Raw genomic sequence first — 144179 nt, 5'->3', positions numbered from 1 at the left:
TGACCTTACAGCACAGCAATTTGCAGCAGATGGAAGAAACTCCCCGTGGAATCTTATTAAAAATCCTAAACAGAGAAAGCAGGTGACTGGATAAATCTTGTGCAAAGCTCTAGGACAAGGGGTGAAAATTGTAATAAATTAAGAGGCAGCACAGCCACAGAAGTGCATAATACCTCTGAGGAACGTCTCTCTTGAGATGAGTATGAGGGGCGCAGGACTGCCCCTTTAAAATTGACCTTCGGTGACCCACACTACCTCAAGTTAATTGATGGCCTTATGCACAGCACAGATATTTTAGTTCATTCGCTGTCACACAGTGAAAGAAAAAATATGAAGGTTTAGGGTGACAACTTTTCCTTGACTAGTCCATGCCAGTCAGTCAGGTTCCAGATATGGATTGTGGGGGCACAAGGCGCTTCCAGGAAAAAGTCTCCAGTGGTACCTGGGCCGCCCCTGGGGTCTCCGCCGACTGGCATGTTCCTGGAAAAGACGCAATGGCAGCTTCCTGGTGGGCGTTTTTATTACATGCCCAAACCACCTCAGATGGCTCCACTCTATCTGGAGGAGAAGCTGCTCAGCTCTGAGGATAGCAACCTTCCCACTTTCAGCCTGTGAAAACTTTTGCACGTAAAAGTTACCCTAGACTAGACCCTAGAATTAAGGTGGGAAACGATGCTTAAAAAGGGAAGTTGATTGATAGTAATTAAGGTTATAATTTGGATGGTTGCCCTGAATCCTTCAGAAATTGCTATATCTATTTATTTATGTATTTATTTAGTCTTACCGCCCCAAGACCGAGGAAAAAATGTCTCTCTGGGTGGGAGGAGAGATGAAAAAAGACTCAAGCGAGAGAGAGAAAACGTGTCCTTTTCTCTGAACAAAGGGATGTGTGTAACAGATAAGAACGCCTTCTCAGATGAAAGCGGATTATCAGTCCTTTCTTTCTTCAGATGTAGTCATGGAGGCAAAAGAGATCTGGTGGCGAGATAGAGATGGAGGACTTACCTTAAACTGAAGACAGAGAAGAAAACACAAACCTTCTGAAACACACCTTGTCTAGTGTTTGTTTCTGATAGTAGGAAAATGTTAGAGGTGTGAACCTTCACTGGTCTCACAATTCGATTATCTATGTATCACGATGCATCCCGTCAGTTACTTTACATTACAATACAGGCCAAGAGTTTGGACACACCTTCTCATTCAATGTGTTTTCTTTATCTTCATGACCATTTACGTTGGTAGATTCTCACTGAAGGCATCAAAACTATGAATGAACACATGTGGAGTTATGTACTTAACAAAAAATTGTGTATGGTGTTCAGAGGGCGTTCATTTCGTACATCGGTGTGGACGAGGCCGAACTCCTACCCAGAGCTACCACTACCGGCACAACTTTTTAACTAGAAAACCACCCGTCAACGTCATCATGCAATAATGAATGCACAATCGTTCAGTATCTGCATGGCGAGGCACCGATCGTGAGATTCATTTCAACACACGTGTGTGATGGTGTGCACTGCTCTACGTTCAGAATCAGCTCAGGTACAGGATGTGTGTGTATGTAAAATGCAGTTATGATATGTGTGCTGTGTGTGTTTCTGACACTCTGCTCCTCTCTTGTCACTTTAATAACCTTTGACACACTCCAGCTCTGACGCGAGGCGTCGGCTGCTTCATCTTTACACGCTGCGCCTCAGTGCGGTGGAGGGTGGGCGCCGGCGAACGCTCTGCTGCTCTAATCGCCCTGACAGTCGCTGCATACTCACAATCTACACCACGTTGTCATTAAGACCCTCCATCGGCGGACAGGAACAGCTGCACGCCCACCGTCTTCTACATTATGCATCCGTCCTCATGAGTTCTTAATGCTCCGTCATGTTCTGTAGTGCTGCGCTGATCTTACAGACGGTGCTGCGGTGCTTTCAGCGTTTCGTAGCTTTTACACAATGTACAGTGCATCCAAAAAGTATTCACAGCAGTGTTGGGAAGGTTACTTTTACAATGTATTCCATTACAGATTACAGAATACATGCCCCAAAATGTAGTTTGTAACGTATTCCGTTAAGTTACTCAATGTGTGTAACGTATTCTGAATACTTTGGATTACTTAATATATTGTCATGCTTTTTACAACTACATGAATGTAGCAATCACAGATAATAAAAAAGCCCTGTTTTTCCTTAACCATTTCTTTATTTATAAAGCTGAAAAGTGGAAGAGTATTTTACAAACATAAAATATGCCATTGAAAAGTATTTATTGTTATGGTCACCTACATATTCCATCACTTAGTTAAAATAAAAAGTAGCCTTGCACAAGGAAAAAAACAGCATTTTCTGATTAGGACAAAAACGGTAAATCACTTTGACTAGCACCAACACTCAGTCCATATGCACTGTAAGAGTATAAAAATCATGGTGTAATAGTGAATTAAATCATATTTATTTACAATTTCAGGGGTAGCATGGATTTATGGGTGCTGAAACAGAGCGCAAATCTTGAGGGACTGCGCATGCGCAGATCCGCTAGGTAGCAAAACTCGATAGGCAGCATTTTTCGACAGAACACCTGTGTTATGCGCGGTCCGCACAGCGTGGAATTACTAAAATTAGAGAGGAGATAAAGAGGAGATAGCCTAACATATGAAACAGGAAAAGACCGCCGTGAAATCCATTTATTTCAACAAAGTAACTGTATTCTGATTATCACTCATTTAAACGGTAACTGTATCGAAATACAGTTACTCATATTTTGTATTCTAAATACGTAACGCCGGTACATGTATTCCGTTATTCCCCAACACTGCACACCATAATGACAACATGAAAAAAGTTTCCTTGAGGTTTTGGAAAATTAATTCAAACAAAATGTGGAAAAAGTCATAAATACTTGTTGTAAATACTTTCCGGATGCACTGTACATTCCAACAGTCCACAAACACACGTGTGTGTGTGTGTGTGTGTGCGCGAAACTGGTGTTGTTAATGACATTGTCCATGTCACAGTCTGCCAAAACAGTAACCTTATGTTTTAATTCATGTTTTAATCACTGTGATTCATTTCAAATACCTGTAATAAGTATTAAGTAATAAGTAAAAAGTAATAAGTAATAGTTTATTATAATAAATTAATGCCGTATCTCTTCGTTTACTGTACACTCACGTGTCACACCAACACTTGAGGGTGGGAGTGTCTGTCGTGCAGGGTGCACACGATCAGCAACCAATGGCTGTTTCTCACTTGCATCAACAGACCCTCAAAATCCACAAAAACTCAACTGTCTGGCCACCGTGTATACAATCAGGAAAATTGCATAACTATATTTGATTGGCTGGTGATTATAATTGGAATCATTGCCCTGTGGTGGGCTGACACCCTGCCCTTCACTCTGAGTTCGCCATGTCACGGGACCTCGTCACAGGACCGCTCGGGAGGGCGGAAGAAGGTGTCCCCCCACTGATTAAATCAATCATCCGCCCGCACATCCACGCTCAGTCATTCAGTTCCACGGATCGCTGGTTCCCGACTCCTTGACTCGGCTCAGCGGATCTAGTAAGCCTGATGTGATTAGTTATTTCCAAGTTCCTCCAAGCTCACGAAATGGGGCTGATTCAGAGGTTAGCAGGGGGTCAGAGGTCAACTCGTTCCACATAAACAGCAGCGTGACGGCGTATGATAATTGCATTATTGTTCTTCCTTCTGCTGCGATACTCTTATTCATTACGATATGGATGGTTCCAACAACGCTGCAGGGCCCAGAGGAAACGCACTCAGAATGAGGGCTCTTCAGCTTCCATCCACAAGGCGGCTGCTCAGCCCCTGACCTCTGACCTCAGTTACTTGAATTCTCAGCCAGGAACATGACTGGTACTTCCCTGTAAAACCACATTTTAAGTAATATATTGAGCAGTAGAGTAACATGATATCTGCAGAGACCTTCAGAACGCCGCCAGCATCTCTCCGCCTGCTCGTCCTGCAGTAATTACATTCATTACAGCTTATCTGCAGGAAATGCACACAATCTCCACAAGACAGTGGAGTCAGTAAAAATAGTCAGTGTTCTCTTCGCGTGTAAAGTCCAGTGGAGTCGAGTATGAGACCATAATGTCTGTGTTCTCACTGGCCTCTAGCTGTTATAACTGCATTTCAGAATATGCAAGCAGGAAGTAGCTTCATGCACTGGAGCAGCACTAATCAAAAAGTCCCCTGCTGTATTGTATGAACCTGCATCAAAGTCATAGGTCACCTTTATAATAAATTCTGTATTATAAAGGGTGGTAGTAGCCTAGTGGGTAACACACTTGCCTATGAACCAGAAGACCCAGGTTCAAACCCCACTTACTACCATTGTGTAGACTGTCCCTGTAACTACTGATTGTAAGTCGCTCTGGATAAGGGCGTCTGGTAAATGCTGTAAATGTAAATGTGTTGTCTTGCTTGTTGATATCTAAAGAAAGTAGGGCCTAGTCGTCGTCCGCCTGTTTCCACATCTTTCCATTTGCACGCCCATTACTCCGCTCAGGGCTGCCAGCTGCGGATCGTCCCGTTTCGGTCCTTGTCTGGCGAACGCGAGAATTAGTGATCACACCTGCCGTCGGTCTTCACCCTGCGTTCGGGCAGGTGGCGTGGCGCGGTATCAAAGCAATCATGGCACCCAGCAGCCTGTTAGCATGCAGATTCCATGCGAAAGTGTCTTCCGAGACAGGAGTTCGATCCAGACGAGTGACTAGAACAAACTCCTAGCTCACTTTAGAGCTGTTGCTGAGTATCCGAGGCAATTTTAGTATTCAGCCGTCTGACTGAGACGTTTGGTGCCAGGAGGACTTGGGGCATCAGAGGCAATGTGGTTCATTCACATTAAGGCAATGCTAAAATTCAATAAGGAGGAAGAAAAAACATTTCCGATTTGTGCCCACTATCAATGTGTCCCTGAGCAAGACACTTAACCCCGAGTGTCCCCAGGGGGTGACTGTCCCTGTAACTACTGATTGTAAGGCGCTCTGGATAATGTAAGTTTGTGACGTAAATGAATTATTTACTGCCACACATATTATCATTCAGGCTGCACAGCGTATCAAATCATCATCAGATGTTTCACATTTACAGCATTTACCAGACACCCTTATCCAGAGTGACCTGCAATCTCTTGGCTTGTCTTGTTCAGGCACACAATGGTAGTAAGTGGAGTTTATTCACTGCAATGGATCCAAGTGAGAAAGTCATCGGACAGATGCTGATTTCCTTCTGTTTTTTTTTTGGACCATTTCAGGTTCAGCTTGACTTGATTTTCATTCTGTTGGAGCCATCCGTCTGTTTATTAGCAGAAAATTGTTACTGTCATCCTGACAACAAAGAGTAATTTCATACCAAATGATGAACCAGAATGATCAATAATAGTTTTTGTTTTCTCTATAAAAATGGACGTCTTTGATAACTATCATGTATGTGTCCTACTCTCCAAATTAGTCAAATGCTGGCAGGCTGGACATGTGGCTCCTAAAAGTGATAAATTTCTTTTTTTAAACATTTTGGGTGTGAGACAAAAAAATAAATAGAACTGAGCAGACCTAACCCTCATGGGCAGAGTTCTAAAACCAGCATTGAGTCAGGAACGTCGGCTTCATTTAAGATGATGTGCAGAGAGTGAGTGTGTGTGTGTCCCATGAGTTAACCCAGCCAGGAAGAGAGCTTTTAGAAAGGAAGAGATGGAGGATCAATAACGGACCACCAGGGGCCGCTGGAAAAACTTCACAAGTGGAGACCAAAGTGGAATGAAACATTCTTCCAAAGCATGAGACCTTTAGAAAACATTTTTACTTTCAGCCCCCACAGCTGGTTTCAGTTTTGTGAACCGGGCTTGTCTGTGGTTCCTGTAATTTGAGTGCATTTCATTTAAAATGGGTTCTGTGCACCAGGCATATCCAGTTCCAACAGAATTTCATGATTGCAACGCCTCTTTACCGTCCCTCACCACGTCTCCAAGGCCTCTGATGAAAGCAGGAACCTGGAATACGACGGCCCACATTCCGATAGGCAGGATTATTAAAATGTTATTGAAATGTTGTGCAAATGTCAAGAGGTGTTACTGGGATACCAGTCGGCATTTCGTTATTTGCTTATTTTACTTAACCTTTATGCAATAAAGTGACTTAGAACAGAAATCCTTTTCAGCAGGACTGGATTGGTGCATTTTTTAAAACGAAAATATTTTTTTCTGCAAAATGATTTGGACATTTTTTGGAATGTGATTGTGCTGCCAGTACTGCGCTCAGACAAAATTAAAAACAGATGGGAATACCATCACAGAAGAAGGTAGAACATTTGGGAAAAGTTGACTCTGGGAAAAACCCCAGGAAGAATTTTAAGATCAGCCAGGGAAAAAAATCCAGCAGTTATGAAGCTTCTGGAACTTTCGAAACTATATAACACCACAGTGTTATATTCTGTGTTCTGATTGGCTGGGAGGACAACATCTGATGGTAACTAATTCATAATGATGAATTTAACAAAATTATTAATCAAAATAAGGTGGTTCAGAGCAGAAAGGTGTTCTTGAAAGGCCAGTTGTCACACAGAGATATCATAACTGATATTATGCTGAAGCTTTTTAAATAGTGTTCCTCCTCAAGGTCACATGACCGGGTCTGCTGAATGACGTTGCTGAGGAACACTTTGATCAGAGATTAACTGTTTCGCCTCGGAAGAAAAATAAGAAATCATCCATCCAGATGTTGATATCAGTCCTGGAGTGCTGATCACTGATCACCGCACTGAACCTCAGGTAGGGGAGGCATTTCTAAATGTATGCTACGTATAGAGTGAAATGCACATAGCATGAATATTATGAGAAACTGATGAGAAGTATAACTCTTCCTGACGGCTTCCTACAGCATCAGGGGCTGTTGGCTCTTTCTGCTCTTCTTTTGCGTTCCACTCCCAGTCGGCCGGTCCCAGCCCTGCCGTATCCGGGTCACGGCTCGGTCCACGCATGGCGTCATCAGGATCAGCTTCGGAACCAGGACCACGCAGGGGACCACCAGGGCCAGCATGTAGCCTGGAGGCATCCACCACTTGTATGTGGCCGCGTACAGGAACTTGTCCCAGCCAAACAGGAAGGTGTGGGCCGTGCACAGCAGCAAAGTCATGTGACCAAGCTTAGACTGGGGGACACAGAGTGAGGTTAAAGGTTAAACTAGAGGACAAACTATTCTAATCAGCATCCTCATTTTCAAAATGAGAAAATTGGAAATTGATTTTGATTTTGCCATGTATGTGTATATGGGCAAAAAAAACGGTGGCCTAGCAGGTAAGGAAGTGGATCCGTAATCAGAAGATTGCCGGTTCAAATCCCGAACCGCCATGGCGCCACTGAGCAAAGCACCGTCCCCACACACACGCCTGTCATGGCTGCCCACTGCTCACCAAGGGTGATGGTTAAATACAGAGGACACAATTCATTGTGTCACCGTGTGCTGTGCTGCAGTGTTTCACAATGACAATCATTTCACTTATTGGGGTTATATTTGAACTTTTAAGATGCAGATTTGTTTCAGTATGTGAATCATTTTTAAAATTGTAAAGGTTAAGGGACAGGGTTAAGTTTTGGGTGTGTATTTGTGTGTGTGTGTGTGTGTGTGTGTTATACCTGAACAAAGCGAAACTCCCTCCAGTTGAGGGAGTTGCTGACAGAGGGCAGTGATGTAATACCCAGCAGCACATATAGGCCAAATCCCAGAATGCCGAGAGAGTAGTAGGAGTCAGCCCTCCAGGCCAGTGTGCTGTCGAATGGTTTGGTCTTGTTCTCTCTGATCTGGAACAGAAATCAGTTGTGTGAAATATTAATCTTTTCATTTGATTTGTAAGTTCTTCTTACATAAGTTCTGTCTTTGTAACTTTTATGAATGTGCACAGTCTTGCATTTTTATGAATAATGAACATTCTTTCTAACTGTATATTTCCATGGTAACAGATTTTCTTCTTGGGCAATCAGTTAGCATCTTGTTTGGATGGTAATCGAATCTTTTTACTATGATTTGTGGTTTTAGTTCTGATTCTTATATATGATCTTGTATACGATATTGATTTGAACAAATGCATTTAGTAGGCAGCATTTTGATGAGAATCATTCTTAATTCCAACTCAGACAGGCAGCAGGAATTTTAGGAAAATTAAATCTGTTTAATCCTTGAAAAACACAAAATAGTGATAATGAAAACCTACTGGATAAGCCCTCTGTATAAGGGCCTCTGATAAATGCTGTAAACGTAATGGAATCTTGGAGCTCTTTTGTACAACTGCCATATGAATAATTTTAAATCACGTTTCAAACACATCCTTCAATATGAGGATGTAAATGTCACAGTCTGTTCCTGGATCAGTCCCAGATCCTGCTGATCCTGTCTGCTTCTCACTCCCTCCAGATTGTCTCTGGATTCTGTCCAGTAACGGGGGCAATCAGATGCTGAGAACTACACACACACACACACAGCAGAATAAATTGCTCCACATGTCTCAATTCATTCTGAGTTGCCGTTATGCCTTGCCAATATCAAGACACACACACATACGTTCTAACCGAGAACTTGATGCGATGAGTGTGTGTGTGTGTGTGTTTGCAAGTTTATACCTGTGAAATCGTGATGGCAGCAATCTTGTATCTGACAAAGTATCGAATTGGGATGACTAAAGTGTAGAGGACGTGCAAGAAGGCCAAGGCCAGAGCCACCAATCCCAGCTGCTTCCTGCACAGCATCCAGCGGTCCAGCCAATCAGGGAAGCGCTTGTACTTGGTGCCGTTATGCAGCTGCAGAGCGGCCGCCATGATGCCCGGCAGGTAGCAGAGCGCCAGCATGATGAGGGAGACGACGGGGAAGATCTTGTTGGCCAGTGAGATCATGATACGGAACGACTTGTCTTTCCCCTCGGTGACCTGAGCGAAGACGACGTCGCGGACCAGCTCATAGATGAAGAAGAAGGCGAGGAGGGCCGCTGCAATGCGAAGGGGGAGTCTCCAGAGGGGGAGGAGCTGCAGGGGGAGGTCCTCCAGCTCCCCGGCCGAGCGCAGGGACCCACGGTCCTGAGCCATCAGACCCAGACTGTGGGCGATGTCCATCACTGCCTGTTTGGCCTCAGCGCTGTCCCCACACACCAGCACCTGCAGGACAGGGTGATGGGTCTGCTTCAGATACTTCAGAATTGTGTCTCAAATTTTCAGATTTGGGAAAATTTTCATACAGATGTCAGGATTTGCAAAAATTGATAAAACAATAAAAAAGTTACTTAACTAGAAAGTAATTTTTTTTATGGTGTGTCATTATTTCTGTCACCCAGAGCACATGCTACTTCCTCAGTCTGCATGATTTAAACCTGCGTCTGGCTCGGATCCTTTCCTGAGGTTATGACATAATGTCTCATCCAAGTTGGTTTTCAGTGGGTCTCATTCGCAGAACATGTGCATTCATAGATATGTGTGTTCAAAATGGCACAGAGAAAATCGTGTAATTTCTTTACTTAGTTCAGCCGTGTTTCCTCATCGTCCTTAGCTCTTTATCTACAGATAAAATATAAAAGACAGGTCACGCCAGGACCCTGCTGAGACGACTGCTACTAACTGCACCATTAAACAAACACGAGGTAGAGTCCTGACTCGACCTGCTCACATTCCAAAAATGTGAGACTCTCTCTCTCACACACACACACACACACACACACATCGCATAATCAACTGCAGCAATACCCTTGTGTGAAGTGAAATAAAAGTGATACACAGTTCTGTGTGTAATTATTGCACAAGCACAAGACTCAACGAAATGTGTCCTCAGCGTTTAACCCACTACCTTGGTGAGCAGTGGGCGGCCATGGCAGGCGCCCGGGGAGCAGTGTGTGGGGACGGTGTCTTCATCAAGGGGACCTCAGTGGCAACCTTGGCAGTTCGGGATTTGAACCTTCAAAGGTTACGAGTCCCACTTTCTTACCTGCTAGGCCACCACTGCCTATGTGTGTGTGTGTGTGTGTGTGTGTGAGAGAGAGAGAGAGAGAGAGAGAGAGATAGATATATCAGATTAAAAAAAGAAAAATCCTGTTGGGATTTAATCAAAGCCATCAGTCAAGCACACACACACACACACACACACATCTGAAAGTATCTGCCTCTCTCAGTATTAGACTCCACCCCCCACAGTTGTGCATGTGTGTCTGTTGAATTTTGTTCTCTGGCTGAACAGCGTTGTGACGAATTTTTAACAAGCTCAGAAATGTTCGCTGTGCTCCGTCCCCTAAAATGATCAGTGTCAACAGCATAATAACCAGAGCCTACAGTAATAAAACCGAAATTCCTGCAGACAGATCCCAACACCACATTCATGCATTAATGGCATTTTTGAGTATATTTGACTCATCAGAAATGACTTAGATTTTTTTTTTTTTTGGGATGTTTCTAAACAACAGAGGACTGTGGGAAATGACTGGGTGACGCGGACTGTCCCCTCACCTGCCGGCTGGCGTCCAACGCCCCAGACTGCAGGGCCCAGGCTGAGATGGTGTTGAAGGCTTTGACCACAGCGGCGCCCGGGACCAGCCTGCTCAGGTGCTCAGCGTTGGATTGTGGGTACTCGCCCCTCTTCAGGTTGTTGCTGACGTCCACCAGCACCTTACCGGCCAGAGCGGGGGTCAGCGGGGTCAGGGTGGGGTAGTGGTCCCGGTGCAGGGCCACAAAAATCACACGAGCGCTTTTGATGGCCTCCGCATGACTCGTGACCCTTGAACCCTCGGGGAGCAGAGCTGTGTTGCCGGGGTCGCGGGAGCCAAAGATGACCCTGTACCCCGCCTGGAGGAGACGGAGACCCAGAGAGCGGCCAAAGTCGCCCGTCCCGAAGATACACACCGTTTCTTGTTTACACTCGCTGGGCACCAGCGTCGTCATGGCGACAGAGTCGAACGTCATCACTGCGCTGTGGAATGTGCATAAGAGAATACGTGAAGCGTAAGGTCCGTGTGTTGGGCACGTGTGTTTGGAGTTGAAATGCGCACATAGACCTCACCCTCCCACAGACGCTGGTGTGCGGTGCGTGAGGATTTGGAAGTGTGAAAAAGTCCCCTACTTACTTGCAGGCAGCTCGTATGCGTGCGAAGATCTCTGCTCCTGTCAGTCTGCTCTGCTCACGCCGTCTCCCGGTCGCTTGTCCCTCTGTCCCGCGTGTGAGTGTTTGTGCACACCCACGTCCTGCCCCCGGTCAGCCACAGATTTCGTCAGAGGAAGTTTGTGTGTGTGTGTGTGTGTGTGTGTGTGTGCGTTCTTGTATGGAAGATCCACGGGTTATTACGCAACGGTGGAAACTCGGCTGGAACTCTGGCTGAAGAGTAACTGGTTCTGCTGCAGACACACACGCGTCTGTTTTTACGACCGAAAAACTGAAACCATGTGACTCATGAGGCCATTGTTGTTCCCAAACCACACACCCAGGTAGCAGGCCAGATCATGTCGGTTCCTGTTTTCAAGCCTTGAAGATCAGACATGTGGTCACCGAGGGCTGGAGACGTGGTCATTTACAGCTTATAACACTGAAGATGTCACTCTTTGTCCTTTCTGTTAATCATAGAACGTCACCCACACAGCCATACACAGAAAATAATGAAACGGCATGTGTCAAAAACATCAAATTCTAACCCCATCCAGAAGCTACCTACCCACGTACCTCCCTACCTGAGATCTGAACTGTGTTGCTTCTGCCAAGTTTAATCTCTCATTGTTAAAGCCGCTCACCTCTTACAGCCACGCCGATCTGAGAACTCCCAGTCTCAGAAATCAGTTACTCGTACACACACTCGTAGAGACAATTTACAGTAATAAGTGTGTAAAATGTGATACACAATTAAATGCAAACATAAACCTTTAATTCCTGTCTTACATTTGTGTGTGTGTGTGTGCGTGTGTGTGCGTGTGTGTGTGTGTGTGTGTGTGTGTGTGTGTGCGTGCGTGCGTGCATGTGTGCGTGTGTGTGTGTATTCCAGCTACTTGTTTGCCATTCCCGGCATCATCGTTTTCCTGTCTGTGATTGAACGGAATCCAGGGAAATCTGAAACAGGGAAGCAGATGCTGTTCCACGAACACACTGTGACATTTAGAGAGTTGTTTGTAGTGAAAGTGAAGTGAAATTGAAAGTGATTGTCACTGTGATTGTCATAGCAAAAGGGAAAAGGGGAGCAGAGGCTCCAGAACAATGCAAATGCACGTATGGTTAACATTTTATTACATATTAAAAAAAAAAATAATAAATAAACGCACAACAAAACGTGTCCTCTGCATTTAACATCACCCTTGGTGAGCAGTGGGAAGCCATGACAGGCGACCGGGGAGCAGTGTGTGGGGACCTCAGTGGCACCTTGGCGGCTCAGGATTTAAACCCACAACCCTTCAGTTACAAGTCGTCGTCCCCCCCCCCCCCCCCCCCCCCCCCCCCCCCCCCCCCCAGACAAACTAAAACTTTTGTCTGGCCCTGTGGGGACCGGAGGAATGAGAAAAAGATGGAGAGTGATGATGCGACCAGGAGGATTTGAGAGGGATTTGAAATTCAGACTCGCAGAGTGACATGCTAACGAGTGTCCAGTCACGCTCCTATAGCAGGCCACCAGATGACAGGTACCTGCAGGACAGCATCCTCGACACCCTCATCCAGAGCGGCGTACAGTCAGTAGTGACGGGGACAGTTAAGTGTCTTGGTCAGGGTCACGATGTTAGGAAGTGGGGCTCGAACCTGAGACTTTGTGGTCTTCTGGTTGATGCATCGTGACTCATTAGCAGACTGAAACCCCAGGGCTTCATTTTCAGGTTGTGGTTCTTAAAGCAGCCTGCTTGGTGACAGTAAACAGTGACTAAACACTTTTTCTCCATCAGAGAACAGCTTCTATCAATAATACCGACGAAGAGCGCACGTGTGTGGAGGGGGACGATGAGTCTAAAAACCAGACATGTTCGGGGAACTTAACGATGATATGCTAACTCTACACGACTCAATTATCAATTTAAAGTCAATGTATGCAAATCATTAAACACTAAATATTGCAAACAACCCAAGAGGAGTCCGGTGATTAAATGCTCTGTTGGGGGTGGCCAGGCGGGGTGGCGGGCATATACAGATATGGGGCAGATACACGTTGCATTTTAATGTAACAAGATCACAAAATCTTCAAATTTCAAACAAACATTTCAAACATTTGCTGAATGGTGTCAAGGAATGACAGTTGGCCATAAACCATGACATCCCTTTTTATATGATGGCGTAAAACGAGCACCGTAACAGTTTGCTGCAGTTGGTCTAGTTGAGGTTCACCATTGTTCTGTCCCCAAATAATGAGGTCAGATGACTACCTGAATCTAACGAATGGTGAAAAATGGTGAAAAATGAACGCAACTCTGGATGGAAGTCCGCAAGTCTAAAGGTGTTCCTGCCAAATATTAGGGTGTGAGAGTTTTTTTTTGGACAGGAAGTGTTTATGAAAGGCCTGCAGAGCAACTGCTACAACATTACGTTTGGCCTCATTGCTATGTGTGTCTTTGAATATTCGAGACACAAATGCATATTTATTAACTTTTTCTTGTTTTGTGAGCTGGGGTTATTTGTCTTTTAAATGCATTGATATTTCTCATTCACTTTAACCGCTGAACTCACCGTTATCACGATTGGGTGCACGTGGAGACGCACCTGGCACCAATCTGCATGACAGCAGGGCGGTTAGAAAGGACTTGTTGAGCTGCGACTTGTGTGTACAGTTGTCTTCAGATCTGGCAACTGCCACATGCCTGTGGGTTAGTTTGTGTTTTCCCCTTTTATTTCCCCTGTTTTGGGCCCTCGCGCCGGTTTGGTTTTTGTTTAATAAATTACTGTTTCCAGAACGTCCCGCCTCTGCGCTTCATTCCCCAGTCAGCTCGCGGACGTGACAACCGTTGGCCTTTGACCTGTGCAGTGTAGGCGAGAGTGATTTCAGCGTAACAGTGCGTCAGCAGTGTCGGGTGGGCTTCCGCCACATGCACATTCTCAGAAGAGATTCCACTCACCTCCCAAGGACAGAGATGCTGCTCTTTGCTGTTATTCCACCGGTCCTCATTTTTTTATCACGTCCCATCTACCATCATGCAGCATGAATCAGAACTTGTTGATTCAGCTTTGATCAGTCTGAGACGTGGCTTGAAAAGCCAAGGAAAAAAACAACACCACCACAAATACGAATACGAGGAGATGTAGTCAACTCACATCTAGATCATTTATAATGCAGCGGGGATCTGTCAGTGGAAGCTTCTTCTGCATATTTATTTTGCTTTGTGTGAGCACCATCCGAAACACGGACCAAGTGGGATTTGTCAAATTTGTATCTTTGTCAGGTATCGTATCCATAACTTTTAAACATCTGCATTATGCCATAAACATCAGACCCACGATGCTTATAAGAGAAGAAAGTACCATGTGAAAATACATTCAAAATGTCCAGTCTAGAAGTAACTACATTTTTAAATGGTTATTTCAAATAATTAGAATTCAATTAAATTCATGTGATAATTGTGTAAAATTGCAAAAGCATCACACAATAACTCCTACTGAACAGACTTGATAGTAAAAAGCTCATATCTCAAACTCTCAGAAAACTAAAGCATGTAAAAATGTATCTTTTTAATGCACTCTTTGTCATTGACAAAATGTATTTTGCCGATGACCTGCCTTTCTGTCCTTCACAAAATGCATTCTGTCATTTTTGACATTCTCACAAATGGACATTTCGATCATTTGTTTCTCTCATTCTGAACATAGTGTGAAGGGAGTCGATCTTTCCACTGACAGTAGCAAGGAAATAAGCACTTGATGCAACAACGAAGAAGAGAGAATTTGGCTCATTCTGCTAAATGCCATAAATGTTACTCCATGGGGCAAGATATTCCTCCACAGGTGTTCACTGTGCATACACATTTGCACAGTGCATCAACCGGGCTAAGCAAACCAGCATCTCAGTTTTCCATAAGCGTTCCAGGAACATTCCCAACAGCCTTTTGCGTCCAAGAAAGCAGAGTAAATTAGCAGGAGTCACAGAAGCGTGGCCCCCATTTTTTTGGATGAATGCTGTGAGCTGAATAATTCATTTCGGATCAGACTTCCTACAGTAATACAACAGAGCTTGTGTTGTTCAGAATGTGTGTGAAATGAATTGGGGGTGGTCGAGTTTTTCGTCAGCCATGCATAATCAGGAGCTAATTGCAGACAAGGTTTGTTGTGCCTGCTGGTGTGGTTACTCTGAAGGTCTGAGATCAGTTCCACCTGACATTCCGGAGGACTTTTATCCAGGCGTCTGAGATCAAGCAGCTTCATGACTGAACGCTCTTGAGCAAATCAGCTGCACCCAGTCACAATTTCATAACTTAAGATGCACAAAGCGGATTTTACATTTGGCCTCCTGGCCATTTAGCTTCTCCAAATTGAATGCAGGTTGCTGACATCAGCAGCTTCCTTCCCATTCTCCACTTGCGCAGTGCCTCCACAGCCACGATCTATCTGCACATTCGGAGCCACATTGTTTCTAAAATAACATCAAATCATGTTTCTAGCATTCTCCAGTAACCATCTCTTACAGGCCCAGGAAAACATCCTCACGCTGCAGAGGCTCTGTTACAAACAACCTCATCTACCCCGCTCTGTCATCTACTTCTCAAACAAGTGTGGTAGGTGGGCTCTGGAACTGTCAATCTGCTGTTAAAAAAGCTGACTTTATCTCTGGTCTCACTACTCTCCACTCCCTAAACTTCCTGGCGCTAACAGAGACTTGGATATCCCCTCAGAACACAGCTACACCTGCTGCCCTCTTTCCTGCCTACACGTTCTCCCACACTCCCAGGAAAACTGGGGGAGGATGGGGTACTGGCCTTTTAATATCAAGAAACTGGTCCTTCACACCAATACCTCTCCCACATCTTAACATTCAATTCAAATTCAATGCAGTCTCAGTTTATAGGGTGGTAGTAGCCTAGTGGGTAACACACTCGCCTATGAACCAGAAGACCCGGGTTCGAATCCCACTTACTGCCATTGTGTCCCTGAGCAAGACACTTAACCCTAAGTTGCTCCAGGGGGACTGTCCCTGTAACTACTGATTGTAAGTCGCTCTGGATAAGGGCGTCTGAAAGTTGCCAGAGAGCTGCAAGTTTCTTCTCCCGTGAACATCCTTCTCATTGTCTTATATCGTCCTCCAGGGCCACTTGGGACCTTTATAGATGAATTGGACACTCTCCTCAGCATTTTCTCCTTAGAAACTCCGCTAACTCTCCTTGGTGACTTCAACCTTCCATCAACTCCAATCATCGTGCCTTCTTCCCCTTCTCCACTATTTTTCCTTGACCAACAGCAACATCTCTCCCACACACAAAGGAGGGAATGTCCTGGACCTGGTCTTCAGTCGTCCTTCTCCATCTTCTGACCTTTCTTCCTCTCCTCTTAACATCTCTGACCACCACTTCCTGACCTTCACACTCACTGTACCTACAGGATCCACAACTGTCCCCCCATCCATCCTTCATTCGACACAACCTTCACACTGTCTCACCTTCATCTGTATCTTCCTGCATTCTTTCACATCTCCCAACCTCTGATTCATTCTTCTCCTTACCTCTAGAGACAGCTACTAACTCTCTCCTCACCTCACTTTTCCTTTCAATCCCTTCAGCAATGCTTCAAACCATCTCCCCTGACCTTATCCCTTTCATTTCTTATATCATAAACAGCTCATTGTCATCTGGCCATGTACCATCCGCCTTTAAAACAGCCAGGGTTCTTCCAATCCTAAAGAAACCAACTGCTGATCATACAGACATCAACAACTACCAGTTTCCCTCCTCTCGTTTCTTTCTAAAATCCTTGAGCACTGTGTCTACAATCAGCTATCACTTCATCTGTCACAGAACAACCTCCTGGATCCCAACCAGTCTGGCTTCAGAACAGCTCATTCTACTGAGACTGCCTTTCTGGCTGTTACAGAGCATCTACATGCGGCCAGATCGGCAAAACTGTCATCTGTGCTTATTCTCCTCGACCTCTCTGCAGCATTTGACACCGTTAACCACAAGACTCTCTTATCAATCTTGAAGAGGCTTGGAATTCAGGGCTCAGCATGGCAGTGGTTTGCTTCCTACCTTGATGAGCGATCTTACCAAGTGAAAGGATCCACCTCTACCTCACGTAGTCTCTCCACTGGTATCCCTCAAGGCCCAGTACTAGGTCCTCTCCTTTTCTCCCTCTACACGAGATCACTTGGTGAGGTTATTTCCTCACCTGGATTATCCTACCACTGCCATGCCGACGACACACAGCTCATCTTCTCTTTCCCTCCCTCTGATCTACATGCTGCTTCCAAAATCTCTGCAAAATCTCAACCGACATCTCATCTTGGATGGCAGCCCATCACCTCAAACTCAATCCCTCCAAAACAGAACTAATATTCATTCCAGCGGATTCTTCACCACATCAGGATCTTGCTATTTACCTAGACAACTCGCAGCTCTCTCCTTCTACAACAGCCCGCAACCTTGGATTAACAATACCAACTCTCCTTCTCGACTCACATCAGCAGTCTTTCCCGCTCATGTAGATTCCTTCTCTACAATATCAGACGAATCCGCCCTTATCTGTCAACCCAGGCCACCCAGATACTGGTTCAGTCCTTAGTAATCTCACGACTGGACTACTGCAACTCTCTACCTCTATGTACCATCCGTCCTCTACAACTCATACAAAATGCAGCAGCAGAACTGATCTTTAACCTTCCCAAATTCTCCCACGCCGCCCCTCTGCTACATTCCCTCCACTGGCTCCCAGTAGCTGCACGCATCAGATTCAAAATACTGATGCTGGCCTACAAAGCCAAACATGGAGTAGCACCATCCTACCTCACAGTCCTTATTAAACCTCGCACTCCACCTCATATATTCCGAGCCTCCAGTACTGCTCGCCTGGTCCCTCCATCTCTGAAGGTAAAAGGAAGACATTCATCTAGATTCTTCTCCATCTTGGCCCCTCGGTGGTGGAATAAACTTCCCCTCGAGGTCAGAACAGCTCAGTCACCTGAGGCTTATGTTGGGCTCTGACCTATTTTTTGGTTTATATTATTTGTAATTATATATTCTTGATAGTCACGGCTGAAGTCCAATGCATTTTTGTTTTCCCCGTATTGGGGATGCCAAGGATGTCAGGCGATGGAAATGTGCATGAGGGAATCATATTGATGTAACCCCAATGACAGGAGAAGCTGCAGGGATTGGTAGAAGTATAGTACCGGTCCAATAATTTGATCACATTTAACATTTGTAAAAAAGACCATGTGGTGTAGGAGAAGAGAATAGAGTGTGTAGAAAAACTCTTTCTCCCTCCACACAAAGCACTGTATTCAACCACTCCAATTTGATGTTACCTGGCAGAAAGAGGCATGGCACAATAGTGGTTAAAAATGAACAGTTTCTAATTTATTAACACCGGTAAATAATTATTGTAGTTACATGTGAATATTGAATTTAAAAAGGTACCAAGGTTACAGAGAAAATAAAAATGAGAAGAAAGAGTAAAGAGGGAGAAGAGAAAGAGAGGGGGAGAGAAAGACTCAGAAACCTTCCGGCTTCCGATGGAAAAACCTCTGAGCAAGAGAGCCCAGAGGCTCTTTTTCCACATGTGAGCAGACCTTTATACCCCTGGCCTACAGGAAGTTTTCACTGGCCTACAGGAAGTTGTCACTGACCAATCAGAACCTGTTGTTTCTGATGTCACGCCCCCGGTGCATCCCATTTGGGGAAGACAAAGAGGGTGGGCGGTCCTGACGGCTCATACTTCACACGTTGCCCTCAGACAAAAGGCATGTAAAACAGGGGTGCCGAATCTTCACCCACAACCGTCAACACAGGAATGTCACACCTCCCCCTGCAGACATCTGTTATGCAAGGCAAAAGCAGGCTCCCGTGATGTCCATTCTTACACATTTATTGTTGGACTGAAGCACAGACCACTTGGTCACATTAACTAGCCGATCACAATGAAAACTCAACAAATGTGCAAAAACTGCAACACCCTTAACATAGAAAACTAATGAGTGGCCTAGTGGTAGTGGCCTAGTGGGTTAGACACTCGCCTATGAACCAGAAGACCCGGGTTCGAATCCTACTTACTACCATTGTGTCCCTGAGCAAGACACTTAACCCTAAATTGCTCCAGGGGGACTGTCCCTGTAACTACTGATTGTAAGTCGCTCTGGATAAGGGCGTCTGATAAATGCTGTAAATGTAAATGTAATGAGAAAACCTACACAAACCAAACAGTCCCTTTTAACTTGAAAGTCCCTTCCCTGGAATCTGAGATAGAAAATCCCACGATGAGATCCGTAAAGAAAAAAAACAGTGCTGCTAGTTCAGAGCGCTGCACATGTGGAAAAAATATGAAAGTGGAAAAAAAATTAAATGACCAAGTGCTGTTGCCTGGATGGTCCTGCAGGTCCCCGAGAACAGCCACTCTCCTTGCAGTCCTTCCCCAAGCGCTGCAGATCACAGGATCCCGAAGGAGTTTCTAACAGGAATACAACTTAGGTGGAGCACAGCATGGAGTCCAGAGACTTTCTGGCCTTAGCTGCTGCCGTGCGCATACCCACTCAGTATTAATATTTAACAATGCATGATAAATATACAATTATTGCAAACCCAAATAAAATGCAAAATCATTCAATCAACAAGGGTAGTAAAGTGCATGACACGAATCACATAATTTCCCAACTAAATCATACATAAAATAAAACTTTCCACTTCACCTCGCGGTTAACAGTGGCTGACTAAAATGTGCAAGTATAATAATACACATCTCTCAAAATTCACACGAACCTATTGCATACCAAATCTGACAAAAATACATTCATAAGAAAAGAAATACAATCTCACCTAACAGGAATATAACTTAGTGTCATAAAGCCTTAAAGGCAACTAGACACACTCGCCTATGAACCAGAAGACCCAGGTTCAAACCTCACTTACTACCATTGTGTCCCTGAGCAAGACACTTAACCCTGAGTGTCTCCAGGGGGGGACTGTCACTGTAACTACTGATTGTAAGTTGCTCTGGATAAGGGCGCCTGGTAAATGCTGTATAAATGTACCAGTCACTCTAATTCACCAGGGTTACATCGAGTTTCCAGAAATATCTGCCTTCTGTCTTTATGTCAGTATGTTACGTTGTTTAAATGTTACTGGGAGCAGCAGGTTCCGGAGAAACGTTGCTTCATTTCACTATGCAGTACGTCTAGCTTGTTGGACCAACTTCATGGAGTAGGGATACTGCTGATACTCCTTCAACCCCTGACCTTTACTGTCATCGAGGGTCAAGGGCAGATTTTTGAAGAAAGTTTTTTCGATAATAAGATTAAAAGTGTACGGGCTCCTCTCAGGCTGCAGATGTTCACCAGGCTCCATGGTTCAGTCCTACTCATGATCTCAGAAACTGGGACGCTGTAAGTTAATTAGTGCTCTGGCGGGGGGGTTGATTTGAGTTGTGAAAAACATACTAATGCCTCCCCCCACCTTCTCGCTAAATTAAGAATATTTCGAAAGGGAGGGTAGACAGCAGACCCACACTCACGCTGTTGGCGGTGTGCTGGCTGGAGAGCAGCAGATGTTCGTGGTCATGAGCCAGACGGGACATTCCCTGTGGACGGCCTGCTTTTTTTCTCCAATATTCCAAATCGGTTCTCAGTGGATGCCGAATTCCCATGGAGCCAAGGCAGATAATTATGATTTCAGGCCTGATGGAAATAGCCACACACAAACACACGGGAAAAAAAAAAACACACACACACACTTGCCCAATGGGACGCCACCACACTCCTAGGGTTTTATTTGGGCTCTAATTTGCTGCTGGCACCTGGAGTGTAAAATTGGGTCTTTGACGTGACTGTCGGCTGAGGAAATGGAAGTGGAGTTTTTATTTTTTCTCTTTCGGAGCTAATGTCATCATTCCGGAGTGTGTGCTCCAATGGCTCACTCACCACGGGGTCCCATGCAGGCCAATTTACAGTCTACACACACACACACACACACACACACACACACTCAGCTTCAGACTTCACAGCCTTTTAACCCACATCACACACACACACACACACACACACACATGGTTTCATGGCCCATATAACACACAACCTAAACAACACTACACAAAGTGTCAGGATTGACTGCATCACTGGTGGCCGATCCTGATGGCACATAAATACCCTAGTTTTCTGCCCCTTCGGAAGGGACAGCATTTTTGTGAACTTCACTTGACAACCGTGTGTATGTTTGTATTTTGAGTTCTGGCAATCGCCACACGCCTGCGAGTTTGTTTTGGTTGTTCCCCTTTTATTTCCCGTTCTTGGCCACCGCGCCATTCTTTATTGGTGTTTATTGTTTATTTGTAATAAAAACCCTTCCCAACATGTCACACCTCTGTGCTTCCTTCCCCCGTAAGTCTGTAGTCGTGACACAAAGTATCTAATCATTAAGTCAAACTAAAAATGCAGAAGGCCAAAATTAATATTAAAACTACTCAAAATGTAACCGTGTCACAGAACCACAAAGCTTTTTTAATCCAGTCCGTGCAGACTGACTTCAGTTCTCATGGAAGCTACGCAAATTCAGTGTCACATGATTCCATCCATGTGACCGGGAGCAACGCGGAGATGAGGTAACGTGACGTGGCAAGATGGCAGTCACCGATTGGCATTCGTCGACCCAACTCGGCTCCTTCTCCTCCTCGATCCTCAGGAATTATCCTGCTCATCTTCACACCTCTCAACTCTTCCCTCTCGTCCTGCCATTTGAGTGGTGTTGCGGCTCACGCCCGCTCTCTTACACACTCCAACAAATGTTTCCCACACAAAACTCACCACTTTTCATCAACTTAAAAAAAAATGTGTATGTGGTTTTGTCTGTTTGAGGGTCACCGAATCCCTGTTTTTGTGAGTCAAGCGCTTGCTATCCGTCTCCTAATTCCCAACAACAACGTTTATTTCTTATTCAGCCCAAAATCACAAGCTTCATGTCTCAACGGGCTTTGACAGGCCCCACTGTTGACACCCCACACACTTTCTGCAGACAAGGAAAGAATCACTACAACCTCCTTAGAGCACACACACACACACACACACACACACTTCTTTAATCTCCATCTGCTGCTCCTCCCCAGAGCTTCATCGCTCTCCAGACGCAGCGTTCGGGTGATGATCAGGGACGGCACTGGTCTTCACCTTCTGCCCACTCCCACAAATCCTCCATGTGCACTAATCTATACACATGTGCCTACCCATGAACACACACAAAGGCACTTGTACAGATTAAAACTGTTGTGTGGGTGCCAGGCTGCAGAATTATTTCCTCCCACACGCCAGCCTGCCTCCACAAGCCATCCAGGGAGGGATCTCCGGGGTCCCCACTCAGTATGTGTATGAGTGTGTGTGTGTGTGTGTGTGTGTGTGTGTTTGTGTCCTTGTAGGCGCAGACACATAAGTGGGACCTAAAGTGAAGCCATTTTGCTGGTTTACAAAAAATATCAGGTCCATCAATTTTCCATTGACATTTACAGCATTTATCAGACACCCTTATCCAGAGCGACTTACAATCAGTAGTTACAGGGACAGTCCCCCCTGGAGACACTCAGGGTTAAGTGTCTTGCTCAGGGACACAATGATAGTAAGTGGGATTTGAACCTGGGTCTTCTGTTACCCACTAGGCTACTACCACTCCATATCTGCTTCCTGTAGTTCTGGGTCAACAATTCACCTCACCTGATGCATGTGTGTCACGGCAGCAGAGACAGGGCAGGGAAGAAGGACACTGGACTTTGTCAAGGGCAGGGGATTTACTTCTCATCACTTGTTAAGGTTGAGGTTTATGTGTTGGAAGAAGAAAAAATAGGTACGAATTTCAGCCCTTGTTTGCTCTTGTTGTCCTGTTCTACATTGGTCGGGAACTTCCAAAAGTGGTCCAAGATCGAAAAACAGATCACTTGTGTCCACAGCCAGAATGTCCACGACAGGTTCCTGAGCATCAAAACTGGACCATAAAGCAATGGAAGAAGCTCCTGGTCTGACGACCACATTTTGCTCTACATTGTGTATATGGCCAGGTGTGCACTATGGGAAAATGGCAAGCTGGCCGAAACTGTTTTGGGATTCTGTGGAATGTGCTGGAAATCTGATCCATGGAGGCACAACCTGGATCTTGAGTGTGTGTGTGTGTTTTGTTCTGCAGTTATCTCTCTCGGGATCTCGGCCCAGGATCTTCAGTGCTGGTTTTGATGTTGGTTTGACGTTTTAAGTCGTGTCTCTCCTTTCTCTTTTTCCTCCATCACTTGCTCTTTGTTTCTGTCTGTCCTTTGTATTTGGTCCTTTGTCAACACACAGACACACACACAAACACATTGTGTTCTCCTGCACCTTTTCAGTTCTGTGTGAATCGATGTCCCATCTCTCTTTTATGTCTTTTCTTCAGTCTTTTGTAATCTGACATGTAAGCCGGTTGTCCAAAAGCGAAACTTTTCTTTGACCTACATAAACCCAACAGATAAAGTCCTGCATTTCTTCTTAATCACTAACTACCTAAAGGTAAAAGGAAGACACTCATCTAGACTCTTCTCTGTCTTGGACCCTCGGTGGTGGAATGAACTTCCCCCTTGAGGTCAGAACAGCTCAGTCAATGATCACCTTCAAACGACAGCTCAAGACCTTCCTCTTTAAAGAATATTTAGATTAAATTGTAACTTTCTTGTTGTCGAATTTGTGTACAGAATCTACAACAGAGTGAATAAAAAGATTGTATTCATAGTTGGGGTCCTAGTGAACCGGAATTGATCTCTTCATCGATGGTAATTTGAATGCACGTTGTAAGTCGCTCTGGATACGGGCGTCTGCCAAATGCCGTAAATTTAAATGTAAATGTAAATGTAAGTACCTTCAATGGCAGCAGATTTAGGAGTTTTCCAGTAAAATCTGGAGGTGGCGATGGACTCACCAATATACAGTACAGGCCAAAGGTTTGGACACCTTCTCATTCAACATGTTTTCTTTATTTTCATGACCATCTACGTTGGTAGATTCTCACTGAAGGAACCAAAACTATGAATGAACACATGTGGAGTTATGTACTTAACAAAAAGTGGAGACCTGGCCTCCACAGTCACCGGACCTGAACCCAATCCAGATGGTTTGGGGTGAGCTGGACCAACAAGTGCTAAACACCTCTGAGCACTGTCAAATGTCTACATGTCAATGTCTACATGGTTTATGTCTGGGTTTGACTGTATTAAGAACTTATTGAGAGTATTAGGTTGATAGTAGGTGTAAAACACTCACCAAATGAACACAAAGTCCCAGGTTCAAATCCCACTTACTACCATTGTGTCCCTAAGCAAGACCCTTAACCCTGAGTGTCTCCATGGGGACTGTCTCTGTAACTACTGATTGTAAGGTGCTCTGAATAAGGGCGTCTGATAAATGCCGTAAATGTAAAAATGTAAATGTTTAGTGTGGTTTTAACCTTTCACAAAATCGCAGGTTCAAACTATTGTTACATTATAAACGTAATGAAGCCCACTACTGTGTCACAGATGATAAAAATGTGTTCAAGAAAACTGATTTGGCAAACAGAATAAATTATGTTCTGTGCTGCTGGCAGGTTGCAAGAACCGTTTATTCGTCCTGTGATTGGAATGGAACTCTGCACACAGCTGCAGAGGCTTCATAAAAAATTGTGCATTTTGTCCCATTGTTTTAAATATCTATTTGACATCCTTATGTGCTGACTTCCTGTGCATTTTCACGACTGAGGTTTTTCACACTTGCAGAAATGTGCTTATTTTGTTTATTCCATATTTTGATGCTTTCATGCTTCAGACATCGAGGTACACAGTGTGAAAGATAAGAGCCATGGTGGAATAGAAGCAAGCATTTGGGGTAAACATGGAGATAAATATCGAAATATCGAATATCGAATTAAAAAACGGGAGTTTGTAGTGATTATCATAACTAATTAGCCTTTGCATGGGTCAGTTTTTTAATGGCATCAGATTTGGTGGTTCAAAAGTATTGTGGCCTGTAAATTATTTCAGTTCACCTGCCATTGGCTGGTAGACCAACCCACACACACACACACACAAACACACACTCACTACAGGTCAACACATGCATCCACGGTGCTGTGCAGAAAAAGGAGGGCCATCGATCTACATTTTACGCTCAGCCGCGCTGCTGTAATTAAATGCGCTGGTGCAGGGAAACTACAAAACCCACCGGTCCCACCAGCACGAAGCTGAACACTCGCGCTGTAACCTCTAACCCCCCCGACCTGAGGGCTGCAATGCAATGTGCGAGCAACTTGAATCTCTGTCACACACTCGTCTGTGCTCTCATTGTGTTTATTACGCACAGGCACACACACACACACACATCGGCAGCATAATTTCTCTGTTCCACACACACATTGGTTTACATTATTATACCGCATTCATTCTTCCTGTCTTACACACACACACACATGCTTATCGCAAATCCCAGCAGGCTCAGTGTTTCTGGTTTTCTTCCAGAATAAATCGCATAAAAGCGAAAATAGAACAACGTTTGTGTGTGTGTGTGTGTGTGTGCCAGGTCTTTTCCCCCCACCTCTATCACCTGGTTCCAGGTTCCAGACAGCCCTGATGTTACATGAACCTTCAGTGAAGTACCTGAGCATCAGATGCCCCGCCCAGTTTACAGGGAGTGCAGAATTATTAGGCAAGTTGTATTTTTGAGGAATAATTTTATTATTGAACAACCATGTTCTCAATGAACCCAAAAATCTCATTAATATCAAAGCTGAATGTTTTTGGAAGTAGTTTTTAGTTTTAGCTATTTTAGGGGGATATCTGTGTGTGAAGGTGAATATTACTGTGCATAATTATTAGGCAACTTAACAAAAAAACAAATGTATACCCATTTCAATTATTTATTTTTACCAGTGAAAGCAATATAACATCTCCACATTCACAAATATACATTTCTGACATTCAAAAACAAATCAGCGACCAATATAGCCACCTTTCTTTGCAAGGACAGTCAAAAGCCTGCCATCCATGGATTCTGTCAGTGTTTTGATCTGTTCACCATCAACATTGCGTGCAGCAGCAACCACAGCCACCCAGACACTGTTCAGAGAGGTGTACTGTTTTCCCTCCTTGTAAATCTCACATTTGATGATGGACCACAGGTTCTCAATGGGGTTCAGATCAGGTGAACAAGGAGGCCATGTCATTAGTTTTTCTTCTTTTATACCCTTTCCTGCCAGCCACGCTGTGGAGTACTTGGACGCGTGTGATGGAGCATTGTCCTGCATGAAAATCATGTTTTTCTTGAAGGATGCAGACCACTGCTTGAAGAAGGTGTCTTCCAGAAACTGGCAGTAGGACTGGGAGTTGAGCTTGACTCCATCCTCAACCCGAAAAGGCCCCACAAGCTCATCTTTGATGATACCAGCCCAAACCAGTACTCCACCTCCACCTTGCTGGCGTCTGAGTCGGACTGGAGCTCTCTGCCCTTTACCAATCCAGCCACGGGCCCATCTATCTGGCCCATCAAGACTTACTCTCATTAGTCCATAAAACCTTAGAAAAATCAGTCTTGACGTTTCAGCTTGTGTGTCTTGTTCAGTGGTGGTCGTTTTCAGCCTTTCTTACCTTGGCCATGTCTCACCTTGTGCTTGTGCTTTTGGCCACTCCAGTGATGTTGCAGCTCTGAAATATGGCCAAACTGGTGGCAAGTGGCATCTTGGCAGCTGCACACTTGACTTTTCTCAGTTCATGGGCAGTTATTTTGTGCCTTGGTTTTTCCACACGCTTCTTGCGACCCTGTTGACTATTTTGAATTAAACGCTTGATTGTTCGATGATCACGCTTCAGAAGCTTTGCAATTTTAAGAGTGCTGCATCCCTCTGCAAGATATCTCACTATTTTTGACTTTTCTGAGCCTGTCAAGTCCTTATTTTGTCCCATTTTGCCAAAGGAAAGGAAGTTGCCTAATAATTATGCACACCTGATATAGACCACATCCCTTCTCATTACAGAGATGCACATCACCTAATGTGTTTAATTGGTAGTAGGCTTTCGAGCCTATACAGCTTGGAGTAAGACAACATGCATGAAGAGGATGATGTGGACAAAATACTCATTTGCCTAATAATTCTGCACTCCCTGTACACCATGTTCTGTGGGAGCTCAGGTTCTGGGGGACAGGAGGAGTAAGTTGTGGAGTGATTGTCATTGTGAAACACTGCAGCACAGCACACAGTGACACAATGAAACGTGTCCTCTGCATTTAACCATCACCCTTGGTGAGCAGTGGGCAGCCATGACAGGCGCCCGGGGAACAGTGTGTGGGGGACGGTGCTTTGCTCAGTTGCACCTCGAATCCCGATCCGCCAAGGTGCCACTGAGGTGCCACTGAGCAAAGCGCCGTCCCCACACACTGCTCCCCGGGCGCCGGTCATGGCTGCCCACTGCTCACTCAGGGTGATGGGTTAAATGCAGAGGACAAATTTCACTGTGTGCACCGTGTGCTGTGCTGCTGTGTATCACATGTGACAATCACTTCACTTTATTATATTATTACCACTGTCCCATAGTGGGTTGTCGGGGTCCCCATTGTTCTGGGATGTGCGAAATCTGCTGCTGACTCCAGCTGAAGCTCTGAGCTCCACGTCGCTTGCAGGTAATAAACTCGTGACGCTGAGAGTGGATGGAAAGCCTCTTTAAATATTAAGTCTGAAATCCCAGAAACCCACAGGAAAAAGGGGGGGGGCGCTTCTCTGGCTGCCTGTTTAAAGTGGAGAGGGAAACGGAACATTCCACGTTTCATGATGATTCCTCTGAACATCTACTGCTGCGCGTGTCGTGTGGGATGGTGATGGGACAGTCGGGGGAAGGAGGAGGTGGCGTCACAGTCCCTGCTGAAAGCAGCAGGACGGAGCCGGCGCACCGTGGGGCTTTTATCTTTCATAAGGCGCTCGTCCGGATGTGATTACAGACCATTAGTGTCAAGCTTTTCTGCTTGTTTTGCAATTCGTGAGCAATCAAAAAAAAAAGTTCAGGAGCAAAAATGAGCTTGAATGCACACACACAGGAAAGCAGTGGCCTAAATTACCACCGTCAGACCAATCTGATCCGAAAGTTGACTCGGCGTGCAGTCGTAAAGGGCTCAACTGCAGCACGTCTGTCTGTGTGTGTCTGTGTGTGTGTGTTGTATGACAGCGAGAAAGAGAATTGGATTTCCAACATCCCTTTATTACAAGTGTTACGTCCCGTGATCATGTGATGTGTGGTTTGTATGTTCTGTCTTGTTGGTGTTTTTCCTTTTTGTAGGAGGAGCCTGTAATTTACGGAACTCCTCCCAGACCTGACGCTGATTCGCGCTCCCATCGGAGTGATGCCGTTAAAGACGGCGTGCTGCGACGTGGAGGAGACAGAAAAGAAGGAGAGAGGGAAAATACGCAGGACAGATGCCCTGTTACATTTAGTCTACCCGGGGCTTTTCGTTGCCTGACTGTGTGACTTGTATTGTTTTGTTTTATTAAAAAATCACTTCGTTCCAACGGTTGTGACGTTTCCCTCCCTAGACCAGGACGTAACACAAGACAGAAAACAAATCTACATTCAACCCAAAATACAGGATCTATTTTTAAAAAGTGCTTATTAACACGTGGCAGCTTACGAGTAAAAAAATACATTCAAGTGAAAGTGAAGAGATACAGGGAGTGCATAATTATTAGGCAAATGAGTATTTTGTCCACATCATCCTCTTCATGCATGTTGTCTTACTCCAAGCTGTATAGGCTCGAAAGCCAACTACCAATTAAGCATATTAGGTGATGTGCATCTCTGTAATGAGAAGGGGTGTGGTCTAATGACATCAACACCCTATATCAGGTGTGCATAATTATTAGGCAACTTCATTTCCTTTGGCAAAATGGGTCAAAAGAAGGACTTGACAGGCTCAAAAAAAAATCAAAAATAGTGAGATATCTTGCAGAGGGATTCAGCACTCTTAAAATTGCAAAGCTTCTGAAGCGTGATCATCGAACAATCAAGCGTTTCATTCAAAATAGTCAACAGGGTCGCAAGAAGCGTGTGGAAAAACCAAGGCGCAAAATAACTGCCCATGAACTGGGGCAGTGGTGGCCTAGCGGTTAAGGAAGCGGCCCCGTAATCAGAAGGTTGCCGGTTCGAATCCCGAGCCGCAAAGGTGCCACTGAGGTGCCACCGAGCAAAGCACCGTCCCTACACACTGCTCCCCGGGCGCCTGTCATGGCTGCCCACTGCTCACTCAGGGTGATGGGTTAAATGCAGAGGACAAATTTCACTGTGTGCACCGTGTGCTGTGTATCACGTGTGACAATCACTTCACTTTACTTTACTTTTACTGAGAAAAGTCAAGCGTGTAGCTGCCAAGATGCCACTTGCCACCAGTTTGGCCATATTTCAGAGCTGCAACATCACTGGAGTGCCCAAAAGCACAAGGTGTGCAATACACAGAGACATGGCCAAGGTAATAAAGGCTGAAAGACGACCACCACTGAACAAGACACACAAGCTGAAACGTCAAGACTGGGCCAAGAAATATCTCAAGACTGATTTTTCTAAGGTTTTATGGACTGATGAAATGAGAGTGAGTCTTGATGGGCCAGATGGATGGGCCCGTGGCTGGATTGGTAAAGGGCAGAGAGCTCCAGTCCGACTCAGACGCCAGCAAGGAGGTGGAGTACTGGTTTGGGCTGGTATCATCAAAGATGAGCTTGTGGGGCCTTTTCGGGTTGAGGATGGAGTCAAGCTCAACTCCCAGTCCTACTGCCAGTTTCTGGAAGACACCTTCTTCAAGCAGTGGTCTGCATCCTTCAAGAAAAACATGATTTTCATGCAGGACAATGCTCCATCACACGCGTCCAAGTACTCCACAGCGTGGCTGGCAAGAAAGGGTATAAAAGAAGAAAAACTAATGACATGGCCTCCTTGTTCACCTGATCTGAACCCCATTGAGAACCTGTGGTCCATCATCAAATGTGAGATTTACAAGGAGGTAAAACAGTTCACCTCTCTGAACAGTGTCTGGGAGGCTGTGGTTACTGCTGCACGCAATGTTGATGGTGAACAGATCAAAACACTTTTTGTTTTGTTTTTGAATGTCAGAAATGTATATTTGTGAATGTGGAGATGTTATATTGGTTTCACTGGTAAAAATAAATAATTGAATGGGTATATATTTGTTTTTTTGTTAAGTTGCCTAATAATTATGCACAGTAATAGTCACCTGCACACACAGATATCCCCCTAAAATAGCTAAAAATAAAAACAAACTAAAAACTACTTCCAAAAACATTCAGCTTTGATATTAATGAGTTTTTTGGGTTCATTGAGAACATGGTTGTTGTTCAATAATAAAATTATTCCTCAAAAATACAACTTGCCTAATAATTCTGCACTCCCTGTAGAAAATTAGAGAGTGAAGTGATTGTCACAGTGATACACAGCAGCACAGCACACGGTGCACAGAGTGAAATTTGTCCTCTGCATTTAACCATCACCCTGAGTGAGCAGTGGGCAGCCATGACAGGCGCCCGGGGAGCAGTGTGTGGGGACGGTGCTTTGCTCATTGGCACCTTGGCGGATCGGGACTCAAACCGGCAACCTTCTGATTACGGGGCCGCTTCTTTAACCGCTAGGCCACCACTGCCCCTGATTGTCATTGTGAAACACTGCAGCACAGCACACTGTGACACGGTGAAATGTGTCCTCTTTTAACCACAGCACACAGTGGGGATGGTACCTTCATCAAGGGGACGTCAGAGGCAACTCTTTGATTACAAGTCCACTTCCCTACTTGCTTGGCCACTACAGCCACCAAATAAATTACGTAATGACGAAATCAACCCACATATTGTTGCATTTTGTCTACCAAAAAAAAAAAAAAAAAACGAACGTCATCACTTGCCTTTTTTGTGGACAAAATCTGTTTTGTATGAAGGACAGAAAATGACTTTTGACACCAATTTGCACAGAGATGTCACATCAGGGATATAGTATTAGGGGAGCAAGCGGAACGACTGAGTTGGGAGAACCTGCACCCCTGAAAATGTAAAAAGAATTGTGTATAAGCCAGTTCGGTTGGGGACATATCAGCTGAGATTTTTTTTCTCCATCGTTCTGCCGCTCATGTTAGGGGTCATTGCAGCGGATCAAACCTCGGCTTCTGTCTTTTGTTTTGTGTTTTACAGTGAATTGCGCGTAAATTGGTGGAGAGCAGATGCTCCCCAATTTTCATTTAAAACAGCAGACGCTCTCTCTCTCTCTCTCTCTCTCTCTCTCTCTCTCTCTAACACACGCGTACTATATAAAGCGCAATAAATCCTGGCTGACGTAACTGCTCCGACCCCGGTGGTAAATTCCCCTGAACATTTACATTTAGATGGTGGAGTATTTCACCCGCTGCTTCACGTGATCCGTACGTTTGTTTTTTTCCTCGTGTGCATCGAGAATAAGTGAAAGTGAGCACCGAGGATGTGTGTGTGAGTGCGTGTGTGTGTTTAATATTTTATCGGCTTTTGAAAGAAGCTCAGAGGAGAACGAAGGATCCCAGAATAAACCGGGGTCTCAGCCATCGCGCGCCGATCACTCACATGAAAGTTAACATCACACCAACATCAATGGTACTGTAAAGAAATAAAGGCAAGAAACTCACTGTTCTGATGTTACCTGGCATGAAAGAGGCTACAAGAACGAACACGTTCTAATTTATTAACACCAGTAGATTACTGTTGAGGTTACATGTAAATATTGGTAGTAAAATAAAAGAAAGGATAGAGGAAGAGAGGGAGAAGCCAGGAGCCCCTCAGAAACAGGATGGTGTCCGGGACTCAGACACAGTCTCAGTGTTTAAATCCAATCTGAAAACCTATCTGATTTCTCTGGCTTTTTGTTAAAATTCTAGACCCTCATTTCACTTGACGCAGTGTCAATTATAAAGTCCAGTTTATCACAGAGTCCCCCTGTTAGACACAGACAAAGTTAAATTCACCCTAGTTAGGCTGTCCTAGTTAGGGTACCGGGCCACTGTAGCACCAATATACCACTATAACCACATATTTCAGTATCGGTCGTACAGTGCAACCGTCTGCCGCTGCTTCTGTTTGTTTTTCTCCGAGACACGGAATCAAGCGTCCAGACTACTGGCAGACCCCAGTGAAGAGACCAGCAAATAAATCCTGGTTCCTGACAACTGCTTTACAAGGACAAAACATGACACAAACCAGAGGGTCACCACAGCCACCACCACCGTTACAACTACAGATATAGGGATCTTCAAATGGACCAGTAACATCATTATGGACACGTAATCTAGACCATGACACTGGACTACATTCTGGACTTTTCCAACCCTACAACTGTAGTTCTTATTATTATTCAAATTCAAATTCAAATTGTATTTGTCACACACATAGTCATACACGGTATGATATGCAGTGAAATGCTTTTTGCGACTACCACAGACCACAGTATTGCAAATGTCGCAAGTAAACAATGAAAACCAATATGCAAATATTGCAAACATAACCAAATATTACACTTTTACGTCTTTAACATAAAATATGTGTAACTGGTAGGGTGAGGGTGTGCAAATTAGTTAAATGTTTAAAGAATGTTTAAAGAGAATGTTTAAAGAAAAGAGAAAAAGAGCCATTAAAAAAAAAAAAGAGCAGTAAAGTAAAAAAGCGCAGAGTGATTTTGTGCAAAGTGATTTTGTGCAAAAGAGTCCGGAGTGATTGGAGATGAAAGTGAAAGTGCTGGAGGCCTATGCATTGTGGTTGTTTAGAGCTTGGACAGCCTGTGGGAAGAAGCTCCTCCTCATTCTCTCTGTGTTGGACTTCAGGGAGTGAAAGCGCTTCCCTGATCGCAGTAGAGAGAACAGTCCATTGTTGGGGTGGCTGAGGTCCTTCACTATCTTCCTGGCACCACTTGCTGTAGATAGATTGAAGGTCAGGGAGCTTGGTACGGATGATTCGTTCGGCTGATGGAACCACCCTCTGTAGGGCTCGCCTGTCCTTCATGGTGCTGTTCCCGAACCAGGTTGAGATGTTTCCCATCATGATGCTCTCTATGGTGCAGGAGTAGAAGTTCCTGAGCACCTTGGAGGGCAGTCTGAAGTCTCTCAGGCGTCTGAGGTGGTAGAGACGCTGCCGGGCCTTTTTCACCACGGTGTTGATGTGACAGGACCATGACAGGTCATGCGTGATGTTAACACCGAGGTAACGGAAGCTGTCCACTCTCTCCACTGGGCTCCTGTTGATGACAGGGGTCTGGTAGGTCCTCTCCTGCTTTGTACTGAAGTCCACTATTAACTCCTATTAACTCCTCATCCCCAGCCCTGCACTGACACCATTTGCAGGCTCACTCTACCCTGGAAGGGGGTCCCTCTCTGTATCACTCCTTCCCAACGTTTCTTCCTTTCTTTTTTTCTCTCTCCTAGAGTTTTTTTGTGTGGAGTTTTTCCTTGTGTGCAGAAGGGTCAAGTGTGGGGGGTGTCAACTGTAGGGCCTGTCAAAGCCCATTGAGACATCCTGTATGTGATTTTGGGCTATATAAGAAATAAATGTTGTTGTTGTTGAAAGTCAGAAGACACAATATACATTTGACTCCCGTACTGTAATTGTGCAAATGTGCAAATGTGCCCAGGGAAAAAGTTTAAATATCCAGTAACTAAATATAACAAGACTGGAGCATTGCACATTATTTAACCAATATCCCAGGTATTACAAACATGCAGTATTATGTGTAATAATGAGTAATAACGTGTAATTACAAAGAAATACATTTAGCTGCACAACTGTAGTCTACAATTGTTCCCGTTACATTTATGGCATCCAGATTGTCTTACAGTCAGTAGTAACAGGGACAGTCCCCCCCGCAGACACTCAGGGTTAAGTGTCTAGCTCAGGGACACAATGGTGGTAAGTGGGGTTTGAACCTGGGACTTTGTGCTCTTCTTGTTCATAGGCGGGTGTGTAATGGGGTTACTGCACCCCATAAAAGAGGGGAAATGGGACATTGATGTGGAGAGAGAAGAGCAGAGAACATTTTGGCTGTATGTTGGTATTAATTATTCATGTTTTTTGGTTATTTTATCGGGTCTTTTTGCCCGTTTCAGCACCGTCCCGGTGGACAGCGCCTGCGCGATGATGGGTTTGGGGTACAGGACCCCGGGACAAGAGAAGCGCGTCACAGGAGACGCGTAACAGCCCATCTCTCTCCAACTTCATTAACACACACACACACACACACACACACACACATACTTGTGTAGCCGCAATTTGGGGACTACATGCACGATGCCACATCGTGGGGACGTGCATTTCTAAAGGCTTTATGAAAAATCTAAAGATAGATTTATGTTTCATTTGAGGCTTTAAAAATGACTGTCACTTTAAAATATAGAAAATACATTAATAAAGCAATGTGACATTTTCCTACAAACTGGGGACCTTGTCTAGTAGACATCACTTGTGAGGACCAGCAGACACACATAGTGAACTGTCTGGTTAACTGTAAGATGTAGGTACTTGTGAACAACATGGGGACGAAACAGCTGGGATGCAGCTATAATGAATGAAAAGATCAAAATTTAATAACATGAATAAAATATTTATTTTTTTTGCTATTTTTATGTAGCATTCTGAACAGTATTCTGTACATATTTACATTCGATTCAAAGACACTTTACTGAATTGCACCCATTTCCAAAAAAAAAAAAAAGAGATTCTAAGCTGCTCTTTCTGGATGGGCTGACACTAGGACACTTCTAATTCCCTTTTAAAACAAATGTAATAACCAGAAATCTAAAATACCAGAAAATAAGATACCAAACAAAATAAAATAACTGACTTTACATTCTTCTTTTAAGGGTAGTGATTTTGTTCTTCACAAAGAACTTTACAGACAACCAATCCCTGTCTTTCAAGGCAACAGGTTCAGCATTTATACAGGCCTCACATTGTTGTTTTCCTGGCACTGTACAAGTTTTGATGAACCTGTTTAGATGCTTTTCAACTGCATTCATTTCATCACTGTCCCATTTCTTTTTCTTTACCACCTTTCGACCTGAATGAACAAAGCACATCAGAAAAAACAGAGATTTTTAAGTTCATAAAGGCTTTCTATGAAGTTTAACAAACAGTACCTTTCATGGTAGTTGTGGTACTTGTTATTTCTGTTGCTTGTTCAATTGAAGATTTCTGGACTTCTTTTGCAGAAGGATCTATGGGTGGTTCTACATCAAGAGCCACTTAAACACAAAACAAATGCATTCAAAATTGTTAAGGATTTGATTCTTTCTTGGAGAAAATACACTGCTCACAAAATAAGGGAACACAGAAATAAGACATCCTACATCTGAATGAATGAAATATTCTTATTAAATACTTCTTTACATAGTTGAATGTGCTAACTACAAAATCACACAAAAATTATCGATGAAAATCAAATTTATCCATGAAGCTCTGGATTTGGAGTCACACTCAAAATTAAAGTGGCAAAACAAACTATGGGCTGATGTAATGTCCTTAAAATAAGTAAAAATGAGGCCCAGTAATGAGGCCTTCACGTGCCTCTATGACCTCCCTACAATGACTGGACATGCTCCTGTTTAGGTGACGGTTGGTCTCCTGAGGGATCTCCTCCCAGACCTGGTCTAAAGAATCCGCCAACTCCTGAACAGTCTGTGATGCAACGTGGTGTTGGTAGATGAAGCGAGATATGATGTCCCAGATGTGCACATGGGGTCTGAAGATCTCATCTCGGTAGTTAATGGCAGTCAAGCTACATCTGGCGAGCACATGGAGGGTTGTGCTCCCCCCTAAAGAAATGCCACCCCACACCACTACTGACCCACTGCCACACTGGTCATGCTGGAGGATGTTGCAGGCATCAGAATGTTCTCCATGGCGTCTCCAGACTGTCACATGTCACATATGCTCTGTGTGAACCTGGTTTCATCTGTGAAGAGCACAGGGCGCCAGTGGCGAATTTGCCAATCTTGTTGTTCTTTGGCAAATGCCAAACATGCTGCACAGTGTTGGGCTGTAAGCAAAACCCCAATCTATGGACATCGGGCCCTCATACCACCCTTGTGGAGTCTGTTTCTGACCATTTGAGCAGAGCAGAGAGGCCTGCTTGAGGTCATTTTGCAGGGCTCTGGCAGAGCTCCTCCTGTTCCTCCTTGCACAAAGGTGGAGGTAGCGGTCCTGCTGCTGGGTTGCCCTTCTACTGCCTCCTCCATGTCTTCTGATGTACTGGCCTGTTTCCTGGTAGTGCCTTCATGTTCTGGACTCTACACAAACCTTCTTGCCATAGCTTGCATTGATATACCTAACACTTGAACACTTCCTAACATATCCTAACACTTAAACACTTTTGTTAAAACTGCATATCATATCATGTATGACTGTGTATGTGACAAATAAAATTTGAATTTGATCCTGGACGAGCTGCACTACCTGAGCCACTTATGTCAGTTGTAGACTCCATTTCATGCTACCATGGAGTCTCTTAGCTATTTCACTAAAGCCTTCATTTTAGAAGACAACGTGGGTACCTGCTGAGGCACGTACACAAAACTTGTTGAGTCTTATTAACCTTTCAACAATAGTGGTGAAGCACATTCTACTTTGTAGGGATGTCACATATATTTACATTGAAGGGACTTAATGTTTATTAAGTAAAAGAGAAGTGATTGTCATTGTGATACACTGCAACACAGCACATGTGCACACAACTAAATGTGTCCTTTGCTTTTAACCCATCACCCTTGGTGAGCAGTAGGCAGCCATGAAAGGTGCCTGGGGAGAAGTGTGTGGGGACAGTGCTTTGCTCAGTGGCACCTCAGTGGCACCTTGGCGGATCGGAATTCGAGATTCGATATTATGATAAAAATACATTGAAAAGAACAGTTTCATACCTGAATGTGGAAGATACTCTCAACCTGTGAACTGGCAGTGCAATTCTGACTGTCTGATTGCAATTTGACCAAAAGTAAAAGTAATGTTTGCATTCTGCAAGCACACTACATAATTTCAAAGTTTAAATGTACTAACAGTTATACATGTCATTAAAATTAATTAATTTTGTTACAAAATCCTAATAGATCAAAATAGGTGTAGTGTGTGGACATAGTGTAGAGATTTTTTTTTAGAAGACAATGTGGGGACATAGTGGGGGAGGTGCAGCACTTCTCATCCTGAGTCTTGTGAATCTTTCATAAACATTTGTGATACACAATACTTTATGGGGACTTCACATATATCATGCACATTGCACATTGTGGGGACTAAATGTATATTGTAATTAAAACACATAAAAAAGAGCAGTTTCATACCTGAATGTGGAAGATACTGTCATGCTGTGAACTGTCTGTGCAATGCTGATTGTCTTCAGAGGCACCATCTGATTTGGGGCAGTTACTGGCTTGGTTCGTACCCTTTATTGTCTCCTATAATGAACAAAACAGTCAGCCATTAGACCAAACATAAAAGATACGTTGCCATTCTACAACCACACTACATATTTTCAATGTTTAAACGTACTAACAGTTATACATGTCATTAAAATAATTAATTTTGTTACAAAATCCTAATAGATCAAAATAGGTGTAGTGTGTGGACTTAGTGTAGAGATTTTTTTTAGAAGACAATGTGGGGACATAGTGGGGGAGGTGCAGCACTCTCGTCCTGAGTCTTGTGAATCTTTCATAAACATTTGTGATACACAATACTTTATGGGGACTTCACATATATCATGCACATTGCACATTGTGGGGACTAAACGTATATTGTAATTAAAACACATAAAAAAGAGCAGTATCATACCTGAATGTGGAAGATACTGTCATGCTGTGAATTGTCTGTGCAATGCTGATTGTCTTCAGAGGCACCATCTGATTTGGGGCAGTTACTGGCTTGGTTTGTACCCTTTATTGTCTCCTATAATGAACAAAACAGTCAGCCATTAGACCAAACATAAAAGATATGTTGCCATTCTACAACCACACTACATATTTTCAATGTTTAAATGTACTAACAGTTATACATGTCATTAAAATAATTAATTTTGTTACAAAATCCTAATAGATCAAAATAGGTGTAGTGTGTGGACTTAGTGTAGAGATTTTTTTTTAGAAGACAATGTGGGGACATTGTGGGGGAGGTGCAGCACTTCTCATCCTGAGTCTTGTGAATCTTTCATAAACATTTGTGATACACAATACTTTATGGGGACTTCACATATATCATGCACATTGCACATTGTGGGGACTTAACGTATATTGTAATTAAAATACATAAAAAAGAGCAGTTTCATACCTGAATGTGGAAGATACTGTCATGCTGTGGACTGTCTGTGCAATGCTGATTGTCTTCAGAGGCACCATCTGATTTGGGGCAGTTACTGGCTTGGTTCATACCCTTTATTGTCTCCTATAATGAACAAAACAGTCAGCCATTAGACCAAACATAAAAGATATGTTGCCATTCTACAACCACACTACATATTTTCAATGTTTAAATGTACTAACAGTTATACATGTCATTAAAATAATTAATTTTGTTACAAAATCCTAATAGATCAAAATAGGTGTAGTGTGTGGACTTAGTGTAGAGATTTTTTTTAGAAGACAATGTGGGGACATAGTGGGGGAGGTGCAGCACTCTCGTCCTGAGTCTTGTGAATCTTTCATAAACATTTGTGATACACAATACTTTATGGGGACTTCACATATATCATGCACATTGCACATTGTGGGGACTAAACGTATATTGTAATTAAAACACATAAAAAAGAGCAGTATCATACCTGAATGTGGAAGATACTGTCATGCTGTGAATTGTCTGTGCAATGCTGATTGTCTTCAGAGGCACCATCTGATTTGGGGCAGTTACTGGCTTGGTTTGTACCCTTTATTGTCTCCTATAATGAACAAAACAGTCAGCCATTAGACCAAACATAAAAGATATGTTGCCATTCTACAACCACACTACATATTTTCAATGTTTAAATGTACTAACAGTTATACATGTCATTAAAATAATTAATTTTGTTACAAAATCCTAATAGATCAAAATAGGTGTAGTGTGTGGACTTAGTGTAGAGATTTTTTTTAGAAGACAATGTGGGGACATAGTGGGGGAGGTGCAGCACTCTCGTCCTGAGTCTTGTGAATCTTTCATAAACATTTGTGATACACAATACTTTATGGGGACTTCACATATATCATGCACATTGCACATTGTGGGGACTAAACGTATATTGTAATTAAAACACATAAAAAAGAGCAGTATCATACCTGAATGTGGAAGATACTGTCATGCTGTGAATTGTCTGTGCAATGCTGATTGTCTTCAGAGGCACCATCTGATTTGGGGCAGTTACTGGCTTGGTTTGTACCCTTTATTGTCTCCTATAATGAACAAAACAGTCAGCCATTAGACCAAACATAAAAGATATGTTGCCATTCTACAACCACACTACATATTTTCAATGTTTAAATGTACTAACAGTTATACATGTCATTAAAATAATTAATTTTGTTACAAAATCCTAATAGATCAAAATAGGTGTAGTGTGTGGACTTAGTGTAGAGATTTTTTTTTAGAAGACAATGTGGGGACATTGTGGGGGAGGTGCAGCACTTCTCATCCTGAGTCTTGTGAATCTTTCATAAACATTTGTGATACACAATACTTTATGGGGACTTCACATATATCATGCACATTGCACATTGTGGGGACTTAACGTATATTGTAATTAAAATACATAAAAAAGAGCAGTTTCATACCTGAATGTGGAAGATACTGTCATGCTGTGGACTGTCTGTGCAATGCTGATTGTCTTCAGAGGCACCATCTGATTTGGGGCAGTTACTGGCTTGGTTCATACCCTTTATTGTCTCCTATAATGAACAAAACAGTCAGCCATTAGACCAAACATAAAAGATATGTTGCCATTCTACAACCACACTACATATTTTCAATGTTTAAATGTACTAACAGTTATACATGTCATTAAAATAATTAATTTTGTTACAAAATCCTAATAGATCAAAATAGGTGTAGTGTGTGGACTTAGTGTAGAAATTTTTTTTTAGAAGACAATGTGGGGACATAGTGGGGGAGGTGCAGCACTTCTCATTCTGAGTCTTGTGAATCTTTCATAAACATTTGTGATACACAATACATCATGGGGACTTCACATATATCATGCACATTGCACATTGTGGGGACTTAACGTATATGGTAATTAAAATACATAAAAAAGAGCAGTTTCATACCTGAATGTGGAAGATACTGTCATGCTGTGAACTGTCTGTGCAATGCTGATTGTCTTCAGAGGCACCATCTGATTTGGGGCAGTTACTGGCTTGGTTCGTACCCTTTATTGTCTCCTATAATGAACAAAACAGTCAGCCATTAGACCAAACATAAAAGATACGTTGCCATTCTACAACCACACTACATATTTTCAATGTTTAAACGTACTAACAGTTATACATGTCATTAAAATAATTAATTTTGTTACAAAATCCTAATAGATCAAAATAGGTGTAGTGTGTGGACTTAGTGTAGAGATTTTTTTTTAGAAGACAATGTGGGGACATAGTGGGGGAGGTGCAGCACTTCTCATCCTGAGTCTTGTGAATCTTTCATAAACATTTGTGATACACAATACTTTATGGGGACTTCACATATATCATGCACATTGCACATTGTGGGGACTTAACGTATATTGTAATTAAAATACATAAAAAAGAGCAGTTTCATACCTGAATGTGGAAGATACTGTCATGCTGTGGACTGTCTGTGCAATGCTGATTGTCTTCAGAGGCACCATCTGATTTGGGGCAGTTACTGGCTTGGTTCGTACCACTTATTGTCTCCTAAAATGAACAAAACAGTCAGCCATTAAACCAAACATAAAAGATAAGTTGCCATTCTACAATCACACTACATATTTTCAATGTTTAAATGTACTAAGAGTTGTACAAATGTTTTACAAAATCATAATAGTCAAAATAGGTGTAGTGTGTGGACTTAGTATAGAGATTTAATTTTAGAAGACAATGTGGGGACATAGTGGGGGAGGTGCAGCACTTCTCATCCTGAGTCTTGTGAATCTTTCAAAAAGATTTGTGATACACAATAGTTCATGGGGACTTCACATATATCATGTACATTGCACAGTGTGGGGACTTAACGTATATTATCTTAAAATTACATTTTAAAAAGAAGTATCATACCTGAATGTGGAAAGTCTCAACCTGTGAACAGTCTGTGGAATGCTGAATGTCTTCAGAGGTACCATCTGATTTGGGGATATTAGCTCTGATTTGGAGATATTAGCTCTGTCTACACCACTTATTGTCTCCTGGAATGAACAAAACAGCCAACAATTAGACCAAATATGAAAGTTATGTTTGCATAACTTTAAAATGCACACTCTCATTCTAAAAGTATGGATAATATCGGGTAATTAAACAGCAGTTTTATACCTGATTGTTGAGGGTGCAGTTATCCAATGAACTTTGGGTGTAATGTAGATCCTTTTCAGAGGCGTTTTCTGACCTGGGACAGTTACTGGCTCCTTCCATTCCACTTCTTTCTTCCTGAAATTATCAAAGGAATCCCCAATAAGTCCCCAAATACTGGTAAAAGATAAAAAAGCTGAACAGTGTCAGGTTGCAAAAGCATTTTAAAATAAATACAGATGCAGAGAATATGCTTAAGTAGGTATAGTGATGATGCATCTTCAGTGAAATAAACAAAACAACCACAATTCTCTATATTCAATATTTGTTACAGAATTCGAATCCAGGACCAGGGCTGCAAACATATGAAAAGCCCAGTAAACCAATAACAGTAAAATGGATGCGAGCATGTGTGAATTATTCTGATTGTTAAAACTTTATGAACAAACATAATATTAGAATTAATTAATACTAAAATCTTAATTTATATAAATATCAGATTTCAAAATATCTTTTACAATTCTTACCTGATTCCTCCAAGGACAATCAGCATCGCCATAATTATATCTAATCTCGTCTCCAGGTGTTATGTCTTTTAAGGCAAAAAGGCACAAATGAGGCTTTCCTTCCACCATGATTCTTTTCATTTTGCAGTTGGGGTTAATGTGATCATCATTAACCAGTCTTCCAAGGGTGCCATCATCCCTTGCAGCATCAATACTGAATTTGAATAAAGAGAATAGTTATTAAATGCAAAATTATACTATTGTTAGTTTGTATTACTTAATTTTATATTAACAATATAATATATAAATTGTTAAACAATTTTTTGTGATCTTGTGATGACACAACTGATATATGCAGACATTATAAATCTACTTCAAATAGCTGAACAAATAAACAATTTTTTTTGTATTTCTGGAAAATATTCAGACCTGAGCAGGAACCATGCATGAGCTGCTATCTTAACTATTAGAAGCCAACTGTAAATAAGTCAATATAGTATGGCATGTTTACAATAAGTACCTTAAATGCTGACACACAAATGATGAAATCATTCTGTTCCATCAGAAGAAAACAACCATATTACCCACAATCCCTGTGTGTCTGAGCGACGTTATGTAACCCATTTTGACTCCACATCTGACTTGAAAAAATTAATAATACACATTTAAAGCTGTTATGGGCGGTTTAGCGATGATAAATGATCTAAATGCTCCCCATGCTGTGCAACTCCACACAAGACACGAGTTCCCACATGTGGCAACAAAACTAGAATACTAATAAAAAACTAATACTAGTTTTAGCAGCGAGTTTTCAAATATATTTTTTAAATATTTAATACAGTTATACATCAAAACAAAGGAAAATATATAAATCCATTTGTACTCACGTCCAGAATTTTCCATGCCAGATGAAATCGAACATAAATCCTTTTAGGGAGTTGTGGTAAATTCGCCGTCTTCGTTTACTTTCTTCTGGATCGATAAGGTCTCCTCTGTACTCCAGTATGAAATCTCCTTTGAAAATATCTGACTTGGCAAACACTCCCCTGCCTAATTTGTGAATCACAACCCACATTCATACCTACTTTCCCTCATAGTAATTAGTTTAAGATAATATATCTGCTTTGCTCACCTTTATAGGAATTGATGTATTTAACATCAAGCCCTGCTTTATCACGGCAGGTGGTGATGTGAAAAATGGCATTGTTTATTGGGCTTTGTCGCCTCCGAGCCATTTTTCTTAGCACATTATTTCTCTTACTGCTTAGTGAAAACGTCTATGGAAGATATAGTAATAATTGTAATTTTAAATATCCATAAATAACAGAAACTAGCATGTGCTAACTAAGCTAGTACCGTTTAACTAGCTAGCATTGTCATAGCTTTTCTTACTAAAACACTTTACTATTGAAAGAAATATTATTTACCCCTAACACAATGTGTATCATAAAAGTATGAATCTTTAAATGATTTTTTTCTTGCAGTTAAAGTTAGCTTACATAGATCTGGATGGTGCTATAGCTCAGCAAACTCAGTCTTGCTAACTGAGGCACTTATTAACAATTAGCTCTCTCATTGGTTTCTGATGGTCCGTGACGTCATCAAGACGAGCCAATAAGAGTTCAGCATTGCTGTACCACGTGTTACTGTGTGTATCTGCAATTGCAATTACCCTCTTCAACCCTAGTTGGCGTGTACACACTGTGAGCAATTCCAGGCACACACATACACAATGTTTTTCAAGAAAATGTCCATCTTGGGGACTTTGGAGATATTAAAGGGGTAGGCTTATTTTGATGAAATATACATGCTAGCGTAGTTAACTTTGTGGGGACTTGGTTTTTGGTCCCCATGATGACACACGTCCCCACCTTATTGGTGTGCAGTCAGGTCAATGTCCACATATTGGTAGGTTTACAAACACACACAGACACACACACGCAGAGCGAGTCGGGGGGAGAGAGAGTTTAGCGGCAAAAAGCTTAAACGTACCGGAATTACACGGCGTGGATCTCAGTAGTAACGCGGTTACACCCACCGACACGAATTACTGTAATAAACACGTAACGCAATACCAGCGAGGGAGAGAGAGAGAGAGGAGGGAGAGAGAGAGAGAGGAGGGAGAGAAAGAGAGAGAGAGAGAGAGAGAGAGGGAGAGAGGATGGAGGGAAAGAGAGAGGGGGGGAGGGAGAGGAGGGGGAAAGAAAGAGAGAGAGAGGAGGGATGGAGAGAGAGGAGGAGAGAAAGAGAGAGAAGGGAGGGAGAGAGGGAGGGAGAGAGAGAGAAGGGAGTGAGAGAGGGAGGGAGAGAGAGAGAGGAGGGAGGGAGAGAGAGAGGGAGAGAGAGAGATAGAGGAGGGAGTGAGAGAGGGAGGGAGAGAGAGAGAAAGAGAGAGAGGAGGGAGGGAGGGAGAGAAAGGAGGGGGGGTCCTAATTTTTATGCGGGGTCTGATCCGCTCCTTCTTCTCTTGGCGCGCTGGTACCGGACTCTCAGCCCGAGTTCGGAAGCCGGATGAGACCCGACCCTCCCGCACCAGCTGTCACCGAGTCGCGGATCCGACAGGAGCCTCTGTCGCGCTGAGCGTCGCATCGGGGACCGGACCGCCACCTATGGGCACCGCATGGCGTGCTGCTACCTGGTCATCAGCTCCACGCACCTCAGCAACGGCCACTACCGGAGCATCAAGGGGGTGTTTCGGGGGCCGCTGTGCGGGGCGCATGGAGAGGAGGCTCCGGTAAGGCGGGTCTCCCTCTTTCTCGCTTTTTTTGCTCCGGCACTTTCTACAAACTCCTGCCAACTTCCAGCCCTTCCTGCTGCGCATGGTGCTTCAGTGGAAGGTGAAGGCAGGACGGTGGGGGCGTGGACAGCGAATCAGATCAATTAGCAGTAACATTCAGAGCATCGTTTCATTTCGATTAAATTTCAGTGTAAAATAAGAGTATAAGAGAATATTCACGTAATAATAATGAGATACCTGCTCGTTTTCGCTCATTTTAAACAAGGCATCTATCCTTCAGCCCTGAAAGAGTTCCTGTGTCGAGAACTTGTTGCTGCTTTGTCTCCACTCATGTTAATGATCTCATCTCCTGAAGATGTTGATGAGGATGATGAGGATGAAGGTAGTGTGCTGATCAGAGCGTCAGATTTCTTCTCTTTTTTAATACAGACTGTTGGGTCTGAGGTTGGACCACAGGGCAGGACAGCCAGGTTCTCCTGGTTCCCCTGCCTGAAGGCGGCGTGGTCTGATTTTAAGTCCGTTCCCGCCGTGCAAAAAGTGTCATGTGTGGCAGAGGTGGAGTCGTTCTGCCTATCGGTAATGGTCGCCATGGTTTCTGCTCTTTGGGGTCCAGCTTGGTTCTACACTTTTAAACCCGGGCAGCAGCTCAGTCTCCCCTCCACTGATCTTCAGACTCACGGTTCCACCGAGGAACCTTTCCACGGCTCTTACCACGATTCCAAGGGGGGGACAGGACAGGCAACTTTATTTCTCTGCTGCATGTCTGCACACACACACACACACACACACACACACTCAGTTTCGGGGTTCTTTTTGGTGAGAGTGTGACGCATCATATTGGTCGCCATGGAGATCCTCACCCTGGGAATTAACTAATAAAAGACGAAGGTGAAAGGAGTCGGGATAAAATACAATAATTACCAGTTGTATTGTGTCGTGAGTGTGTGTGTGTGTGTGTGTGTTTCTGTTTCCACCCATGACCGATCAATGCTGGTGTCTCTCTCGCTCATCCTTCATCTCGTCTCCATCCTCCCATCTCCACCCTCACCACCGACTGTCCAGTTCCAGCTGGTGGTTTGCTGATGTCAGCGTTGATGCTGCTGCGGCGTGGTGATGCCAGGAGCGTCGCCTTCTGCCAGGAAGCCAGGGTGTGTGTATGTGTGTGTGTGTGTGTGTGTGTCTCTCTTTACTGATCTCACACACACACACACACACACACACACTCTGTGACAGGCTGTGACACTTGACCCTGAGTAGTTGTCCCCCTCAGAGACCCTTCAGGGTACAAATTTCAGCAGCTCAAAGTTACCTGAGCAGAAGAGAGGAGACGCCGTTTTTCCGTGTTAATTCGCGTCCTTGTTCCTGCTGTTTCTGGGATTAGAAGGTGAAGGGATAATACTGCTGCTTATTAACGCAATACAGATTCCTCATTTCTGAATCTAAAATACCTTACATAACAGTGTGTGTGTGTGTGTGTGTGTAACCGGAACAGAAGATGTGTTGTCATGGGGATGAGTGGCCGTGTGCTACAAGGTTCTGCACCAGACACAAGTTCCTGACTGGTGTGCTGGCAAATTGGGAAAAAGGGATTTTCTTTCTCTCTCTCTCTCTCTCTCTCTCTCTCTCTCTCTCTCACACACACACACACACACACACACACCAGCAGAACATGCTTCACATGTGTGTGATCAGTGCACAGGGCCAGCCGATTACTGCGGCCACAAAACTTCCAAGCTAGATTTTGATGGATCGCCCTATCGAGTGTGTGTGTCCTTGGGCGGTACTTAATTGAGTTACTGTTCCTCCGGTGCCGTTGGGTTCTAATGACATTTGGCAGTCGTGATTGTCCTCGTGCTGTTAATTCACAGAGCGCCGCCATTAGAACATGAGAGGAACGTCACTTGTGCAAACATGCAGGACAATTACACTCAAATTGGAACAGAGCCTCTGGAGCCTTTTTAAGAGATGTAGATACAACCTAGAACAGGGCAGAACTGCTGCCGGACCAGAACCGCAGCAGCTGGATCATCATCTTGGGACAAAGAACAGAAGTTTCCGGTGGCAGAACGAAACTGCAGGGCAACGAAAGCACAACATCCGATTCAATAGAAAATAACCCCGATATGACTGTTGTCATCTGTGTGTGTGGGTCTGTGGGTGCCGTGTATTTATTTATGGATGAACGTCTGACAACAGAAGAAAACACACACATACAAACCCACAGAAAGACAGAATGCCAGAAAGAATTTTTCAAAAGTCAGAAAAAAATGTGAAACTAAGTGAAAGTAATGAGTTTCAGTCTCTTTTTTCTTCTTAGTGCGGGGTTATCAGAAGCCGTGTGTGTAGTGTGTGTGTAAATGTGCTGCGAGTGTGAGAATGTCTCTGATGAATGCCCACAGTCACACAGCTTCAGCAGCAGGACACCATCTGTCCTCCTCTCTCGATCTGCCCATCTCTCCTACTCAGAGGTGAAGAACCACACGCTGCCTACATTTATAGCCATAATACAAACCATGATCAGTGTTTTGTAGTCATGTGATCTGGAGAGCGTATGCGGGATGTGTGTGCATGTGTGTGTCCATGTAAACAGATTTATTTTTCTGAATGAATTTGAAGGAAATCTTCCAATGTAGTGATACACACACACACAGACACATGGGCAGCGGTGGCCTAGCGGGTAAGGAAACGGACCCGTAATCAGAAGGTTGCTGGTTCAAATCCCAAATCCCCACTGAGCAAAGCACCGTCCCCACACACTGCTCCCCGGGTGCCTGTCATGGCTGCCCACTGCTCACCAAGGGTGATGGTTAAATACAGAGGACACATTTCAACCGTGTCACCGTGTGCTGTGCAGCTGCGTATCACAATGACAAGCACAGTAATGCTGTGATTTGGTTTCGGGGGGGATTACTGTCCACTAGGAGTGGGTATTGGCAAGGACCTCACGATACAAAATATTACGATACTGTATATATACCAATATTGCAATATTCTACAATATTCTACAGTTCACTGAAAATGTAAAAACTGAGCTAAAATGGAAGATGCTGTGTACCATCTGGGTGGATCAGCCAAAACAACATCATTTTATTGTCTTTGCACTTTAACACACTCAAGTAGCGGACACCAAAAACGGTAAGATATAATGTAGGAGATTGAAAAAAAATAATTCAAGTGCTCAGTCAGTTATCTAAGGCTGGTGTGTTGCTTGTAGAGGAGTTGAAATGTAAAAAATAAAGCGCACTGTTATCAACAGTGAACACTGTCCAAATTAAAGAAAATTAACAGACATAAACCGGATGATGTTAATAAATATTATTTGCATGGGTATACATGGCTGCAGAATGAGTGAGCTAAGGCAATTGGGCAACTGATGGTAGCTTTAGCACGTGCCGTGAAGCTAAATTCAACATGGGAACAAAGCATTTAAATTGTGCCATATTGGCATGCTGCGCTGCAATGACCATGTTTGATGTGCTGTCTCTGATTAGTCAAGTATTAGTCTGAGCATTTTAGTCTTATTTTAGTCAGAATTATCCATGACTATTTTAGTCTAGTTTTAGTCAATGAGAATTGTATTTTAGTCTTTTTTTAGTAATGTAATTATATTTAACCCAGTTAATACAGTCAAGTACCAAGTAGAACAGACAATAAAAACCTTTTCATGTAGTCGAACCCATTTCACAATTAAAACAAGGTTATCATATTGTTATATTATTGTTAGTCTCAAGAATACTCGACATCCATTCCAGACACGGAAGATGCTCTGATTTGTTCCATGTTTTTTGACACACGTTCTGTTTTCTTTTCTACTTTAAGTGCATCCAAAGATCACCTTGTGATTTTCTCCCATCTCCCATTAGTATTTCCGTCTTGATTAAAGACGGAAGTACTGCATAATAGTAATAATAACGCAATTATACGAGAGGAAATAACATCTCGTAACTCGTACCGAAACTGAAGAGACATTTTACTGTAGTTTTTATTAGTCAACAATATTACACGAGATATTTTGTTATAGTTGTAGAATGACCGGCAGTTCAAAAGTCCATCATGTCAAAAATAAATTTCCTCCGCTGTAAAAGAAAAAGTTGAGAAAACGTAAAAATGTAGGGCCATCGGCTGCAAAGCTTTTTTACATCACGCCTATTCCACAACTACGTGGTTGCTGCAAAGCAAGTTCTCACAAAGTTTTTTGACATACGATTCAGTGGCTTGTGAAGTCCAGAAATCACATGTGTAAGTGTATGTCTGTGTTTGCGGTAACCAGCTTGCTTTGCCGCTTTGTACGGATAGGCTGTATCTGGATGGTGCCTGTTCAAGGAAATATTTCGCAGAAGCGCGACACGGCTCGCAGATTGCGTTTTCCGTTATCCAAATATGCACTACCTGGTTTATTTTTAAAATATTATTTAGAATAAAAAAGTGCGGCCACATGTCGGCTTTGCTCGATAGATTCTTTTTTCCCTCCACCTCTACTGTCCACAACCGATGATGTTCGGAGGTTATGGTATCTGGTACTTCACAGGCCTCATTCTTCCTGTCTGTACCAGTCTGCACCCTCCCCCAAAATCATGGCGCAGGAGGACCAGGGGTTCCTCTTCTCCAGCAGTCGAATGCGTGTTTAGAAGAATCACCACCTCAACACCAGCCCACGCTGCTAAACCACCTGTGTGAGCATGGCTATGGCCACGGGGGGTGAACACACACACACACACACACACACACAAACAAGGAGATGGAGAGGTCGATGTAGACTCACCTCAGGATGGTCTGTAGAACCTCTAAATTCATCTGAATTGAATGGGAAGCAAGTTTAAACGACATTCCTTCTTGGAGAATTCTGTCTCATCATCTTTTTCATTCGGCTCAGTTCACTTCAAAGAGCATCCTGGGATGCACCAGTGAAGATACGAAGACAAGAAATTTTCCCACATCGCAGAAGTTCATAGAGGAAGTTCTTTATAGTTGAAAAAAATACACATCTGCAGAACACTGATGATTCACAGAATGTAAAAATACGTTCATGATTTAAACATGAACTGCGGCTAATGGCCAACGCTCCGCCCGGCGCTCTCTGCGTGACAGCTTCCCGTCTGATGTTCCCGCGTCCCGTCCAGCCGATTCAGCCTGTCGGACATGCTGCAGTTGCCTACGGCAACAACCTTGAGACGAGGAAATGACAGATGGGTGTGAAGGCTAAGGAAAGCACAGGAAGAACACAAGTTTAATGGTGATCACAGCATAGACGGTGAAATCCTCATCCATGCAGCATTCGATCCATGATGATTAGTGACCCGGTGAATTATTAAGGAGGGATAATTGCACCTTTATTAGAGTTTTTAGCCGATAAATGCTGCGTTTTTAATGATAGTGATACACTTGAATACATAAAGTTGAAAGTTTAGAAGCAGTAATTACCCTTTATTCACACTTTACTCGCACTGGCCTGCATGCATAATGCATGACGCACATTCATAATGCAATAAAGCGCATTCTTCATGAGCCTCGGCACAGCTGAGTCTCCCATGAATACTGCTGTAAGAAGCTGAGGGTGTTTATTTGCACTTTTATACGTGCGTTCAATGCATTGAATACATGTCCAATATTGCATTATAAAACTGGTGCTTTTATAAACTACAGCATAATATGTACAGGTATTATACCAAAATATAATAATAATGCATCTGAGTTACAGCAACCCCACTTACTACCATTGTGTCCCTGAGCAAGACACTTAACCCTGAGTGTCTCGAGGGGGTGACTGTCCCTGTAACTACTGACTGTAAGTCGCTCTGGATAAGGGCGTCTGGTAAATGCTGTAAATGTATAAAGGGTGGTTAATTTTTGTGTTTCTTGTGCATGAACCTCTGGCATTCTTTTTCTCCCTCTGTCTCTCTCTGTCACACACAGACATCATCCATATCTGACACACAAGACAAACACTTTCTCTCTCATGGACACACACACACAGAGTCTCACTTGTGCTCTCTAATTTAAAGTCAGACACCCAGTTCCGTTACAGATGTCTGCTGCATGTCAGACAGGACAGGAGAAAGATGCAAGTGTGCGATGTGACGGAGGAGGAGAAAATAAATTCAGGATTCCAGATAACACGCGCGCGCGCGCGCAGATGGATGAGCCTGAGGACAGGAAGTGTCATTTGAGTGACAGGGCTGTGAATGGAAGAGAACAGAAACCTTTCTCTCTCTATTACTCCCCCCTGTCTCGCCCTCCGACGCTGTCTGCTGCTCTTTTCTCCCCACAGCCTGCCTCTCCACTCTGATCTCAGCCCTCACCGCCACACGTGGATGTAAAGGTCCACTCAGGAGACGTGTTCACCTCGTTCGCTGTCATTTGTGGACATGATTAGTGGCGTATTACAGTTACAGTACAGTCGTTTGGAGGCTCTACACAGCTTGTGTTCTGATGTGTGTGCTTGTGTGTGTCAGGTTATGGTGCAGGTTATGCAATGACGCTGTATACACACCCTGGTGAAGATGAGTTCATGTTTATGTGTTTGTGTATAAAGGTTTTTTGCTTTTTGCATTGGGATGAGTGGGTGGGTTAAATGGTAGATGGGTGGGTGGATGGATGGGTGGGTGAGTGTATGAATGAGATGAGTAAGTGTGTGGGATGTTGGGTGAATGAGTGGGCAGGTTACATGGTGGAGGGGTAGGTGAGTGTGTGAATGAGATGAGTAAGTGTGTGGGATGTTGGGTGAATGAGTGGGCAGGTTACATGGTGGAGGGGTGGATGGGTGTATGAATGGGTTTGTGGGTGTGTGAGTGTGTTTGATGTTGGGTGAATGAGTGGGCAGATTATATGGTGGAGGGGTGAATGAGTGTGTGAATGGGTGGGTGGATGAGTAAATGTATGGGATGTTGGGTGAACAAGTGGGCAGGTTATATGGTGTATGGGTAGGTGAGTGTGTGAATGAGATGAGTAAGTGTGTGGGATGTTGGGTGAATGAGTGGGCAGGTTACATGGTGGAGGGGTGGGTGGGTGTATGAATGGGTTTGTGGGTGTGTGAGTGTGTTTGATGTTGGGTGAATGAGTGTGTGAAAGGGTGGGTGCATGAGTAAATGTATGGGATGTTGGGTGAATGAGTGGGTAGATTATATGGTGGAGGGGTGGGTGAATGTATGAATAAGGTGATGGGTGTATGAGTGCATGAATGGGTGGGAATGTATTTGGTGGACGGTGAATGAATGGTGAATTTGAGTGTGTTGAATGTTAGGTGAATGAGTGTATGAGTAGGTTGGTGATTGTGTAAATGTGGGTGTGCAAGTGAAGCAGCTGCTGCCTGTTGCTTTTTTCAGTGTTCTGCTTTCTGAATAAAATATTTTAAACTGAATCAGATCTTCAGAGGCGTCGCTCTGTGAACCACGAGCTATGCTGTCTGTTGATTTGTTGTGTTGATGTAGCATGGTGATAAATACCAAGATTGTGCTGAGTGTGTGTGTGTGTGTGTGTGTGTGTGTGTGTGAAGGGTGAGCCTTTCATTTGAGATAAAATGTAGATAGAATTTCAGTCTGTTAACTAGATGTTAATTTACTAAATTAATATAGTGTCATGTGTGTATAAATTTTGCTTACTTTACTAAAATAGTGTTGGTAATAAATACCAAGATTGTGCTGAGTGTGTGTGTGTGTGTGTGTGTGTGTGTGTGTGTGTCTGTAATTCTTCTCTGTGTTTTTATAATATTGCTAACATCACTCTTTCACAAACTCAAATGCAGAAAAACATTACATAAAAAATATTTTCACATACAAATAAACACACACACACCCAAATATCAATGCAGATAGTTATATATGGAATCCTGACTTGTTTCCAAGGAAACGTAGTGACAGGAAAGTTTTTTTGAGAATCTTTACAGGCCTTTAGTTGCACATAATGATGCTGATCTGTACGTCTGTCTATGTGTGTGTATGTTGATGTATGTAGTGTGTGTGAGTATGTGTATGTTTCATGTTCTGTGTCTAAAACATTTTTCTTGCCATTGGTTACATCATACTTTCAGCTGGGAAAGCTGACAAGGCATCACACACAGACACACGCCACACACACACACACACAGGGCAGTATGAGGACTTTCCAACTGTTCTGAATCGGATGACAAATTAAATAGAAACATTGAATGTAAAATAACATAAAAATTTTCAAAAGGTCATACCCAGATATAAACTTTTTATATTTTTATATATAGAGTCTAGACATTGAAAAAGTGTGCAGCAATATAATATTGCTATATAAATGCACACTTCCTTGAGATAAGAATGCAAAGTTTCTCCTTTCCTTACGTGAAAGGGTTGATGTAGTGGGGTACGAGGAGGATATGGTGGGTCGTTGTCCTGGTTCAGATGCGATGATTTATCTGGATGTTCTCTGCAAGATCTGATAAGCACATGAGCTTCATTCAATGCAAAAGTGCCACAACACACAACACTTTTACTTTTAAATGACTCCTCACGCTGTCTTCATGTGTGTGAAACAGGTATGTTGGGAACATTGGTTCTCCACTCAGCTGCTGGTGGAAACAGGGTCAAGAAATAAGTCACTTGCACTCTGAGGACCCTGGGGGACAGAGGTAAAAGGGACTGGGTGGGACTTGGGGCACATCATACACATGTTTAAAAATTCATACGATGCATGCATATAAATGAAAAAAGGCATGTATTTGTGCATCAAGTGTGGTACCAGACATACCATCCACCACTCACTTATCTCCTGGCTCCATCTTCTCATTCACTACCATTCATTTTGGACTTCAGCACTGGACACATATGCAGGAAATATTTTTTTTCCGCTTGTCCTTTTCATTTTTCCATTTTCTGATTTCTCAGTCACTCACCATCCTGAACCACTGCCGGTGGTGGCTGTAAATCATGGGAACTCTGCCCACACAATTTCCGGATTCAAACTCACATCCATGGAGATGTGAGACCTCATTCTCTGATTCTCTCTCACTCGATATTATAATTATCCACTGGTCACGTTAACTTGAAAAACTCACCATGGTACAATGAAAGTATTAAAGCGCTAAAACAACTTCAACTTCACTCGTCTTTTATCATCCATCCTCCTATTCACTCCATCCACTGGGAACTGACTCCCAAGTCTTTCTCTCCACTGTTACCCCATTTTAACATGCTTGCAACTCATCCTATCCACACTCTGGGTGGACGTGGATTGTCAATTAACCTTGTGACTGTTAATAAAAACAGGTGTGTGTGTGTGTGTGTTGAGCAGTGATGGTTATTGATCAGCAGGGGGTTGGTACTGAACACTGAACCCATTGTCTGGAGGACACAAATCCAGGGATGACCACAGGTCAACATGAATGAAACAGTAGAACACAGAAACAGAAACACACACATATTAGCACACAACTGACCAGATTCTAGCACAAGACCTGCATGACCTGGAGAACATAGTCGGGTCAGGGGACTGACTTTCTGCAGGCAGTGAGCGAACAAAACATGAACCAAGAAAAGTCATAATACAAACTGTGGAAAGGCCTGAGGTGACCTCTGGGTTCTTTCTAAGTTTGATTTCACACAGGTGGGCGGACACCTGGGGTGATATGGATACTTGGGGCACTGGTGACCTAGCAGGTAAGGAAACGGACCCGTAATCTGAAGGTTGCCAAGGTGCCAGTCATGGCTGCCCACTGCTCACCAAGGGTGATGGTTTTAAAGCAGAGGACACATTTCGTTGTGTCACCGTGTGCTGTGCCGCAGTGCATCACAATGACAATCACATCACTCTTCCTTCGATCTCCATGTATCTAATGTAAATAAGTCTGATCCATCTCACGACTTTCACGAGAACTGAAAGGATCTGATGCTGATGTTTGATGTCACATCAGATACCTTCAGAGGTCTAGAGGAGTCCCTGCCTCCATGGTAAATGGGGATTTTAGATCACAATGTTATGGCTGACTGGTGTATATTCATTTACATTTACATTTACAGCATTTACCAGATGCCCTTATCCAGAGCGACTTACAATCAGTAGTTACAGGGACAGTCCCCCCCTGGAGACACTCAGGGTTAAGTGTCTTGCTCAGGGACACAATGGTAGTAAGTGGGATTTGAACCTGGGTCTTCTGGTTCATAGGCGAGTGTGTTACCCACTAGGCTACTACTACCACCCCATATTCATATTCAGTCAATTTATATTTAGCACAGATGACCAAAGTGTACACACGTACAAAAAAAATGTTTTGTGTGGATAAAAAAACAAGTGATTTAATGATTAATTCTGCAAGATCGTTGTTCCGGCAGTAACTAGCACAGATGCTCAGGGCTTATGATGTCACATTAGCTTGAGTTCAGGGATGGTTTCAGCGCAATGAACCCTGCTACTGCATCTAACTGGCTTCTGTCTCCACCTGGATTTGGTTTTCATGGAGAGACCATGTTCCAGCACTGACCCGTTCCCCGGAAGTTCATGTCGGTTCAATCCGAGTTCATAAAAGACAGTGATGTGGATCACAGGGACAAGGGAGTAAGGCCGCAGGTCATGTGACCCGTCAACGCGGCGTCTCCTCCCCAATTAAAGGTGAGAAGTGTCATCCTCACTCCAATTCCCCCGCCATGACGTGTGATGTGCTTATTATCAGAATAAACCCCTTTTTAAATATTGATTTGGTTTACTGAGCGCGGCGCTGTTCAGCTGATATGGTCCAAAAGTGGTGACTGGCGACGTCTCCGCCCCCTTCTCTCTCTTTCTGCAGTTCCCCTCTCATCTCCTTTCCTGTCTGCATTAGGACTGTAATCAGCCCCTAATTAACAGGATCTCTGATGAAATTCTCTGCCTTTGATTGCGCTGAAGAGGGAGAAAATTCCGGTTACGTGCAGAAATCACAACAATCCCGCTAATGAATTTCACCCCGTCAAGTGCGAGCTCGGCTGAAGCATTTTTCAGCTATCAGCCGTTCACCAAACCCCAAAATGAGCCTTCACTTCGAAAAACAACAAAGCATCATTTTGTTTTTTAATTATAGCAAATACGACGTGCAAAAAGGAGCCGTTCCTCTCCCTCTCTACCCACTGTCCTATGCAAGCGTAGGACGATGGGACGTGTCCCCCTGTGCAGTCTGGGAAGGACCAGTCCTACCCAGAAAGGATCCGTTTTTCAAGTGGATAAAGTCCAGCAATGAAACCCATGCCATTCATGGCCCATGAAACTGCAGTTTCATCTCACAAATGTTCATTTCAATGGAACCATATGGCTTTTCTCTGTGGTCGTCTCTAGATGAAGACCGGCGTGTTCCGGGTGTCCTGGAAATGCACAAACTTTCTCAGAACGTCATTGGCTCCTGACTTTCCTTCTTTCTGACTCAGTTCCTCAGAGGGGTGTGTCCCTTCCATTGTGTCCCTGAGCAAGACCCTTAACCCCGAGTGTCTCCAGGGGGGGACTGTCCCTGTAACTACTGATTGTAAGTCGCTCTGGATAAGGGCGTCTGATAAATGCTGCAAATTTAAAATGTAAACGATTCAAAACCACTCTGCACTTTCTTCCCAGGAAATGTTCTTCTTAACAGCTGTCAGGCTCCCAAGTCGTTCTTCATAATCAGAGACTCCCGCCGCTGCCTGCTGCAATTCCTGTATACCTTCACATCTCGTATGCGCCATCACACGCAAGGTTTTCGCAATAAATCTAAAAAGCGACTGTCTGCGATGCAGTCGTAGCCCCTGTCACAACTCATCTTGCAGACGTGAGCAATAACTCGTCACTGCGTGCACATTCTGAATCGGAAGTCTGTGCACGAAAAGCGAAAGGCCGTACATACTCACGCAAACTGGGAGGAAACTGGAGACAGAGCCGTACTAAATGACATGAGCTGGGCGACTCCTCGCAAAAGGTCAATCGGGTCAACACCATCATGGCTGTTTGCCTACATCATACCCGTTTGTTCAAATTAATCTCATAATGCGGACGTGGACGATTCTACATCAATGCAGTGAGGAACACAATCGATTATTTCATAATGACGTTGCTAAGATGTAGTGCCGGTAGAGACTGTGGCAGCCTGATCTGAGTACAGCGCCACTCCGGGTCCACACGGATGTTCGAAACGAACCCCTTTGGAACACCATACGTGTTATTAATTTTACATTAATTTTTGCCATAAATTGACGGCAAGAAAACGGCACGAAAGCCGGAAAAAAAACGCATCATGACGCATTCATAATCGGAATCAAATTCACACCGCTACTGTTTGCACTGACCCAGAATCAGCATAAATCTGTCACTAAGCCTCATTTATGGACGTTTTCATTCATGCATGTCGCAACCCAGAAGCTTCAAGTTTCGGGTGGAGACTGGGCTGCTGTGTGGGGTCCTGGGATGGACTCTGGAGGCTGGGGCCCAGATCTGGAGAGTGATGCAACAGATTTACACGTGAATGCCAAACGCAAAGTTCTGATTGGCCCTCAACCAGAAACATGTGAAACGAGTGTTTGTGCTTCATTGCTCTGCTCACATTGAAATATCTGGCGCCTTCACACCCTGTAAGGTTTATTAGCCGGTCCTGTGCGCCTCGCTGCTTTTTAGGTGCCTCCGATGCGACCGGCGGCGAAGCCCCTCGGTTTACAGAGCGGAGCGGGTTTTAGTCCTTAATTAAACGGCCGACATCGATACAGCGGGACGACGTACAAGCAGAACATCACCTCTGGGGCTCCGCAGAGCCTGTAGATAAACCAGTCGAGCTGCTTGAGTCTGGTGGAGTGTGTGTGTGCGCAGCAGGAAATCTCTTACCTTTGATTGGATTCAGGGGAACTTTCAGCATTAACACACACACACAGACATTGGAGGATAATTGGCTCATTTCTTCATTAATCTCTAGATTCTGTGGGCGATCAATAGGCAAGAGAGTAATTGTGTGTGTGTGTGTGTGTGTGTGTGTGTGTGTGTGTGTGTGTGTGTGTGTGTGTAGGTATTTATCCAAATGTAGCCCCAGTCTGTCCCTCTTCTCCCCAGTTCTGTGATGACAGCTCACTGAGGCTCATGGAATTTAACTCAATAACTTTCTGACCACCAACGTTCTTTTAGATCGATGATTTAGAGCAAATCTTGCTCTTTCTGCCAGTAAATAAAAAGATTGCAGTACAGTGAGTTCTGTCCTGGTGTTCTGATTGGCTGAGAGAAGGAAACGAGAAATCACCACACTCCATCTCTTTACGAATGACATAAAGTGACCTTCTGCTGCTGTTGGATCAGAAATGAACCAAGACAAAGTGCAGTGTCAGTTTTTCAGTAAAAAATAAAGAAGCAATAAAGAAGCATTAAGTTATAACTAGGAAATAACTAATACATTACTATGAGCCGACACCAAGTGTAATAAAGTTTTAAATGAAAAGAAATCCGCCAGATGAAAGATTGGGCTAGCAGCCATATTCTATATTGCAGTGTGTACATGGGGTGTGTTGGAAGTCGCCCACTCACCGTCCTGAACCGCTTAGTCCTGTTACTCGGGGTCGCGGCAAGTCATCAAGACCATTCAAGACCATTATCAAGACATCAGCGCCTACATTTCATATAACAGAAGAGCGCCATCTTGTTCCCCCGCCGCATTATCTTCTGCCCTTCGCTTCTATTGGACATGGTGTGTGTGTGTGTGTGTGCATGTGTGTATGTGTATTTGTATGTGTGTGTGCGTGTATTACAAATGACTATTGGCCCTCACACAGAGGGTATGGTCATCAGAATGCAGCCATACAGACCTGCAGAGAATTTACATTTACCCTCCACACGCTCACACAGAATTCTGAAGACCCACACACACACACACACACACACACACACATTACGTTCTTCGTCTCATTCGTCGTATTTTAAAAAGTGGGAACACAGAGCAGCAAAGATGATGAAATATCTGACACACTCGCAGAGCCACACACACACATATGCACAGGGTGTGTGTGTGTGTGTGTCTGTCTGTCTGTCTGTACGTGTGTTTGTTAGCTGCTGAAATGTTCCCGCTGTGAGGAGGGGGCGGACGGGGCAGGTCTAGTTCAGTGTTTAGTGTTTATAGGCGTCTCTCGGCTGAAGGATCATTACTCTCTGTAACGACCAGAGCGGAACGGACAGCATCACCTGCACCACACACACACACACACACACACACACACATCTAACCCTCCCTACCTCCGTCTCTCTCATTTCTCTTCAATTGCTCTCATACAGACAAGGAAATTACAGATTCTTGCACTTCAGGCAGAAACACACCACCTGCTTTTTATTTAGTTGTAGGGCCCTATTTTCAAAGAGCACCGAGCATGGGGCGTGTTCACAAATGTCAGTATGTGCCCAGGAATTATGTTACAACTTTATATTATGGATGTCAGAATTAACACTGTGGTTAATTGCAAATATTTTACCTGTTAAAGTAACGTCATTGCTTTAGGGTGGGCGTTTCTTATGTGCAGGGCAGACAGGAGTGGCAACCAATCGTAGTTTCTCACTTGCAACCACAGAGCTGCTTAAAGTGAGCAGACCTTTATACCCCTGGCCTAAAGGAAGTTGTCACTGACCTACAGGAAGTTGTCACTGACCAATCAGAACCTGTTGTTTCTGATGTCACGCCCCCGGTGCCTCCCATTTGGGCAAGACAAAGAGAGTGGGCGGTCCTGACGGGTGACACTTCACACGTTGCCGTCAGACAAAAGGCATGTAAAACAGAGGTGTTGAATCTTCACGCACAACTATTGACACAGGAATGTCTCAGACAAAAGGCATGTAAAACAGAGGTGCCGAATCTTCACGCACAACCACCGGCACAGGAACCTTACACATCTTCTTGTATACAGCTGCTATGCAAGACAAAAGCAATGTCCTGCAACACCCAATCTTACAGTAGCCTAGTGGGTAACACACTCGCCTGTGAACCAGAAGACCCAGGTTCAAATCCCACTTACTACCATTGTGTCCCTGAGCAAGACACTTAACCCTGAGTGTCTCCAGGGGGGACTGTCCCTGTAACTACTGATTGTAAGTCGCTCTGGATAAGGGTGTCTGATAAATGCTGTAAATGTTCAATGTTTGTCAGGATTTTGGCAAAAAAATAATCCAGCCTGTGAGTAACACAGTTGACACAGTGGTGGCCTAGAGGTTAAGGAAGCGGCCCCGTAATCAGAAGGTTGCTGGTTCGCATCCCGATCCGCCAAGGTGCCACTGAGGTGCCACTGACCAACGCACCGTCCCCACACACTGCTCTCCGGGCGCCTGTCATGGCTGCCCACTGCTCACTCAGGGTGATGGGTTATAAGCAGAGGACACATTTCATTGTGTGTATCACAATGACAATCACTTCACTTTCACTTTCACATGAAAGTGTGTATGTGTATCGGTGCTATCATCATTCACAGCCTTTTTTTCTTGGAGGGCCAGGACCCACCAAGCCGTCCCCGGGTCCAGTCTACTACACCAGCAGTCGGGGGCATCATCCACCGGCAGGGAGTGTTAAAGGGGGAATTGGCTCCTACCCATGGGGAAGCCTGAGATATGAGGCCCAGGACCGACCTGACACATAGTCATAGACAAGCAGGCACCCCCAAACACAAGCATACGTTCCCACCCTCATACACACAAATGCAGGTATTCAAACATTCACCCAACATGGAGACACAAAAATAAATGCTGTATACACATTCACACTCCCCATACTTACTCTACAAGATCCAGGGACCAACACCCCCAGAGGAGCAGTCTACCCCAGACCCAGGAGAATAAATCCCTTCACCCTGGGGTGGAGGCAAGAAGACCGGCCGGTTTAGACCCTGACCGGGCGGCCAGATTGTCCTCTTGGCCCCCAGCCCCAGCCGGCGAACAGAAAGCGACGATGTGAGAACACCCCATGTGTCCCCTCACCCGCTCAAATGTGGTGTTGGTGTGTGTGGTTCTAAAAATGTTTTTAACACAAGTTAGGGGTATGGAGCTGACGAAACTCTGCCAATCCACACTTGGTGTCGGCTCGGCCCCTCCCAAGGACCTCTGTATGCCATCAAGTGTGCCAACCCCCAAGGTCCTATATGTATGTATAATGACAGGGTCAGGAATGAGAATGTACTAAGGATCAGGCACAAGGCACCCCCCAGGGAGCCAGCTCCCCTACTGACCCCCATAGGCACCCTCACTCCCTGAAATCCATCCAGGGCAAAGAACATGGTGGCAGTCCTCTGGGCCCCACCACAGTGGAAATACTACACCCACCCCAACATTCAGTCAACTCCCAGACTACATAAGACAATAGACACCCAGGTTGGGTCCGTCCTCCACCACTGTGGACACTCCCTGGCTGTAGGGTGAATGTGTAATCTTCCTGCCAACTAAGGAGGCCCCCAGGACTGGGCCCCAATGTATACACAAGGTCACAGCACCAGAGACGCCCCAATTAGGACATAAGCCCCCCCAGACCCTGCCAGAACCCCCGTCCAAAGGCAGAGCACCCCATGATGCCCCAAGCCCATCCGCCACCCAACCCCGACATCAAATATCAACAACAATGACCCAAGTGTGGCAAAAGTTCATGAGGACAGTTTTCTTAGCAATGAATAAGGCTGTGAAAGCCATGTTGTGTGTTCTGTGTCCTAGTGGGTGTATTGAAAGCCATGTAGTAGTAGTTTAGTGGGTAACACACTCGCCTATGAACCAGAAGACCCAGGATTAAATCCCACTTACTACCAATGTGTCTTAACACTAACACTAAATTGCTCTAGGGGGGGACTGTCCCTGTAACCTCTGATTTGTAACTCGTTCTGGATAAGGGCATCTGATAAATGCTGTAAATGTAAATGTACATGTGTATTCATTTCTGTGGTGGCAATGACTAGGACGCCCAATAAGCAGACTGAAGGCTGGATTGGTACATTCAAAAAAAATATGAGGTGATTGTCATTGTTATACACAGCATCACAGCACACAGTGACACAATGAAATGTGTCCTCAGCTTTTAACAATCCCCCTTGGTGAGCAGTGGGCAGCCATGACAGGCGCCCGGGGAGCAGTGTGTGGGGGACGATGCTTTGCTCAGTGGCACCTTGCTGGTTTGGGATTTGAACCCACAACCTTCTGATTACGGTTCCGCTTGCTTATCCACTAGGACACCACTGTGAAATTCAGACACTTTGATAAATCTTCACGAATCCTGCACCAAAATCTCTGAATAGATCTTTAGGTGTGTCATCTTGACAGTGTGAGTAGTTGTTAGTACACGTAAAACCCATCCTGAAAATCCTTTGGCCTGTAAAGTGCACAGAATTGCAGAATTGTATATTGTATAGGGAGTGCAGAATTATTAGGCAAATTAGTATTTTGTCCACATCATCCTCTTCATGCATGTTGTCTTACTCCAAGCTGTATAGGCTCGAAAGCCTACTACCAATTAAGCATATTAGGTGATGTGCATCTCTGTAATGAGAAGGGGTGTGGTCTAATGACATCAACACCCTATATCAGGTGTGCATAATTATTAGGCAACTTCCTTTCCTTTGGCAAAATGGGTCAAAAGAAGGACTTGACAGGCTCAGAAAAGTCAAAAATAGTGAGATATCTTACAGAGGGATGCAGCACTCTTAAAATTGCAAAGCTTCTGAAGCGTGATCATCGAACAATCAAGCGTTTCATTCAAAATAGTCAACAGGGTCGCAAGAAGCGTGTGGAAAATCCAAGGCGCAAAATAACTGCCCATGAACTGAGAAAAGTCAAGCGTGCAGCTGCCAAGATGCCACTTGCCACCAGTTTGGCCATATTTCAGAGCTGCAACATCACTGGAGTGCCCAAAAGCACAAGGTGTGCAATACTCAGAGACATGGCCAAGGTAAGGAAGGCTGAACACAAGCTGAAACGTCAAGACTGGGCCAAGAAATATCTCAATACGGATTTTTCTAAGGTTTTATGGACTGATGAAATGAGAGTGAGTCTTGATGGGCCAGATAGATGGGCCCGTGGCTGGCTTGGTAAAGGGCAGAGAGCTCCAGTCCGACTCAGATGCCAGCAAGGTGGAGGTGGAGTACTGGTTTGGGCTGGTATCATCAAAGATGAGCTTGTGGGGCCTTTTTGGGTTGAGGATGGAGTCAAGCTCAACTCCCAGTCCTACTGCCAGTTTCTGGAAGACACCTTCTTCAAGCAGTGGTACAGGAAGAAGTCTGCATCCTTCAAGAAAAACATGATTTTCATGCAGGACAATGCTCCATCACACGCGTCCACGTACTCCACAGCATGGCTGGCAAGAAAGGGTATAAAAGAAGAAAAACTAATGACATGGCCTCCTTGTTCACCTGATCTGAACCCCATTGAGAACCTGTTGTCCATCATCAAATGTGAGATTTACAAGGAGGGAAAACAGTACACCTCTCTGAAGAGTGTCTGGGAGGCTGCTGCTGCACACAATGTTGATGGTGAACAGATCAAAACACTGACAGAATCCATGGATGGCAGGCTTTTGAGTGTCCTTGCAAAGAAAGGTGGCTATATTGGTTGCTGATTTGTTTTTGTTTTGTTTTTGAATGTCAGAAATGTATATTTGTGAATATGGAGATGTTATATTGGTTTCACTGGTAAAAATAAATAATTGAATGGGTATATATTTGGTTTTGGTTAAGTTGCCTAATAATTATGCACAGTAATAGTCACCTGCACACACAGATATCCCCTTTATTATAGCTAAAAATAAAAACAAACTAAAAACTACTTCCAAAAACATTCAGCTTTGATATTAATGAGTTTTTTGGGTTCATTGAGAACATGGTTGTTGTTCAATAATAAAATTATTCCTCAAAAATACAACTTGCCTAATAATTCTGCACTCCCTGTATTAAATGTATTAAACATTTTCAGACTAATCTTTTTGGCAGAAACTGACGCCATGAAAACCACGTGCAGCGTTTATTTAACGCCATTGGAACGCCAATGAACAGAAAAACGGTAACGCCATGAACATCAGAAAAACTGCCACATGATGTAACTCTGTTCACGGGGCGTTCGCAAACGCGGAACTGGGTGACGTTTGGCATTTAATCAGCCACATGCTTGGCGCTCAGTCATTATAGCTGTTTGTTGCAAGCTAGACTTGGCTCTCAAATCACCGCGACTCCAATCCCAATCCTTCTTCCCTGTCCACCTCCTCCTCTATTTATTACTTTATCACAGAGTATTTATTACAGCATCACGGGAACGTAGACATTGTTGGTTTATTACAGCCTCACCTGTCTTATGGATTCTCACCACCGCTCGGCTCCGTGAGTCCTGGTCCAGATGTCCGTGTGAATGAGGCCTGTGGTAACCTTCCTGACTGATTGGCCAGGTTCATCATGGGCTTGGTTGTATGTATGTGCCCAGGAATTATGTTACAACATTATATTATGGATGTCAGAATTAACACTGTGGTTAATTGCAAATATTTAACATATTAAAGTAACGTCATTGCTTTAGGGTGGGCGTTTCTTATGTGCAGGGGAGACAGGAGTGGCAACCAATTGTAGTTTCTCACTTGCAACCACAGAGCTGCTTAAAGAATCGAGAGGTTCGAAATGAACACACTTTGAATGCAATATCTGTTTTTGTTGCGCTTTGTAGCTGCTTTCGATTTCAATTTTACTGGCGCTAGCTTGACTGTTTAACACTCGTTGCTGTTCAATGTTGACTGATTCGTTCATTTGAACACATTTTAACACTCACAAATATGTGGGTGGTAGTAGCCAAGTGGGTAACACACTCGCCTATGAACCAGAAGACCCAGGTTAAAATCCCACCGACTACCACTGTGTCCCTGAGCAAGACACTTATCCCTGAGTGTCTCCAGGGGGGGACTGTCCCTGTAAACACTGATTGTAAGTCGCTCTGGATAAGGGCGTCTGGTAAATGCTGTAAATGTAAAAAAAAAAATGAAACATTTTGCAGTCTTGATTGGTAAGAGGTCATAAATGGGCTTTATGTGATGATTTTGTGTATGTGTGTATCCCCAAGAGTTGATCGATAGGTTATTGGATCTTTACTCATTTGATGAGGAGTTGACGGTTATATTATATAACTTCTAACACTTCTATAAATCAGAGCCCAATAATCTATATTGTTGCAGAAATAAATTACTGGGACAAAAAAGCTGCATGAGGAACGATTTTCCTTTTAAGCGTTACGCCTGGTCTCGGTCGAATTAGGAGAAGAAAGGGCGACACAAACTAAATATCACAAGGTTGTCTGAAGGCTGACGGTGCATGGATCTGCGTGTGAGTGTGTGCACGCTTCTTTTTGTTTAATGGTGTAGGCTGAGGCCACAATGTCCCTTTGATGGGAGTTGTGTCTAATGTGAGGCCATCGTTGCCATGGCAGTAGAAGGACGGGCTACTGCTTCACGGGTCATCTCCTGTCAGGAGGTTTCTGCTACAATAATCCTTTAAGTAGAACAGACTGAAGTTGCAGTTAATGGCTAGAAAGGACCCAGGTGCTACATGGACGTCCATGGACATGGACGACTGACAGTATCCGTCGAAATAGCACCACAGACAGATCCAGCCATGGCATAATGGTGCAGCGGCATGGAATTAAACGGGCCACTGAAAGGTCCATCATTAAACATCATTACACATCGTGAAGCAACTGAACTTCGTGAACCTTCTGGCCTTCATGTGCCTTTCAACTCCAGCTAAACCCACAGAGCTTTTAGAAAGTATTCCGAGTGCTGCACTTTTCCCCATGTTGCCTTACAGTGTCACACGAAGTCAACATAATGATCCTCAATGAACAAACTCAATAAACAGAGACAAGGACGAAACTTCCCAACAACTCACCTTTGTTGGTTTGTAATTATTTCTGACAGCGGAACACACCTATTTAAATAAGAACGTAGGGTAAAGCAGTGCAACGAATGTTGCCAGGTCCAGTGTGGTTCTACCAGGGTCTGTCACAATTAACCTCACTATGATTCATTTAAAAGATCATGTAACACATTCAAATAAATGAATGCTGTTGACGCAAATGCATTTTGTTCAGCGTTCTGCACCCAATCACTGTTCCTTGCTCTTAACCTGCCGTGAACCCGGGTGATTGGACAAATTATTCATGTTTGGGAAACTGGCAGAAATCGATTCGACTGTGCGATTCGGGCCGGAGTTTGTGTGTTGTCAGTGTTGTGCTCCTGATTGCCCTGAACGTTTTCATCTGCGCAGTGATATAAATGTATTCCAGTTGTATCATGTCCTCATCGGGTCCGTGAACATGCATCTTTTATTGTTGCGTGCGCTTGTTTCATTTGTTAGATGGCAATGCGAATGTGTCCGTCTCTTCACCATGATGCCGTGACATGAACATAATGACCTGCCATTCACATTAGCTGAGAGGAACATCTCACATCACCATGATGTGACCAGCTGATGCTGAGTGATGTTGCCAAGGTACATCTGGATCAGAGATAAATTATTTCCTTACAGAAGATACATTTTTCAGATAATTGCTAAGTGATTGCATCTCCTCCCATATGTGCAGCTCAGATACCCCTAGTGGGGTTTGTCTTTGTACATAGTAGCCTAGTGGATTAAACACTCGCCTATGAACCAAGAGACCACAAAGTCCCAGGTTCAAACCCATAGCATCGCTGAACAAGACCCTAAACTGTGAGTGTCTCCAGGGGGACTGTCCCTGTGAGGACATCTGGTAAATGTCATAAAGGTAAATGGATTATGGGCCAATGAAGAATTCATCAGATGCATGTTGAAGCTGCAGATATGGGAGGAGATGCAATAAATTACCAATAATCTGAAAAACTTTTCCTTCTGTGCTCTTCTTGCCTGTGTGTTGTCTGGTCCTGGTCATGTGACGTGCTCCTTCCTGCATTCTTCTTTCCCTGTCTCTCACCCTCTGTGAATCAGATTACTCTCTCTCTGGAACACACACACACACATAAACGGCCAGTGTGGGGGGCAGCCGGAGCCTTTCATCGCTTGTACAGAGAGAGCAGGAGATGAATATCGATCACAGCAGAGAGAAGAAGAAAAAAAGTCCTTCAAAAGCTTCGGAGTGCCTGTAATGTGCAGTAAGAAGTACAGACACACACATACAAACACAGTCTCATCACGTGTACAGATCCTGTATTTCCGTATTTATTTTATACGCAGAACCTGTGTCTCGCTCACAGTCTCCCACCCCTCTCTCTCTCTCCTTAACACACACACACACACACACACACACACACACACTGAGTTAACAGGCTTCAACATGTTCCCTCTGCTGATGAACAACACCTACCAAAGTAATTAAGATTTAACATCTGCCACCAATGCTGTTGCATGCACACACACACACACACACACACTCGTGAAAATACACATGCACAGACATTAAAAGAGTTTTAAAACTACACACATAGATCTGTGAACTGTAGTTCAGAAGGTGAGGACGGAGGAAGAGCTGAGATGGCAGTCACGGCCCGTTCTAATTAGGCAGGATGGACTGTCAGAACAGACTAAAAAAATGAAGTCCTGTCCATTTCAGTCTATTTTTCTGTCGAGTCGAACTGGACACCCTACGGCTTCCTCACAGCCAACGCGAGGTCAGATTAAGGTCAGATTTGAAAGGTCAGGAGAAGTCAGGAATGTCGGCCTGTGATAAAATGATCTAAAAAAGGAGATCTCATGTAAGCACGTCCTCGTTTGCATTGTTCTGTAAAACGAGGTGGAAGGTCTCATACAGGAAACGTTCAGAACCGCCCTTTATCCGCTAGCTGCCCTCGCGCAGAAGAGCACGCTCGCATCAGACGAGAAGAGACAAGAACATTCGTTTATCAGCAGCTCACCACATCTGCTGCTGCTGCTGCTGCTGCTGCTGTCTCCGTCCACTCCAGCGTAAAGTGTGTTTTAGTCTGTGAGTGAATCTCTGACTGGCAATTTAAAATAAGTGGTCCCACAGTGAGCTGCTCGCAGTGTTACAGGGATGAGCACAGTCAGTGTTTTAAACTGGAAAACCAAAAAACTGGGAACTCTTAGAAGATCGGGGACAGTTTGTACGTCCCCACAGGGATGATGCTCTTTTGTAAAAGGTAAACATTTGATAAAAATGGCGGGAGTTGCCAGCAGCAAACCCACTACCAACACCAACATGCAGGTTATCAGGCACTTTAATTCCAGCAAACGTGACCACGCCCACTACCAACACCAACATGCAGGTTATCAGGCACTTTAATTCCAGCAAACGTGACCACGCCCACTACCAACACCAACATGCAGGTTATCAGAACTTTAATTCCAGCAAGCGTGACCACACCCACTACCAACACCAACATGCAGGTTATCAGAACTTTAATTCCAGCAAACGTGACCACGCCCACTACCAACACCAACATGCAGGTTATCAGACATTTTAATTCCAGCAAACGTGACCACGCCCACTACCAACACCAACATGCAGGTTATCAACACTTTAATTACAGCAAATGTGACCACGCCCACTACCAACACCAACATGCAGGTTATCAGACATTTTAATTCCAGCAAACTTGACCACGCCCACTACCAACACCAACATGCAGGTTATCAGAACTTTAATTCCAGCAAACGTGACCACACCCACTACCAACACCAACATGCAGGTTATCAACACTTTAATTACAGCAAATGTGACCACGCCCACTACCAACACCAACATGCAGGTTATCAGGCACTTTAATTCCAGCAAACGTGACCACGCCCACAACCAACACCAACATGCAGGTTATCAGGCACTTTAATTCCAGCAAACGTGACCACGCCCACAACCAACACCAACATGCAGGTTATCAGGCACTTTAATTCCAGCAAACGTGACCACGCCCACTACCAACACCAACATGCAGGTTATCAGGCACTTTAATTCCAGCAAACGTGACCACGCCCACTACCAACACCAACATGCAGGTTATCAGAACTTTAATTCCAGCAAGCGTGACCACGCCCACTACCAACACCAACATGCAGGTTATCAGGCGCTTTAACTCCAGCAAATGTGACCACGCCCACTACCAACACCAACATGCAGGTTATCAGACATTTTAATTCCAGCAAACGTGACCACGCCCACTACCAACACCAACATGCAGGTTATCAGGCACTTTAATTTCAAGCAAACGTGACCACGCCCACTACCAACACCAACATGCAGGTTATCAACACTTTAATTACAGCAAATGTGACCACGCCCACTACCAACACCAACATGCAGGTTATCAGAACTTTAATTGCAGCAAACGTGACCACGCCCACTACCAACACCAACATGCAGGTTATCAACACTTTAATTACAGCAAATGTGACCACGCCCACTACCAACACCAACATGCAGGTTATCAGACATTTTAATTCCAGCAAACTTGACCACGCCCACTACCAACACCAACATACAGGTTATCAGGCGCTTTAATTTCAAGCAAACATGACCACGCCCACTACCAACACCAACATGCAGGTTATCAACACTTTAATTACAGCAAATGTGACCACGCCCACTACCAACACCAACATGCAGGTTATCAGACATTTTAATTCCAGCAAACTTGACCACGCCCACTACCAACACCAACATACAGGTTATCAGGCGCTTTAATTTCAAGCAAACATGACCACGCCCACTACCAACACCAACATGCAGGTTATCAGAACTTTAATTCCAGCAAACGTGACCACGCCCACTACCAACACCAACATGCAGGTTATCAGACATTTTAATTCCAGCAAACGTGACCACGCCCACTACCAACACCAACATGCAGGTTATCAACACTTTAATTACAGCAAATGTGACCACGCCCACTACCAACACCAACATGCAGGTTATCAGACATTTTAATTCCAGCAAACTTGACCACGCCCACTACCAACACCAACATGCAGGTTATCAGACATTTTAATTCCAGCAAACTTGACCACGCCCACTACCAACACCAACATGCAGGTTATCAGAACTTTAATTGCAGCAAACGTGACCACACCCACTACCAACACCAACATGCAGGTTATCAACACTTTAATTACAGCAAATGTGACCACGCCCACTACCAACACCAACATGCAGGTTATCAGGCACTTTAATTCCAGCAAACGTGACCACGCCCACAACCAACACCAACATGCAGGTTATCAGGCACTTTAATTCCAGCAAACGTGACCACGCCCACAACCAACACCAACATGCAGGTTATCAGGCACTTTAATTCCAGCAAACGTGACCACGCCCACTACCAACACCAACATGCAGGTTATCAGGCACTTTAATTCCAGCAAACGTGACCACGCCCACTACCAACACCAACATGCAGGTTATCAGAACTTTAATTCCAGCAAGCGTGACCACACCCACTACCAACACCAACATGCAGGTTATCAGAACTTTAATTACAGCAAACGTGACCACGCCCACTACCAACACCAACATGCAGGTTATCAGGCGCTTTAACTGCAGCAAATGTGACCACGCCCACTACCAACACCAACATGCAGGTTATCAGACATTTTAATTCCAGCAAACGTGACCACGCCCACTACCAACACCAACATGCAGGTTATCAGGCACTTTAATTTCAAGCAAACGTGACCACGCCCACTACCAACACCAACATGCAGGTTATCAACACTTTAATTACAGCAAATGTGACCACGCCCACTACCAACACCAACATGCAGGTTATCAGAACTTTAATTGCAGCAAACGTAACCACGCCCACTACCAACACCAACATGCAGGTTATCAACACTTTAATTACAGCAAATGTGACCACGCCCACTACCAACACCAACATGCAGATTATCAGACATTTTAATTCCAGCAAACTTGACCACGCCCACTACCAACACCAACATACAGGTTATCAGGCGCTTTAATTTCAAGCAAACATGACCACGCCCACTACCAACACCAACATGCAGGTTATCAACACTTTAATTACAGCAAATGTGACCACGCCCACTACCAACACCAACATGCAGGTTATCAGACATTTTAATTCCAGCAAACTTGACCACGCCCACTACCAACACCAACATACAGGTTATCAGGCGCTTTAATTTCAAGCAAACATGACCACGCCCACTACCAACACCAACATGCAGGTTATCAACACTTTAATTCCAGCAAACGTGACCACACCTACTACCAACACCAACATGCAGGTTATCAGAACTTTAATTCCAGCAAACGTGACCACGCCCACTACCAACACCAACATGCAGGTTATCAGGCGCTTTAATTCCAACTAACGTGACCACGCCCACTACCAACACCAACATGCAGGTTATCAGGCGCTTTAATTTCAAGCAAACGTGACCACGCCCACTACCAACACCAACATGCAGGTTATCAACACTTTAATTCCAGCAAACGTGACCACGCCCACTACCAACACCAACATGCAGGTTATCAGGCGCTTTAATTCCAACTAACGTGACCACGCCCACTACCAACACCAACATGCAGGTTATCAACACTTTAATTCCAGCAAACGTGACCACGCCCACTACCAACACCAACATGCAGGTTATCAGAACTTTAATTCCAGCAAACGTGACCACGCCCACTACCAACACCAACATGCAGATTATCAGGCGTTTTAATTCCAGCAAACGTGACCACACCCACTACCAACACCAACATGCAGGTTATCAGGCGCTTTAATTTCAAGCAAACGTGACCACGCCCACTACCAACACCAACATGCAGGTTATCAACACTTTAATTCCAGCAAACGTGACCACGCCCACTACCAACACCAACATGCAGGTTATCAGGCGCTTTAATTCCAACTAACGTGACCACGCCCACTACCAACACCAACATGCAGGTTATCAACACTTTAATTCCAGCAAACGTGACCACGCCCACTACCAACACCAACATGCAGGTTATCAGAACTTTAATTCCAGCAAACGTGACCACGCCCACTACCAACACCAACATGCAGGTTATCAGGCACTTTAATTCCAGCAAACGTGACCACGCCCACTACCAACACCAACATGCAGATTATCAGGCGTTTTAATTCCAGCAAACGTGACCACACCCACTACCAACACCAACATGCAGGTTATGAGCACTTGATGGGGGAACTAGTGGTAGTGGACTAGTGAACACACCCCATGCACTTCATCGTGTATAGCACTGGGAAAATACAGGCCATAGACACAGTAACATGCTGAATTTTACACATAAACTAATAAACATACTTTTACTCCTCATGCACCAAAAATAACTGAATCATACACTCACCCACACAACATCTAAATATAATTCCAACTCATACATGCAGACATACACAGAGAGAAAGATGAAAGAGGACATGTCTGATATTTCAGTAATTTCGAGACACTCTGATTCATAGACAGGAATCTTTCAGGACCTTCCAGGACTGTCCTTCTGGGAACAGCGAGCATCTTTGCGGCAGAAATAGACGTATGCGCTCCTCCTTCTGTCCCAGCCTGCACTGTGTGTCTGACTCTATTTTTATCTGTCCATCTCTCCCTCCGCAGGACTGTGCAGATAAAGAGAAGGCCGTGGCGAAAGCTGTGGAGCAGCTGAAGGCTAATTTCTACTGTGAGTTATGTGAGAAGCAGTACCACAAACCCCGCGAGTTTGACAACCACATCAATTCTTACGACCACGCGCACAAGCAGGTACACACACACACACACACACACACACACACACACAGGGTTTATATCTGCCCTTCTGTGCATGTAACTGATTATGTCTGGTTATTTGTGTTTATGAATCTGTGTGTGTGTGTGCGTGTGTGTGTGTGTCTGTGAAGAGTGAATGTCAGGATGCATACTGGATGTACAAGGTCTTTTACACACACATGCACACAGACACACTGTGCTGCTGATGAGAGCAAAGTACTTGTAATTACAGCATAAACTCGATTACAACAGAAACGTTGCCTAAACGCCCTACTAACGTTATAGCTGCTGGTAATATGTGAAAGTACAGTAACGGTAATATAACATTACACTTCAATTAAACACAAACCTAATCGTGCTACACTAAACATACAACAGCACTACAAACTGCACTAAAATCACACTAACACTAACCTTACACAAACCTGCACAAACATTACACTAGCATTACACCAATTATTGTACACTTGACTAATTAGTGTACCTTAGTGAAAATGAAGTGTCATTGTGATGCACAGCAAGCACAGCACACAGTGACACGTGTCCTCTGCTTTTAACCATCACCTTTGGTGAGCAGTGGGCACCATGACAGGCGCCCGGGGAGCAGTGTGTGGGGACGGTACCTTCATCATGGGGACCTCAGTGGCACATTTTCAGTGCCGGGTTCGAACCCACAACCTTCTGATTACGGGTGTGCTTCTTTACCCGCTTGGTCGCCACCGCTCCGAATAGTATTTCACATAATACACAAATGCTACAAGAACACTAAACTAAATATGTACAACATTTACAGCATTTACACCCTTATCCAGAGTGCTTTACAACCAGTAGTTACAGGGACAGTCCCCCTGGAGACACTCAGGGTTAAGTGCCTTAATGGTAGTAAGTGGGGCTTTAACCTGGGACTTTGTGGTCTTTTGGTTCAGCGTGTTACCACCCTATGCGACACTAATGCCACAGTAACATTACCACGTTAATTTAGCGCATAACAAAGAGAGAGGAGAAGAAAATTACAATTCTCTCTCTCACTCTCACACACACACTCACACACTCGCACACAGCATTTGACAGCTGTGTTTGGATGACAGCTCTCTCAGTCACTCTGTCTTGGCTTTGTCGGGTGTGTTGGCAGCTGTCAGTCACACCGAGGCCTCACATATTCACACGGGCCCACTCAAACAAACACACTCAAACACACACACACACACACACACACACACACACACACACACACACACGTACACACACGTACACACACGAACACAAATTCAGCCATTTTCTCTCAGTGGTCCAAATAAAGGACTTCCGTCACCGGTCCCACCGGCCGCGCAGAGGACAAATGTCTCTCCTTGTGAGGGGACGTCTGATGAAGCAGCGCCCGTAATCGACCTCTCGCCAAATGTGCCATGAGAGCATGAAGGATCACGTTCCCAAAATACAACATCGCGGTTCACCCTCCACCTACTTCCTGCCGCGGCCAGAGAGTGTAGATCTTGCATGTTGCATGTTGCATGTTGCCTTTTTCTCAACGTAAAGCGGCAGGCCGCGCCGCTCTTTTCACCAGGGGGTCAGAGGACCCGCGCGTCCCGCTCCTCGTTCCGTTATTAATGCATTCCAGTGCAATTCAGTGTCAGCGTGGCGCCCGCTTCGCCCCGCGCTCCTGTTTAGACTCTCAACAATATCCCACCGTGATGAAATATGCATGATGTTTTGGCAGCGTGGACTCATGGGAAGGACAGTCTGTGCGTATTGCGCCAAAGCCTGGCGTTGTGCCCTGCGAAAAACACACGCACACACACACACACACCTCTGCGAGATTCCCAGGCCCTCAGTGGGCTGTTGCAGGACGTACACACTGTCTTCACGGGTGACGGGAGACGTTTAATCACACCCCAGTAGCAGCAGGTTACAGCTGCGAGAGGGCGGGGCCGCTGGAATTCACTGAGTCGGCAACATCCCAGTTATCAGCTTTAAATAATGTAAGTGATAATGAAGCCCTTTAGTCTGGAGGACTGGAAGTTACGAGATTTGTGGGTCTGAGAGTTCATTACAGGTCAGAAGCAGACGTGGATGAACCATTAAAATCAGTCTATTCAGTCTAATAAAGCTTGATGCGTTTTGGAAAGAGGACAAAATAGAACTTTTGGGTCACAAGGATGTGGTGGAGAAAAGAACAAGAGAAAAGAACAGCCCTCCGGCTATTAAATCATGGAGGTGGACAGATCAGGCTTTGATCATGCGTTGCAGCCAGTGGCACAGGGAGTGTCACCGGTAGAGAAAATGTCACCTGGGTCTCCGGTTCCGCGTTTTCACTGATCACCTTGTCTGTTTTCCACTGTTCTAATTAGCATAAATGTTTCTGTCGTTTGTCCATTTCACCAGTGAAATTTGATTAAATCCACACGTATGCACAAAATCACACCTTAAAATCTGCAAGCTCACAGTCCCCCAACCTGAAGACCATAGAAAAACATGTTGAAAGATGGCAAAAGAGCAGAGCATGAACGACAACCTAAGAATCTTGCAACAGGAAAAGATTTTTGCAACAATACATGGGTGAAAAATACCCAGTTTGCTGACATTGGTATTTTATGGCTGTAAATTTGATCCTGCTTGAAATGCTCCATGTCAGATGAGGCTTATTGGTTTGTGAAACGTTTGCTTTAACCAGACAAAATTGCACACTGTTCCCGGGGGTCTGAGGAATCTGCATTTATCATCATAAAATCCTGTAGGGACTGGGGACTGTATTTTCTTTCCTTTTTTTGTCTAAATCGGTATGTTCAAATGGTTTTGTGCACCAGCTCCAGCTGCTTCAGGTGGTGTCACTATCCTGTCGAGGTCACTGTCAGCTCTTGGGATGCTTCCTTAGTTCTCAGAACTTCCAAATTTTTCTTTCTACCAAAAATGTTTACAGATGCATATTGCAATACAATTCAGTGCAAGGTAACCATGGCTATAAAAGAGCATATATATTATATATAAATGTGGTTTTGGAAAAAAAAAAACATATGAAATTATGCAATAATAAGCTTATTAAAAAAAAAACTTATGTGTCAGGGCAGGATATATGGCAAAAAAAGGATGCAACTCAAAGTCAGGAATGTGACAATGTTTTGTTTTGTTTTTTTATTTCAAATGTGAACTTCATAATTTATAACGAAATTTTTTTATTTATGTACTTATTTGGTTGTGTACTGTTGAAATAAAGAGCACTCCGTTTAATTATATTGAATTAATTAAATGTATTAATAAATTAATATAAATGTTTTTATTCGGCTTATGGTAAATAAAAGCATCAGACTAAGAGAATGAGCAGTTTGAGAAGTTGAATGTTTCAGTTCCCACTCTGCCAATGGTCTTCCAATGCTCTCCCAGGGCACTATATTTATTATGACTATTTAAGCTCCTGCATTTGTGTATCAGGTTATGTAAGCAATGATTTATTGCTCATGGGAATGTTTTTGTTATCAATGGAGTTTAATGTTGACTAGCAGGGTCGCATATTAGCCAGAAATGGCTTCATTACATCAGCAACAGATCTGGCTGCCTCCAGGATTATGTGCAATATTCAGGGCACTTGAGGCATTTTTGCATTGCATAAAAAGCATTTCCTTGCTAAACTACCAACACCCTAATGCTGCTCCTTCCAGTTCCAGACAAAGATGTGAAAATCAGCCATTACGCATCCTCATCAGACTAATTTTTATATTTATATTTCTAAATGTGTTCTGCATGTATTGGAAATGTGTTGCATGGTGCTTCTGCATTTTAAAGGTTGATTGATTGATTGATTGATTGACTGACTGATTGAGGTTTGAATATGGGGAGGTGTGAAGCTGAGAAAAAAGCATAAATTACACCTCAGAGTGGTTCCCAGAGGACCTACAGGCCCAGAGTTTCAGTAGAATACCAGTAGAAATGCTCAGGACATTTAATCACGTCCGATTCATAATACTCATAATTCTTTCATATATCAGGGCATTTAATATGCATCTTACGTTTTTATATTCAAATCAGAATTTTGGAGGTGGAGGAGTATATATATATATATTTTAAGACAGGCTTTATCTCATCATGCTAATAAACCTGTGCAAATAATACCATTAAAGCAACAAAATAGAATAATTTGTATTATAATGCCTTTGCCAACACCACTTTCCTACACCACTTAAGTTGCTGAGATGGTGCATCTAAAAGTCTAATCTTATATGACATCAACATGGTGCAACGCTTTATTCCTCCTCAGAATCGTTCACTCTGCTTGTGTACGGCCCGAGTCTGGATGTTCGTTTCACCCTTGTACCGTGGAAATATTTCATTACCGCTTTAAGCGGCTTCAAGCGCCATATTTAGAACGTTTCTCCCTGTAAGGAACATGCAGGAGGCACTGGAGCCATTCATGGAGAACCGGAGCCTGGTGTTGTTGTCAAGGTTTCTGCGCCGGGTGCCTGGAAAACCAACTTCAGTGAAGTAATGAGTTGCGTGTTTACTCTTTTGAGTTTGCCGGCGCTAATCATTAATCTGTAATCGACCGCTCTCCCAGACTAATGACCCCGGCGCCGGCCGAGAAGCGAGACCCATACTGAGCGCGGGCGTCGGTAACGAGATCTCCAGCCATCTTAAAAAGTTCTCGCCCGCAATCCCAGTCAGAAACAGATAACAATCCGCCGATCCATCACGACCTGTAATGAAACGGCGGCCAAGAAGCCCTTCCACTTTCCCGCGGCGCCGTGATCCCGTTCCACCGCAGAGGACATTCTCCTTTTTATTCGGTTAAAGACACTGACAGCCCACGTTGTCAGGAGGGGAACATCTGGCCACGCCCTACTCCACATTCTGCACTGCGCACCGTTTCCTGGTGCTGAAGAGGATACTACGCCATATTCTCCATGGCAACACCGTACAGCGCACTACAGAAGGTGCAGGTAAACATCATTGGTCATCGGAAATCAATGGGACTGGGACACAAAAGCCCATGCAGCCTGGCGGGCTTTCAGGTTTCTGGAGCAGGACCAGGAAGCTGATCCGCCGCGGTTTCCCGGGTGGCAAGCGCCGGTACTCGGTAACCCGCAGGGGCCCGTTGAATGGCCGCTTCCGCAGGAGGCCTTTGCTGCGGCCCGGATCCATTGTGGAGAGTTAATGCCGCAGTTAATTGCGGGAAACGGAGGCCGCGGCACAGCATGGGGCGGAGCTTATTCCCTTCACCTCCCTCCCTCCAGACGCAGCCAAGGCTGCATTGTGCCGTGACGGAGATATGCAGCGGGGGACAGGAAGGAGAACTGATGATCGCGACTAAACACGAACACAGAGACATCAAAGCATCGCAAATCCGCCCGTCCATCCATTCATCCCTCCAGCGCTAATCCTGTCTTGTTGCACCTGGCAGATGCTACCTGTGCTCCCAGAGTGCACCTGGGCTCTCGTCGTGCCGTGTGGATGGACAGCAGGTCTTCCACTGGGAGGACGAACCGACTCATTTTTACCTGAAGACTCTCGCCTGCAGCGGACGTCGAGCAGTTCCCGATCCGGGGCTCCTCTCTGGGACTAGTTAGCAGTGTTGAACTCAACCGCAGACTTCACCTCACACACACACACACACACACACCTTCTTCTGCTCCCTGGTTCCCAGCTTTATCAGTCATCAGGTGTGCGGCCTCAGCGGCAGCGTTTAATGAGGATTCATACGGAGTCGCTGCAGCGGCGGGGTGTGGAAAGCTCATCTGAGACCGTCTACATGAACCCTGGAGCCATTAACACACACACACACACACACACACATAGTGTTCCCAGCACGGTGGTGGTGGTGGTGGGGCTCCACCTTCCAATAAAAGCAGGTGGGCTGGGCTCCCAGGGTGACAGGCGGAACCAATCGTGTCTGGTACAGAACCGTCCTGACACGGTGTTCTGTTCCAGCACAGCATTTATCTCCAGAATAGAAGCAGAAGCAGGTACACCTCGTAAGGGATTAGCAGGTTTTGTTGAGTGTGTGTGTGTGTGTGTGTGTGTGTCTGTGTTCCAGGATCATTTTATTGTTCTAAAGTTGCACAGAAATAGAACAGAATTCCTGAAGAGCAGAAAATCTGATTCTCAGTTTGGCGTTCATGGATTTGGTCCAGTCCTCGACACTAAAACGGAGTCCATGTCCATGAATGGGGACGTTCTTTTTTAGTCTGGACTGGGAAAGTGCTGGGAATCTCGCTGATTAAGATATGAGAATGTAAAAAAAAAAGAGTTCTCAGCTGCATTAAAGCTGGTTTATGGTGTGACGCTTTTCATTTCATGCAAGATGGATCACGTCCCACCAACCAGTGGTCCATTTCACTGAAGACGTTCTTAATGTGAATCATTGGAACTTCACAACAGAAATAGGTGCTTGCAGATGTTGGTGGTAATTTGTGTTTGTGCCTTTGTGTTGTTTGTGATGTCGATGGGATTGGAACAAGCACACTGGTAACTATGAAAAGCTTCCAGTGATGGACAGTGATGGACAGATGGAACGATCTATAATCGTTACAGAACATCATCTCCTGCTGCTGTTGATGACCCCTTCTTTTTTCTTTAGTAAAGTTCTCCTATCTTTCATGTGAAACAGAGCAGAGGCAGGGGGTAAATCGAGCCTGCCAACGCGTCCCTGAAGGAAGCAGGTGAGAGAAGCACCTGAGATGCACCTGCAGAACTAATGGGGCAGTAGGAGAGTCCGCCTCTATCCAATCAGTGATCAGCACAGATTCCGGCTGGTCGCTTCCAGGCAGAGGTTTAAAATAGAAAGCGCTACTTCTGCAGCCTGCTGACCCTAAAAGAACAAGGCCAAGACGTCACAAAACGAAATGCCAGCAAGAGCAGAATAGTTTGTTTCAGCCAGAAGGTCACAACATGTTCCAGCGGTAGAGCCGATTTGTCTAAGAAAAACACCGTTTGTGGTTCTATTTGTGAGATAAAGTCTCCCGTAACATTGCTACTTAGGTGTGGGTCATTGGTGTGGAATGAAGGCTAATAGATTTACATTTACATTTACAGCATTTATCAGACGCCCTTATCCAGAGCGACTTACAATCAGTAGTTACAGGGACAGTCTCCCTGGAGCAATTTAGGGTTAAGTGTCTTGCTCAGGGACACAATGGTAGTAAGTGGGATTCGAACCCAGGTCTTCTGGTTCATAGGCAAGTGTGTTACCCACTAGGTTACTACCACCCACTAATAGATTTTCATTAAAAAAAAAAAAAAAATCAAAGCTGATTCTTCCCAGTCAGGTTCTTCAGAGGTGAGGCAGGACTCCTTACCAGCATTCAGAGAAGGCAAAAAACCTAGTCTAAAAAGTGAAATTGTTGTCACATGTGATGCACAGCACACGGTGCACACAGTGAAATTTGTCCTCTGCATTTAACCCATCACCCTTGACAGACATGACAGGTGCCCGGGGAGCAGTGTGTGGGGACGGTGCTTTGCTCAGTGGCACCTCAGTGGCACCTTGGCAGATCAGGATTTGAACCACCAACCTTCTGATTACAGGGCCGCTTCCTTGACCGCTAGGACACCACTGCCCCTGACCTACAAGGTCCCGTCCAAACACATGGATCAATGAAGTGTCCCCTCAAAGTATCTAAACACACAGACATTAATATCTAAACCGCTGGCAACAAAAGTGAGTACACCCCTGAAAATGTCTCATGTGACTCGTGAATGTTACAAGGTCTCAGGTTCGAATGGGGAGCTGGACACTGAATACTTTACATTGTACTTTACAAAATGTCTTATCTTCAGTGTCGTCCCAAGGACAGCTCTACTAAAACATCTACAAACATGTTAGGAGCACGTTACTAGCCTCTCCCAGATGTGATGTGGTCCATAGCTGTCATCTAGAAAACAGTGTCTGCCTTGATGGCCGCTGGGACCTTGAAGAAGCAGAGCATGTTGGCAGAGACTTGACTTCATCATGCCAGTCTCTCAGGCCCAGTGCCAGCAACCCCACTGTAGGTCAGAGAAGACCAGGTAAAGTTCGTGCAAACTTCCTCTTCTCTGTACTGCAGTGCTGCTGCTGAGTGCGAGTGTGTGTGTGTTATATAAAATGTCAGCAATGTTGTCCAGTGTCACGTCATCTCCGTCTTCTGCATTTACGCAAATGAACAGACGTGACAGCATAGGTACACCCAGGTGTCCTCCATTTCCGACCCTTCTCTACACAGGAGACATGTTGTGACCACGCCTACTTCCAACACCGGCTAGTGAATATGGCATTAGTGATCACAAAAGGGCTGTGCACTGAAAAAAAGGGAAGGATTGCAAAGCCCTAGAGAGGGTGATCCATGCGGAGGACCAGGGACATCAAGCATATTAAGGACAAATCACATTTCAGCATCTGAAATCAGGCAAAAGACAGGGGTGGTGGTAGCCTAGTGGGTAACCCACTCGCCTATGAACCAGAAGACCCAGGTTCAAATCCCACTTACTACCATTGTGTCCCTGAGCAAGAGACTTAACCCTAAGTTGCTCCAGGGGGGGACTGTCCCTGTAACTACTGATTGTAAGTCGCTCTGGATAAGGGCGTCTGATAAATGCGGTAAATGTAAATGTAAATGTAAATGTCTTACATTTGTAATACTCACGACTCAGTATCATGGCCAAGACTGGGAGACTCAGGCGGTAAGGATGCTGAACCAGGACATGTCCCCACAGCTCACGCCGTCTGAATGTCCAACAGTGTCTGTTCATTTCATCACTACCCTGCAATCTGCACAGTCAACGCACAATTGCACATTAAATTAGAATCTCTGCACTGTAACTCAATATTGAACTTTATTGTATATCACGTCCTGCCTCATACTGTGTCAGTGCAGTATCCATAGCCACACCCAGTGATGTCTCTCTGTGTCTTAAGTGCTCCTAAAACATAAATATTTGCTTGCATTTTAGGTTGATGACTTTTTTTTTTTAAACTGTCCTTACTCCTCATGAATTCTATTTGATTTATTTTTATAACTAGATGTGGCCTTTTTTTGTAACTATAGCAGAGGTGGCCTAGCGGTTAAGGCAGCGGCCCCGTAATCAGAAGGTTGCCGGTTCGAGCCCTGTTATGAGGAGCTGTTGGGCAGCATACAGACGCTGCTGCATTGACGTGGACTCTGAGCCTTACCTTTATATGTAGTTGCAGTTGGTGGCAGTCGGCACACGCCTGCGGGTTTGTTTCCGTTTATCCCTGTCCATTTTGTGGCCTTTTTTTTTTTGTGATTATTAATAAATCCCTTTTTGTGTCAAAATGTCCTTCGCCTTGGCTTCCTTCCTCCCGCAGCCTGTGGTTGTGACCATTAATAACTATGCACAGCAAAAACAGAGCAGTTCAAGATGCATTTCACTGCATGTTGTACTGCTATAGCTACGCATACGGCAAATACGAATCTGGAATGCCTTTTTAGGTTAACCTAAATGAATCACGTGGATTCGACTTAATATTTTCATGTTTCCAACCGAAACGCATGAAAATATTAATACGGTTTCCGATTGATTCTGATTTAATTTAATAACAGAACCTAAAGTCAACTGGTTGAGAACTTTGGGGAGATACTGGAGGTACAATTTCTCAGGCCATAGTGTTACCCTCGCACATTGCAGTGTTGCTAAAGTCATTTATTTTAACATCCCAAATAAAGATTTTACAATCAATAGATATTTACAGCAGATATCGGCACCTTACTGATCACTTGTATTGATCAGAGCCTAGCGAGATAAAAGGCTGTCTTATTTATTCAGCCCAGCAGCAGCTGAGATCGCCGCTCATTCTGTACCCAGTCCTCAAAACGTCCCACACCAGCGGATTTTGCAAAAAGGAGAGGTGTTCTTACACAACGCAATGATCCGTCCTCTCATCGCTCGTCTCCAGCGTTGCAGGGTGACAACGTGTCAACAGCTGACAGATAGAAATCTGAGTTGCGTTTGCCTTCAAAAAAAATGCAAATGAGCAATCTGCCAGCGCCGTTGAGCAAGCATCTAGCCGACAAAAATGTGCTGGATTCCCAGGGTTGGGCTCCAGCTTGGCTGGGGTTGACTGATGTATGTCACTGTGGTTGTGGTTAAATTGGATTTTTTTGGTGGTGGTGTGACTCCATCACACAGACAGGATGAATTTTCCTGGTGCTATTTGGACATCCCTAAAGTCAGATATATGACACTTGGTGTCTTTGTGGCAACATTTCTATTTACGGTATTTATCGGACACCCTGTTCCAGAGCACCTTACAATCAGTAGTTACTGGGACAGTCACAATGGGCTCCTGGTAGGCTCCTCCCACCCCATCTGAAACCTTTGATTCGCCTGGTAGCCTCCAACCCACCAGTGAGCTTAAGACGTGTCTCAGAGGGATTTGGGTAGAAATATGCAAATGAGACGTGTATAAGGTAAAGTGGGTTTAGGAGAGGGAAGGCTACTAATTAGGATGAATGTCAGCGGGTTACACTGCAGCTCAGCCTCTTCTTCAGCACCTTCGGGACACATTAGGCTATGTCCAAAATGCAGGTTTTAAATCACCAGACGCAGTGTGGCGTGAAAGGTGGAATGGAGGATGATTCTCGCTATCATGGAAATGGTGGAGAATGGCAGCAATGCCGCAGCCTCTGGAGACTCGGCTGATCAGGGCATTTCACTTCCTTCGCTGACAGCGTCTGGGGATTTTACCAACATGGTCATCTGACATAAATCTCTAAAGAGACTGTGCAGTCTGCTCTGATTTTGGACTGGTCTGGTTCTGGTCTGGTTCTTAATGGTCTGCAACAATAATTCAATATAAATAATATTTAGCTAATTGTAAGATTTTTAAAATATACTGAACATGATGTTTTACTGCTTTGGATCTAAAATAAAAGGGATTTGTGTATTAAAGAGCGTGAAATGAAAGAATTAGCAGTTGGATGTATGTTCGCGTTTGTGTGTCTGTGTGATACCATGCAAAGCCACATTGCGAATGAGGAAATTCTGCATGTGGGCATAAACAAAACCCAGTTCAGATAAAAACCCAGTTCACGTAGGTGGATCTGGCATGAACCCATTAGAGTCCCGCTTCGTGTCACCCGATTTCCAAAAAGCTTTTCATTTGCACAGTATTTATGCAGAAATTAAGCAAATTGAGTTTTAATGAATGCGGACAATTGCTGACAGATTATCAAGTGCTGTTCATAATTTTGTCACTTTGTAATTCATTTAACCTTGAACCCTTTCATTATATTTCATTATAATTTCTGTTTATTAACAGAAAAATAATGTATAGCAAACGTAGTTGTTGGGGATGCAGGTGACAGTGTATTTCTTGGTGACGGGGTCCCAAGACCGGCTAAATGGGGCGTGTTGCATCAGGAAGGGCACCTGGTGTATACGTTTGCCAAATGTTTGTGTGGACAACCACACCGGGGTGGTGGTAGCCTAGTGGGTAACACACTCGCCTTTGAACCAGAAGACCCAGGTTACTACCATTGTGTCCCTGAGCAAGACACTTAACCCTGAGTTGCTCCAGGGGGGACTGTCCCTGTACCTACTGATTGTAAGTCGCTCTGTATAAGGGCGTCTGATAAATACTGTAAATGTAAATGTAAATGATTCACTGTAGCCCTAACAGGAGTAGCCGAAAGGCAAGCCAGTGCTCTCTCCTCGTGTCAGCGTGGGTCTCCTCCAGGTACTCCGGTTTACTCCCATCATCCAAAGGCCCTCAAAATCCATTCTGCACCACCAAATGAATTATAGAATGACAAAATCCCAGGATGGGTTTCAGAAAGGGGTAGAGTCTCACGAGGGCTAAGGAGCTGTACCATGGGGCATTATTTACAGTGAAACGACATAAAAGAAACCAACCAGACATTCAATACAAATAAACACATAATACAGAGGCCTAACAAAGGGAGGGACTAACAACAAACCAACACACAGGCAATGAATCTTATACACAGCAACTTAATCAAAACCAGACAACTAAAACCACAGGGCGAGATCTCTAGCAATGATCCCAGTCTGAGGTCTCATTTTAAATCTTGTGGCAGCCAATTATTCAGCAGCAGGCGGAGTCGTTAGGCAGGAAGCTCCTCCCACTACGGCAACCTGAAAGAGACACACACACAAAATCAAAACTCTACTCTATTGCATATAAAGAAAAACCATGAAACGAACTATACCAAGTTTAGCTGGTGTGTCTTGAGTGTCTTCTTTAGACTGGGTCTGATGTCATCTGGTCACAAGTTACAGAACAGAAATGACAAACTGAATTTTTTACTGATTTATGAACACTCTCCACCCAGCATATTATGGACTTCCCTAAAACCTGCTCCACTCAGGCTCAGTGCTCACTTTCTCTCCTCCAATAAAACTGCCAGGCTGCTTCTGGCTAAATGTGGAGGCAGGTTAACGGGTTTGATGGAATCCGTGGGCTCCAGATGATTCCGTATTTCTAAAAATGAAAACAAATGAGTCCTACTTTCAATGCGTTACAATAGATGTGGCATGTGAGGCTTGTTTGCTTGTGGAAGATCAAGTATGTCCCAAGGATTTACAGAAATAATCACTGTACATGCCTGCTTCAATCCGCATAAGCAACTTGGTCTTCTCGGGAAGCAGGGAAAGTCAGCTGGCCAATGGCACCACCCTCTGGGTCAGACCATTTGGAACAGTTCACCAGATCACAAGGTCCTTTTCTCCGGGGACCTTCTCATTGTGTGGATCTTTTCATTTCAGTAGGCTTCCCTAATGTAATGTGAACATTATTGATCATTTGACTGATTCTTTTGTTGTTTAATATCCGTCCATTGGAGGGATTTTTACAAACACAAAATCTGAAATAAGATTGACAGCATACAAGCTAAGAGACTAAAGGCAGGACGATGTTTGCTGCCTGTCACTCCAGTTCTGCATTAATTAGCAATTTATCATTACAAAAGAAGGAACATTCTTCACTTCCCCTTGAATGATTCATGGACGATCTACTTCTCCATTGGATGAAACATTTATTAGTGTGACAGATGTTCTTTTAGCATTTTAAATGATCTAACTCTCCAAAATGCACGCGTAACTGATGCATGACTGAAGGGCTGAAGGGCTCACACACACACAAGTGGGATTTTTAAAGCCAATTATACACTCCATACTCTCATCTGTCCATCATCATCAGCTGTGTGTGTGATCATATTTCCCATGATTCAGTGAGACAGCCGAGCGTGGGAGCCGTTTTCAGACAAGAAACAAGAGCGGCAGCGGCAAAGAGTGAGACAAAGGGGCGGAGACATCAATTTCTACTCATGTCAGACATGCAGCGTCTCACAGAACATGTTCATATTTATTCATCAGAGTTTTTATTTAGCATTGCAGCCTGCAGACCTGCCTCAGAACTGCATATTAAATCTGTGGTGTGTGTGTGTGTGTGTGTGTGTGTGTGTTCTGTCTGATTGAACAGAAGTAAAGGTATAAACTGTTTGTTTCTGCATTTTAGTTTTGTGCTTGAAACCATTCAACGTTGTGTGTGAATTTAAAACAGGAGCCTTTATTCACAGCCGTGACACACTTACACACACACACACACAAGAAAAGTTGAATGATGTGAGTTTATGTTTGAGGGCTTTCTATTGTTGAAGGCAATCATGATTGGTAGTAGTGATACTGATTGAAGTCGCTCTGGATAAGGGCGTCTGATAAATGTCCATTTTTATTTAAAGCTGAATCTGTGTGTGTGTGTGTGTGTGTGTGTGTGTGTAGCGGCTGAAAGAACTGAAGCAGAGGGAGTTTGTGCGGAACGTTGCCTCCAAGTCCTGGAAGGATGAGAAGAAGGAGGAGAGGGAACTAAAACGCCTGTACCAGCTCGCTCAGCTCAGGCAACAGAGAGACAAGTAAAGCACACACACACACACACACTCCCCATACCTGCATTCAATCATTTATACAAATAGAATTTGCGTGTGTGTGTATGTTGACTTGCATATAAAATATGGACATTTGAACGCACACACAATAACATCTCTGCTGTTTTAATTTCAGGGAGAGATGTACAGGAGAGATCTGCTCCGGAACGTCGACAGAATCCCCCCGGGTGAGGAGACCATGGCGCGGCCCCGCCCGACTCACATCCCTCCCCACCGACTCAGCGTATGGGACTCCGCCCACTTCTCCCACACCCCTACGTAGGCACCCACGGGGGTGTGCAGCGACACCGCGACTGGGCGTGTCTTTTGGTTTCTCCCGGCGTGCCGCACTCAAGCTGGATTCCTGCGCGTCCGTCTTCTCCGACGACGAGATCCAGGCGACTGGCAGGAAGCAGCGGCTCTACTCCCCGCCCCCCCTCACCTGGACACAGGCTCCGCCCCCCACGCCTGGAGGACAGCAGGGAACAAAGTGTCTGCCCAGGGCGGAGCCAGTGCACACACACTCCGGGCCTGGGAGTGAAGAGACAGCTGTTCCTCCGCCGCCGTGACATCGTCAGGCATCTGTCTCCTCCCGGAGACGCCTCGTTTGTCAGCGTCACGGCGAAAGATGGAGCGACGTCGCTCAGGTGGCCGACGGCGCTGCTGCGCTTCACACACACGGAACCGCGCGTCGCGTACAGCTGCAACCCAGGATGCTCTCACACACACGCACAGCATGGCGCTGCCGGCGGCATCACACACTCATCAACACTTCACTCGGATTCACAGACACACGCAGACCTCACACGGGGTGACAACACACTCACGGCATCAGAGCTCCAAACCCAGACGGCCAATCATGAAACAGAGAGGATGCAAGGGGCAGGACCAGAAATCCAACCAACCAGTCAGAAGGATCAAGACGAGTTAACTACCGGGGCAGGACCAGAAATCCAACCAACCAGTCAGAAGGATCAAGACGAGTTAACTACCGGGGCAGGACCAGAAATCCAACCAACCAGTCAGAAGGATCAAGACGAGTTAACTACCGGGGCAGGACCAGAAATCCAACCAACTAGTCAGAAGGATCAAGACGAGTTAACTACCGGGGCAGGACCAGAAATCCAACTAACCAGTCAGATGGATCAAGCCGAGTTAACTACCGGGGCAGGACCAGAAATCCAACCAACCAGTCAGATGGATCAAGACGAGTTAACTACCGGGGCAGGACCAGAAATCCAACCAACTAGTCAGAAGGATCCAGTCAAGTTAACTACCGGGGCAGGACCAGAAATCCAACTAACCAGTCAGATGGATCAAGCCGAGTTAACTACCGGGGCAGGACCAGAAATCCAACCAACCAGTCAGATGGATCAAGACGAGTTAACTACCGGGGCAGGACCAGAAATCCAACCAACTAGTCAGAAGGATCCAGTCAAGTTAACTACCGGGGCAGGACCAGAAATCCAACTAACCAGTCAGATGGATCAAGCCGAGTTAACTACCGGGGCAGGACCAGAAATCCAACTAACCAGTCAGATGGATCAAGACGAGTTAACTACCGGGGCAGGACCAGAAATCCAACCAACAAGTCAGATGGATCAAGACGAGTTAACTACCGGGGCAGGACCAGAAATCCAACCAACTTGTCAGAAGGATGAAGCTGAGCTAACTACCGGGGCAGGACTAGAAATCCAACTAACCAGTCAGATGGTTCGACAGGAAGTCGAGCTAACTACCGGGGCAGGACCAGGCATCCAATCAGAAGTCCAACCCCATCAACAAACACAACTGTCCGACCAGCACGAGGTGCACAAGGTAAAGTTAAAAGAAAATCGATGAATCGCCGACATGCTTCAAAAGTGAAGAGGCGGCGAGACACCGGCGAGAAACACTGGCGACCAGGAGGTGGTGTTCAGGGTGATGGCGTTCGGCAGCAGACAGGTGGAGCCTGGGAGCCCGAGGTCCAGGCAGGTGCAGCGCTGGCCGGACGCTGCCGAGAAGGCCGTGGAAAGAAGAGGAAGCCGGAGAGCGTGGAGGACAGGTGCTCGAAGGAAAGCGGCGTGGCTCAGCACGGTCTGAGGAGCGTGGTGATAAAGATGCTCTCCGTGCCATCAAGCAGGAAGAGGAAGCGGCGACGGATGAACAAGGCAGCTGATCGAGTACCGGCGGAGAAGGACGGACCCCACCGCTGGCCCTGGGGCTTCCACGTCTACGCCTGGGACAAGAACCACCTGGACTGGGGGGGACACAAAGAAAGTAACCGCGGTACGATGTCCAGAGCCATTTCAGATGATGACTCCTCATCCTGGAGGAAAGATATGCGGCAGCTTCGCTCCTACGTTAGAGTTCCCTGGAAGACTGGGGCTTACAGCTCAGCAGTTGGTCACCATGAAACCTACAACCACACGAAGAGGCAGTACCCAGCATGGCACCGGAAAGTCAGGCAGAGGTGCATTGTGGGATTGCATGGACGAAGCAGGATGAGGGACGAGTGGGAGGAGAGAAGCGGATCTAGCTCGGACAGGCAGTGGGGCGGCAGCCCATCCCCCTCCCAGGAGAGGGGAGGATTCGCCTCTTCAAGCCCCAGAGACGTGAGCCTAGACTGGGCAGATGTGCGGCCGAGCCCCCTCTCTTCTCAAAGCCCCATCTCCTCCTGCTCCACCAACGTGTCGGAACTCAGCACAGACGGGAGCAGCTCGGCCCGCTTCAGGCTGTCCCCGTGTTCCAGGACGCGACGGACCCACCGAGGGCTGGTGGGAGATAAGCCAATCAGAGGCGCACGATTGCGCTCTGTGTCCAGCGATAAGGACTGCCGGCCCGACGGCCCGGTGGCGCAGGCCAGGTCGGGTCCAGCAGGTGCTGACGCAAGGTTGTCCCGGCTCCATCAAGACCACGAGTCTTCCCCCGCCCACAAGCGAACACAACCGGCCTCTGAGAGCAGACACGTCCTCTCCAAAAACAAGCACGTGTCCAAACACATGCCGGCATTACCACTCATAGGAAAACGTCCAGCTGTGAGGCGCAGAGCCACTCGTCCTGCGTCCTGGCACAGTTCGGGACACTCGTCCCAACATTCCGAGCTCCAGAGGCTCGGAGCCGATGCCTCTAACTCCTCTGCACCTCAGGCGACCCCAGAGGAACAAACCACCACATTCTGTAAAACCCAACAGCGGGAGGACAGCATCGTGTCCAATGAGCACCAATCAGGGAACCTCAGAAGCTCCACCCCTCCCCTGACAGAGCAGCCAATCACGTTCACGGCAGAGGAGGTGGAGAAGTACAGGCTTCTCCAAAAGCAGGCCAGAGAGCACATGGAGATTCAGCTGCAGCAGGACAGCAAGGTGGAGATGCCCACTGTGGCTGCCCCATATCCTCCCGTTCCTCCCCTCCACCATGACCACACCATCCTTCAGCAGCATCCTCCACCCTTCACCTCCCTCACCCTCCGCCCCGCACTTCTCCCCGCCCACCCAGCCACGTTGTGGACGTCCCACCCTCCTCTTCGGCTGGTCCAAGCCACGCCCCTCCACCCGCTGCTCCTCCACTCTCCACTTCCTGTGGGGTCCCTGCTGTCATCGCTGCTCGCGTACTCTCACACGCGCACCCTGCACCTCCGTCCACTAATACAGCCCCTCTACGGCCGCCATGAAGTAGCAATGCACCCTGGGCCACTGAGCTAGTCCCTCTCTTACACACACACACACCGAGGACAGCAAGACATGTTGGACCTTGTTTTCACTCACTTCTGTAAAGTGGACTTAGAGATGGATGCATGTGATTTTTCTTTGTTCTACCTGCACAACACAGTTCATTTGCATATCACACAGTTTATGCAAATCCGCAGCCAATCGGTGAGCTCCGTCAGTCCCGGAGGGTCATGGAACCAGAGACACTGGCACCTGCAGATAAAGAAGAGCAGGCTGGGCCTGGAACTTTCCCGCCAGCGCGCAGGATTTCAGGATCAACACGTCCTCAGAGTGCAATAATATTTTTAATGGCCGTTCACACGCAGGAAGTCATATTTCCGTACTGTAATTTGTATTGTTTGTGTGGCCGAAGTAAAAAGATTAAAACCAACGTTGGTTAACAGAGTCAGGATGAGTGATTTAGGGAATAAGTTGTTTCCGCCGTCTGATGTGAGGGTTCTGCTGACGGTGTCAGTCACGGCCAACCGTGCTGTACGTTCATCCTAATTAACTCTCCCCGGGACCAACTCGGCACACACACACACACACACACACACACACATGAAAGGGGAATTGGTTAACCTGAAATCCCCATGGCCCAATCAACCCCCTTCCACTATATTTACCCGCATGTTTATTCATCTGTTTATGTAAAAGCATTTGCGTCACATGAGAAGATCCAGGGAATATTCCAAACACCCGAGCCAGTGGGAGTGGATTGGGGATTTGGGAATTCTGGGATGACAGTCTGATCACCTTTTAATCTTTTATCCTCCTATTGTGTTCATCTCTGGCGCTGGTGGATGGAGATCAAGTAGATAGAAGTAGAAGGCAGATAGATTTATCTGAATCTCTTCTAATTATTACTAAATTACTTAACAATCTAATTATTAATTATTAATTAATAGTTTAAAGTGCTGTCTAAACTCCTCTCTGTTCTTCATTTATTGGTTATTTATTTCTTTTAAGTATATGTGGGCTCCAGGCTTTTCCCCAAAGTTATAACGTTAGGCAGAACATAAACGTATAATAAAATAATAAAATAAAATAATAAACATATCATCAATCAGTCAAGCAATCTTCATTTACATGGCGCAAAGCTCCTGACAATTAGAATAGTGCTCAAGGCCCTAGGTGAGCAAGCCAGAGGCAACAGTGGCAAGAAAAAAAAACTCCATCTAATTGGAAGAAACCTTGAGAGGAACCAAAACTCAGGAATATCTGAACAGAGTGGACTACCTGAGCCACTGAAATTTGGAAAATTTCTAATTCACTCCTGAAAGTGAGAATCATTCTTTCACACGCTCACACCTATGGATAATTCAGAGTCAGGTAGTGTCCATGCGTCTGGACGGTGGGAGGACACCGGAATGGGGAGACCATACAAGCTCCGCCCCCATAATGTCTGGGGGATTTGAGAATTCACAACCTATCTAAGTTGTAATGTTTATTTTGAAGGATTTTATTCATTGATTTTTTTCCAGAACAGAACAGGAGATAGACATGAACAAATACAATACAAAAAAGAAGGCGGCTAGTAATTTGAAATTAACAACAATACTGAAGACCATCTGTTAAGAAATGTCTCTTCTCTTAAATGCAGAGCTGCCGTTATCTTCTCCAAGCCAAATTTTTTTTATTCCTATATTTGATAGAAAAAAGCATAAGAAACATCAGGAAGGAGAAATTTGCCAAATGCCATAGGTGTGACTGCAGGACTGGTAATAAATTTCCCATTATGATGGTCTGTAGAAGGATATATTGGCTGTTTAGAAGATAACTAGTCCATTCTTGCTGGTGAATCATCAGTTAGTGGACCGGTGACTTGTCTGAATATGCCTCTAGGCTCAATTTGGACTGGGACGTGTTTCTTATGAGTGATTTCACTGCTGGATACAGGTCGTATGGCGGCATGAGAACAACCCAGGTGAGATGTTCATCATATTCATAAATGAGTAGATATGTCTTCTTTAGCCTGTAATATTGACACTGAGATACATGACCAGGTTTATGGTTATTATATAGAACACAAGCTGCATCAAACCCAAACTATTTCTTTATTTGAGTTCAGTCTGGTTCAGTCTGAGCCCAGTTATATGTTCTGAGGAACATCATCTCCTCCCTGCCGTCTGGAACATTTCCGTGGACTAAGAGATTCTCTGCTTCTTGTCCTTCAGCGGAGATGTTTGGACGGTGTTTGTCCTTGAGTATAAAGGACAGAGCAGCTGAAGGTTGCCAAAATAAAGAACTGCAATGCGGTGGGACTGAATGCAGTGTAGGTTCGTGTGCAGACGTTTGTTTTCTGACCTTCTTTCGTTCGGTTCTCTAAAAAAAACAACAACTGAAAGATCTAAACTCCAGCTTTTTATTTTGGACAAATTCGGGGATGATGATCAAACATGAGTGAGGACACTGTGCAGGGTTCCAGTGACTGGAATTACTGGCCCTTCGGTTATTTTTCGGTTTTTGTTATTGTGACCTTGGTAAGGCTGGTTGAAGCCGGTGGGCTGGTGTAGGGGTGCAGTGAGGTTCAACATCCAGAGCACAGAATTCTGTGACTTTGGCTTCTTTGTTACCGTGGACAACAACATATGTCATGAAGCAGACCAAGAGAAACAAAAAGTACCAGACTTGACGCCAAAAGCATGATGGGATGAATGTATGTTAATGGTGCTAAAATTCCTTTCCCACCAAAGCCACCAGCTGTCACTGCATTGTCGGAAGGAAGGTGTGGTTACAGATGGGAATGAAGTGATAGATGTCCCTCAACATGACCTGATCTCAGAGATTCTTGGTCTGAATTCAAGAGCACGGTGGATGGATTTTTGCTTTTATTTCTTTAAAAAAAAGTGAAGTGATACACAGCAGCGCAGCACACGGTGCACACAGTGAAATTTGTCCTCTGCATTTAACCCATTACCCTTGGCAAGCAGTGGGCAGACATGACAGGCGCCCGGGGAGCAGTGTGTGGGGACGGTGCTTTTCTCAGCGGCTCGGGATTCAGTCCCGATCGGTATTCGAACCTTCTGATTCTGTAGAACTGAATGCAATCGGTGTCCATAATTTTATAATCAGCAACGTTCGTTCTGTGCTCCAGACCACCATAATTCATGCTGCCAGTTGTTTTTATGGTTCGGCAGTGTGTGAATGAGACATTCTGGCTTTTTTTTTTTTTTTTTGGTCCTTTCTAGGACACACAAACACTAAATGCCTCCTGGATTCTACTGAACTCAAGGTTTCTCTTCTCCAGTTACACTGCAGGTCATTTCATCCCAACAAGAACAAATGCCTGCTGATTCTGGTTCTCCCTCCCTTTCTCACTTCCTCTCACCATCTTTCTCTCTCTCTGTCAGACACACACACACACACACACAGAGAGAGAGAGAGAGACCACAGCATGACTGCTGAGCTTCAGCGCTGCAGAGCCGAGACCAATTTCACCTCCTGAGGAGTATTTCACTCCCAGAACACCAAGCGCCTGACTCCATTCAACAGAGCGGCCATGCCGACCTGGCATGCACACGAAACCTGGAGAAATTCGACCACTGACACATACTGTAGGAGTTCGGCCTCGTCCACGGGGACGTCCCCACACACTGCTCCCCGGGCGCCTGTCATGGCTGCCCACTGCTCACCAAGGGTGGTGGTTAAATACAGAGAAGCAATTTCCTTCGGGATTAATAAAAAACCTGACTGTGGCGGCTGTAAGCAGCGAGCGCTGATGGTGTACACATTTAAGAGAATTCAACTTCTGTCATTGTGAATGTGTAATTTGCGCAAATTTTGACTGCCCACTTAATACATCATGTTCCCACTACTGAAAGGGACTTATTTCTTAAAAACACTTTGACTAAATTAATGTCACTATTCCGCAGAAAGCATAATTAGTCTTAAATGTTGCCTCGGCTGTCATTTTTACAGTCTAGAGGATGGCTGTGACTCTACCGGTTGCAGTAAAACCGCATCCATTCCTGTCAGGGCCAGGGCCGGTGGGCCTGTCAGGCTTGGGGCAGCGGGACGTGGGCAGGCAGAGAGAGAATCACACTGTTCTTGAAACTAGTTGGTATTAATGTGTCTTTTTTTATAGTCTTTGCGTAGTATAAAAGCGTAGTAGTAATAATAATCATACGTAACTTGCCTATGATTAACTTTCCTAAATTAACTGTTGCACAGGGGAGGAAAAAAAGAAAAGAAGACAAATGCGACAAAGAGGTAATAGTGAAATGCTGCACAATAACAAGACGATTAAATAAGAGGAAATAACGTCTCATCTCACTTTCATCAACGAAAATAAAAAGATATTTTAGTATTAGTATATTTAGTATATTTTCTAATAAAAAATTACTCGTCAACAAGATTATATAATAAATGAGTTCTCATCACATGAACAGTATTTATGTTGCATCTCGTCTCATTTCCATCATTCATTTCCGTAAAGGTTCATATTTTAAAATAAAGATTTTTGTTGATGAAAGTAACACTTTACAGCGATGCACGGGGACGCCACCTACAATCTTGCCTTGGGCTTCAAAATTGTCAGGGCCACGCCCGATTGCAGATGTACGAAACTGGGTCTCGACTCAGGACACTAGTCTGGGAGGAAAACTGAGGGTCTCATAAAAACAGTGAATCAATATACCAATAGTATTTTTACAATTAATTTTTAAATATATTTATTTCCTGAAATTGTTTTATTTGATTTAATATTTCATTACAGGTTTTATTTTTTATTTTTTAATCTTTGATGCTTGAACCCAGTTAAAATTAGCCTTCTGATGCAGACAACACACATTAAAAAATTATTACAAGCAGTGGACTAAAAAATCTGTGCTGGAAATGCCTGCCACTTATAAATACACCAAAATAATATATATCAGTAATGGAAACAAGTTCAAATACATCAACAGAGAAAGTTTTCAGTTCAGTGCCACCACTAACTGAATCAAGATGCTGGATATGATTTTTCAAGACTTTCGGAAAATGAGATTTGATCCAGAGTCGATATTTGGTTAGTTAAGAAAGATTCTGTTTTTAGATCTCACTTTGTGGGAGGGGTCCACGTGTGGGGCTTTACGGATGGAACGACACTGCTGTATATGGAGCGACAGCTCGTGTGGAGAAGGTGAACATCCTCATCCCTCAGATCCCAACTGCAGATCTTTGATTTGGGTTTAAACCCCTTAATCCTCTGTAATCCCCACTCTGTTCCGGCTTAAGCCCAGCGGATCAAACCCGACAAACACCCGGTTATCAGGCTGAATCTGCCTGCTACACAGCCGCACCACCCACCTCCACCTGTCTACTGGTCAGAGCAGACGCTGACGTCTGCTCCACGCATTAAAGAAATAAGAACCTGCAGTTCGTGTTGTGAATGCAGCGCTGGTGTCTGTACTGAATGTGTGTGTGTGTGTGTGTGTGATGTGTGTTAGTCATGCATGGGAAACTGTGTGTGTTTGTGTGTTGGATTGGTACTTCATTGTACCTAAAAGTACTTCGTTGATTTGATTTGCTGCTCTGGTGCCTTTATATCCCCAGCCTTGGAAAGACGGTGTGTATGTATGGAGGGGGGGTTGAATGATTTGAGAATCAGTAGGTGCACATGTCGAAAAGGCAAGGGACCACTACATGATATTTATATGCAGAATCTGTTTTGAGTCTGTTTTTCCTCAAAAGAGTTCAATAATACTGAGGTTAATCTTTTCTTTCACTTAGTTTCAATTAATCACTGATCAGAGATTAAGAGTTTAATCGCTGATTTGTTAAGAACAATTTAACGCAACAAAAACTCTAATTAACATGAAGACCAGAACAACCAGTCCTTAATACGCCCTAAACTCGGTTCAACTGAATCCTAAGCGCCATAAGTTCACCCGGCCCTTGTTTCCCTGCAGTCGTCCAGGGAATCTGATGCAGGACTCCGCTGCCTCCTGCCCTCCAGCCTTCTTCAAACCACATGATTTAAAGATGACTCTGGGGACACCAGTGATCTCCAACCAAAATTCCCCATCGGACACCAATCAGGGATTGCAATTGCTTTGTGTGAAGTATCCCCATTAGCAGTTGCCTAAACTCCCTCATATGTATGTGCCAATACATGTCATTTATTATTATTATTATTATTATTTTTATAGATATATAATTTTTGGTTTGCATTGTGCCATTTTTTGTGTCACTTCTCGTGTTCCTTTTTGTGACAGAACATTGTTTTGGTGACCCAGCAGACCTATCGGGGTGTAAGAATGTATAGAGCGTGACCCCGATCAACCCCCATTTAAGACATTAGTTTAGACATTATCTATTTATGTGTATGTATCACGGCCAGGACTTATTTTATTGATTGGGTTATTTCATTTGTTTCACTTCCTTGTTCCATTCCAGATTTGACCTAAATGTGTTTGTTCGTCATAAATCATAATTAGGCAGCAACATCTGACCACCAAAGCAGAGGGGCGGAGCCATAGTAAGAAGATTCATTAGTGAAAAGCTCATCAGACCTCACATGGCAGTAACTGTTCCCAGATGGAGCTCATAACTGCAGCTAACTGATGGCTGAGGGACGTTTGTCTGTGTGCGATGAACTGCGGTCCTGTGACGTTTACGTAATTCCGCAGAGACAAACCGCACACTCCACCACCCCAGAAATAATTAAATCAACTGTTGTTGCTTTGATTTGAGTGTTTGTGGATTTTTAACACGCTCCTTCTGTTTAACACACTCGACACAAATCACACACTTTCCATGTCTGCTGACGGCTTGTGGCTGCCAGCGACAGCCAGATAGTTGCGATATGAACTAAGTTCTCTATTTAAACACACTTGTTTGGTGAATAAATTATGCACTCCTGAAATTAATTCATCTGTGTGGTTTGATATTAGGCTGATGTTAATTAGTGCATAAGAAGGTCTAACATTATGCTTTGAAAATTTTTATTGTTTTTTTCTTTTTATTTGAATTGATTTCTGCATTCCACAATTTCAATTCATGAACATTTTTAGAATCTTCATCTGATGGCTCAGATACCAAGATACATAGATTACATTTTTATTAATATTAACTACAATTCTTTGGAAGTGCAGCAAACACTTGGGTTTAGTGGTAGGTGTTTACTCAAATTCACTTGCCTAATTCGTACGTATGATGTATGAGTGATTGGTACTGTAGGATTCACTGTAAGACATTTTTTGGAGGACAAAGACAAAGGAAAATCCACTAATTATATTTTGCTCTAGGAGCACATCATTGTCCTGAAAATAAAGGCTTGTTATACTGTGATTTCTTGTACCGTTTATACTTTTGTACTGATCCTGTAACTTGACAGAGGTTTTTCGTATAAATTAGACGTGAGCTGAACACATACACCCCATTCTTTAATTTCATCTGTCGGAAATCTCTCATTTGTACACAAAAATACTCTGCAATTGATATTCTGCTTGTTCTGGCAGTACTATTGGTTATCTGATTCTTGTACTGTAATTGTGGGGTAACGCGTGGGGTCCCTGCACAGTTCACTGCTTTTTTCAGGGTTTTTTTTGTTAAACATTGAAGCAACAATAATGACCACAGTAAAAGGAGGACAGATCAGGCATCACAAACCCCAGATTAAGTGTGTTTGAATAACTGACACTACCACAGCCTAAAGAGGTTTCTGTTGTATTTGTAGATCTCTCAACCTTTCCACTGCCAAACCCCACCTGAGAAACAGGGAGTACGGTCTTGACTCTTACCAGCATGGCTATAGGCTGGTTCTAAATATAAAGTCATATTAGTTTTACTAGTATACTTCTTCTAGGATCATTTCTAGGACTATCAAAACCAAATTCTTTTGTATAGCGCATCTAGCACTCTTAACATTCATCCTGGTGGTGATTACTGGTATTGACGCGGTAGAAGACTGTAATGGTCATAGAAGTGCTATGAAGGCAGTACCCCTCAATTATGGCGGGGCTACTTTGCTCCCTTTACGACAGACATGGCAACCCTCAATTCCGGTAATAATCGATGCATCGTGTTGCAGTTGTGGACAATTCTGTAATTGATGCAATCACATAAGTGATTATATCATAATGATGTTGCTTGGTGAATTTCTAGTTGCAAAGTAGTGGCAGTAGTGACTGTAGCGGCCCGAAGGACGGACTTCAGCCTCGTCCACGCGGACGTTCGAAATGAACGCCCTCTGAACGCCATACTTGCATTGCCTGACTCTGTTTAATGCTCTTTGCGGTTTAACATTCTGCATGATGCATCACAATGCATCGATAATCGGCGCATTGATAATCATACTCGAGTTGAAGCGTGAGACCAGTGAAGGTTCACACCTCTGCCCTCAATGCGCGTGCACAGTTAACAAAACGCAAATGCTTTAACTCTGTTGGTTTTACACATTAAATGTTTACAATATATCACAACAATTAATGCCGTAATTCTTGAATTTAAACCCTTTTTTTAATAAAAAAAAACTGGTATCTCTCTCTCTCCGTAAAAAAAAGTAAAAACGGCACATTGCATAATACGTAAAGAGGTTTGATTTAATTGTCTTCTGTAGAGTGAACAATGCTGTCTCTGCCCATTTCCTTATCTGCAAATTAACAAATGCAGGCTGCCAGACCCTCCTCCCTCCCTTCGTCCTTAAATGAAGTCAGTTCCCCTAATAGACAAAGCGAACGGGATGAGGGTTCGAAGGAGGCGGTGGGCGTTTAAACTCATTTTAATAAAAACAACAAATTAGTATTCTGACGGGCGGCTGCAGAGTCTGCATCGTAACTCGTCTCATTTATTCTTTACAGAGGGAGCGGACAGATGCACGTATATGACGGAGCAGCGCATAAACACTCCAACATAAAGCTCAAACACCTCAACGCCGCAGCCTTTATATATAAAAAAAATCGTTCTCCTGTTCGTGACAACACTGAGAGGCGAACATCTGAAGTTCTTGAGATGGAAAGAAGTCCAGCTTCTACTGGCCAGAGTTCCCTTCCTGATCAGGTGTTCATGTAAACTCACGCCTGGCCGGAACAAATTGCCTTCAGAAACACATTAAATTGATTTGCATCCGCCTGCGAGTGTTAATAGTCTTTCGTGTGAATTTGGATTTAGCGGCACGGCAGGAGGACGTTTTTGGGGAAGAGCGGCTAATTTAACGAGCGCGGAACCATTTCTCCGGTGTTAAGCGTTCCCTGGTGCCCGGTCAGCCTCTTAGCTTGTGTGTGTGTGAGGGTGTGTGTGTGTGTGTGTGTGTGTGTGTGTGTGTGTGAGGGTCGAGCCTTTCATTATAAAAACATGAAACAGACACAGAAAAAAAAATTCTGGAGAAGATACAGATGTAAGAACATAGCAATGATCATGAAACACATAGATCGTATTTTCATATTGAGGCAGAGGTTGGCCTAGTGGTTAACAAAAATGGACCCTCAATCGGAAGGTTGCCGGTTTAAATCCCAAACTGCCAAGGTGCCACTGAGGTCCCCTTAATGAAGGTACCGCACACACTGCTCCCCGGGCTCCTGTCATGGCTGCCCACTGCTCACCAAGGGTGACGGTTAAATACAGAGGACACATTATGTAGTGTTATCATGTGCTGTGCTTGCTGTGGATCACAATGACAAAACCAATCACGTTCACTTGTGATTCACTAATGATGATTCAGATCATCTCACAAGATTACTTGCATTAAATCGCTGACCATCGGTGTTGGTAGTGGGCGGGGCCACGTTTGTGACGTCCACTGACACACCCTGAGGAGATGAGGAGATGGTCCTTCTCTTTTCTCCCCATCAAGCCTCGTAAGAGTCTGAAGTGTTAGTTGACAATGCTTTATTTAGATTTTTGTCCCCCATTTCATTGGAGCCACGTCCACAGCCTTCATACTCACCTGTCCTCAGTTTTTGCATGTGTCCTTGGACAGTTAAACAGCTACCTGTAACGCTTGTGTACAGTTGCATGTTGGCAGAATGACCATGACTGCTTCTGTGGGTTTCCTCGACTTCCTTTTACCTCTGATTACAGCCGTGTCTCCTGATGTCTTATTTACATTTACATTTACGCCTTACAATCAGTAGTTACAGGGACAGTCCCCCCCTGGGGACACTCAGGGTTAAGTGTCTTTCTCAGGGACACAATGGTAGTAAGTGGGGTTTGAACCTGGGTAAATTAAAAAAAGAAATGAAAAAGAATCTAAAAACTTGACGCATCATAGTTTTTGAACCGGAGGAGCATTCGTAATCTTGTCTTCCTCAACATTCCCAGAAAAGAATGTCCTGCTGAGGCACAGATGTGGCCGTCTCCTCCACCCCGAGCAGCGCATGTCCGCTGCACGGCCGCAAAATCAATTTGGCTCCACTGTGACGGGGACGCCTTTCTCCGCAGTGGGACCCATTACAGCAGCCTGGCCAGGCGCTGCTGAACACGAGCCGCGCCGGATCCTCGGTCCGGCAGCACCGGGACACCGGGAGACAGCTGGGAGCGTGCACACGACATTCTGAAATCAGATATGTATTGATTTGAATGAGCTTTCTGATTGGTGTGCAATTATTTCTGACACCCAGAAGAGGGTCCCACAATCAGAAGGTTGCCAGTTTAAATTCCAAACCGCCAAGGTGCCACTGAGCAAAGCACCGTCCACACACACACTGCTCCCCGGGCGCCTGTCATGGTGCCCACTGCTCACCAAGGGCGATGGTTAAATACAGAGGACACATTTCACTGTGTCACCATGTGCTGTGCTTTTTCTGACATTAATTTGCCTTTTCTTAATGCATCTGAACGGCCTTCATTCTGGAGCAAATATACAAGGTGGAACAACATTTCTCGTGTTGTAGGCTCCTTTTTTGCAGAGTCCTGTTTTTCGTTTTCGCGGTCACAGTTGGAGGTTTGGCAGAATGACACCGTGCCACCAGTGGTTGCATTTGGTGGCCAATGAATAGAATCCCTTCAGCAAACTGAACACGATCAGAAATCATGCTGGACATCACCAGACATCTCTGGCTGGTGGGAATATACCACAGATACCAGGCCCGAGTGAAATATTGTGCTTTATGAACAACCAACCAAACCTAAAATGCTATATATATCAACACAACAATTCACAGGAGGACAACACACCATGAAAGGAGAGACTATACAGATACACAAACAACTAACAACTAATCACAGCCGCCAAAGTCCCCTCTTGCCTCCTCGTCCCCCGGCTCCACAACAATGAGCCTCATGGTTGGAATGGTCCTTAAGTGCTCCCGTCCTGGGCGTTGATTGGCCGGCAGTTGACGAGGGAATCGGTGGGCGGAACCATAATCCCAATCTCCGCCCAGCAGACAGCCTAAAAGGGAAACAGGCACAAACACAGAGCACCCCAAACCACTCTTCGGCCCAAAGGACGTAACTGTGGACCAGCGCTGACCCTGATCAGGTCTGCAGTGTGGGCCAGTGGTGGCCTAGCGGTTAAGGAAGCGGCCCCGTAATCAGAAGGTTGCCGGTTCGAATCCCGATCCGCCAAGGTGCCACTGAGGTGCCACTGAGCAAAGCACCGCCCCCACACACTGCTCCCTGGGCGCCTGTCATGGCTGCCCACTGCTCACTCAGGGTGATGGGTTAAATGCAGAGGACACATTTCACTGTGTGCACCGTGTGCTGTGGTGCTGTGTATCACATGTGACAATCACTTCACTTCACAATCTGGTCGTGTGTGCGTGTGTGTGTGTGGATATAAAGAGTTTGTGGAGATCAATTAGACCACGTAGCTGAATCTCTGTACGTGCTGTGGTGCGACATGTTGCCTCTTTTCCAGCTGAGCTTCGAGGTTCTGCGCTACAGAGTCCACATTCATCTCGTTCGTGGCAGTCGGGGGTGTTCCTCTTCTGGATTGTCGTGTTTGTGTGCGAGATGCACAGATCTCCGTCAGAGAACATCCTACTCATTCTAAAAGGCACTGATGAGCCTTGACACGCCTCTCCCGAGACAGCTGGGCCGACCAATCGCTCAGATATTCATCTATATTTTATCACCCCCACCTCTCTGTTCGTTCCCTTCTTTAATTCCTCCGCCACTCACACTTATCAGCAGCAGAGCTTGTTGAGCGGAGGACACTGATGGAATTCGATGGAGGACTCTCACCGGGACAGATCAGGCAGGAGGGAGGGAGTGTGGGCGGGGCCAAATCCTTCTCTGAAAGCAGAAGAAGACAGAAGTTGTTGAGAAGTTGTGTTTGGGGCTGAAGGAAGTACAGAAAACTGTCTCTCCCATGTGGACCTTCACCCGCCCCTCTGTCCAAGCGTCCCAGCTCTCCGCAGCACTGTCTTCTGCTACGTCCTCCGGCTTTTGTCTCCCTCGCTCCTCCCTGCTCTCGTTTATATTTTACATTTACAGCATTTACCAGATGCCCTGATCCAGAGCGACTTACAGTCAGTAGTTACGGGGACAGTCCCCCCCCCCCGGAGACACTCAGGGTTAAGTGTCTTGCTCAGGGACATGATGGTAGTAAGTGAGATTTGAACCTGGGTCTTCTGGTTCATAAGCCACTACCACCTTAAAGGCAGCGATGTGCACACGTTCTGCTACAAACGTGGACATTTTTTATTCAGTTGTCCTCATCATCAACGTTCCCACACGGAGGAACTTGTTATAAATACCAGCATTTCCACAGTCTCCCTCTGGGGCTTTAAGCATTTATTGCCACATGTTCCACCTGCAAGTAACCCATCACCCTCAGCGGGCAGTCGGGAGCAGCGTGTGGGGACGGCACCTCGATCAAGGGGACCTCAGTTCGGGATTTGAACCCGCATCCCTTCAGTTACGAGTCACCGCTGCCCCGTATAAGTTGTTGTCGTCCCCTTATCTCTCCAACAACCCGTCCTCCTTCCTCCCCGCTCCTCGCTCTCTCAGCTGCCCCGCCCATTTCCGCTTTACTGTGCGGGAGACCCTGCGGTTCGGTGAAGGAGGGATGAGCGATCGGAGGAGAGATTAATCGCGCTGTCGGCTGCTTTCCTGTCGTCTGTAGATGACTGATTAAATCATTTTCTGAGTGTCTGCATCGCGCCTCAGCGTGAGTCCCACCCCTGTGTGTTTGTGTGTGTGTGTGTGTGTGTGTGTGAGGGTGAACGGTGCCCCAGCATGCAGCAATTGCTCCATACATCCTCATTGCCTCTACAAATGAATGCCAGGCCTGCTTTCCACGTGTGTGCTTGTGTGTATACGTGTTCAGGATCCGCACGTCACCCACTTGCATGGATACAAACTAGAAAGCAAAATCAGCACAATGCTGGGGCTGAGAGCGAGAGGAAATCTTGCAAATCACATGCATGGCAATAATCGTGTGAACTAATAATAATTGAGCCTCTCAATTCGTAGAGGATATTATAAAAAGTGAAGTGATTGTCATGGTGATACACTGCACCACAACACATGGTGCACACAACGAAGTGTGTCCTCTGCATTTCACCATCATTAGTGATCAGTGGGCAGCCATGACAGGCGCCCGGGGAGCAGTGTGTGGGGACGGTGCTTTGCTCAGTGGCACCTTGGCGGATCGGGATTCAATCTGGCAACCTTCTGATTACGGGGCCGCTTCCTTAACCGCTAGGCCACCACTGCCCCACACAAAATTTTTACCGTTTATGATAGAAGAGAGGGCAACATAGTGATCGTATGATAATGAAAGGGGGACGTCTGAATTAAAGCTCTGATAATCCCAAGGAAGGAAGGAGGATGTGTCAGAGCTGTCAATCATGCCTTCCAGCTCCGCCCATTTTTAACTTTGTTCATAAAATGTAAGTAAAGCCCTCGGATGTGGCAGTATTGGCGGAAACGTGGTAGGCAGATGTAGGCAGATGTTACGGGACTCGGAGATCACACCCTCTGTCACCTGGCCAGCTGGATGGTAGTATGGGGTGTCGCCCACCAGTGTCTTTCCTCTGGACTTTCACAGTTGACACCTATTTTTATGATTTTGCCATCTCCAAGCATGCAGGTGAAGGACTGAGTCCAGCAGCACAGCCTCCCAACAAGGATCTCCTGACTCCACACACACGCTCCACAAGCACCCGAGGCGTCTTCCTCACGTTTAAAGGCGAGACGGGGTGCTGTGGACACTCTCATGTGTGTGAGAGGCTGAGTGGAGACTTAACATCACTGTTTGGTCCTTCTGCTGCTGCTGTGGATTGGTTGCAAAATGCAAAATATTTGTACCAATGGCATCTGTCCCGGAACTGAGTGAACTGACATTTATTGAAGTTGGTGAAGCACAAGAAAAATGGACACGTCTAGGTGACTTTGACAGAACGTGTCCCACACAGCAGGTCTTGTGGGGTGTAGGAACAACTGAAGAGAGAAGGAGAAAGGAAGGACAACCGACGACGCATAACACAACATTAAATCCATCTTGTTCACATACAAACGGCGGTTCAACATCAATCCGCCACAGCTGCTTATCTTCTCAGGGTCGAACTTCAGTCATTCAGTCCGAGTGGTCGTTGTATTCCCCCTGCACACACACACACACACACACACACTTCTCTTTTATTTGACGGGGACACAAAGCTGAATAACAAAGCTACCAAGCAAAAAGAAAAGTGGAAACATTACTACAGCAGCATTTATTTGTCCATTAACCATCGTTATACAGTTCTGTCATCGTGCGAGTTCAGGGACGCATTTGCAGGCATGCTTGGAGCGAGGGGACAAGTCGTCGTACGGGAGAGGGTGGGGAGGGAGCTCTGGCTCCGTGGGGGGTAGCAGGGAAGTGAAGTGATTGTAACATGTGACACACAGCAGCACAGCACACGGTGCACACAGTGAAATTTGTCCTCTGCATTTAACCCATCACCCTGAGTGAGCAGCCATGACAGGCGCCCGGGGAGCAGTGTGATGGGACGGTGCTTTGCTCAGTGGCACCTCAGTGGCACCTTGGCAGATCGGGATTCGAACCGGCAACCTTCTGATTACGGGGCCACTTCCTTAACCGCTAGGCCACCACTGGCCACCAGTGGAAGGAGGCTGGAAGGGAGGACGTCTGGGATGGCAGGAAGGTGGAGTAACATGGAAGATCGTCTTAGCAAAAGGGGCAGGCAAACTCAAGATCCAGGGCAGGCGAAGGTCGCGGTCACAAAAGCAGAAAGCCCGAGGTCACGGACCGGCAAAGGTCGTGGTCACAGGGTACGATCAGAAGAAGAAGGCTAGCGTCTCTGGGAATAAATGCAAGCCCGGGGTCACCTGGCTTTCATACTCGGCGCTGCCCGCTCTCATGTCCGCTTCCGGGTCGCGGTCTCCCCGGCTGGTTGGAGGTGTGTTGGTCGGGACAATGTCTGTCTGTCTCTGTCTGTCTGTCTGTTTATCAGTCAGTCTTCTCTGTTGTCTACATGTTCTGTTTGACTTAAACATTACTATTTGTACTCTGTGTAAAAAGTTATTACGATGATGTGAAATATGAGGCTCCGTCTTCAGCGTGAGACAAACATGAAAGTGAGATGAAGAACAGGGCCGAGGCGGAGGAGGCCCGCGGCCAACTTCAGAAGACCAGAAAACAAGAGGATTACGGAGGATTCTCAGGTTTCCAACTCCTGCCTGATGTTTTCATGTTGTTCTCCACCAGCCGTGGGAACAAACAGCGCCCTCCCGCCTCCTCCAGCATGTCACCGTCACCAGCTCGAGATGTCACCGTTCCCAGAACACACGCCCCTTCACAGCAACGAGGAGGAGAGGATGTGGAGGCGCTGGTGACAGCGACCAGAAACCTGTCACCGTTTCACCTGTCGTTAGAGACACGTGGCACAGAAACATCCACGCATGACCATTTTTTATGTAGATTTATCACACCTTCTTGCCCCGTGAGCCTTCGTTTTCTCCCCTATTTTCTCCACCCAGGCGGTGCTGATAAATTCACCGTGTTCTTTATTCTTCCTCCGATAGCTGAGGGAGTTCGGTTTCATCAGCTGAGAACGTCTCACTGCGCCCTGCATTCAAACATGCACAAAACCTTCATTATTTTTAGCTTCTGTTAGAGATATGAAGAAAATCTCCACCAGCCATGGAAAGCAGGCAGGGTCAGGGGTTCCTGTCCTCCTGCCGTCAATCTTATTCATCACTTCAAATCGGTGTCGTGGCATCTCGGGAAATAAATGGGCCGCTTTGATAGGATCGAGAGAGACGCAGAACCCAGTGTTACTGCAGCGTGGACCAGGTGTGACATGGATCAGCAGCAGGAACCTGTAAAGTCCCCTTCTGCCATCGGTGCTGAACGGGGTCACAGTGGAAGGTCGTGATTCGCGGACACCAGGCACCGTCTCTCTCTCTCAATGTTCATCACTCTGTCAGCAGCTGTCGGATCAGCACTTCTCTCCGGACCATAAGCTCGTCTGAAGCAGCTGGAACACCATGGTGCTCCAGTGACAGAATGAAGTAAAGGCCATACGTGCCTGTACTGAAGAGATTCGTTAAAGAGCATCACTCCACAGGTCACAGTGAAGAGCGACTCCTCGGCGATGCAAATTTCACCTGCCACCATCTGGCCACTCTACCATACAGGCCTGATTGGTGGGTTGCTGCAGAGATGATTGTCCTTCTAGAAGGTTCTCCTCTGTCCACAGAGGACCTCTGGAGCGCTGACGGAGTGACCATCTGGAGGCCACTGTGCTCATTGTGGCCTTCAAAGCAGCAGACATTTTTCTATAACCTTCCCCAGGACTGTGCATGGAGATAATCCTGTCTCGGAGGTCTAAAGACAATTCCTTTGACTTCATCCATGGTTTGTGCTCTGACATGAACTGTCAACTGTGAGAGATGCAGAAACATCTCAAGGATGATAAGGGGAAACCGAAGGCACCTGAGCTCCATTTGAGTTTCATGGAAAAGGCTGTGAATACTTATGTAGAGTACAGGCCAAACATTTGGACGCACCTTCTCATTCAACGTGTTTTCTTTATTTTCATGACCATTTACGTTGGTAGATTCTCACTGAAGGCATCAAAACTATGAATGAACACATGTGGAGTTCTGTACTTAACAAAAAAAGGTGAAATAAGTGAAAACATGTTTTACATTCTAGTTTCTTTGCTCTGGTTACTGCTTTGCACACTCTTTGCATTCTCTCGATGAGCTTCAAGAGGACGTCACCAGAAATGGTTTTCCAACAGTCTTGAAGGAGTTACCAGAGGTGTTTAGCACTTGTTGGTTTGCCCCTTTGCCTTCACTCTGCGATCCAGCTCACCCCAAAAATCTGGATTGGGTTCAGGTCCGGTGACTGTGGAGGCCACGTCTCCACTTTTTGCTAAGTCCATAACTCCACATGTGTTCATTCATAGTTTTGATGCCTTCAGTGAGAATCTACCAACGTAAATGGTCATGAAAATAAAGAAAACACATTGAATGAGAAGGTGTGTCCAAACCTTTGGTCTGTACTGTACATGTGCTTTCTCAATTTTTTTTATTTTTATTACATTTACCAAAACCTTAAGTAAACGTTTTTTACACGTTGTCATTATGGAAGGTTGTGCGTAGAATTCTGAGGGTAAATTTAATCAATCCATTTTGGAATAAGGCTGTAACGAAACAAAATGTGGGAAAAGTGATGCTCTGTGAATACTTTCCAGATGCACTGTATACATGTTGTGATGCATGTGTGTCACTGGACTAGTCAGCTGACACCCAATTTTCACCTAATCAGAGCGGCATCTGAGGGGGATTAGGACCCATGCAAAATGCAGGACCGGCTCGTGGCATAGGCAATATAGGCAAATGCCAAAGGTGCCATCCATCCACAAAAAATGTATTCACTATTCTTTAAACTTTTAGGGATTAATGTCTCTTAATATGAAAAGAACAAGCCCACATTAAGTAGTATTAGTAATAATAATAATGATATGTAACTTTCCTATGGCACTGGAAAATTGCACCTAAAAAAGTACAGTGTACAATGTCTCGTTGCAACAGTGACAATAAAGCTAATAAAAAGAGACAGAATTTCGAATTTGTAAGCGAATGTTGCCCATTTTAATTAATTGCAGTTAATCACATTCACTGCATCCAGACAACACCGTAATATTAACAAATGCCGTTAACATAGCTGCATATTGTTTCTCTTTCCACCTACACATGTAAGTGCATCACGACAAACCATGCACTGTGCCATTTTAAATTTTATTAGTCTTGCTTGTTTTCTGGTGTGACTTCAGGTCTTATTAGAACCTCCAGTCAGAAGATGTGCCAGAGGGAGAAAAATACAAAGTAGTCTAGAAATTGTGTGTGTTCTTGGTTTTATAAAAAATAGCGTCCAGCGTCCCCGGGCACTGAGTCAGGCCACGCCCCTTCCCGAGTTGACTCCGTTGCATGAGTGCATTTACATTTTCATTTTCATTTACAGCATTTATCAGACACCCTTATCCAGAGCGACTTACAATCAGTAATTACAGGGACAGTCCCCCTGGAGCAACTTAGGGTTAAGTGTCTTGCTCAGGGACACAATGGTAGTAAGTGGGATTCGAACCCGGGTCTTCTGGTTAATAGGCAAGTGTGTTACCCACTAGGCTACTACCACCTCGCCATTGCCATTGTCACAGAGTGTGTGTGAGTCGTGGGCGTACATACATGGTGTCTGGCCAGTGGGCTGGCATGGCAGTTTTTCATGGTGGGGGTCTGGTTTATGTGGAGCGTCCCCGTGAGAGGTGTCGTGGTTTGTTGTTTCTTTCCTCCGTTGTTTTTCAGGACTGGACTAATTTGAGAGACTTTGGCATTAAAATTCAGAACACATTCAGAAGTTGTCCTTCAGGATTCCTTTTAAGATTAAGAATAAATCAGGTCTGTCAGAGTTCTGCTGCGGTTCTTATTCCCGGTTCTCGACATTAATGCAGCACTTTGACTGACAGGAACAATTGAGCTTCAATGGCTTTGATGAGCAGAAACTAATGAATATTTAACTTGTCATTTCTCACAATTAAAAGGCTTCTTATTATCTTATTAATGGAATTCTTCTCACCTCCCCCTCCCCCTCCTCTGCAAAAAAAAACAATGGAGATGAGAATATTTCTGAATGAATCGTCCTTTTAATGATTTTAGCCCCGAGGATCTATTAATGAGTTAAAGGGACTTTAAACTAGACTTCAGACAGATTGGCTTCCTGTGCATGAACTTTTAAACACTTTTAAACAGCGGTGAGCACTTTGAGGCAGGCGGCTTCATGAAGAAACCGATAAGCCGGGCTGCTTAAGGTAGGCTGCTGACTTTTATGCCTCCAGGGAAAAAACACATCCCCACAATGAGCTGCTTTGTGACAATGACAGCTGTGCTGAGCAAATAAAGCGAAGCGGTGGCATCATTGCGCTGCTGGGCTGCAGCAGGGACGCCTTGTTAAAACTGGAGCGATTTCACCCAAATTTCACCCACGCGCCGCAACAGACCTTTGTCCATCAGAACAACGTCCTGCAGGCGTCCAGTTCCAGTCCTGATCCCAGATCTGCATCATTCTACATGACATGCATTCCACAAAAAGTGTTTTTGCACACACAAGCTTGAACATGCCATACATCATCTTCAGTAAACATACACACACGTCTTTGTACAGAATATACTTATTTCACAACATACTGTGTGATGTATGTAGTGTATGAATTGCATTCATAGATAATTCTGTATGTCTAAGGTTCACTTCATCTCCACACAGACTCAGATTGACAGTCTTTTCTCAAGTAATGTGTCCTAATAAAAATGTATTTTTCTCAGCATTTGTGTTTATCCATGGAAACAATAAGTGCATATATACACACACACACACACACACAATACAGGACGCATGCATTAATTACTGTATATAATATGTATGCATCAGATACATTTTGTCTGGTGACTGTGGAGGTTCTGCACCAGCTGATCTTCTTGTTTTTTCCTCCATGTGTGTGGTTGTACATCAGGACACTTTATTGCAGGGACGTCTAATGGCGAGTTTTAGTTCCCGCCCGCGCCTGTCGACATAATTACCTGAATGAAGAGCAAAACCTCAAACATCACAGCTTCCAGAGAGGCAACATTTATCTACTGAACAAGGTTTTCTGTCCTTGGCCACTAGAATGTCACACCTGAGGTGCCACTGACCTATTTTACTTAGCACATTTATTATTCACTTCACCTATTTAGCGCTGTTGTCTCATTGTTGTCTATATTGATTTTTTAAATAGTTATTAAATATTAATCTTGCACTTCCCGTGTCCCCTGTTTGCACTTTATGTTTCCCAGTTTGTCTGTATGTCAGTATGTGACTTTGTTCCGGAGGTTCCGGAGAAACGTTATTTCGTTTCACTATGCACTAGCCAACACGTATAAAGCTGAATTGACAGTAAAGCTCAACTTCAACTTCAAGGAGGAAAGGTGTGAAAAGGCTGAGAAACGGCCGTGAACAGATGGCCCTGAAACTGCTGGTGTCTCTTCTGGACTGGAAAGGCTGTGATAAACCCACAAGCCCACCCCCCACAACAGCCTGAGGGCTTCAGAAACCTGGGATTTCTGTCAGCACGGGAGAAATGCCGCAGGAGAAAATGCTGTTAAGTCCCAGCCGCAGGTTGCCGGAGACGCGGCCAGTTGGTGGATTATCTCGAGCTCCGGTGAGATCTGAGACAAGCAACTGTGTGATGCAACCAGTCACAGTTCAGAGCCTGATGAGGAACAGCTCTCCACTGTGTGGGTGCATTAAAATATGAAAACAAAAGTCTGACTCAAATCATGCTACGCATCGTTAAGTGCAGAGCTTTCAAAATCTGAAAATGTCACACTGTCACAATAAAGTCAAATAAAGTCACAGTTTGTCAGATGTCTCCTGTTTCATGAGCTCAACACCAGATCCTTCTGACTAATGTTTTCTCATCAATTAAATTTATGATGAAATATGTCCATCAATGAACCTTTATGACGAGATGGAAACAAGACGAGAGGCAACGTAAGTGCTGGTCATGTGACTATAACTATAATGAAATATATTGTGTAATATTGTTGATTAAGAACGAGACTAAATATGGTTTGCGAAAAAAACTTTATTTTAATGTTTATTTCTGTTTCTTTTATTTCACACAAATGACAATTATTTTTCAGTAGGAATTTTTGTGGCATTAAAAAAGACGAACCAAAAAACATGGAACAAATCAGTGTGTCTTCCATGTCTGGAATGGACGTAGAGTATTCCTGAGTCTTTTTTTAATTACTAAGTGGATTTGACTGAAAGAACATGTTCTTCTACGTAGAACAGACTGTTCTACTGTGGAGTTGTCCTTTGTCTGGGATGGGCCACAGTCCTACGGTGTATTACAGGCTTTAGATCCACGGACAATCTCCACTCCAGAGCTTCATTGCTACTCGTGACCCATCAACCCCACTTTTCACTGTAGCTTCTCTGTTGCCACAATTATTTTGGCCTCTTCAAAAACTCAAGTAATTCAGCGTTTGTTTTACGATGAACAAGTATCCTGTTACCTAATTGCCTGTCTTTCTTTGCCATTTTTGAGAGAATATTCCCAACCGGACGTACTTGGATTAAATGCTGGTGGCTGCAGTCAGGAGTCTTCCTCCAATTCGGTGCCTAATGAGAAATGAATGTCCCGTTACACTGATGCCAGGGCTCAAACCGGAGTGTATGAATCTCACACTCTGGAAATTGAGTTGGTCCACACTTGGGGCAGCCAGTCAAAGCGAATCAGAGCAGTGAGGCAAGTTTGATCCCAGATGTGCTCTGGAAGCGGTGGCCGTTAATGCCGCGAAATAAAGCTCACATTCCTGGCTGGTAATTACCATTATAATATTGTCATCATTACAATCTTCACCATAGTCTACACCGACCTTTGAAAATGGGTGTGACTTTGTATGGTGATATAATCTGAGCACAATCCTAATGCATTTGACCTTCTAAGTTGGATGTCTTCTGAAACTCGGCTACACAAACACAAGAATCCATCCAAGTCCTGAAAGCCCCCAGGCTCCTGTGGTTCGGCGCTCAGGCTCGGGAGCCACAGGAGGTTGGAATCGGCTCCCAGCGTCCAGCTGCTACAGAATCGACCCCAAGCTGCACAGGTGCGGCGGCAGGAATGTTTTTGAGATGAACCTGTGCACCTCAATATGCATTTCTTTCACATTAGAGATGTCATGCAGCGCAAACTGAACCTCAGTCTCCAGCAGCGAGACCTCACTGGAGAAGAGGGAGGAGCGTCGGTCACCATCAGCAGGCGGGCCAGGTGAAGTACGGGCCAGTATTAATGGGGTCACACATCAGGGAATGTCATCTCTCAGTGTCAGCATCGCAGACAGACTGACCTTCACAGCGTTGCCGTAGCTTTTATTCGTTTGTTTCACTGCTGATCACGTCATTACATTCGGCTAATGCGCTAATTCTCACTTTGATCGACCTTTTTTACAATGTAAAAAGAGCAAACCATGAAGAAGATACTGAGCTCAACTCCCCAAAGGTGACAGTGGCAAGTAGGTTCACACACACCCACACCCTAGGGGCAAATTCAAATTCTTTCACTTCATCCACGGTTTTGCACAGGTGGGAGTTCCAACCATCCCTCCATGTCCTGATGGAGGCTGCAAGCACCCAGGCTAAACACACAGTGCTCAGCTACTTTAATTGTTCAGGTCGCTTAAAAGAGAAAAATACATTTTAATTTAGGTATTTTGTATATTGCATCAGTCAAGGGATAACAAAGGAAATAATAAATGATCTGACATCTAGCTGTGTGAGAGAGATCAAAACCAGCCGTTATGAAAGGGCTTTGATTTGGAGTTTGATGAAATAACAGGCTTGCCGACTGCAAGAAAGATGGCGGATGGGTTGTCAGAGATGAAGCAACTGGGAAGACATACACAGAGACACACAACATGTGAAAACACTAAGCAGTCCAAAAGTCCCGTGATGAGTGTCGGCCCCTAGTGGCCGAAGCCCGCTACACCTGAAAGTGAAGTGACTGTCATCGTGAAACACAGCACAGCACATGGTGCACACAACAAAATGTGATGTGTCCTCTGTTTTCAACCCGTCACCCTTGGTGAGCAGTGGGCAGCCATGACTGGCGCCCGGGGAGCAGTGTGTGGCACCTTGGCGGTTTGGCGACAACCTTCTGATTACGGTCCCACTTCCTTACCCACTAGGCCACCACTGCCCACGATGGCCCATGATGCATATGAGAAGCGTCGTTTATATAGAGTCGTTTATATAGAGCTGGGCGAAATGTTGTAATATTCACCCCACGTAAATGTACAGCAAAAGATGGGTGTAGCAATTAAACTTTAGTTATACATTAAATTTTGCATAAAACTGTTCATTTATGCATTATTACAGCATTATTGCAGAGGCTCACAGCAGATGAGGTCTCCACCACCGTGAGCCCATGCTGATGTCTCCTCCTGCACTGCCTCCACAATTCCTTCATTGTCTTCAGAACAGCTCCTCAGCAGGGGACGAAGACGGTTGTGGTACAAGTGAGACACAAGCGGCGTCCAGAAGGACGACCTTCCCCAATTAGGGCCGATGTAAGGAGCTCTCCCTACCCGCCGCGGCTGCTACTGCTGCTTCTAATGGCCCGAGAGCTGAAGAAACCATCAGCTTCCGACTGCGAGATTTTCCAGCAAAGATGTGGTTAATATTACAGCAGCGGGAGCAGCAGCGGCCCTCGAGCTCTAACTCCAAAAGCACAGTTTTTAATAGGACTCGCCCACGGACATCATCCATGGATCTTTTCCTCCCCTTCCTGTTTGCAGAGCTGCAGGATGCATCCTCACAAATACACTGGTGCACATCCAAAAGCGTGAAAAAAAAAAGAAGATAAATCAAACAGCCTTTTTCCATCCCATTCGCATTACAGGTGTGTTCTTTATTTTGCACCCTCAGCACAGCGCTGGTGTTAAATAAAGCGCGGCCTCTGCTCACTAATGAGGTCCCGTTCCATCCGTCAAACAGGTCAGTTTATTTCTACTCATCCACCGCAAATGAGAAGGAGAAGAAATCCCATCTCACTTCATACGTTCTCACGTTAAACGGACAGGAGGCAGATGAGGTGATGAAACGCAGGGATTAAAGGGGTAAGAAAATTCATCCGTCCCAAAGAGGACTGGGCCTAATGTGAAAGAAAAAAAAAGAATGGTTTAAACCCATTTCTAGCAAATCTGAAGAGGAAGTGTAAAAAGTTCTGTGGCACGACTGAAAGTTCTGGTTCTTCGTACCTTCGAAAAGCCCTTGTATGTAGAACCTGTAATGACAGGTAGAGAACCGACTCTTTTAACTCCCAGTCCCCGGGGTCGCAGCAATTAAGCCTCGTAGGCCCATTAAACCACTTACAGCCTTCAGCTCACATTTACCCACTTTCCTGATGCTGATTAAATCTCTTCTGCAGAGTTGAGCACAGCTCAATTCCAGCAGGACGGCCGGAGATCCTCAACACAGAACCCTGCAGCGCACACCCGCCGATGGATGACTTTATAAATCACAGCCACAGCCTTCATTATTGGAATTTTTTTGAAATTACACATACAATAGTCGCTACATTTCACCTTTTCCGAGGCTGTAAATATCGTCCAGATTGCGCCTGGCCGGGTTAAGAGTCGTGGGCTGAATAGAACGTCCATTTTGTAAGACCAACCCTCCTCTGTTCTGGACAATGGCCCGGCAAGAAATGGAAGTGAGCTGTAAGTGATATTTATTTCTCCAGGACTGGCATTATAAATTACAGCCTTTCTGGAAAGGCGTCCAGGAGACATGCAGTGCAGAACCATTTCACCAGCATGAAACAGCCAGTTAACTGGAGAAGCACAAGAAAGTGGCTTTCTTATCAATTCACATCCACACTCGGCCTAAGCTGTGTGTTGCCAGGTTTGTTTATTTTAGGCAATATATTTCTTTAAAGTTATATAAGTGTGTACATTTTACATTTACAGCATTTATCAGACGCCCTTATCCAGAGCGACTTACAATCAGTAGTTACAGGGACAGTCCCCCCCCTGGAGACACTCAGGGTTAAGTGTCTTGCTCAGGGACACGATGGTAGTAAGCGGGATTCGAACCGGGTGTGTGTGTGTGTGTGTGTGTGTGTGTGTGTATATATATATATATATATATACACACATTTTTTTTTTTTTTAACAACTGGAGAAAGGCCGATGCCGGCCATTAGTATCGTATACAGATTAACGTCAGCTCTGACGAAGGTCGCATGGCCGCATTTATCCTCGACCAAAATACAAGGACCGCGGTGAGGGACTGAATCAGTGGATTGGCTACAGCAGGTGTTCCTATTAAAGTGGCCACGGAGAGTGGATTGACAAAAAAAGTAATTAAGATAATTAAGAGGCTGCAGCTCTTTGTTTATCGGAGTTTTTCACGTGAAAACAGCAGGGCAATTTACAAGCTAATTACACAGGAAATATTCATGTTCACAATGATTAAAAGTTTCTCGTTAAATAGCCGGAGGTAATAACGTGGAAATGATTGGATTTGTTGTTATGGGGTTTTTTTTTTTATAAATTGTACCCACCTTTGCACACCTACCCGACTGAAACCCCTTTTTTCTTTCTTTCTCTTGCGCATCGTTTAAAATGCTTTTCTCTTCGCCGGGCTCCTTTTCTAAATGCTGACGTTGAAGCACGGCTTCGCTTTCGGTAACCCGATAACGATCTCGCTCATGAGCGCTGCGGCTTTTCAATTACTTTAGACAAAGTGGCAAGGCCGACCTGGCAGCGGAAGAGCCGGAGAGCCAGGAGGAGGAGGAGAAGACGGACGGCGGCGCACGAAATTGCTTCTCTCGCCACAATTTTGCAGGGAGGAGGGGAGAGGGCAGAGGTCAGCATGGCGTCCAGATCAGGCGGGCTGTGTGTTAACCCTCCACAAGCAAGGCTTCAGGGTTAAGATGGGGGATCACGCGGAGGAAGAAAAAAAGTTAGTGGTTATGCATTAATTTTCCTTCAAAACTGGTGACATTTACAGGCCACGGCTGATAGTGCTGCTGAATTTGGGGTCATCAAAGGCCCGTAATTAGTTCCAATTTCAGAGAAATGCTCGTTCTCAGCTTGTGAACAGCAGCCAACAGAGAATGGGATGGTTCGAGGTGTTTATTAAAGACTGTGAAGCTGTCCCCAATCTAAACCGGAATCTTCATGTTTCTCCAGTCATAGCCAGGAACTGGCCAACGTTGCTAATGAAGCGAAGCCTGCTGGGCATTTTTCTGACTGTCAGTAATATGCGGTCGAGGCCTCTGGGCGGAAGCCGCTGTAATTCCCTGTATGTAAGTCTGAAGTCACCGGGTGACCCGGTGGGCCGCGCCTCTCTGTGAGTGTATCCTGTCATGGCTTTACAACTCCCGCCATGCGCACCATCGTGAGATCATAGTCCCAGAGGGTTATGACGCGGAGAGCTCCCAATAAAAAGACGTGAAAATGAAAAGGCGCTGTTTATACGAAGAACGAAGGGAGAACGAAGGACGATTTATGGACGGAAGCTGCACTGCTCAAGAAGAATAAAGGGGCTAAAACCAGAAGCCCCACTGTCTTCAAAAGAGGACGACTGGAGTCCTGCGCTTCATCTTCACCGCAGGACTTTCTGCAATTACTGGACAGCAGGAGAAGAAATTAAAGGCTGAGACGCTTATATCTGAGAATAATAGGAATTATGTTCTTATGGCACCTCAGATTGATCATATGGAATAAATGTACAGTCGTCTCAGTGATTTACCACTCGGCTCCCGCGCCTGAATCTGACCGCGGAAACTCCTGCAGGGCGAGGTGGTCCAAACTCACCACAGCCGCTTTCCCCAAATGTCGCCATAGCAACGACACCTTCCTCATGGAACCCACGCAGAGTTCTTCCACTTCAGCATCATTAATAGCTGATGCAAGTTCACCGCTGCCTTTAAGCACCAGGGACACAATGAACAGGCCGACCTCGACCCCACCCATCAAGGAAGGCGGAGCCCTTAATACAGCTATTAAAAAGAAAATCTTTGGGGTCTAATTAGCAATGGGTGTGTTTTGCCGGATAACAGTATGCTATAAACCAATCCGTGTTCTCCAATTCGTTAAAAGCCTGAGAAACAAGTTTGCAATTTATGAAAATATAAAAAGTGAGCACTTGAAAGTGCCTTTAAATTCGCTGATTGTGAATTTCCCCATTAATGTGGAAAAAATAGATATTGCACAAGCTTAATGAACGGTGCCTGGCCAAAGAAATTATAAATTGATTAATAAAATTTACATCCAGAGCTGTGTTCATTAATGTCTTCAGGATTTACAGGAATAACCAAGAATTGACTACTTGCTAGTTATCTGTATGTTGGAGAAGAGGAACAAACTACCCATCTACCATTTTATTGGTGTCTAATTATTTCTGACACCCAGAAAATTTACTTTAATGATGTTTTTATAAATGCTGTTTCAAAAATGGAGTAACCTGTAGGCATGATTGACACGTCTCACAAACCCTACTTCCTCATTCTGTAGGATTTAAACCTTCTCCTGTCAATATGTAACACGCCCAGGTGTAGGGCAGCGTCCATCTTCTACCTTTCGTTTTCTACACTCCAATACCCCTTGTACACAAACATGACCATGCCCACTACCAACGTGCAGATTATCAAGCACTTTAATCCCAGTAAAAGTGACCACGCCCACTACCAACACCAACATGCAGGTTATTCAAGCTTTCGTATGGGTGAACTGGTGAGACTGACGTTCATTTCTATCCATGCCACACACACACACACACACACACACTGTGGGGTCAGACTCAATAAAGTACTGGATTAGAGGGGCGGTCCACACCTCGCCCTCTCCTCCTGCTCCATGGCAGGTTATTAAGACTCGGATCTGAGCAATCCCCTTTTTCATTTAACAGGTATTTTGGTTTTTCATCTATGTGAGATTTCTGGTTCCGAGCCTTAATCCCTGCTGGGGACCAGTCTGATTATCTCACTAATGAACTCGTTGATGATCTGTCGGTTGAAAGATGGCCCATGGGCTTGTGGTAGCATTGCTGTTGCACAAGTTGCTGTGATGACACAAGCGGCCGTAATCTTTTAATCCTGAAATTGCCCCGTTATCGCAGCAATCTAATTAAGACTTCATGTTTAGGGATGAGCTGCGTCGGTGTAGGTAGCGAGGACGCAGAGTGTGTGTTTGTGTGTGTGTTTTTTTATGGGGAGGATTCACTCCTGCTGAGCTGTGATAGAAATTCATCTCCACTCGTCGGTCTAGGCAGGCAGGGTGTCGTCTAAAACCACAACTCCCACGATGCTAGCAGAGCTGAGTAATTCGCTAATCCCTCCGAAAAACAATGCATGCCACAAACTGACGCCAGATGCTCGCTGGATGAGCCACACTTTAACCTTGAAGCGTGGAACAGCTCAGTCAACTCCTACATGTTTACTCCAGACTTTTGAGAAGGCCTCGAGCATCTGCTGTGATGGTTTGAAGCTCAAGTGGAGGAATTCTGACTCAGTGGCGGTTTTCTGAACGCCATGATCTCACCGTGTTCCCCGCAGCTTCGCAACACGCCTGGTTGGCTGGCATGTGGGGTCACGTGAGTGCCACCAAAATTTGGTATGGACCCGGACCCTGGGGTGACAGAAGGGGCAGAATTGTGTCGCCACAGGGAACGCGAATAATAATGTTGGCTGTAAAAGCAGGTGGAACAAGATCCAGAGGTAAAACATTCAGAACTGATGCCTCCGGTGCCTGTTAGTACAGTGAAAAAAAATTAATTAGACTAATTAAAAGACAGTAAACCTACATTTAAAAAAATGACATTCAAACATAGTGTATATAAAGTAACTACTAAATTAAATAGGAAATTTAAATCACACGCTCGAAAATGCTGTCACGATGTCACACATTGGGTGTGTTTAAATATTTTACGTTTACATTTACAATCAGTAGTTACAGGGACAGTCCCCCCCTGGAGACACCCAGGGTTAAGTGTCTTGCTCAGGGACAAGATGGTAGTAAGTGGGATATGAACCTGGGTCTTCTGCTTCATAGGCGAGGCCACTACCACCCGTAGTAGCTCCATCTCCACATGCACATAGGTCAGACCCACCACAGGAAGTAAACAAAATGCGCAGTTCGTTTATTACAATGCGTTAAATATTTCAAACACATTTACCTCAGGATCTGACTCTGGGTGGGCGCTGGTGTCATGTATCTGGTGCTCCACTCAGAGTCGTCCTTCATGTTCCTGTCCGGCCATGCCGTCGCCGGTGACAGTTCATAAAAACAGATATAATCCGTAACTACCAATAAAAAAAGCTCCTGAGCTCAGAAGTTGTGAAATCATCAAATGCTTGCTAATAAAAGGCTTTTATTAGCAAGAAGAGGCTGGCCTTTCCTCATGTTTAACTCTACAGCCGGTGCTTTTCATGAAGCCTCATTACGATGATATTTTTTCGCCAGCATGGACGTCACATGAAAGACTCGTCAGCCACGCTCTGTGATCGGCTCCTCTCTGGCTCAGTCTCGGCGGCCCGTGGTCGCATCATTAGCACGGCCCCGATCCTCTGTTGTGAAATTGGAGGTGAGGAATCCGCCTTTGATGGGAGACGGTGCGAAACGAGGCCTGACAGACGAGCAGAAAAGCCTGGCTGGGGCCTGGGCTCGTGGAACCCGGGAACACGGGCACAGATCTGTGAGGCCAATCGGTTCCTGTCTGCCCTGCTCCGCTCCATCTGAAGAGGCTAAACCTCGCGGTGTGGGGGAACTGCACAGGATTAGTCCACTGCAGAGGGATGCTGGGAAATCCACTTCGTCCCCCTCGGCCTGATCGATTGTAATGGTTGGACAGTAAAATCTTGCATTGATCGGGACAAGCGTTGTGGATTTTATCCAGCGTGTGAGGTGTAGAACGCTGATTGAATGATCTTTCGTTTTAACTGGAACAGATTATGAGTTTTCCGTTGTCAAGTCTGTAAAGTATGTTTATCAGCCAGATCTCCATCTCCAACACATTTACAGCAGATGCCCTTACCCAGAGCAACTTACAGTCAGTAGTAACAGGGACAGTCCCCCCCTGGAGACACTCGGGGTTAAGTGTCTTGCTCAGGGAGACAATGGTAGTAAATGGGGTTCGAAGCTGGGACTTCTGGTTCATAGGCGAGTGTGATACCACTAGGCTACTACCACCCTCCAACACAAGCAGATCTTGTAGGGTTTTCCTGGTATGGAGTTGGCAGCAGCAACCAATAAAGTAGGACAACCGGCAGACTGGTCATGGACTCGTTTATGGGGGAGGTGATGATTAGCCAGAGAAGAATCCCATTAATGCTGCTCATGATGGAACTTGACCTCCTTCAACAGACCCTCAGGAGCGGTTTCAGGTGTTGACTCGACCTCTGAAGGAGCTTCGGCTGCTGATATGTTGATGTGAGGGGGACCTTCACGATATCAGACAGGTGGCTGTAAACTAGTAAAGGACCATTATTGAAAAGCTGAATTCATGCGCTCAACGCTCCAGGCAGAAGTTGCCTACATGCACGCGCTGTGAAACCGAAGTCATGCATCATTACGGGAAAATGTCACGGGCAAGGGGAACTAATAACGTCCAGCATCGGGGCGCGTCTGCCCGGGTCTTGTTAAAATGTCGGGAGTTGAAAGGGCAACGAAATGCAGATTAAACATTCTCAAGAGCTCGGAAAGGCCGACTCTGCCCAATGATTAACAATTAAAGAGGAAATCGAGAGTGCGACACACACACACACACACACACACACTTTGGCGAGTGCATCACGCGAAGTGCTCCTCTAACGGAGTCGCCATTGATTGGGCGAGGGCTTACGGCGGCATTACACGATTAAAGTATCGACCGCGTCCGGCCCCTCTCCGGCTGACCAGAGCGGGACGAGATTCATGCATGATTCAGCCGTCTCGGCGAGAACGCGGGTTTCCCGCACGCCTCTCATTCTCCGCCTCCTCGCTGTGTGTTTAGTTAGCTAATGACGGGAAAGAGGGTGTCGCACGGGCCCAGAAACCCGCACTGAGCCCCAAAGAGGGCTCCTCAGTCGGAGGCCACGTCCACCGAAACCCCATTATCTTCGTAACGGCCGCAGGAAAGGCCGAGGCTGCGGCCAAGACTCTATTAGTGACAGAGAGAGCAATGTCGACTATATCCCGGGTATTGATTTTTCCGCTGGACGGAGGGTTGGGGAATATTGCCTTTTAAAACATTCCACCCGGCACCGCGACTTTCTCCTGCTTGAGAGTAGTGAAGTGGATTTTGGATTCAGGAATGTTTGCATTAAGAAGAACACAGTAAATCTTTTTATTGGAGGCTTGTCTACAATCAGTGTCACGTTCCTAAGTCTAGGGGTCTCAGAAACGAAACAAGGGTGTGGAGAGGAGGAGGTCCATAGTTACATATGCAACCAAACAAAGCGTACAAACAGTGCTTTTATTCACAGTGAGCTAACAGGTACAATAAACAGCGGACTCAGGACAGCTAATAAACATCAAAAAAGGGAAGGGATGGGCTAACAGGGATATCTCAAAACGCGCACAAGTTAACAAAAAGGGCACATAACAGGCTAACAGCTAACAGGCTAACAACAAAGGGATCTATCACACAAAGCAACAAGAAACACGAATGAGATCCCGAACGGAGCTCCATGCAGATCTCCGTGGGCCCTGGGGACCTCCCGAAAGCGTAAGGGCCTAGCAGACCCTGGGGACCTCCCGAACACCAGCTGAAGTCTCTTTATATAGGTGGAGGTGACCAATGGCAGATGGTAGGTGGAGCTGGAAGGCTTCAACTCCTCCCATGAAGTCAACCTAAAAGAGACAGGACGCAAAAACACAACCAGACACACAGAACACGTGGGAGCATACGTCCAGGGACGTAACATCGGGTGTTTTATTAAAATAACTCTTTTTCTGTTTCAGCTGTCAGTACGACTTGCATTACTGTCACTGAGATAGATAGATAGATAGATAGATAGATAGATAGATAGATAGATAGATAGATAGATAGATAGATAGATAGATAGATAGATAGATAGATAGATAGATAGATAGATAGATAGATAGATAGATAGATAATGGGAGGAGTCCATGGCGATTATTGGAGATGGACCCTGCACTACACCTGGCTCCTCCCGGCTCCAACTCGCGGCCTCTAAATCCCTCTTCCTACTGTGAGTTTCAGGATGACGCTTGGTTTGGCTGATTGATCATGTGTGTATCAGACTTCGTACATCAAGGTAGAACAGTGGTGCTGAACTGACGCTGGAAGAGCTTGCGAAAAGTGGAAGAGAGAACAACAAAGCGAACCCTTGATCGGCTACAAAGGAGAGGTTTCCATTCTGCTCCAGGCAACTGCTTTGGGTTCGGCTGTGAGCTGAAACCAGCTCTGACAGACGTAATGTTCCAACAAAAGATCTCGCCTGTCAACCAAGACACAGAAGACTGAGACCCGGGGTGTTCAGGAAGAGCCCAGCGGGTTTTCGTCTCCGGGGGGGACTCATCCAGACTAAGTAGACCTCAGTGTGGGAATACAGCTAGGGATGGTAGGATCGGCTTCAGGAATCTCCAGATGCTCGTGTTACTTATGCAACATGGTGCGGTATTTGCATAGAAAATGCTAATATCCACATGCCATCTCATCAAAATTAAACTGCACCCTTTTATACAAACACACATTTATTGAAAGTGCTTTATGGATCCGCTTGCCATCTGTTATTCACTCCAAGTTCAGTCACCTCCTTTTGATAAAAGTACCCGTCAAATACCATGTAAATGCTCCTAGTTGGTTTGTATGGGCCATAGTTACGTGTTTATGTACATTCCAAGTTAAAAGTGTGGGTTAGAAGATGGAGCCATTTTAAAGAATTCAATGCAAGAAACATATTTAGTATTTGCTGTATGAGGACAAAGTGAAGTATGTTTGATGATTTCTTTTTTTGTCCTTTTTTTAACCTTCACAGCTGCTTTGTTCACTATTGTCATCATTAAAAGCCGCTTGATGAGCTGCTCATTAACACGAGTGAACGGTAAGAAAGTGTTCAGCATGAACCTTCAGGACTGTTGGAAACCGTCCCCGTCGTCTAACTTAAGGTGGTGGAGAGAAGGCACAAGCGTGAAATGCTGCCGTCACAGCAAGCACTCCCTGATTTGTAGACTCAAATGTTTTTGCCTTCTTTGCTTTGTGGTTTACTGCATAACCTGACCTGTGTTATTTCATAGTCCTGCGTCTTCAGTCGATAATGAGGCGTCCAAACGTTTGACTGGTGGTGTAGCTGCACAGTGAGTAAAATGAATGTGAAAGTGATTAGTTGTCGCATGTGACAGTGTGGCAGTGGTGGCCTACTGGTTAAGGAAGTGGCCCCGTAATCAGGTGCCACTGAGCAAAGCGCCGTCCCCACACGCTGCTCCCTGGGCGCCTGTCATGGTGCCCACTGCTCACCAAGGGTGATGGTTAAATGCAGAGGACACATTTCGCCGTGTCACCGTGTGCTGTGCTGCAGTGTTTCACAATGACAATCACTTCAGCACAGCACCCAGTGCACACATGAAATGTGGTCTCTGCATTTAACCCATCACCCGAGGGAACAGCAAAGACAGGAGCCCGGGGAGTGCAGCTACACCAGCAAAAAGCCCAAAGCAAAGCTGTACAGACACACAGCTCTGGCACAAGAACAGGATGAGTTGAAGTGTGTGTGTGTGTGTGTGTGTGTGTGTGTGTGTGTGTGTGTGTGTGTGTGTGTGTGTGTGTGTGTGTGTGTGTGTGTGTGAGGAAAACGTGAAGGAAATAATAACAATTATGTGTAATTATTTCTGTCACCCAGAACATGGTTTTTAATGATGTTTTCATCTACACAGTTTGAAGTGCGAACATCCCAATGATTGACAGCTCTCACGCAGACCGAGCTTTTGCCTACTGATTTATGTGAATCCTGGGGACACGTTTGACCCGAAATTTGCAAACAAGCCCCATGATTAAGGCTTAGTGCTGCTGAAAAAAGGGCCCAATATTGCTTTGCAAGGCTGAAGTCATACTTCATTTCATTATTTTTTGCACGGTTAACATTTTACACATGCTTGATCTTGTCTTGTCTGTCCTTGTCTGCCACAAGTGTTACGTTTGGGCTAAAGGTTTAGATGAATGGCTTGAGATACTAGGAGCTATTTTTAGGAATGACGACTGTAAGTGGTCATTGTTGGTCGTTTGTAATGAGCTGGGGACTAATATGGCGTAAGTGGTACTGTGTGTTAGTCAGGTTAGTCCATACGCAACCCAAACAAGATTGGACACACGAGACAAGAAGGCGGCCTACAACCTCACCAGACCCTTTTTTACCGCATGGAGATTTTTAAAGATTAAATTTCATGGAAGATAAATAAATGAAGACTGGTATAAAATCACACTTCAGCAGCGTTACTGCAGATCACCGTACTTCACCAGTTCGCTGTGTGGTTCTGCGTTTCAGTCCAGGGCATTTCTTCGCATTTTTGACAGTTTGCTACGCGTGTTCTCCACTGTTTCTCATTGCAGCTTGTCACCGGAGGGCATCTCCTCCACTCTCTGCGGTGCCACCGCAGACCAACATGAAAGGCCGCAAGTGGGCTGAGGGGGACGTTCAAACCATCCCAGGCAGAAACAACAGCCAAAGGCCAATGATGATTTCAACAACAAAGGCGCCGCACTTCCTGCTGAAAGACCTCCCGCTTCACACTGTTGACTGGCAAAAGCGGCACAGCGGGGTTCTGCCAGTGTCTGGCGGAGACGGGGGGGCGGGCAGCCTGAAATGGTTTGAAGACGTGGTTCGTGCTTGCGGTCGCCAGAATGACGTTTCGTCAGTCGAGTCTGGTCCCCCGGGCCCTGCTGACAACAGCGCTTTTCATATAGATAACTCTACCACAAACGAGTAGATGTTGATCTCGTCATAATGTCCTTCCACCTTTGACCCGTCAAACTTAGTTCAGTCATTTCAAAATGGGAGGTAAACTAGTGTTTTTTGATGAAATATCTTGGTCAACAAACCTTTATGATGGGAGAAGAGCAGTATGAAGAGAAGTAAATTCTGGTCATGTGACCATAAATATAACTTTGCCTAATCGCGTTATTATTATTAATCAGTATTTCTATTTCCTGTGTCCCCTGTCCGGTCGCACAGATGACGTCACTTCTGCAATTCCCATTCGCACATTATTCATATGCTTCAGAATGCTTGTGGTGGGTTATCAGATGGCTGGGAGACTTTCTTTACAATGAAGTGGAAATGAAAACAGAATGTATGCCGAGTATTCTTGAGTCTACAAGGTAATAATAATATAATATTGAAAGAAAATGTTGTTTTTGTCGGTTCATTGTGTACTTGCAATATTTGCAATACTGTGGTCTGTAGCAGTCGCTACAGCATTCCACTGCATATCATACCGTGTATGACTGTATGTGACAAATAGAATTTGCTGTACTTGGTACTTGTACTATATTTACTGGGTTAAATAGAACTTCATTACTAAAAAATTCAATTTTCTTTGAGTAAAATGTCATAAGTTTTCATTGGCTAAAACTTGACTAAGGAAGTCAAAATAAGACTAAAATAAGACTAAAATGCTCAGACTTTTAGTCGACTGAAACTTGACCAGACTAAACGAGTCTGGACGTGACTAAGGCTACTTAAAACTAAAATGACAGACTGGACAAAACCTCTAATTAAAACAGGCCAACTGTATGGTAAACCCTACTTACTCGTCATCTGTTTAGATGAGACGCTGTCTGAGAAGAAGAGTGAACTGTAGAACCTCGCCAAAGCAAAAAGCGGCTCCCTTCACTCCCTTTAGTCCTGCTATTGACTTCAATAAATAAATCCCCCTACTCATGTGGGAGATGAAATATTTACTGCAGCAAAACGCTACACCTATTATGGCTGCTAAGTAAGACCGACAACTGATTAACAAATTATGAAACAATACATCTGCTCTGACATGAGAGATGGGTGTAGGCCCAGTAAAATTTCCTTGGCAACATGAAGATTCATTATGATTAGCTGCAAAGGTTTCATTTATTGACACCCTAATTGTTTTCATTATTATGTTTTATTTCACGTCTCCATTGATCCAGATGATGCCCCTCAAACTCTGGTCGCTGCCCGTTTTCTAACCAGATGCCTTCCACAGCTCCATGAAATATTACTCTCAGAGACTCACCATACACCTCCAAATTTCAGAAATCATAAATGGTCATGGCCACCTTGGACAATAAATTGTCCGCAACTCCTCAGCAACATTTTCCAGCTCCTTTGACCTTAACAAGAGGAATCGTGGACTTTTTCGCTTTCCCTGCAGGTCCCTCCTTTTACACATAAAAGCACCCCGGGGCTCATCTGGGTCCCCCCAGAAGGCACAAGAACCGTTGATTTCACTCTAATCGAACCCCGGATGTGGCGCGCCTCTTCTGCGGCTCGCTCTCCCTGACCTAAATTTGTTCTCGTGGTGAGATCAGGGGCGCGATTCTGTATCTCCAAGTGCAAGAGGGAGGGCCACAGCGTGTGGCCATGTTTTCTCTCTCTGATGAGACGCCCGAGACCGAGCCGCTTTGAAACGTCTCGGCGGGGGACGCTCCAGCTCAGACTTGTTAAAGCGCATGCGGGCTGGTTTCTATTCTTCAAATTAAAAGTTAACTTGCTGCTTGATTATTGGCCTGATGCAGAGACGTGTGGGACATACTGAGATTCACAAAGGCAGACGGGGACGTAACTGCACAGCATGGAGACTCTGGCCACTCGGCAGCGGCACAGCAAGCTGCGTCTTCTTTCCGCCATGACCAGAATTAAGGACTTCAGCAGCTGCCACTGACGCCACGAGCGGTTCAGACGTCCGTGTGAACGAGGCCGTAACTCTCATCTCACTGAAGGATTTGACATAATGTGTAGAACAATTGATGGGACGAATCGTGATGCATCGATTATCGTAATGGACCAACATCTAGTACCAACATTTACATTTACAGCATTTACTAGACGGCCTTATCCAGAGCGACTTACAATCAGTAGTTACAGGGACACTCAGGGTTAAGTGTCTTGCTCAGGGACACGATGGTAGTAGGTGAAGTTTGAACCTGGGTCTTCTGGTTCACAGGCGAGTGTGTTACCCGCTAGACTACAACCACCCTACTAACCTCGCCTGGTACCTACTGCAGCCCACCACCTCTCGTTCTCCAAGGTCATCCCACCATTTGCCATGAGATGCAAGTTAAGGAGAGATGATGCCTCTAATGTTGCTGCTCCACAGCTTTTGTTTCAGAATCACAACCCTCTTCAAACCTTTTAAGACCTGGTCTTCATGTGGGCAACCTGGCAGGATATATAAGTGAAGCTTCGAAATAGGAAACTTTCAATCTTTTAATTGAGTGTCTTTATCTTACTTTATTTCTTCTTTATTTGGAGCAGGGGTGGCCTAGAGGGTAAAGAAGTGAACTCATAACTGGGTTGCAGGTTCAGATCTCAAAGTAGTTGTGGTTTAGTTGGCAAACGTTGAGAAAATAGGCGCCTGACATGAAGGAGGTACAGGGTGGTTGTAGCCTAGTGGGTAACACACTCGCCTATGAACCAGAAGTGGGGTTCAAACCCCACTTACTCTGAGCCAGACACTTAACCCTAAGTTGCTCCAGGGGGGGACTGTCCCTGTAACTACTGATAAATGGCGTCTGGTAAATGCTGTAAATGTAAACAAGGTACAGCAGTTCAAAGCCACTAGTGAGCGAGCAAAGGTGACAATGGTGGGGACGCTTCCTGAGCGATAAAAGAAACTTTGAGAGGAAGTGAAAGCCTCAGATTCCTTTACTCGGAATTTACTGTTGAACCTGGGCTCATTTGACAGAAAAGAAAATGCAACTTTATAGAGTAATTAGGTTTTTTACTAAATTTACTAGATTGCAGACTCATTAAAATCTACAGGTAAAGTCTGGCAGAAGAGAAGCTGGTTCTGGATGAATATTTGAAGGCAGACTATGATGTGGTCATCATTAAGACTCATAAAATATCTAAGAAAAGAGAGGAATCTTCATTTCAAACAGCTTAATGAGTCCAATGATCTTATTATCCTCCCTGCTGAAGTGATTTTTTTTTTTACGAAAACTCTCCTTTGGAAAAAAAAGATTTAATTAAGACAGGATTCAAATGAGAACAGACGTATTTTAATGGGTTTATATGTGTTGAAAAAAAGCATCACGTCCATGATGAATAAATCAATTAAACCTGAAATGATAAAGCGAGAGAGCAGCTCACATCTCAGCAAAAGGACCCAGAAAGCTGAGATTCTGGTGTTTCACCAGAATCAACTTTTATTTCCATCCTACTCATAATTTCTCTGAAATGAGTCATGTTTGTAGTTTCTTTTATCAGATTCTTGATAAAAGTCTGCCTATTGCTGTTTGGACGTTATGTAAGATTTAATTGTTCAATTTCTTTTATTTCCGTGAATTTCAGAATGAATTTCCTGTTTGTTCGACGGAATTCTAATAAAAAGGCATAATTCAATTCCATCGACCCTGGAACATAATTATATTTGCAGACTGAGGGACGATTAAACAGAGCTCCTCGGCTCCTGAACTCGGGGCAGAGGAGGTCCTTGGGCTAATTACCGTAATTCACCATAAGCACAGGGTTAGATTAAAAAACGGCTCGGTCTTCATTTTGTTCAATGGACATTTTTGGCATTAAAGGAAGTTTAGGTTTACCGCCAGCATAGAGCTTCACAGTTGGATAAAACTTAATGTAAAGCCTTAAAAACCCACTTAAGAGGCTGCATTATTCAGCAGGCAGGGAGGTTATAACTCATTTGAAGTGTTATACTTCGTAACGATGGCACTTGCCATGTATAATAGATGCTGGCCTGGAATTAAACGCTGCCCACGTGCGGCTTCCCGATCTGGATAAGGCCTCGTCATGGGGTGGGGAAAAAGAAAAAAAAAAACCTGAAAACGTGTAAATGAGCCGACTGATCTTCATCTCGCGGGGCTCAGAATTCCGCAACCACTGGGCCAAAAAAGGACGTTCACTTCATATACTCAAAGCATTTTATTTAATCCCTGAAAAATAGGGCCTTGGGAAACATGCAAAAAAAAAATCTGTTTCAACTAAGTAATATCATTTTTCATTCAAACCGTTCAGATAAAAGGGGAGAATGGTTTTAAAAAGTACCGTGAGCAACTATTGATGTACACAACATGATAATAGATATAGAGCTGTTTATATAATTCCAATTTACATTCCATCAGGCTCTAAACAGGGGGCTTGTTCATGAAGTCAAAGGCGTCCTATGAATTTACATGAATAAATATATAAATCGAATCTGTATCTTGAGGAGAAACTAACTGTTGGTGTAGTTATTTGTCACCGAGGACAAGCTTTTAAAATTCCGTTTTTTTATTGTCCATTTCACTTTATGTTTTTGATTTCCATTTCACTGGCGTTCACTGGTCGCCACCAACTTAAGATAAGCATTCAAGGCCTAAAATGTTGGGAGCTCAATGATTGACATGCGCTCATGCATGCTACTTCATTAATCCCATGTCCATCAAAATGTCTCAAGCGCAACAATCACTTAAGATCATGTTTCATTCTTGTTTTATCTATAAATTTATGCAACTTTAACAGTTCATCAGCCAACACTTCAAAAATGGATCTGTGATTTATTGAAATCTGTGATTCCTCCTCCTCCTCCTCCGTGTTCACATGAGTCTCTTGTCCTCACTTCACATCGGAGTGTAACAATCAATTATCCATTAAATGTGACACATGTACACACACTTGAGGGGTAAGAGCCCCCGAGACCCGGATCAGCTGAGCTGCTGTAACAGCACCTCCTCTGATCAGAAGATAAGAGGAGGGCTGATATAAGCACACCCAGCGCCTGCAGGCAGACCAGGTGGCAGCCTGAGAAAGAGAGTGTGTGTGCGCTTGTGTGTGTGTGTGTTTGCATCTGAACCAGTGACTGTGTTTTCTGAGGATTAGTGTTTGGCCCTGTGGCTGTGAACAGAGATAAAATGAAGTGAGATGGTTGGAGATAAATATAAGATCCCCCCCCCCCCCCCCTCTCTCTTTCACACACACATCAAACACCATTCCTGTGAACACTCACTCACTCACTCATACTAAAGCAGACGCTACTGATGCAGGTACTAAGAGGGGAGAGCAGATCAGGCGGTGACCCTTGTTAGCGTTGCCAATTAAACTGGATTATAAAAGCCTCAGATTAACAAATTCTGGAGCCATAACAACACTGAACACAAAGATTTGGTTACAGATTTTACTGCACAAATAAAAATAGGAGAAAAAGACCGGATCAATAAAATGCATTCAGTGCAAACACACACACACACACACATCTAGCTCTTCAGAAAGACCGGGTGTAATAAGGCTGTAACATGGGTTTTAGATGACATTGCCAGCTAAGCCAGATGTGTGTAGATAAAGATGTGTGTGAGCAAGAGACAGAAAGAGAGAAAGAAAAAGAGACATTCCACTCAGCATAATTAACATAATCATAAAATAATTAGGCCCAATCTGAAGTCATTAACCTGCCACGGATCAGGCGGCAGCTCTGGAGGGACGGATGACAGGAGACGTCAGACGCTCGTTCGGCTAAAAGACTCTTTAATCTCCACCTTTCAATCCGCAGAACACCCCCCCCCCCCCCCCTCGCCAATTACTTTACATAACGGTGGAGGGACATTAAAACACACAGGGAGCTTCTTTAAAAAGAGCTGTCAGGGCTCAGAGTGTGTGTGTGTGTGTGTGTGTGTGTGTGTGTGATGTTCAGAAGCATGCATCTGCAGTGCTTCTGTTGATAACAAGTGTGTGTCAGTGCTCCATGGAATCCTCCTCCTCGCTGCTCTGGATAAAGTCGTCGCCGATGTCATCTAAAGGCACGGTGTCTTCATCCTCGTCGTCGTCATCATCATCATCATCATTGGCATCCCCACCCTGCGCTGATCTCAGATCGGTCAGAAGCTGCTGCATGTGTTCCAGCATGGGGGGGTCATCACAGCACAGCTTCACGTACAGCTACGCACACGAACAACAAAATACACAGAGATTAACGGACGCGCGCTCGCAGTTCTCTCTTCCCTGCTGGCGTCCTTGCTCGAGTAAATAGAGGTTATGCTGCAACAGAACGCCTCTGCTGGCCACTTTGTGGTACTGCAGGACCGTGGAGGGCTTTTCAGCAGAATTTTGACAGGACTGATGAATAACCAAATTACTGCAGTCTTATTAAGAAATTGATGTTTCCATCTGCATAACATTAATAATTTCACAGTGTTAACAAAACCATGAAATATTCACCAGCAGAATGTAGAAGAACAAGGGGAACACTGCTGTGTGTACAACAAAAATAACTAAGAAAATAGTGTTTACATCAGTGGCTGGGCGATTCCTGGATTTGGGTTGTTATGGGTAAATCATTTTGGCAGTCCACAAAAAGAATAAAGAGACCGTCTGAGCACAGATGAAAGGCCAGATGTGTATGTGTGAGATCATTAAGATGCATACAGTGCAAAAAAAACAGAAAAAAACACACACACACACATTTCTCAGAATCTTCATGGGGACCGAGTGTAATAAGTATATAACATTCTGGTCTTTGTGAGGACTTTTGGTGTGGCTGGGTGAATCCTGCATTCTGATTGGCTGGTAAGTGTATTCATGTATAAAACATGCCCAGGTCTCCCAGAGCAATCGGACTGGATAAAACTGCAATCAAGGTTCTTTATTCACCTGCACCTTTCTTCAATTTTCCTGACCACAACAAACACTATTAAATCACAAAAATCAACTCTGAACAGACCGTTCTGATTGGCTGAGAGAGAGCGGACAAAGTGAAAAGTGACGGGAACTGAAACTGGTAACTAAGCAACAGCAGGTGTTTGTGGGACCACCGGGAGGCGCGGTGACGGGAACATGGGTCAGGGACACTTTACTGAAGCACGAGCAGAGCATCACATGGCAGAGGTGGGTGTGGTGTGTGTGTGTGTGTGTGTGTGTGTGTGTGTGTGTGTGTTTATACCTTTTTTGCCCTGGTAAGGTAGGTTCTGGCACAGTCTCTGTAGTTCTCTGATTCTGGGCAGTCTGGTTTCTCCTGCCGTAGGTAACAAACCCAACCCAGCAGATACCACACCTGCACACAAGCAGACAATGATCATGTACACGCTGCGTGTGCACTGGGGCTGGGCAATGCTCCGACCTCTTCGATTTCGAAAAAAAGTACTGTGGGTGACCTTTTTATTTTTTATTGAATTCTACCACTGACATTACTTTGTGCTTATTTCACCCTTACTTTTATCTTGTAATTTTAAGCTTAGGAGCAAAGAAAAAAAAAAGAAATACATTTTTCCATTCAGATATGTAAATTAGAATGTATAGATTGCTATATTAGTCAATTAATGTCAAAATAATAAAAAAAAAAAATTCATCGTTTTAAAATATTAATTTTGCCCGGACCTAATGCACACACACATACCAATGAGGCAGTAACATAAATCACACACAGAGTGTAAATTTGATATTGACACACACACACACACACAAACCACAGCTTTTCAAACAACGTCGGGAGGTCAGGAGACCATGTGGTTGGTTAAAGTTCTCCAACAGCCCTGACCCCGGGGTTCGTGTAAAGAGATCAACACTGCGGCCCGGAGTGTGTAGGACGTACATCAGAAAGCGCCGACACTCCACAGGCCTCTGGGCTAATGCAGATCTTTACACACACCCACACACACAAAACAGCCTGTACACACAAATAGTCATTATTGGGAACACCGCAGGTTCCCAGAAATTCTAATCAGCGAGCTTTTCATGTGAAGAGACTTCAACACACACACACACACACACACACACACACACAGACAAAAAAATTTTGGCTTTATCACAGCCAATCTACAGTTTCATAGATTTTACTGCAATCACTACACTTGTACACACACACACACACACACACACACACACAGACACACACACAGACAGACAGAGATGGAGATGAATGTGAACTTTTAAACTCTGAGTGCTTGTGTCTGTGAATCTGTCTGCAGCCTTGAAATGTCAGTTTGTGTAACAGAAGAAAAGAACGAAATGAAGAGAGGGGATCTGTGTGTGTCGTTCACTTCATTTGACACCTTTTGTACTTTGTGTGTGTGTGTAAAACAGAACACACGTTAAATGTTTTTAGTAAAAATAAAATTATGTGAAGTTTGGTGTGTGTGTGTGTGTGAGAGAGAGAGAGAGAGAGAGAGAACGTGTGTACAGGGACTTGGCACAGTTCTGTCAACATGAGCAGGGGTGACAGTTCGGGATAAGACACACACACTCAAAATATCCACCTGAACACACAACCACATTGCACAACTGACAAGGCAGGCATACACACACACACACACAAAGCAGAGATACTGACAAAAATATACAGACTGTGCAAGACAAATCGCATACACTTACATATGGACAAATGGCTGACACACACACACACACACACACAACCAACCAGAGGAAGCTTAACATCAACCACCATCACACACCTGCATCACCTCATCGTCCTCCTCCAGCAGCATCTCCAAAACCTCCAGGGCTTTCTGTAGGTAGAAAGAAATAAGTAGATGTCTATAACATGGCAATACACTAGAATGCTGTGATTACACTGTGATTACACTGATGCTCAGTAGGGCTGGAGTAAAACCCGCACGGTGTCTTGTAAACATGTTCGTTTCCACTGGGGATTGCTTAAGATCTTTTTGTAACACATCATCCTGCGTACAATGATCCTACTTCATACCACAACCATGACGGTGTGAGCCCCAAGGCACCATGCCATGACCCCGCCACTCTGTCTCCAGAAGAGCTCCGTCAGCCCCTCCTTCTGCTGGGGTGTTGTGGGGTCCACGGGTGACAGATTACTTATCGACCTGCTTGTCGCCTGCTCCTCGATCAATAACCCTGATCGTTCTCCCACATCAAGTGGGATTTCCAGCATCAAGCCTCATCAATACTCTGAGTCACGACAAAATCTATATGTACAAGTCCATCCCGAGCCAATCAGAGCCAGCGATTTTCCCCGATCCCATCAATACCACACCCATACAGTGATCAATTCTAATGAACCTGCACCCATCACTACAGCAGGAGTACATGGAGCTGATCGGAGATCAATGGAAACAAATCAGACATCAGCAGAGCCCAGATCTGCTGTCAGACTTCCTGTTATCACTCACACACACACACACACACACACACACACACACACACACACACACACAGCTCCCTGTATTTAACCATCGCCCGTAGTGACCTTTTGGTTATAGTGAAGTGATTGTCACTTGTGATACACAGCAGCACAGCACACGGTGCACACAGTCAAATGTGTCCTCTGCATTTAACCCATCACCCCGAGTGAGCAGTGGGCAGCCATGACAGGCGCCCGGGGAGCAGTGTGTGGGGACGGTAACCGGCAACCTTCTGATTACGGGGCCGCTTCCTTAACCATTAGGCCACCGCAGTCTGTTCAATGGAAACAAATCAGACCTGATCAGCAGAACCCAGATCTGCTGTCAGACTTCCTGTTATCGCTCTCACACACACACACACACACACACACACACACACACACACCACACACACACACACACAGCTGCTTGTTCTGTATGAGTGAGATGTGATATTGATCCATTAGGACTCTGGTGTGTGAAGGTCAAGCTGTATAAAAATTAGGGAAAAACACACACACACACACACCACATTAAACTAAAATAAACTCACTCAAATTAAACTAATTAAAGATTATAGAGCAAAAGACCCACTAAGCAGGGGATCTCCAATCTCGCAACATAAGGGGGACAAAATGCTGAAATGTGCATCGAGACTTATCAATAATCGATCACCACTACATCAATAATGAACATGCCCGCTTTGTGCTGTGTGTGTTGTTGTTGACATTATTAACCCCTGGCCTTTAAACCAAAGAGACAGACACACACTCACACACACACACACACACTCTTTGAAGTGGAGTGAATGTGTGTGTCGGGGTCAGCGCCATCGTTACAGCCTCATTACGCCGTCGAGGTGTAATTACGAGCAGCTCATTACGCTTCTCGTTCGCTCATTAGCGCCCGACATTCAGCTCGTTACGGAGGGAGAGACACGCGATGACATCACACCGTACATCATTACACTTACACGGTGACATCTGCGTGTGTGTGTCAGTTGGAGACGATCAGCGGTAACTGAGCCCCGGCAGCGGCACGTGGTTACGGGCCGACGCCCCGCCCGCCTGGTTAATTAGCGCCGAGGTCAGGAGAGCGACGGTGGCAAAATGGCCGGGGTCCAGGCAAAGACCATTTCATTAGTCAGTGTCGAGCGCTGGCAGTGCGACCTGCTGAGTGCAGAGGGTTCAAACAGTCAGCAGCTGTGTGGGTGGCTCTGCCTGGCTCCGCCCACCCCACCCCACCCACTGCTTTTTTCTTTGTTCTGTTGCAAAAAATATTGGTGCAAACTCAAAACTAATAAAACCGCTGTAGTGTGTACACCAGGCCAGTGGGTGGCCATAGAAAGGATTTTAGGGTGAAAGTCAAGCAATTGTCATGGTGAAACAATGCAGCACAGGACACGGTGACACGGTGAAACGTGTCCCCTGTATTTAACCATCGCCCGTAGTGACCTTTTGGTTATAGTGAAGTGAAGTGATTGTAACTTGTGATACACAGCAACACACAGTGAAATGTGTCCTCTGCATTTAACCCATCACCCTTGGTGAGCAGTGGGCAGCCATGACAGGCGCCCGGGGAGCAGTGTGTGGGGACGGTGCTTTGCTCAGTGGCACCTTGGTGGATCGCGATTCGAACCGGCAACCTTCTGATTGCGGGGCCGCTTCCTTAACCGCTAGGCCACCGCAGTTCGTTGCCGCCCCCCTGCATTCCCTGCAAGGCCGACACAGCCACACTACACAAGAACGTACAGAAGGTGCTGAAGTAGGAAGTTGGAGAAAACCAACTGCTGCTCCTCATTTGCATATTTAAATGTGGCATTTCAGATGCAAATCAAATCGCTTACAATTGGCCAGCAAGACAGAAAGAGCAGAAGTGTGTGTGAGACAGAGAAATAGAGATGACCTGTTATATTGTCCCACAGCTGCATCTCTCTCGCCGTCTCACTCTGTCAAGATGACATTTCATGGCTATTAGTGCAATCAAGATATACAAGATTTCAGAGCTCATTTCTGAGCTGCTGTGATAAGATAAAAACACACACACACACGTTAACATTAGCATATCTTATTGCAGCTGAACATCTAACGAACACTGTTCTCTCTCTCTCTCTCGCTCGCTCGCTCGCTCTGTGTGCCTATTGGATCTAATTACTACTAAGTGTATTTATACTCACACACACAGACCAGCGGTTAAGAAAGTGGCCCCGTAATCAGAAGGTTGCCGGTTCGAATCCCGATCCGCCAAGGTGACACGGAGCAAAGCACCGTCCCCACACACTGCTCCCCGGGCGCCTGTCATGGCTGCCCACTGCTCACCAAGGGTGATGGTTAAATACAGAGGACACATTTCACCGTGTGCACCGTGTGCTGTGCATCACAAGTGACAATCACTTCACTTTCACAGGGCAAAGTAATACTTCTCCTGACTTTCAGAACAGCACAACTAAAGCTGCTGAATAAATGAATATACAGAAAACAAAAGGACTCCATGTCCTCTCACTGATAAAAATGCACACACACACACACACACACACACACGCGCACACACACACACACTGCTCCTCAAGGGCAGTGATTAATCTTTCAACAGGTTTAAAGCTCCACGTCTCACGTTTATTCTGAACTGCTTGTTTACTGTTAACATCCTCAACCCTGAAATGAAAAATTCAGTCCTGTGTGTGTGTGTGTGTGTGTTATTGGATTTTTACCCCAGTGGAGTTATCTACTTGTTGAGTGACCTAAATGCTCTGACTGCTGAAATTAGAGACACACACACCTTATTAGTGTTTTATTGATATTCTGACACAGAGCTTTAAATACCCTGACCTGACCAATTACTAAACACACACACACACACACCGTTCTTCTGGCCTACATACACAGTAGGTTCTGTGCTCAGGTTGTGTGTTTACTGCAGGTAGAGACAGCTACTGAGTTCTTAAATGGGTCTCCTGCACATTAACACACACACACACACACACACACACACATACATTAAAACACCTGCCCACTGTAGATTAAGCCGGTGCCACATCGCTTAAGACAAGTTCTTTTTAATTAAACCAGATTAAACCAAGTAGCAGGAGAAGTTATACACACACACACACAGAGTAACAGAATAAGACTGACTGGTTTTAACACAGAATAGGGCGTGGCGAAGACCCCGTACAAGTAGAAAAGAGGCGGGTCTGGAAGTTCAGATTTAACGCAACACTTAATTAGATGTGAGACTTGTCTTGCTCACAGATGCAAATACAAAAGCTCAATTATCCTCACTGTCACACTCTCTCTCTCTCTCACACACACACACACACACACACACTCCACTCCCAATCAAAAAGAGATGGAGGATGTTTAGCCAGTCTTTCAAATAGTTTCATAAAAAAGAAGAAAAGCATTTAAACAAAAGCTCAAAGACCAGAATTCCAAGAAGCACACCTCCATGCAGAACCTGGTGCTCCACGTTCTCAGAGCACAGAACGTTCCATGAAGGTCTCACTCATTTAACACAACGAAGGACTCAGGACTGGAGCAGAACCTCAGGGTCAAAATCAAATACCTAAAATGTGCATTACTTTCAAATGATTTTTGGAATCTCCCACACACACACACTAAAGAGATATATACATATTCATCACACATGATCATTACTGGCCGACCCCTCCCGCTCACCTCTGATCCCCTCCATCCATCTTCTCCTCCATTACAGAAAAACAAGTTTTCCTTCCTCGGCCGTTACTTTCCACAGGAAATGATGAATCAGGCGGGACGGCTGCTTTATTAACGAGCGCTCGTATCCAGAAATATGCAGATTTTCAGATGGATGAGGAAGACGCCTACGTTCCTGGAGCCACATTAATAACGGCGTGCAGAGTTTATAATGTTCTAGAAGCTGTCGCAGTCATCAGTTCACGGGGTTAAGAGATTAAATGTTTTTGTTTGTGACACAGCGGCGGTCACCGTACTCATTAAGCCACGCCCCTCATACATAAGGGAAGTCACATGATGACAATTAAGGTCATATAGCTGAACCACTGCATAAGCTAATCAAACAAGTTGACAGAGGAGAACACACGGCGTTCAACAATCAGACTGAAGATGCTCCTACTTAGGAAACCGTGACAATTCACAAGGAAATTTTTTAAAAATATATATGAATAAATAAATATATATATAAATATAAAAGAATGTTGCGAATTTCAATGAGATGAGCCCTGGGCTACGGATCCATCTTGCATCCCACCATCCTTCTACTTCCACTCAGGAGAGCAGACTTGTGTCTGAACACCTCTTGACCTCTCGTGGAGGTTTGATGGACAGCGTAGAGACATTAAAATTAATCACACAGAGTTGTCAGGTCCTTCTCACTCGGTCTCTCTTCATCCCTGTGTTCCTGTCATCTTCCTCGGTCTCATCATCGCTCTTCTCCTCACCCTCGCTCTGTTTATGCCATTTTGGTTTAATATTAATAACTGAATCTCTGGCCCTGAACACATATCCCAGAAGGACTGAAGATGCTTGACAGTCCATGAGTAGAAACTTCAGATGAATCCTCTGTGATGAAACAGTTCATCTCAGATTCATAAGCAACGTCATCCAGGTAAACACGGGGAAATAAGAATGGCGGGTTATTTTTTTTTTTTTTTACCTCATATGTGAAATTTTCATTAGCACTGAAACAGTTTTTGTCCCCTGGTTCTACAGTCTCAAACTGAAGACTTTATGTAGCAACACCACATCAACCAACAGGTGGCGCTATAATGAGCACAGATCTTGGCTCATTTCTCTTTGCAACAATGGCCACATTTATAAAAGAAAGAAAACTGATGCCGTTCTCACACATCATCACACCTACAACAAAGACACACACACACACACACACACACACACACACACCAACGCATCCCGCGTTCTCCCAGTTCACCCTCAGTAACCAGCACCCACTCAGCATGGTCACATAAACCAGTACACAGCAAATAATCAATTCTTACACACACACACACACACACACACACACACAAACACACAAACACAACACACACACTCTTCACATCGCAAACACACAAGTGAACCCGTAACCACCAAGGCACCACTGAGGTCCCCCTGATGAAGGTACCGTCCCCACACACTGCTCCCCGGGTGCCTGTCATGGCTGCCCACTGCTCACCAAGGGTGGTGTTTAAATATAGAGGACACATTTCATTGTGTCACCATTTGCTCTGCTGCAGTGTTTCACAATGACAATCACTTCACTTTCACGTTCATCCTGTCTTTCAAACATTTCTTTTCAAGAAACTTCCAGCAGACAGCACCTTACACACATCTAATATCTACATATACACACACACCCTGAATGGGCTGCGGTAGTGTGTAAACGCAGCTGAAATGGAAAGTTTTCCTCGGAGACCAGAGCAGAAATGCAGTTTAAAGGAAAACGAAGATCTCATTTCCCTCTCAAAGCATTTTTATTGCAGCCACAGACACACACACCTGCTCTTAATACACCTATACACACACAATTAAGTCATAAACACTCACAGGTCCATATGTGCGCCAACCTGCGGCTAATGTGCGTTGAACGGCCACGCCCAACTCAGTTATGCATTCAGCATCAAAATAAATTAAACAAAAGCGCCTGCGCACACGCACACACACACACACAATCAGGTGAATGAAAGCACCTCATGCTCCTCTGCCTCGACGAGGAGTTTGGAGGTGGTGATTCTCGCCTCGTATGGCGGTGGTGGTGGCGGCTCTTCACCCTGATGAAATAAAAGCGAAAAGCAAAAAACCAACAAGAGCAACATAACAAACATTGATTATTACAAGCTGCTTGGGAATTTATTAAAACACGACAGATTTCACCCATTAGACCATTCACACGCTCATACACAACCTGTGCACTCTCTTCTTGCTCATTTGTGGACAAATCAGAACCTTTCCTCAGGCTGGGTAACCATGACGACACACTCTTCAGCAGGTAGTCTCGTCCCTCCTGTAACCCAAAAAAAAAAAGAAAACACAATCACACCTGGCATGTCCTGCCAATGCTGAGGTCAAAGGTCAGCCGTGTGTTGGTGTGTCAGCAGGGTGGGGCTGGTTAAAACTGGGCTTAATTTCTCCCTTCAGTATAGGGTGGTTGGCCTGTCATGGCTTCCCACTGCGCACAAAGGGCGATGGTTAAATTCAGGACACATTTCATTGTGAGATTATTTAACATTAATACGAGTTCTCCTAGCCTGTCTATGGTCTTGCAAGGGCTAGAAATGCCGTAAAAAGTGGTGTAAAAATGTAGATTTTCTGGAAAAACACCCGACACGACTTCCTGTCTGTGCCAAACGTTGGTTTTGGTGATGTCATTTCCGCGAATGCCCGCTCAGCTTCTATAGGCCGCTCTCCTCCTTGTTAGCAGTTACAGCTACCGTCACCAAAGCGACGCGTCCTGGGAAATGTCATTGTGGGACTGGATCAAAGTGGCTGTAATACTGAACAATAACTGCATTTAGGACTTCAGGGGACCAATTAGGTTATGGGACCTTTAAAGACGCAGTTCTGGCTCTTGTAAACAGCGATTATATCTGTGATTGTGGAGTATTTTGTGTGTGATGCGGCGTTTCCTGTTTATGGTAATCAAAGATAAAGCCCAAAATTTGCAGATCATGAGACAAGAGACGGTGATGAATCCTGGTGTCTCCAACAGTGAAACACACACAAACACACTGACTGCCATCTAGAGGCCCTACAGTCAGGTTTGAACTCAAATTCAGTCCGTTTTTCTGTATATCTGCACTGAACCAGGCAGTAAAATATAATAAAAAAATAAAGAATCTGATTATCATTCTTATTACAGAATGTGTTTTTTTTTTTTTTGTGCATCGTCTCATTATGAAACCAGGTCAGAAACGCAGCCTTGTGAGAATAGGGAAACTGACTAGTACTCTCACTCACACACACACACACACACCTTAAAATAACAAGGTTAATTCTATTAACCCTAACTTCCTAAACAATTAGAAAAACACACACACAGAGTATCATTAAATCCCAATAGGGCTTCATTACATAAACATTACGTCCACCCTGCAACTGATTATCTCAGCTCTATTTGATCAGAGAGGTATTTATGCACTTTAATTAGTGCGTGCACACACACACACACACACACACACACGAGTTCTGCCCTGATTAAATCATTTACATTTATAGCATTTACCAGACACGCTTATCCAGAGCGACTTACAATCAGTAGTTACAGGGACAGTCCCCCCCCGGAGACACTCAGGCTCATACTGTGTTACCCACTGGACAGCTAGCACGCAACTAACTAAACACATAATGAAAGTTAAAGTAGTGAAAGTGAAGTGATTGTCAAACAATGCAGCACAGAACACGGTGACACAGTGAAATGTGTCCTCTGCTTTTAACCATCACCCTTGGTGCGCAGTGGGCGGCCATGACATGTGCCCGTGGAGCAGTGTGTGGGGACGATACCTTCATTAAGGGGACCTCTGTGGCACCTTGGCGGATCGGGATTCGAACGAACAACCTTCTAATTACAGGTCTGGTTCCTTACCCGCTAGGTGTGCGCGCGCGTGTGTGTGTGTGTGTGTGTGTGTGTGTGTGTGCGTTCTTACTTCTGTCTTCTGTGTGCTGAACAGGTAACTGGCCATCAGCTGCAGAGCCTCTGGGTTCAGTGGATCGTACTGTAACGCTTTAGTAATGGACTCTTTACACTGGTCCGCAGCACCATCCTCCATACTGAAACACAGTACAACTATTAAGAAAATACGTATTAAACATAGATGCAGTATTTACTGATTTCTTACGGCCTCCGTCAGTGTCAATGTGATTAATTAGTCAAAATGATTCTCATTTAAAATCCATTTAGTCCCCCCAATCAATGCTGCACAATGCAACATCCCTGCTAGCATGAGGCCATTTCAATCAGCCACTTCAGCCACTAAATGCAATTATGCTCCAGTTGATGGACAGGAGGACTGGAAGACCTCCTGGGCTAAAATCAAGGTTGAATTCGGGAGCACAGGGACCTTCCTCCGGCCATGGGCGGCAGCCCGATCGCCTCTAATCTAATCAATAACTTTTCATTTGGCCAGGAAGTGCTGACACACAGTTCAATCAAGGCAGCGCATGACAGCAGAGAGGAATCTGCCAGGCTCTGTGTGCGTCTTTTCTTGAGTTCATATCTTATTAACTATTTCCAAGTTGAGAGAAAGTAGACATGTATCAATCCCTAGCAATGAAAAAGATTTAATAACTGTAATAAACAAATAGATTTTAGTTTTAGGTATAGATGTGTGTGTGTATGTACAGTACAGGCCAACACTTTGGACACCTTCTCATTCAATGTGTTTTCTTTATTTTCATGACCATTTACGTTGGTAGATTCTCACTGAAGGCATCCAAACTATGAATGAACACATCTGATTACTGCTTTGCACACTCTTGGCATTCTCTCGATGAGCTTCAAGAGGTGTGTGTGTGTGTGTGTGTGTGTGTGTGTGTCAAATTACCAGAGGTCGGTAAAGTATATCTCAGCCACAGAACAAAAGGCCAAACACACATCTCTTCCCGACACAGAAGCTCCTCCCTCTGAAGCAGAAGCCGCCGCCTCCTCAGGACTAGCCTATTAAGAGGGACGTACAATGACTTATGCAAATCAGCCAGCATATTTTAACAATTCAAGTTTTAACGGCTAGTCTATTTCCTTCAAAAAGTGCATGCAGGCAGAACCATCTTATCGTGAAAGTTAAGTGATTGCCATTATGATGCACAGCAAGCACAGCACACGGAGACACAGCGGAATGGTTCCTCTGTTATTCCTGATATCATGATTATTTCCACATAAAACCGCAAACAATTGGCTCCTATATCTGAAATATCCTTAATGGCTCTGTTCTTATTACGTACTGTGTTCATTTGAAAGAAATTACATTTTTAAGGTCACTATATAAAACAGTGACATCTGCTGGGTATAACGAGTAGCAGGTTGTGGAGCCACATCACCCCCTGGTGGTGAAACGGCTGCATGCTCCGGACACAATATTCACACACTGATTGGCCTGCACCCCTCTGAAAACGTCCAGGATGTGATGGAGAATCAGTCCCACACGCTCTGCATGCAACTCGGGACTAAAAGAAAACGGCGTAACGTTGCATTTATGACATTTCTACTCACACCCTGCATGTCTTTCTCCAGGATGTCCGTCATGATCTCGATGCCCTTGCTGAAGTAGCTGATGGCCTCCCGTCCCGTGTGGATCTGGCCCAGATACATGTACTTACTGTGGCCCTGGTCCGGACTGAGTTCAGCAGCCTTGAGAAAGACCTGCAGAGCAGAAAAAAAACTGAAGGTAATGACGTTAAAACAAAGTTTTTTTCTACTTTCGCTATTGCTTTGAAAAAATTGCAGCGATTATTAACGATTGTGTCAAGTTCTGTTCTGAAATTCTTCTTTTTTAAAATCTGTTTTGAAATATCCTCGCCTATGATTCAGATCCAGACCACAAAGTCCCAGGTTCAAACCCCACTTGATACCATTGTGTCCCTGAGCAAGACACTTAAGCCTGAGTGTCTCCAGGGAGACCGTCCCTCTAACCAGGTCTGGAGTGGCTAATCAGCAGGACCAGGATGATTCCCGGTGAGCCAGTCTTGTGTTTGGCCCGTAAGGGCCGGTGTTCAGTCTGGGTTGGTCACGTATGCAACCTGAGTAAAGTATGCAGTGGCAGACGTTCACACATCTTCACTTTCACAAAGTCTTTTATGTGAAGTGAAGTGATTGTCATTGTGATATACAGCACAGCAAACGGTGCACACAAGGAAATGTGTCTTTTAACCCATCACCCTTTGTGAGCAGTGGGCAGCCATGACACTCGCCCGGGGAGCAGTGTGTGGGGACGCTGCTTTGCTCAGTGGCACCTCAGTG

The 144179-nt window shown here is 44.9% G+C and overlaps 4 protein-coding genes and 1 long non-coding RNA gene across 6 annotated transcripts in view; 1 reads left to right on the top strand and 4 right to left on the bottom strand.

Moving 5' to 3' along the window:
- Positions 1–5794: 5794 nt before the first annotated feature.
- Positions 5795–11722, bottom strand: LOC114791261 (metalloreductase STEAP4-like). Of its 2 annotated transcripts, XM_028981946.1 has the most exons (6): positions 11457–11722; positions 11103–11370; positions 10489–10948; positions 8626–9153; positions 7645–7809; positions 5795–7159 (listed from the first exon to the last, which is right to left on the bottom strand). In XM_028981946.1, exons 3-6 carry the CDS (start codon positions 10939–10941, stop codon positions 6884–6886), a joined length of 1422 nt encoding a protein of 473 aa, XP_028837779.1. In that variant the 5' UTR covers positions 10942–10948; positions 11103–11370; positions 11457–11722; the 3' UTR covers positions 5795–6883. The 2 variants fall into 2 exon arrangements, with proteins under 2 accessions (XP_028837779.1, XP_028837778.1); XM_028981945.1 differs by having other exon boundaries at positions 11103–11722.
- A 23152-nt stretch (positions 11723–34874) lies between these two features.
- Positions 34875–40976, bottom strand: LOC114790633 (uncharacterized). The gene is made up of 3 exons (XR_003749849.1): positions 40914–40976; positions 35283–35387; positions 34875–35203 (listed from the first exon to the last, which is right to left on the bottom strand). It is a non-coding gene; the product is annotated as an uncharacterized LOC114790633 (long non-coding RNA).
- Positions 40974–44244, bottom strand: LOC114790632 (N-lysine methyltransferase KMT5A-A-like). Its single transcript, XM_028980856.1, has 5 exons — positions 43009–44244; positions 42143–42335; positions 41640–41753; positions 41388–41515; positions 40974–41027 (listed from the first exon to the last, which is right to left on the bottom strand). The coding sequence occupies exons 1-5, from the start codon at positions 43194–43196 to the stop codon at positions 41018–41020; spliced, it is 633 nt and encodes a 210-aa protein (XP_028836689.1). The 5' UTR covers positions 43197–44244; the 3' UTR covers positions 40974–41017.
- A 325-nt stretch (positions 44245–44569) lies between these two features.
- On the top strand, positions 44570–90853 carry LOC114789818 (uncharacterized). The gene is given in 6 exon segments (XM_028979216.1): positions 44570–44855; positions 72353–72496; positions 86225–86355; positions 86504–86804; positions 86806–88179; positions 88212–90853. Coding segments are annotated over 6 exon segments (3903 nt in total). The 5' UTR covers positions 44570–44741; the 3' UTR covers positions 90051–90853.
- A 39318-nt stretch (positions 90854–130171) lies between these two features.
- LOC114790445 (probable assembly chaperone of rpl4) overlaps positions 130172–144179 on the bottom strand; it is a 16307-nt gene continuing 2299 nt past the window's right edge. The window contains exons 5-12 of the mRNA XM_028980513.1: positions 143433–143582; positions 142768–142880; positions 141871–141994; positions 140133–140231; positions 139918–139998; positions 133554–133607; positions 132047–132157; positions 130172–131046 (exon numbers count right to left, since the gene is read on the bottom strand). Coding sequence (XP_028836346.1) covers positions 130843–131046; positions 132047–132157; positions 133554–133607; positions 139918–139998; positions 140133–140231; positions 141871–141994; positions 142768–142880; positions 143433–143582 — 936 coding nt within the window. The 3' untranslated portion in view covers positions 130172–130842. The remainder of the gene's footprint in view (positions 131047–132046; positions 132158–133553; positions 133608–139917; positions 139999–140132; positions 140232–141870; positions 141995–142767; positions 142881–143432; positions 143583–144179) is intronic.

Source organism: Denticeps clupeoides, chromosome 5 (assembly GCF_900700375.1).
Source record: "Denticeps clupeoides chromosome 5, fDenClu1.1, whole genome shotgun sequence".
In the NCBI taxonomy this organism is placed as follows: domain Eukaryota; kingdom Metazoa; phylum Chordata; class Actinopteri; order Clupeiformes; family Denticipitidae; genus Denticeps; species Denticeps clupeoides.
This window is presented reverse-complemented; position numbering and strand designations above follow the sequence as displayed.

Bases quoted from the DNA above. Each gene is read 5' to 3' on its own strand.
- LOC114791261 (XM_028981945.1), bottom strand. From the start codon at position 10,941: ATGACGTTCGACTCTGTCGCCATGACGACGCTGGTGCCCAGCGAGTGT. The intron at 9,154-10,488 runs GTGAGGGGACAG...CCTGTCCTGCAG, and splicing joins CGTTGGACGCCAGCCGGCAG to GTGCTGGTGTGTGGGGACAG. The intron at 7,160-7,644 runs GTATAACACACA...TGTGTCCCCCAG, and splicing joins GGGAGTTTCGCTTTGTTCAG to TCTAAGCTTGGTCACATGAC.
- LOC114790632 (XM_028980856.1), bottom strand. From the start codon at position 43,196: ATGTGGGTTGTGATTCACAAATTAGGCAGGGGAGTGTTTGCCAAGTCA. The intron at 41,754-42,142 runs GTAAGAATTGTA...TGATAATTTCAG, and splicing joins ATTGTCCTTGGAGGAATCAG to GAAGAAAGAAGTGGAATGGA. The intron at 41,516-41,639 runs GTATAAAACTGC...TGTTCATTCCAG, and splicing joins ACTGCACCCTCAACAATCAG to GAGACAATAAGTGGTGTAGA.